Below are 105,232 nucleotides of genomic sequence, written 5' to 3'. Positions count from 1 at the left end.
GATGCTGGTTAGCTTCATATTTTATTGAGGATTTTTCATAATTAAATTGAATAGTAAAATATGCTTTTCATGCTTTGTGGTATTAAGGTAGCCAGGTAAAATATGTTAATCGGTTTTCCCTCTTTTTCCATTTTCTGGAACAATGTGTCCAAGATACAGACTACTTGTTGCTTCAAATTTTGGCAGATCTTGCCTGTAAACTTCCTGTGTTGGTTAAAAAAAGAATAAAAAAAAAACTAAGCACGTGTCCCTCTTGCCTCAGAGGTCCGACCCGCCGTGTCCTGGGGGGACTTCTTGTGGGAAATAAACCCGTGTAAATATCTCAAGCGCTTAGCACCTGGGGCAGCCGGGACAGACAGTAATAATTCCAAATTATGAGGCTGGAATGAAGACAGTGCAGAGGGCCCAAGACACTCCCCATGTTGCAGAAATAAATTCTAGCCTTTTACCCAGGCAAGGGAAGAAGAAGGGATACTTCAGGAATGGTGAGATCCGGAGGAGCTTTATTATTCATGAGGTCTCAGACCTGGGTGGCCCCCTAAGGTCTGAGCACCTGTCTAGAGATAAAGCGTTTTCTTTCATACACAACCGTCTTACATTGATAACATTGGTTAGCAAGCACAACTGTTTGCTGTAAAACTGCTAGACAAAGGGAGAAAGATGGACATTCCGGGAAGTCCTTGAGAGGGAACTCAGTTTGGCCGGCCCTCCGACCTTGTTAAAATGTAACCTCGTTTAGACAAGCTAAAACTTAGATGGAAAGCTCTCTAAGGAAAGGTTTATCAAATAAGCAAACTTGCTATTTACAAGCGCATTGGATTATTTACTGCACCAGGCCTAAGACCCTTTAGCAGGAAAGATTTGCTGAGCAGTTCCTTTTCACCCAAACTTGGTTACTAAACCTTGTATATGGGGGAGCATCAGCCTGTTAGGGCTGGTTTGCAGCTAGTTTCCAGAGGCAGAGAGAAACGTCGATTAAGTTGCAAATTTCCTCACTTCCATCGTTCATGTCCTCCCGAGTACATGCTGGGCACCTACTGTGTGCTGGCCACCTACTGTGTGCACGGCACTGAGGACTCAGCGGTGAGGACACAGCCCCCTCTGACCCACCAGGGGCTCTCGGTCCCTGCAGGAGGCCGGAAACCCTTCTTCCCCGCCCTCTTCCTGTTTTTTGTTGTTAAGAGAAAAATCCAGATGCAAAAATTACTGTTGTGCAAGATACGCGCACACACCAGACACAAAAACAAAACCAAAAAAAGACAAAGGGGAAATAAACGAACTTAGCAGCTTCGGGGGCGGCGTTCCAGACGGGCTTCCGCCGCCCAAGCCCGGCCCCCGCAGCTGGCACAGCGGGCCCGTCACCCCACGTCTCCAGCCCGAGGGGCGCCCGGCCCACGTCAGCTTTACGACACCGCCGCCCGGACGCCCCGCCCCGCCCCGCCCCCGCGGCGGGCCCGGCCCCGCCTTCCTCCCAGACCCAGGCTCCGCCCCTGGCCGGGCACCGCCCCCAGCCGCAGCGCAAAGAGCCAATCGTCGTCCGTTTCCACGTCCCGTCCCTTTTTGGCGTCTGCCCTCAACCAAAATGGCGCCATCTCGGAAGTTGCCGAAGCGCTAGAAGTTGTCGAAGCAGGTCCGGAAGCTGCCGAGCGAGTCCGGAAGTTACCGAAAGAGAGCAGCGGGGAAGGAGGATGGCGGATGTCATCGCAAGACTCCGGGAGGACGGGATCGAGAAGCGTGTGATACAGGAGGGCCGAGGAGAGCTCCCTGACTTTCAGGATGGCACCAAGGTTCGTGTCTACCTCTCTCCCCCCAGCCCCGTCTGCGGCGCGGTGCGCATGCGAGGCGGGAGGAGGCCGTAGGCGAGAGGTTGCGCATGCCCAGACAGTAGCGGCCGGTGACCCTACCCGCTCACATGCGGAGCTCGACGATGATTGGTTGGAGTTTAAGTGGGGCGTGAATTCGGATGCTTTTGCCCCGCCCCCTGGCCTGGCCCTGCGGCCGCATTGGCCCGGGAGGCCGTCCGTCATCACCAGCACCCTCAGCGCCTGAGGAAGGCCGGGGCGTGGCAGGGGCCCGTGGGCCCCTGGGTCGCCGGGTTTGCGGCCCCTTGTGGAAGGTCGGGCCTTCCGGGAACGCCTGGGCCGTGTCCCGTTGCTGGCTGAGGAGACCGGCCTCGGAACCGGCCCAGGGGTCGGGTCCGCCCACCAGAACCCTTGGCCGCTTTCCGACGGCTTCGCGTGGCATCACGCGGGCAGACGCGGGCCCGGAGCCGAGTCTCCCGGCCGCCCCCGGCCGCCCGGGCCCCCACCCCGCAGCCCTCCGCCCCGCCCTGCGAGCTGCCCGCCGGCTCCCGCCGCTGCCCGGGGTGCCTCTCCCGGGCGCCCTTCCCAGCCGCCTCCGGTCCTCGTGTGAGGGCCTTCGCTGGGCGGCCCCTGCCCCGGGGCGGCCCGCAGAGCACACGCGCCGCGCTGACCCGGCGGGCTGCGAGGGGGAGGCCGCGGTCCCGCCAAGGAGCCGCCGAGGTATGGGCGGGGCCGCCCCCCACAGAGAAGGCAGCCTGAGGGGTTCTCGAAGGAGGGAGATCTGGAACACCCCACGGCGGCGAAGGAACAGGCTCAGCTAATACCACAGAACAGCCTCGGCGCCAAATGCTCTCGCCGGCCCGCGAGGCACAGGGGCCGGGGCAGCCCCAGCTGAGAGGAGCGGCGCGGTGTGGGGGTGAAGAGTGTGAGCGCCTCCGCCCATATCCTGCCGCGGGTTCCCTCTGCAGGCCCCTCTCCCCGCTCCCCCTGGCTGGCCTGGCCGCGGCCCTCCTGTCTCCTCAGCAGGCGCTCGTGCCTGCCCCTCCCCGTCCCGCTCAGCCTCCCCCTCTCGCACCTGCCTTCCCGCGCCTGACCATCCCACCGCACGTCCGGGCGGCTAAGACTTAGCCCAGGCCGGCCCATCTCAGCGGAGGGCACCTCAGCCTCTGCTGCTCAGGCCGCGAAACCACAGGTTTCTTTTGCCAGGTCTGTTCGTGTCTGTCCCACAGCAATTTTGGAAATAAACGGGGATCTGACACCCCCCACCGCAGCTCCCGCCCCCGCTCTTCACCTCCCCTGGGGCTTTGCGGCCTCCTACCCCAGTCTGCACCCTCTCACCTGGGGCGCCTCAGACCCAGCCAGGTCATGCGCCTCCCTTGCTTGGAGCCTCCCGGGCTTCCATCTTCACGTGAAAAAATGGAGTCCTCCCCATGGCCTTTGCGGTCCATCTGCTGACCTTGGGATCCCCTGGTGCACCCCTCCGTTACCCTGCCCCTGCCACTCTGCCCTTGCTGCTGCTGCCAGCACAGGCCTTGCCCCGGCCCATGGCGAGACTTCTGCACCTGCTGTTTTTTTGGCCAAGGAAGTTCCTGATCCCTCCTACCCCGGCATCTGCCCAGCTTCTCTCCCCCTTCAGATCTCTGCTTAAGTGTGGCCTCCTCAGAGAGGCTCCTTGCCCCTGCATAAACTCGCCCCACCCTTCCCAGCACCTTGTTTGCCTCGCGGTCCCGTGAGCAGGGACTTTTGTCTGTGTTGCTTGCTGCCGTGTCCTGCTGACAGCACAAAGCCGGGCACAGGTAGGCACCAGTAGGGGAAAGACACTTGGAGCCTGGTCTGTTCTTGTCTGTCCCACGGCAATTTTGAAAATACACCAGGATCTGATACACCCCACCGCACCTCCCGCCCCCACTCCTCGCCTTGCCTGGGGCTTTGCGGCCTCCTGCCTCCCCTTTCTTTGCTGGGACTCTCCTCCCAGCCCGCCCCCCAGTCACCGTGTAACTCACTTTCCTCCCCTACTGGGTGAATGTCAAAGCCACATAAAGGTCGGGTGGTGACCTAGCTGGGGGCTGGCTCATCCTTGGGGGTTCGTGGGGGTTTGTACCCTTGCCTGATCTCACGTGTGGCTCGCAGGCCACATTCCACTACCGGACCTTGCACAGCGACAAGGAGGGCACCGTGCTGGACGACAGCCGGGCCCGTGGCAAGCCCATGGAGCTCATCATTGGCAAGAAGTTCAAGCTGCCCGTGTGGGAGACCATCGTGTGCACCATGCGTGAGGGCGAGATTGCCCAGTTCCGCTGTGACATCAAGGTACTGGACATCCGCACCTCCCCCCAGGGTCTAGCCAGCTGGGCCCTTGTCTCCACCCTGGCTAGGCCACCACCAGCCCCCCTGGGTGCCACACCAGCCCGGCATCCCGGCCTCTCTCCTGCCTTCCACTCTCCAGTAGCCTGAGTGCAGCCAGGAGACGCATTCTCAAGTGAGCACAACCCAGCAGCCCCTTGTTTCAAACCTCGCTGGCTCCTTGTCACCGTCAGGCTAAAGCATTAGCTCCAGCTGTTCCGTGGCCCTGCCCGCCTCCCCCAGCTCCCCCACAGCCTTCGCATCCTCCTCTTGGCCATGGTTCCCCTTCATACTTCAAATTCATACTTTATGAAATCCTAAGTCACCACCCCCAGGAAGCCCTCCCCAGCTGCTGGTGGTTGGTTTGAACCCTGCCTCTTGGGCCTCCCACCCCTCATGCTTCTTGGTGGTTAGGAGCTTGGCCCGGGCCTGAGCTACTGCAGGGCAGGGATCAGACCTGTTTATTTCTAGCTTCAAATGCCCAGCCTGGAGCCAAAGCCCAGGACACATCCACTGGCTGGGTGCACGTTAGCCTAGCTGTCTGCCCCCGCAAGGGAACGGGCAGTGAGAGGAGCTGGCAGCGACGGGGTGAGGCGTAGGCCCTACCATCCCCTCCAAGGGTCTCCCCTGGGGGTTTGAAGTGCTGTCCCGGGCCCAGCGTAGGGATAGGCCCAGGATGGGGTGGCGGTGGGCAGGGGGAGAAGGCAGCGTGCTGGGATCAGACTGTGAAGGAGCCGCAGGAGGAGGAGGTGGGAATCCACTGAGGATGGGGAGGCAAGCGGCGAGGGAGTGTGTGTGCGGGGCTGGGAGTGGGTGGCCGCTTGCGGCAGAGCCCGGGGCGTCCCTGGAAGGGCGGCCGCGAGGCTGGAAGAGGCCGGGGGAAGCCCTCATGCCTTCCCGCGGAGTGGGGCCTATGCCACTGCTGCCCCCCAGGCCTCCGGGGCCTCTCTCTGACAGTCGGGGGGCAGGGCCTGGTCTTCTTGCGTCCAGTGAGAAACCGGCCCATGCTGACGGGCCCCCGCGCCCTCCTGCAGCATGTGGTCCTGTACCCGCTGGTCGCCAAGAGTCTTCGCAACATCGCTGCTGGCAAGGACCCCCTGGAGGGTCAGCGGCACTGCTGCGGCATCGCGCAGATGCACGAGCACAATTCTCTGGGCCACGCCGACCTGGACGCCCTGCAGCAGAACCCCCAGCCCCTCATCTTTGACTTTGAGATGCTTAAGGTGAGGGCCCTCCAGCCCTGGTGCTCCCCCGGCTGCCCTGCCTGCCCATCTGGGGCACGGGGGCGCTGACCTATGGATGGACCGTTGGGTTGGGACAGGGCAAGTGCAGGGGGCCTGGCGGCCCCGTGGGTCTCCCCCAGAGCCCCTCCTCTTCCCGGTGTCAGCGAGGGCAGAGACCGTCCCCGTCTTCCTCGCTGTTCTAGTCTCAGGACCTGGCTGAGGCACTGGGCACGCGGGAGAACGGTCAGTGAATGGACCAGCGATCCTGCTTCAGGCCAGTGCCCGATACCCGCCCGCCCAAGGTCAGGCCTGAGGCTGGAGAGGCGGTGCTGCCCCGAGGCCCCCGCTCCAACTGGCCCCTGCCCGGCAGGTGGAGCACCCTGGCACGTACCAGCAGGACCCGTGGGCAATGACAGATGAGGAGAAGGCCCAGGCCGTGCCGGTCATCCACCAGGAGGGCAACCGGCTGTACCGCGAGGGCCATGTGAAGGAGGCCGCCGCCAAGTACTACGACGCCATCGCCTGCCTCAAGAACCTGCAGATGAAGGTGCCGCGGGCAGGCCAGCAGGCGGGGCAGGTGCAGCAGACGGGGGGCCCAGCTCACTGCCTCTCCCCCTCTGTCCCCATGTCCAGGAGCAGCCCGGGTCCCCGGACTGGATCCAGCTGGACCAGCAGATCACACCGCTGCTGCTCAACTACTGTCAGTGCAAGCTGGTGGCCCAGGAGTATTACGAGGTGCTGGACCATTGCTCCTCCATCCTCAACAAATATGAGGGTGAGCGCCCCCGGCCTCCTGCTCCCTGTCTCCTGGGCACTGGGCACAAGACCTTGCCTTTGACGTCACCCGCACTCTGAGCTCCCACAGAGCCGACCCTGTGCTCCCCGCCCAGGCAGGGCCAAGGGGCCCTTGTGCCCCTTGGGGGTGAATGGTGTCCCGGGCTGGGGGCTTTGGGGTGGAAGGTTGCCCCCCTCACCCTGGTGTGCCTGCTGCCCACTGGTGCCCCCTGCAGACAACGTCAAGGCCTACTTCAAGCGGGGCAAAGCCCACGCGGCCGTGTGGAATGCCCAGGAGGCCCAGGCTGACTTCGCCAAGGTGCTGGAGCTGGACCCCGCCCTGGCACCGGTCGTGAGCCGAGAGCTGCGGGCCCTGGAGGCGCGGATCCGGCAGAAGGACGAGGAGGACAAGGCCCGCTTCCGGGGTATCTTCTCCCACTGACAGGCCCTGCCCGGCCCAGCACTGCCGCTGCCAGCCCACCTGTCCCACTACTCCCGCCTCTGTGTATAAAGGCCTTATTTATCTCTCTCTGGGGCAGCTGAACTGATTCGTTGGGGGAGCCGGGTCACCACCTCACATTCCCTGCTACCTGGGTGGTCTTGGAAGGCACAGGGTCAGGCTCCACACCCCAGCTGCCCACCTCCCTGACAGAAGTGAGGGGCGGGCTCTGCCACCAAGGACGTGTTTCCTGTTGGCCAAGGCTGGGGTGCAGGAGCCTGGGATCCTCAGGGAGCAAAGTAGGCTCATGCCAGGGGGCTTGGTGCTGAGCACGGTGGCCTCCAACCTCTGACTCCGTGGCCCCACAGTGGCTTCTGGGGCAGAGCTTTCAGCAAGAGGCCAAGTCTGGGCAGAGGGTGGCCCCTGCCCGCCGCAGGGCTGGCCCAGGTGGGGAGGGTTGGCAGGAAGGACCTCGGGTAGCGAGCAGGATAAAGCCCTCCTGAGACAGGCCTCGCGGCCCTGGCCCATCCAGACCATGCCTCTGGGATGGCCTGGCCCCTCCTGGCCTCGTGTCCCCATCGACCTGGACGCTGGTGGCTGGCGGGATGCGGGTGGTGTTTATTTTCATGGATTTACACGCACTGGAAAAGCCTCTGGGCCCTGGCGGTGCCCTCTTCCCTCCCCCTGGCCGTGTCCCCCACGTGAAAGGGCAGGCAAAGATGCAGGATGTGGGGCTGGGGGCCAGCCTCCCACACATGGCCCCTCGCCCCTCGAGTCTCTGCATGAATAGCTCACGTCCAGCCGGTTGGGCCTCACTCTTCACTGTCCAGCTTGAGGCTGATGCTTCGGGCCTTGCCCCGGGCCAGGGTGGTGGGGGGCGTCCCCGGCCCCTCGCGCTCTGCCTGGCTGGGCCCCCGTGAGCGAAGCAGCTGGCTCTGCTTGCGCAGGAAGTCCACGGGGGCAGCCCCGCCGTAGCTGCTCTTGGCCAGGCTGGCCCTCGAGGGTCCCGCAGGGGCATGAGGGTGGGAGCCCGCTTCCAGCTGGCCCAAGTGGGCCACGTAGCCATCCGACAGGAACTGTGGACGAGGGTGGGCAGGGATGAGGGGCTGGCGGGATGCACACCCTCCTGCTGCCCTCTGCCCGCCTCCCTCGGCTCCCAGGCAGCGGGGGCTGCACCACAGGCCGGGTCTGACCCAGTCTCCCAGCACGTGGCGACCCAGGCCGGGTGCCAGGGTGCTGAGGCTTCACTCTGACTCCAAGCCTCGGCGTCCTCGCTGTACGGCGGAATCACTCAGCAGGCACTAGCTTTCTGCCCAGCCCTGCGTGGTGCTGTGCGTGAATCGTGGTCTTTGCGACAGCTGTCAAGGTGGGTGCAGCTTACCGTCCACTTCACAGGTGGGGTATTGAGACTGGCAGGGCCAAGGCACATGCCCAGGGCCAGGCCAGAGCCCAGCCAGCACTCCAGGTCTTGACACCCCCCTGAGTGTGGAACCCTGTCCTGGGAGGAACCTAGGTCCCCTGAGAGGCTTCAGAGATGAAAGGGTGGGGAGCGGGGAGGGTGTCTTGACTCGGTGGCCAGTGCCACCTCAGTGTGGCAGAGCTTCCTCACAGCCGCCCCCTCTGGAGCCTTTGAACCCGCCCTCCCACCAGGCTCCCGCTCCCTGGGGGCCCCACCTGGTGCCCACCTGGCACTGAGCCTGCAGCTTCCGCACTGCACGGCCCACAATGTAGGTCTGGCTGGGGGGCAGGCCCAGCGCTGCATACACAGCCACATCTTTGGGGGACCCGTATCCGGCTACAATGTTCAGTTCCACCTGTGGCAGAGATGCCATCAGCCCCCCGGACCCACCCTGGTGTTGGGGGTGGGGGTCTCCCATGCCTCCAGGGGTTGCTTCAGGGACGAGGCTTGTCAGGTGGTGGGGGACCCGGGGAGGGCAGCACAGCGAGTCCCTCCCGGCCTCAGGGCTGAGTGTCTCCTCCACCACCAGGGGGCAGGACCGTGGGAAGAGCTGTCAGGGCCGCAGCCGGGAAGAGGCAGGACCCGGCGGGGCTGGGCTTTGGGCGGAGGGAGTGGGTGAGAGGATGGGGAACCCGCGTTGCCCCCCACCTCCTGCACGAGGCTCTGCAGAAACACGGCCTTCTGGCGCAGCGGGTCGTGGGTGAGGCCGTCACAGAAGGAGACCACGCCGTGGGGGAAGTTGTGCTGCGACAGCCAGGCCACCACGCGGTGCTTCTGCATGTCGGGCCGGCCCGTGACGTACAGGATCAGGTAGCCCGCATCCTGCCAGTGCCTGCGGGGCGGTGGCCGTCAGCGCGGCCCGGGGGGGAGGTCCCCGCGGGAGCCAGGGGCAGCGCACCTACCTGACCACGTCCACTGCGCCGGCGCGCACCTTGGGGTCGCTGCCCATGATGGAGACGCTGGCGGTGAAGGAGCCGTCGATGCTGAAGACCACGGCCTCTGTGCCACGCGCCACCACCGTCAGGCAGCATTCCGCGTACGTGTGGTCGCCCCTGCGGCCCGCGGGGGTGGAGTGTGAGCGGCCTGGGGCCGGGAGTCCCTCCCCGCAGAGGCCCAGCCGGCCGTGCTCACCTGACCACCATGCGCACCGGGTAGACGCCAATGCCCAGGGCACGCTCGGAGGGCACCGGGAAGGTGAGGCGACCCGAGCTGTTGGTGACCTCTGTGCCAAAGTGGATCCACTTGCCTGACAGCGGCTGCGTCATGATGTAGACGTCCACCTGGCGCGATGGGGGGGGTCCCATGGGCTGGCGAGCACCCCACCCTGAATGGCCCATCCAGGGGCTGGACGGGGGCTCTAGCCGCAGGGGCTGGAGGCAGGCAGGGGCTTTGGGAGGGTAGCCCCCCCGTTGGGCAAAGTCACCCTGGCTGGGCTGGGTCTGCCCTGGGCTGGGGTGAGGCCAGAGGGTCCTGACCTTCTCTCCGGTGAGCGTGACCACGTCCAAGGGCCCGTACATGAAGCGCCCACTCAGCACCTGGGGGCGGCCCTCGCACACCACCGTGTCGCTCGCCCGGTGGTTGGAAGTGACGTTCTGCCAGGAGGAGACAGCGTGAGCCTGGGGTCAGGTAACGGGAGGCAAGGGGCCGCTGCAGGAGGGACGCGTCCAAGGGGTGGGTGCTTTTGTTGGCGGGGACTGCCGGGTGCCACGCAGAGGCTGAGTGCCCAGCCCGGACTGACCGGGGCTTGAGGGGCGGAGGAGACCCAGGGGGCCGTGACCATGGGGGGCAGACCCAGGAAGGCCAGAGTGGCAGCCAGGAGGGGCAGGGCAGGTACCCGGATCTTGACTTGGGTGCGTTTGCGCTGCCACTTCTCCCTGGGGAAGGCGGGGCTGTAGATGGATGGCTCCTCGCACTCGGTCAGCTGCGGCCGCTCCTTCTCGATCACCTGCGCGGCGCGGAGGGGAGGCCGCGTGAAGGCGGGAGCGCCCGGCCCCTCCCCCCGCCCCCGCTGCTCAGCCCTGGGCCCACCTGGCGCAGGATGAAGGCCACCACGTCCGCCGACTCCCAGTAGCTGGCGTGGAAGAGGTGGGGCAGCGTGACGGTGGGGAAGGCGGTGAGCGCTTCGGGGCAGTAGAGCGAGTAGTCGATCCGCTTGGTCCCCCACCAGCGCTCCAGGACTGCCAGGCAGCGAGTCAGGGGTGACCTCACCGGGGGCCGCCTGGCGAGCCCCTGGGCACACTTCCCTGCCTCCTTCCCAGCAAGCCTGCTCTTGCCGAGTCCCAGCTGAGTGCCGGCGGGGGTGTTTCCTCCGGGCTTTGGGGTCAGGCACACACCGCTCCCCGGGCTGGGCGGTGGGCGGCCAGCGCACTTACTCTTAACCACCTCGCCGGTGGTGCTGGGGGCAGCTGGCGGGGCCGGTGGCTCGGTGCCTAACTCGCTGCCCTTCCAGAAGGCACCGCTGGCAGAGGTGGGTGTAGAGGGCACCAACATCTCCAGCTCCTCCAGAAAGAGGCCCGAGTGGGTCTGCAGGGTGTCGGCTGGGGGCGGGGGGCAACCTCAGCGCCAGGCGGGCCCACTCCCTCCCGTCTTACCCCCAGGGGTTCTCAGCTAGCGGGGCTCCTCTACCCCCCATCTCCCTGCCAGCATCCCCGGGCAGGTCTTGGCTGAGGCTGAGCTGCCTCGTAGCTGAAAGGGCACACTCTTAGCTCACCCAGCAGCCACTCCGTTCCTGCCAGACGCCTGCACCCCCCACCCCAACAGAGCCCCACTTGTCTCCTAGCCAAATGGGTGCCCACTTGCACATATCCACTTGGTACATGGCCCGGACATGAGTGCAGGTGCCTGTGGAGATACCCTCCAGACGCTGGCATGCCGCCCTCACGGCCCCTCATTCCAGGCCGTCATCACCACTGCCCCAGCTCCTGGGCAGAGGGGCAGAGGGTCCTGGGATCCAGATCTCCCAAGGGCCAGGGCAGGGCTCCCTTGGTCCTGGGGGTACTGACAACTGATGCGGGAACTACCCCATGTCTTGGGGGACCCACCCCGCTGATGCCCCCCTCCCCCTTTTATCTAGGCTGGGGGCATACCCAGCAGCAGGGACGAGCCATCTCCCAGGGGGAACTTCTGGTAGCGGGGCACAGTCAGTGGGGCGATGGCCTGGAACTTGGGGGCCAGCAGGGGCTCAAGGCGGGAGGCGCAGGGGTCGGCTGCATGGAAGAGGTTGTAGATCTGCTCGCAGGCGGGGCGCATCTGGGTCACTGGGGTCAGGAGGAAAGGGCGGGGCTTGAGCTGGGCGTGCTGTGACTCCCCTGCACGCTGTGTGACCCTGAGCCAGCACTTCCCAAGCCGCACCCCCTGGGCCGGCACCAGGCGGTGCCCAAAGTCAGCTTTCTTGGTTGAGAAGGAACCAGCCTGCAAGGTGCTGCCGTGGCCCAGGAAGAAGCCTTCCCAGGCTCGCTCTGGACCCCTCGCGGGGCAGGTCTGACGTGTGCGCCTCCCAGGGCACTGGCCTGGACAAGTCCCTTCTTGCTGGCCGTCCAGGCCCCCCTCTCTGGCCGGGTCATTTAGTGTCGGTATCCCAGCGTGGCGGGCGAGGTGAAAAAGCAGCAGGGCGGGGAGGCAGCTGAAGGGCACGGGCGAAGCATGCAGGCCCCACCCTAAAGTCTCACCCTCCAAGGCGGGCATCACTGTTTTACGCAGAGCCAGCACCAGGCCCAGCGGGGAGCCAAAGAGGAAGAAGCCGGAGACTTTGAAGTCGAGGCGGGCGGTGCTGGCGGGGCCATCCGGAGCCTCGGAGCTGGCAGCGGGTGGGCAGGAGACTGTGCTGGACCTCCGGGGCTCCCCAGAGAAAGTGGTAGGGGGCGTCGCTTGCAGGCTGCAGGGGAGGAGGGCTGCTTAGCGCCGCTGCCCCCGAAGTCCCCCCGAAGGCCCGCGTGGGCGCCGGCGGAGGCGGAGGGGCAGGGGCGCTACCTGTTCTGAGAGCCCTCGGGCTCAGGGCCGGCTGTGTCGCTGGCGGTGCGCTGGGCGGGCAGGGCTGAAGGTTCTGGGCTGGCGCGGCCCAGCCCCTCTGCCCCCTCTGCCAGGGGGTCCCGCACTGGGCCGACCTCTGGGGAGAGCAGCTCATTGTTCTAGATGCAAGAGGAGACGGAACACGCTTAGGACGGAGGCCAGCCATTCCCACTTACGTGAAGCGAGGACAGGCCTGGCAGGTGGGCAGGGCTTCAAAGAAAGTGCGAGAGGGGCAGGAACGGGGCTGCCGGGGACCCGCTGCAGAGGCCATGTTCCGGGGGCAGAGCCCTGGGGGCCCCTCCTGAGCACGCAGGTGCAGCCGCACTGACCATGCTCCCCCGGCGGCTACTGCCCCGGCTCCCGGCGCCCACGCTGGCACTGTGGCAGAGCGCGTCAAAGCCCAGGATTCCGCCGACGCCGTCCCCGATCAGCACCACCTGGGGGAAAGGGCAAGGCCACCAGGGGGCTGCAGTGGAGCCTTGCTCCTGGCAAGCTCCCTGGGACACCCCCACCCCCTGACCTGCCCGCAGAAGCCAGCGCCCTCAGGCGAGCGCAGGAAGGCGGCGTAGGCCTGGTTGGTGCGGGCGATGACCGTGGCCACGGCGCCCTGGTAGCGGGAGGACGAGGTGGCCAGCAGCGGCAGGGCGGCCAGTGGAATGTGGTCCTGGGAGCGGGACAGGCTGTCGCCGTCGTGGCTGTAGGGGCTCAGGCTGCAGGAGGAGGGCGTGGTGGGTGGGTGTGGAGTGGGTGACCTCCGGCCCCACGCCCTCCGAGTGCCCTCAGCCGCTGGCAAGTCCTAGCAACGCGGGGGCCGTTCTGACAGAGCTGTGGACTAGACAGATGGGTGACCAGCTCTGTCTGGTTTCCCGGCCTCCCCCTGCCTGTGGGGCCTCCCACGGCCCAGGAGCCCCTGAGGGGCTCTCTGCACCTTGGGGACCCTGGGTGTCCCCCGCCCTTCCACCCCTGACCAGTACTTGGAGACAAGGGCATAGGCGGCAGCGCAGATGGGCGGGCAGGGCACCAAGCGTAGCGCCACATGGCCCAAGGCCTCGGGGAAGTGGACGCGGGTGACGGCCTCGAAGGCCAGGCTCAGCGTCTGCACATCTGCCTGTTTGGAGCTGGCGTCCCCGGGCCCGGAGTCCAGGATGTTGCCGCTGTGGAGGATGAGGAAGAGGGCGTGGACGGCGCAGGCCTCAGCCCCCAGCTCCACAGCTCCATCCGGACCCTGTGGGCACAGTGTGTGTGCGTCAGGACTGGGGCTTGGCCAGCAGGGGCAGAACTTGGACCCGGGGCAACTGACAGACTCACCTCCGAGTCCCTGGGTGCTCGCGCCCCATCCCCGACGTCTTTGGTGGCCTCAGTTCCAGGGTCTGTAGAACGGGGGAAAGCAGTGAAGAAGACTGAGGGTCTGTGGGAACCCCCTCATCAGGCACTTCGGGTTGCCCCCTCATTGTCTACCTCCCCCCACTATCCACCCCCGACTCTCCCAGGCCATCTCACTGCTGGGCCTTTACTCAGGCCAGTCCTGAGGCTCTCAGGACTCCCCACAATGGCTGTTTGCCTCGAAGATTCTAATCCCTCCCTTCCCAGGATGTAGCCACTAGCCATGGGTGCCTGTTTCAACATAAATGAATTAAAATACAACCCAACCTTCAGCTCCCGGCCATACCCACCACATTTCTAGTGCTTGAAGTTTCAAGCCGCTGTGGCCAGTGCTTACCATCCCGGGCAGCCCAGGCCTGGAACATTCCATCACCACAGAGTTCTGTGGGACAAGCTCATCCAATCCTTCAAAATCCACCCGGGACGCCACCTCCCACGTGCCTCTGCCGTCTCGCCTCGTCCTCCCTGCGTGCCCTCCACGCCCTCCTCAGCTGCTGCAGTTTCCCAAGCACCAATCTTGTTGGATGGGCTCCAGCCGAGGACCCCGGCCCTCTGGGCCCGCTGCGGGCGGGGTGCCGGCCGCCCGCCGGGGTCTGTACCTGGAGCCCCCTCTGCCTCCATCGGGGAGGCGAAGGCGTCGATGAAATCGTTGGAGTTCCACTTGGTCATCTCCTTGGGGAACACCTCGTCGCTGTCCGAGAAGCCTTCTGGAGGGACAAGGGGCGCTGTCACGGGGCCGGAGGAGTGGCTGAGGCACCCCGCCTTCCGCCAGGGAGGCCCCGCGGATGCTGACCGTGGGCATCAAAGAACTCATCCTCGGAGCTGTTCTCAGAGTCCCGGGCGATGTTCTGCATGCGCCACTCGGACAGGCTCTGGGGAGACACGCCCCCTGCGGGGCCGGGGGGCCGCGGCCTCAGCTCCCGGCCTCAGCCCGGCCAGAGGCCCGCTCCCTCCGTCCCTGGCCCGGTGCCTCGGCCTCACCTCCGTGCTGGGACGAGTAGGAGGACCGGGAGGATGAGGACCACTGCTTGCCAAAGCTGGCATCGGGTGAGGCATCAGGGCCTGCAGGGGCCTCAGGCCCGTCGGGGGTGCTGGCATGGCTGGCCCCTGCCCGAACCTCCATGCTGGGTTTCCCAGGGGGCGGGGCCTCGGGCCCCTCGCTGCTTGCGTTGCACTTGGCCATGCGCTGGGCCAGCATGCGGGCCGTCTCCTCCTCCAGCGCCCGGATGTCAGCCATGCTCAGCTCTGTCCACTCGTCCTGCCAGCACCAGGCCTGGCGGTGGGCCCGCAGCATCACCCGCCGCAGACCTGCAGGTGCCCATGCCTCAGAACCACGCCACCTCAGCCACACGCAGAGCCCGTAGGTAGGTCGGGTAATGGCTCCTCCGGGCTCGTGACCCACCCAGAACCAAAGTAGGGCAGGGCAACTGCCGTCCAGGAGGTGGGGGTGGAAACTGGGGCATCTGTCTTCATGCCCCATCACATTCCCTGCCCCTGTGGACACCCCAAGTCTGAGCCAGACCCCACCCCAACATCCCTGGCAGCTGGGACCAGTGTTTGTTCCGTTCTCTTTCAGCTGGCTTCCGGCTGGCTTCTTCAGAGGAGGTAACAATTAAGGCACTAACAGTTAATGAACGTGTTGATGGTTAATGAAGCGTTAATAGTTAATGGAAGTGTTGGCACTTAATGAGGGTTGTAGGGAAAGATGATACCCATCCTGGGATATTTTCATCTTAAGTGGAGGAATAAAGTTAGAAATTTCAATATCTAGGAAATAAAGTAACAATGGCTGAATTATAATTATAAGCCTCCAGGAGGAAAGAGATCAGAATCTTAATGGTGGTTCCACGTGGGTGGCTTTCATTCTCTTATTTGTGCTTTTTGGTATTTTTCCAAATGCAAGACAAGGAACCTGTGTTACTCTCCGAGTAGATGTTCTCATCCGGAGAATGGGGCTGACACCTGACGGGGCTTGCGGGAGTGAAAGGAAAGCTGGCATGAAAATTAGCGAAGGATCTGGCATGTCGGGTCATGTGCTGGTCGCTTGGTCACTGTTAGCTCAGTGTCTGGCCCAACCTCCTCCTCGTGTCCAGAGGGAGTGTCGAGGTGCGCAGATGGGAGGTGGCTTGCTGGGGGACCCCACGCAGTCATCATGGAGAGGACCCCAGGCCCCTGGACACCCCCACCCAGGGATGGACCTTCTCCCTGCAGGTGGCCCAGGGCCGAACTTTGGGAACTGAGGGTTAGGTTTGTGGGGGGTGCATGGAACTGGGGTTCCTGGATTCCAGCGCCAGCAGATGGAACTCTGGGAGCTGGGGGGTGGGAGGGCACCTCGAGAGAATGACATCCTTAGCCTGTTTGCCTATGAGGGCTGGAGACCCTCCCGCAAGTCTGGAAGGTCCTGCGGAAGGATGGAGAGTCTGAGGGTCCCAGTGGGTTAGAAGCGGCGGCTCTGAATGTCAGAGCCATGTGGACGTCAGGGGCCACGTCGCCAGCCTCTCGTCCTGACTCCCGGGGGCGTCGGGGCTAGGCGGCCCGCACGCTGGCCAGGCGGCGCCGTTCCCCTGTGCCTCAGCCTCACCGCGGCAGACGCGGGCGAGGGGGTTCTGTGGCTGCCGGGAGAGGGAAGCTCCCCGCCGGGCACTCACCGACGTCGTGGATGAACTGCTCGATCTTGGCCTGCATGCCCCAGTAGCGGAACTCCACCTTGCACAGCTTGTAGGCGCACATGAGGGGTCCCGTCTGCGCGGCCGTGCGGGCCCAGTCGTCAGCCAGCGGCCCCCTGCCCGTCTTGGCCGAGCGGTATAGCCGGGGATCCTCTTCTGCCTTGTACTCCCCCGGGGCCACCGCGTCCTTCACGATGTCGATGGTGTCTGAGGGGGTCGGGCAGCACTGAACCTCGCCAGCCCCTTCCAGCCCCCCTTCCTGCCTCGGGACGGGGAGGGTGGCCTTTCAGACAGGAAGCCAAGGCCTGCGAGAGCGCGGGGCTTGGCGGAGGCCGCCCGCCGGGGTCCCCTGCCGGCCTCAGGCCTCACCCAGGATGCGCTGTCTTCTCTCCGCCCCGCTCAGGTTGAAGACGTTTGGCTGCTGCCCCCCATCAGGCAGGTAATAGGTCTCTATTTCAATGGAGAATTTCTCCACGAAGGGGCAGGTGTACCTGGGTGGGGCCAGGGCTGGGGTTACAGCTGTGCCCACAGGGCCGCTCCCGGTGGCCCAGGCCCACGCCAGCCCCCCTGCTCACCGCGTCCGGGTGTAGGGATACGCATTCCAGGATTCCTCCTCCACCTGCAGGGCGGCCTTGGGCAGCAGTGCCCGGAACCAGCCTGGGATGTGGGAGCCCACGTGGTAGACCTTGTGTGTGTACTGCCCGCTGCCGCCGGGCCCGTCCGTGTAGGGCCGGTTGGCCAGGATCTCCACGCCACTGCCCTCGCCACTCGACTCCTCCCGGCTCTTTTTCTGGAGCCCAGGACCAAGCAGAACAGGCAGCTCAGCTCCTGCGGGCCACCTTGGCCTTGCCCCCTGCACAGCTTCGGGGCCCTAATCCTGGCCTTTCCAACTCCCTGAAATGGGACCCTGGTCCCCTTGGCTCTGGGGTCAGGATCACAACTGTCCAGTACCCCCTGGGGTTCTGCAACCTCAGCTCAGGTATGGTCTGTGCTGTGTGGAGGTACTGTTTGGGGTTCTGTTATTTGGGATCTGTTGATAAGCAGAATGAACCCCTGCCCTCCTGCAGCTTGTATTCTAGTGGAGAGAGACAGATAACAAAAAAGCAATCACGGACTGTTAGAGGGTGATACGCCCCGTGGGAAAGAAAGTAGAACAGGGTGAGCGGGGTAGAGATGGGGACTGTTTTGACAGGATGGTTGGAGGCCAAGATTCAAACATGACATGAAGGTGGGGAGGGAAGGCGCTGAGCGGCTGGGGGGTGGCATGGGGGGTATTCCAGGCAGAGGAGGGTCTGGGCAAGTTCCCAGGGGGGAGTGTGCTCCGGCAGCAAGGCGGCCCTGGCGGGACGGCTGGAAGCATCTAGAAGAGTGCAAGGGGCCCCCATCTCTCCAAGGACCTGACCCTGACCCTCTCTAGGTCCCCAATTCCAGCTCCTGCCACACCCCTCGGAGTGTGAGAGCCTCATAGCCTGTCCTGTTGTGATTCTGGAACTGGAGCTTGCCCACTCAGGCCTCCTCGGATTCTGCGCCCGCTTCTGGGAACACATCTGGAACAGGTGTCCCTCAGGCCCTGCACCAACCCTCTCCCCCCCCAGAGGGCCCGCCTGTCCCTCCTCTCTCCACTCCTGCCCTCCCCTTCCACTCAGCTCGAATTCCCTCCCTCACCCTCGGGGTCCCTGCCTGCCCTCTCCGTCAGTTTGGGGCTGATTATTATTCTAGCTCCCTGGCCTCCTGGGTTGCCAGAATCCTGCACCCTGCGGGGACCCCCTCCCAGCTGCCGTCAGTCCTGCCTCCTCATGCGCCCCCCCCCCCCCCCCCCCCCCGCCCCAGGACTACAGATTCTAAGGAGGATTTAAGGATCGCAAGCTGGGCCGGGCTGGCTGCTGGGGTGGGCCCTTGGGTGGCGCCGCGGGCTCCTCGGCTCCTTCCCCCCGCAGCCCTCGCCCCCTCTCCCCGGCCTCGGAAAGGGGCCTCGCGCTTTCTGGCCACCGAGCCTCGCAAGCCCAGGAGCGGGCTGGATGGGTGGCGCTGGGCCCGGCCCGGTGCTGGGTGCGGCCGGCGCGAAGCCTGGCCCGGGGCCGCCCGCCGCCCTCACCTGGATCATGTAGAGCTGGGCCACCTGGTACTCGTCCAGGCTCATGGGCAGCAGGATGTGGTACTCCTTGATGAGCATCCTGAGGGCGCCCGGCCGGCCGCGCGCGGCCTCCGCTCCGCCTGGCGCAGGGCACGGCGAGGCCGTCAGCGCGGGGCGGCGGCGCGCGCCCCCGAGTCCTGCGCGCGGGCCGAGGGGCTCGGGCCGAGGGGCCCCATGCCCGCGCCGGCCGCCGGGGAGGCAGAGGCGAGCCCCGCGCCGCCGCCAGCGCCGCCCGGGGCCGCCGCGAGGCCGAGCGCTGACCTCCTTTCCGCGCGGCCCCCGCCCCCCGCCCGGCCGTCGCCAAGGCAACCGCGCGCTGACGCGGCCCCCCCGAGCGGCGGGAGCCGGCCCGCGTCGCCCGCCACCGGCGCCCGCGACCCCCGCCCCCAGCGCGGCCGCTCGGGGGACCCGCCCCCGGGAGCCCCCGGGCCCCTCCCTCCGGGCCCGCCCCCACCGCCGGCCCCCCGGGACCCGCCCCCCCGCTTCCCTGGGTTGGTGGGGTGCGGTGTCCCCACCCCGGACGCCAGCGAGAACCTTGTCCCCGGGTGTCTCCGTGGAGCAGCCCGTCTCCTCAACATCCCCGGGCGCCCCGCCCCGCCCCCAACCTCCCTGCCAGGAGCGACACCCCTCGCCCCCCAGACCTGCTCTCCCCTTCCAGGCGGGCAGCGCCGTCTCGGACCTGCCCGCCCCAGCATCCCCCCGGGACCCCCGCTTCCCGCGCGCAGCCGCCGCGGTCTCCCTCCCGGGGCGGCCCCCGGGCCGCGGAAGCGGCCGCCCAGATGTTCCCAGGGCCCCGCCGGAGGCCCGCTCCGCCCACCTGCGCCCCGGCCCCGCGGCCGGCGCCCCTCCCGCGCCCCCGCGCGCCGGCTGGAGGCCCCGCCGGCCCCGCTCCGGCTGCCCCGCGCTCCCGGCTCACCTCGGGCTGCGGGCGCGCGCCCCTCACCCCGCACGGGCGCGGGCGGCGGCGCCTCGGCTCGCACCCCGGACCCACCCCAGGCCCGGCCTCGGGCTCCAGCAGCCGCCGGACCCTCCGGAGGCGCAGCGCGCGCCCATGGCCCCGACCTTCCTCCCGGCCCGCCCGCGGCGCCCCGGCCGTCCTTCCCCTCGCCCGCCGCGTCACGGCCGCCGCCCCGCCCCCTTCCTGGGCCCGGCCGGCCCCCCCACCCTGCGGGGTCCGGGCGGCCCCGCCCGCGGCGGAGGAGGGCGGCGGGGCCTTCCTTCCCCTCGCGGCGGCGGGGCAGGAGGCTGCTCCCCCAGCGCCGCGCTTTTCCTTCCCTTCGCGCGCCTGGGCTCCCCAGAGCACCCTGGTTCCTGTCTGCACCTGCCCCGGCCCCCCGGGTGCTGCGGGAACACGGCGGGGGCCCATCCCCTCCACTCCGGGCCCGGACCTGGGACCAGAGCAAGGTAGATGCCTCCCTACTGAGTCTGGCCCAGCTGGCCGGGTCTTTCTTTGACCTGCCTCTACCTAGGGGTGGGGCTCCAGCGCCCCGGGGCCTCCAGGCTCGGTGGGCTCCTTCAGCAACCGGCAGTCACCCTGCTAGCCCCTGCATGGCGCCCGTGGCCTTCACCACCTGTACCTTCCTGGTGCACAAGTCTGGCCAACCAGACCCTGGGCAAAGGCTGAGACACCAAGGGCTGGGCTCAGGGGACCACACCCAGGTGGCTGGATGCCCCAGGGCAGTGGATGACACGCCCAGGCCGGTCTCCCCTGGGCTCTTGCCTCCCAGGTGCTGGGGAGGGAGGCAGTGGACCCTGTGGCCTGCGGAGGTCAGAGATGAGGTGTCTTCAGAGCTCCCCAGCCGACTGGGAGTTGAGGGTATTAGGGCATTAAAGCATGAGAGGGTGTGACTTCGATGAACTGGCATTTTCTACTCTGCCAGCATGACCGCTGATCCAGAGACGCCTCTATGCCCAGCTGGGGCAGTGGCTGCAGCAGTGGAGGCAGCAAGGCCAGCGCTGCCCCCTGGTGGCACCATCTGAAGGTGGGCAAGACCAGGCGCAGCTGGAGTGAGTCCTGTCCTAGAGGTACTAAGAGCTGGGGAAGGCTGGGGGCCCAGAGGGGCAGGTGCCACCAGGGCCCATGGATGGCACCAGAGAGCCAGGCCCAGTCTGCCCCTCCCAAAACCGTCTCCCACCTCTAGTCCCCCTCCCTCTGGCCCACCCGGGCGTATTACAAGTACCAGACTCAGACTCACAGCTGAGAGAACAACTCCAAATTATCTTTTATTTATACAAAAAGGGCATATTTAGCAAAAGACACACTGAGAAAAAAGTGGCTGTGGCCCAGGAGACAAGGCAGGGAGGTGACAGGCCTTCCGAGGCCCTGCGGGGGAGAAGGGGACTGGGTGGGAGTGCGGGGCTAGTGCTGTGTGGTGGGGGCTGCAGAGTGCTCCAGTTGGGCCCACGCTGCTGGCGGGTCATGGGGCTCGGGGACCTGCCGCTGTCTACCGTGGGGTCCCAGTTAGCGCTGCCGACTGGCGTGAGAGCGTGGCCCCTGGTTCCTGGAGGGCACCCACCGAGGGACACAGGACAGGAAGCCCAGGATGGGAAGTGCAACTCGGGGTGGAGGCCAGGGAGAAGCAGGTGCTCTGCAGTGGCCAGGAAAGGTCCAGACGCCGAGGCGGAGGCGCGTCCTGTTACGTGCGGGCGTTCCGCTCTGTCTCCGCCAGGCACTCTCTGACTAGGGCCCGGGCATGGATGATGCCTGGGGTGGGGCGGGTGGGAGTGGGGAGGTAACAAACGGGGTCTCAGAGACCCTCCACTGTCCCACCCCCGCCCTCCCGAAGGCCCCCCGCCCCTGCCCCCTTCAGCACCCCGCGGGACGGGGCTGCGCCGCCGGGCCGGCCAATCCTTAGATTCGCCCCCTTGAAACACCAGTTCCTGGTCAGTCCCTGGAAACGGACTCGATGCAATGTCAGCTGGCGGCGCCTCGCTGGGGAGTGGGCCAGCCTGGTCCCGTCTGGCGGCCCTGCCCTCCCGAACCGCCGGCTGCGCGGGCCCGGGGCAGGGCGCGGGCCGCCGCACTCACCTCGCTTCAGGCGCTCCATGGCGCTCTTGCTGCCGGCGTAGGTGGGCCGGATCTCCTTGCCCATCTCCTCGATGACAGACAGCAGGTCGGTGTAGGTGCTCTGGGAGCCCTGGGCGCCGGGCGGCTTCATAGCCTGGGTCGAGAGCACGGGGGGCGCTCAGGCGCGGAGGGGCTGGGCCGCGAGCCGCGCGCGAGGCCGCCCCGCTCACCTGCACGTAGCCCATGGACGGCGGCCCGAAGTCGTTAAACAGCGGCCTGAAAGGGGCAGCGGCTCCCGGCACCGACCCCGACGGCGAAGGGACGCTCCCGGCTGCAACGGCGAGCGGTCAGGCGGGGCAGGGACGCGGCCGCCCAGCGCCCCGCGCCCCGCGCCCGCGGCCGGGCTCGCCCTCGGCCTCCCGACGGCGGGGCGCCCCTCCCCCGGCGCGCCCCGGCCCGGCCCCCGGGCCACGCCCACTTCGCAGCCCCGCAGACTGAGGCTCGGCCGGGGCGCGCGGCAGGCCCGGCGCCGCGGACTCGGGCCGTCTCCTCTCCGAGGGCTCGGCCGCCCGGGCGGCGGGCGGGCGGGGGCCGAGCGGGCGCTCACCTGTGGGGACGGGGGTGCCGGGCCCGGGGGTGCTGGAGCCGGGGGTGCTGCTGGGGGCGGGGGCGATGGGCTTGTAGGACATCCCCAACTCCTGGGTGCGGCGGACGCCGGCCGGCCGCTCCTCCGGGGTTGGCTGCCGGGCCGCTCAGCCGCGCTCTGATTGGCAAGCGGGTTGCACGCCCCTGGTAAATAGAGCCCAGGCCGGAAGGGCGGGCGGGCAGGAACACGCCCTCACTCCCGATTGGCGCAGGGAGACGTCACTCGGGCCTCCTCATTGGCCGAGGCCGGCCCCCACCGGTCGCAACCGCCGCTGATTGGCCTCCGCCTTCCGGACCTCGCACCTGTCTGCTCCGGATTGGGCGGTGGCCGACGCCCTCCGCAATTGGCGAGTTCGCGGCCCCGGCCGGCGCGCTCTCAATCCGATTAGTCCCGAGGCCCGAGGGGCGGAGCCTCGGGAGCCGGACGGGAGTCTGGTCCGCCGAGGGTCGCGCTCCGAGGTAGGTGTTCCCCGGCGCGGGCGCAGCCCTCGCGCCTCACTCGCGCCTCTTCTCACGTCAGCTTCGCGCCGCCGGGTCTGGGGCTGCTGTCGCCGCCGCCGCTGCCGAGCGCGCCTTTCCTCCGCGGTGGCTCCGGAGGACGCAGGGCTTTGACGTCCCGAGCCCTGCGCCCCACCCCGTGCGCCTTTACGTCACCTTTCACCGGCTCGACACCGCGTCCCCGTGTGCGCATGCTCTCTAAAGCCTTTGTTCCCATGGCAACGGGTCCCTCCCCAACGCCACCGCCGCGCCGCGCCTCTTAGGATTGGACGGTTCTCAGGTCCGGAATGCCCTCAGGTTCGAGGGCGAGAGCAGAGACCCTCAGTCCAAATTAATTGTCTAAGTTAAGGGTTGGACGAAACCAACCCCCTCTCGCAAGGACAGGCGTGTGTTAAAGGGACACACGTGCGCAGGAGAGCCCTCCCCGTGAGCTCGGCGGGGACTGCTTGAAAAGCAAAGTAATATCGGATTTATAGGATCTATCTTTGAGTCCATACTGATATGAAAAAGTGATTGAATGAATGAATAAGGAGACAAATCTCCCATACAGAAGAATTCTAATTTACATACTCTGCTCTTAATGAGGTGAATTACAACTCCCGCCCTGTGTGGGCTGAGTGTAATGATTTCCAAAGAACATAGTAAGTAAAGGGAGGGAAAAGTAATTTAATAGCACAGAAACCTGACAAACACTGCCTTCAGCTGGGCGATCAAATCCAACCTCAGTAGTGAGGAGCCCTTGATGTGAGGGGAGGAGGATGGTCTTGCATCTGTCTTCCTGTCATGAGAGAAAAATATCAGGCAAATCCCAGTTTTGGAACTGTATAAAACACCTGACCAGCCCTTCTCAGAACGGTCAAGATCTTTAAAAATGAATAAACACCATAAAACAAACAAACAAACAAACAAACAAAGATAGGGAGAAAAGTTGGAAAACCATCATAGCCAAGAGAAACCGGGGCAGTCGAATGTAACTGACACCCTGGGTTACATTGTGGAACAAAAGAAGGGAACCACTGATACATTTATAAAATGCTGGACTGAATTAATCACAATGTATCATTATTAGTTCATTGGCTGTGATCAACGTCCCATTCAGTTATAGGATGTAACTGAGAATGTGATGGTTTATTTTTGTGTCCACTTGACAGGGTCATGAGGTTCCCAGACACCTGGTCAAAGTCCATTCTGGGTGTACCTGGGACTATATTTCTGGATGAGATGATTTTTTTTTTTTTTTGCTTAGAATAACAGGAATGTAGGCCAGGGGTACGGGAGGTGAGAGGATTCACCAGAGACAGAGAGGGGAGCATAACAGGCTGATCTACTACTGAATAACATTGCTGAAGGGAGCAGCAGGGAGACAGGAGATGTCTGCTGAGCCATATGTGGGTCAGCTCCCTGGTTGGTGATCGAACTCAGGTGGTGGCAGTGACAACACCGAGACTCAAGTTGTAGGCCACCAGGGAGGCCTGAGATGAACATTTATTTATTTATTTTTAAAGATTTATTTATTTTTATTTATACAGGCACTGGGTACAGTCAGAAGCGGGGGAGGGTGAGAGAATTCACCAGAGCCAGAGCGGGGAGCAGAGCAGGCAGAAGGACCGAAGGACACTGCTGAGGGGAGCAGCGGGTGGCAGGAGAGGTCTGCGCGCTGTGTGGGACCCTCCTCTGGTGGCCGAGGAGCAGCCGGGGATCGAACCGGCGCCCTGGAGGCTTCAGGCAGCTTTGCAACCCAGCGCTCAACCGCTGCGCCACCGGGGAAGCCCAAGATGAACGTTTAAATCCATGGGCTGAGGGGCCTCCCTGGTGGCACAAGGGGTTGTCTCAGCACTATGAAGCTCTCCGCAGCCACCGCAGCACAAGTTCCATCCCCAGCCAGGGAGCTACCCACATGGCGCAGCAGACCTCTCTTGTCTCCCCTCTGCTCCTCTCAGCAGTGCATTTCAGTCAATCCATCTGTTCCATTCCCCACTCTGTCTCTGGTGAATCCTCTTACACCCCCCCGCCCGCCCCTCTGGCCTGTACCCCAGTTCTTGTATGAATTAATAAATAAATCTATGGAGTGAGTAAAGCAGATTGCCCTGCCCAATGTGGGTGGGCCACCCCCAATCAGTTGAAGACCTGAATAGAACAAAAAAGGCTGAGTAGGAGGAGCCTTGCTTGCCTGATTGTTTGATCTGGAACATCCTTCTTCTGCCCCGAGACTGAAACTCACAACACTGACTTTCATCATTCTTGGGCCTTTGAACTCAGACTGAAACTATACACTTTGTCTCCCAGTCCCTAACTTGATGACTACAGAGCTTGGGACTATAATTAACAATTTCTCACAATAAATATCTTTCGGAACACACATACTCACACACCTCCAATTGGTTCTGTTTCTCTGGAGAACTTGACTAACACACAGGAGAGGCTGGGTGGCATGTGTGTGGGCGTTATATGGGAACACTCTGTGCTATCTTCTAAATAATTCTGTAAAACCTAGAATGGTTTTAAAATAAGTGGATGATGGTTACCTGGTTGCACACATGTGGAAAAATTCGTTGAGCTGGACACTTGAGATTTCTACACCTCACTGAATGTGTTATACTCAAACCACCTGAAGTGGATTTAATGTCAAAATATGAATTTACAGCTTCTCTTGGAGTACCCGGTGATCTTGTAGCTCCAGACTGTCCCGACCGGCGGCGGTGGGGCCGGGTGGCCGGGTGGCCTTCTGATGAGGGAGGGGTTCTCAGCTCAGCACAGTCTCTGCCTGCCTGGTTTTCCTGTGCCTGCTCCTGCAGCTGTCTGCTGAACTTCTAGGCTAGCCATCTTTTTGAGGTAGGAGGATATGCATGAGATTTAGGGGAGTTGGGGGCACGCTGCAATCAAGCTCTTCCCGCCAGTCACCCCACTCCCTCCAGCACAGAACCAGCCAAACTGGGGACCCAGGGCTGGTGGGAGGCTGACCTGGAGTGGCGTCCTGGCCTTCCCCTGGCACCTGCAGCCTCTGCAGAGAGGACAGACATCTTCCTAGGCAGCAAGCCCATCTGCGCCAGCCAGAGATGGCAGTGGGGGGGAGGGTATCTCCTCCTCATCCCTAGACCTGCCAGACTGGCAGGAGGGATCGCCTAACTGAAGATTAGGGATTAATTGGGGTCTGTCAGGCGTGTGGCACTGAAATTGCTGCAGCCAGCCCTGGCATCTCCATGTCCAGGCTCCGAGCTGAGCAGGGCTCCGGTGACTGCCCGCCCGCCCCCTCTGTCCCAGGCTGTCTGTCAGGGGCCGGCCCTGAGAGTCCCCAGCCCCTCAGCAGGGCGGTCAGGGCTCACCCCTCCAGCAGACAGAAGCAGGGGAGGTCATGCCTGTGCCATCTAGCCCCGCCTCTGCTTCCTCCTTGTGTGCGCGGCTTCTGCCCACCCCCCTGGGACCTCTGTGCCTGGCAAGGGGCTGGATGAGCCTGGGGGTCATACGGCATCGTGGTCAGTTCCTGCACAGGAGTGGCAAGCCCGAGTGACACTGGGGAAGGATAGTCTGGCAGCATTCGCCGCGGCCTGGAAGGAGTGATGGCGGCGGGGAGGCGTGACCTCTGCACGCCGCTCAAACTCAGCCTCTTGCTTTTCTCAACCTGGCAAATGGGCTGTAAAGACCAGGTGGTGTTGGAGGCGCGCCCGTTGGTGCCCCTAGAGAGCAGACCCTGAGCTGAAGCTAGGGATGCAGAGAGGGGTGAGGGGTGAGGCAGGTTGTGGCGGTGAGCCCGGGATCTAAAGGAGGGGCGCTGAGGGCAGGGAGGGGATCGAGCATTAGGTGGCAGTGGGCACGCACTCACCTCCCTGTGTTCACTGGGTGTCTGACAGGGCAGCCTGGAGGCTGAGGGCAGCAGGACGGGGCCACGGCCGAGCCTGTCTGCTAACTTGCTCCTTCCAGCTGAACGCTAAGTTCATTCTGGAAGGGAGCTCTGAGTACAAGCCCCCCGCAAGAGTAAAAGCCAGAGAGTGGGAGGAGCCCTCGGCACCTGCTCCAGCCTCTGAGGTCACCCTGGACCGGCTGACCCTCTCTCAGAAGAGGGGCCCACACCGGCTCCAGGATAGGGGCTTTGGGTTCACTCCTCCAGGGGCGGTGCCGACACTTGCTCTGAACTGGGTGGAGGATCCAGGGAGGCCCTGGCCCACTCCCTGGGAGCTCACAGTCAAGGGGGCTTGAGGCCAGAGACTTAATTTGGGGGGGGGAGTCAGGGTTTTTAAAAATATTTATTTATTTATGCATATAAGAACTGGGGTGCAGGCCAGAGGTGCCGGGGGTGAGAGGATTCACCAGAGACTGAGTGGGGAGCAGAACAGACAAATCCACTGAAATCCACTGCTGAGGGGAGCAGTGGGCGAGACAGGAGAGGTCTGCTGCGCCTTATGGGTCACCTCCCTGGCCGGGGATCGAACTCCTGTTGCAGTGACTGGCGATAGCTTCATAGCGCTGTGTCTTTAACCCCTGCGCCACCTGGGAGGCCCTGGGGTTCAGTTTTTGAGTCATGCAGGGTGAGCAAGTACAAGGTGAAAGTCCTCTCCCCGGGTTTGGACACACTTTATTGTCAGAGAAAGGGAGATGGTCAAGGGAGCTTGGAGGGGTGTAGGAGTCGGGGTGAGGGGCAGTGCACTCAGGCAGAGGTGGAGGGCAGGGGATCCCCCTGCAGATGATGACTTCCAGGGACTTCTAGCAGCTGTGGTCCCCACATCCCAGCCACAGAGTGGCTGTGCAGGCTCAGCGAGACATCATCCGCACAAACTCTGCCAGGACAAGGCCAAGGATTTTAGGTCTCCTCTCGGGATCCCCCGAGAGATGAAGCCAAGCTATTGGTCTTGGGGTGAGAGAGTGTGGGGTCAAGGACAGGGCCCGCAAAATAGTCCCCTGGCTCTGGGAGGCCTCAGGGCCAGGAAGAAGGGACTTTGGTTTACGAACAAAAAGCTCTTATAATGGAACCTATTTTCTTCTTTGCTTTGGCTGCTAGGAAGCTCAGGGACAACTTTGGCGCTGACTTCCAGGAATTTGTACATACTGATTTCCCTGGGTTCTTGTGATGTTATCCAGTTTCCCCCCCCGGAGAATGCAATATAGAGGAGCGTTGAATTCTGGGCTCAAATCTTGGCTCCATCCATTTCCCTTTGTCAAGTACCCCCGGTTTCTAAGAACTGACTTTCTTATCCTGCTTCTGGGGAAAGCACTGGTTCTGTCCTCCTGAGTTGCGGTGATGGTTCCCTGGGCAGGGCCTGGCACGCGGTGATAACACTCCCCTTATCATTTATCTGTCAAAACCTTGCGGGGCTTGTGGTGCTACGTGGGGTGGTACCTTCGAAGTCAACCAGGCCGTCCCCATTGAGGTCAATGTCTTGGAGGATCTCGTCCACCTCGCGCTGGCTGAGCCGCTCCCCCAGCAGGGCCTTGAGGGCCGCCCGGAGCTCCCCCGAGCTGATGCGGCCGTCCCTGTTGGTGTCGAACTGCAGTGGCATCGGGTCACAGACCGACCCGTTCACTCGGAGCCCCCACCCAGCAGACACGCGGCCCGGCAGCCCCAGGCGCACCTCCCGGAAGGCGTCCCGCAGCTCCCTGACGCCGATCATGTCAGCCGTCTCTGCCAGCAGCTTGGGGCCCATCAGCTCCACGAAGTCTTCAAAGTCCACCTTCCCGCCACCTGGGGGCCACCCCATCAGCGGTCCCGGGCTTCCCCCGCCCGCCCTTGCCCTCCTCTGCTGGCCCTGCTCCCCCGCCCACGGGCGCCCCTTCCCTTCCTCCCGGTCCCGGCCTGGGGCATCTGCGTGTCCCTCCAAGCAAGGCGCAGAGTTGGCCAAAAGGGACGGGAAATCACTTTGAAAACTTCCTGGGGTTGGATTCAGACCTGGCTCCAGGGCCCTGCTCGCGGGGCCTCAGGCCATCCCTCGCTTTCAGAGACTCAGTCTTGTCTCTGCAAAGCGGGGGTGATGTCCTCGCCCACCCCACTCCTGGCGCCGGTGGGATTCCCCGCGGGGGAAGACCTGGCCTTGGGAAGGGCCGAGGTGCAGGCGGTGCTTCGCCTGTGTGCCCGGCCCTGGCCCTGACCTCCGGGGCCGGGGTGGGTGCGGGCCCAGGGCACATACTGATCTGCTGTGAAATCTCGATGAGCTCCATCTCGGTGGGCATGTAGCCCAGCGTGCGCATGCAGGCGCCCAGCTCCCGCTGGCCGATGTAGCCGTCACGGTCTCGGTCAAACTCCTGGAAGGCGGCCTGCAGCTCTGGCGGGCAGAGCGGACCGCTCGTGTCCCCACATTCCCTTGGACCCCAGCCCGGACCGGTTCACCCGTCTCCCTTTGGTCCCATCATTCCCGCCTGCCAGTCGTTAGGTTCTCTTTGCTGCCTCAGGGCCTTTGCTCATGGAGTTCCTGTGTTCAGCCTTTCAGCCACCAGTTAGGCGCGTTTACAATGTGCCAAGCCTGCTCTAGGCACTAGGAGCATGGCGGTGACTGAGAGGAGAAAGAGAGAAGGGAAGACAGGTCCCTGGTGTGTGGAGCTCGCGTTCTAGAACACTGTCCTCTCTGCTCTGTTCCTTATGCCGGGTCAAGGGCGTCTTCCCTCTGAATTTGATCCCCTCCGATCATTTGCTCCCTTCCTGGAAAGCACTTATAGTAATGGTTGTACTTGGAGTTGACTGATCGACGTCGGTCTCTGGGGACACGGGCCATCTCTGTCCAGTTTGCCACCTTTCCCGGTGCTCAGCGCAGGGCCCGGCACAGAGCCAGCCCTGGGAGGTGTTTGCTGAATGAATACAACAAGGGCCCGTGGCCCACCTGGCTGGCGTGTGAGACCAGAGGACTGACAGCAGGGACCCGCCAGCCCCTCCCGGCTCGGCCATGTCCTCATCTCCCCTCACACGTTCCCTGGGGCCTTCTGGAGACTGCTGAGCCCCCCACCTGGTGTTCTCTGCCCCCCACCCGCCCCGCCTGGTGCTCACCCTATGCCCGCCCCTCCCGAGACCTCCAGTTCCTTCCCCACTTTACCTTCAATCTCCTCTGGCCGCAGTTCCCGGTCCTGAGAGGGCACAAGGTGTTAGGAATTCCCTGGGCCTTCTTGGTCTTCGGGACTCCCCACCCCACCCCCTATAAGCGCAGACCCGACTCTTCCCGCCCATTCCTGCTGGCCAGCCTGGGCAGCGGGGCTCCCTCCCGGCCACCTGCACGGCCTCTCTGGGGCCAAACCTCCCTGCCTCAGACACAGAGCGCCCTCTGCCAGGCGTGGCCCTGGGGAGCCCAGTATCTCTTGCTCTGCCTCCTGGGGTCCTGCCGCCTCCCGTGGTGGCTGTCTGACATTTCTCTGCCCTCTTCTCTTTCCTGAGTCTCCCTCACATTTGAGCTTATGTCTGTTTCTCCTGCCTTCTCTGCCTCCATCCCCCAGATGTGCGGTATGCGTGCCTTTGCTCGGATGTCCCACGCAATCCGCTCCTCCCCACTCCAGGAGGGCAACACCGCGCGGGCGGCAGGCGGCGGCCATATATGCAAGCTGGGCCGCGGCGATGCTGGGCCGCGGGAAGATGCAGGCGGGCCCCACCAGGCTGTTGAGCGCCGAGTAGCCCTGGATGCCTGGCCTAGGACCCTACCCTGCTCCTTGGGGCCAGGGCTGTAGCAGGAGCGCCCCGGGGGGAGCCAGGCCTGTGGCAGCCAGCCTGCAGCAGAGCTGGCCATGAGCTGGGCAGCAGCCACCACTCACTGGCTTCTCCTATCTTTGGAAGGGACGCAGGACATGGGGGGGCTCACCCATCAATACTCTAGGCCCAGAAAAGGCGAGGGACTAGGCCAAGGTCACTCTGCAAGCTAGAGGCACAGGAGCCCCTGGCCTTCCAGCTCTGTCTCCCTGGTCTGGACGGGCCCATAGAGACCAGAGACCTGTGGCAGGACAGGCCGTCAGACGGGCGGCTGCGGGATCTGAGGCTCCAGGGTCTGGGGGAGCCATGACGGGGATGGGTCAGAGTCTGGGGCCTCCAGGGAAAAATATACATCTGGGGAAGTGGGAACCCCCCATCTATGCCTCCCCACCTCTAACCCCAGCCCCAGGCCCTCTAGGGCACTGCCCACGCCCTCCAGGGTCCAGCCTGACCTCCTGGCCTCGACATCTGCCCTTCAGCCCTTCTACTGTAAGTCCCTGGTGTCAGGGTCACCTGGCACGGTTGCCCATGTGCCCCAGAACCATAGCAGGCCTGGAGTCCTGGGGGCCGCCCACAACTGGGCCTCAGCAAGTTCTGTGGGTGCCCGCCAGCCCCTCGCAGCTCTCAGGAAGCCTGGGAACACTCAGGGTTTTCCTGGGGGGCTTTATGGGGAAGATTGGGGCGGGTGGGCAGGCAGGGGACCTGGGCATGGGGGCTTGGGTCCTCATCCAGGATTCTCTCTGAGCATCTCTGCTGATGAGGGGGCCACTTGGGCCCCAGGCCCCCGGAAGGCGCAGCCTTCCCATGCTCGCTCCTGGGGGGTTTCCAGACACCCTCTCCAGTGCCTCCCGACCCCATCTGCGTCCAATCGGGAGAGACTGGAAGTCCTCTGGAGCAGGGTCTGGGCCTGGGAAGAGGACTCCAGGGGCCCGAGGGGCCAGGTTGGGGGGCAGACGACGCCAAGTGGTAGGAACATGCAGGCCCTTCCCGCCACTGGAAGCCCGGAATGCAGGGAGCCCCTGCCCGCCCCACCATCCCCACCAGGACCCTGGCTCTCACCTCAGAGTCCCCCCTCAGCCTGGACTAGCCCCGCCTTGTGCTCAGGCAAGAAGCTGGAGCACCCATGCGGGGTGCCGCAGGCTGGCGAGGGGCTCTGTGAGGACAGAGGTGGGGGCGTGTCCAGCCTCCCTCCTGCACATACAGAGTCTCCTCCTTGGGTTGAGCTCTGTGTCTGCCCTGTATGGGCCTCAGTTAGGGTATGGGGTCCCCAAAGCTAAGACCAGCCCCATGCCCTGCCCCCTTTACCTGCCCGTAGGCTGCCTGCACCTCAGCTTCGAGCTCCCGGAGGAGTGCCCGTCTGGCGGCTGCCGGGCTGGTGGGGGCCCGGCTGGGCCCTGGGGTGCTCTCATGGGGGCTGGGGTCCCCCATGGGTTGGCTGTCATCTGCCGGGCCCTGGGGGTGGGCCATGGAGACAAGGGCTTGCCACCTCCTGCTCGCTGAGGGACGCCGCCCCTCAGGTCGCTCTGCTCCTGAGGGAGGGGTGGCTTAGCGGGTGGCTGGGGGTGTGCGCCCCACAGGGTCCCTGGGAGTACCCCAGCCACCCCTGTCAGTCTAGCCTCCCTCACCCGCCAGCCCTCGCGCTGGCCAGACTGTCCCTGTCCCTGCAGGCCCGGTCCCCCGGAGGTGCCTGCCTGGCTCGCGGAGTCGGCACCTCCCGCCTCCCTCGGCCTCGGGCTCTGCCCCGCCGTGCCCGCTCTGCGCCCGCTCTGCGCCCGCCCGCCTCCATCCAGCTGCACCCCGTGGGCCGTCTGACCTGCTCTCACTCATCTCCCCGCCGGTTCCTCCCGCTGCTCCCGCAGGCCGTCTCAAGCCGGTCTGTCTCTCTGTCTGTCTGTCCACCGCGCTCTCCCTTTTCACCCCACTATCCCTCCTCCAGGGGGGGCGCCCCCCCACCCAGAGCTGGAGGCCTCTGCTCTTCCGCGCCTCCCCCCCCCCCCCCCGCCAGCACCTCCCACTTAGCTTCTGGGGCCTCCTCCCTCCTGCTTCTCAGGGGAAAGGGTGGAGGTGGGTGGGGAGGGCCCCCCGCTGGCCTCGGGCCTCCTTCTTGTGCCCACAGCCCGCTTACCGCCTGGTCGCCGCTCCTCACCTCCCCGAATGAGGTCAGCGTCCTGCCCCCGCTCCGCTCCAGGCCCCTCATGATTTATTCACTTGCCCCGTCCCCCCCACAGCAGACTCTGTCCGAGGGAACAAGATCCCACCGGCGCCGGCCACCTGAGCCAGTGGCTCTGCCGCAGCGCGGCCGTCCATTCACGCGGGACCACGCCCAGGCCAGCCGCAGGGTCGCGGGACAGACTGACTGCCCTGGGGGCCTGGCTCCCAGGCCCTAGCTCAAGAGAGGTTCACAGTCTCTGAGGGTTTGGGGGCACAGACAGGGCACCGGGAGCCTTCATGGAAGAGGCACAGGAATGAAGCCACTGCCCAGGCACTGCGTCCGCTGTAACCCGCGCCTGCCCTGGGGTCCCTGGCCAAGCAGCAGGAGCTCGAGTGTCCATGTGCTGGGTCTGCTGGGCATGTTGGGCAGCGGCCTCTGGAGGAGCAAGGGTCAGCAGCCTCTGGAGAGAGTGGGGGAGGGCGGGGTGGGTGAGATTTCAGAGGGGCTGGGGTTCACAGGTGTTTGTCGGCACCTGCCGTGTGCCCTTCTGGGTGCCAGTCCCTGCCTCCTGGAATATCCCACCTGGCGGGAGATGCCCATCCGGCAGATCCAGGACAACCATGGAAGGGACCGGCAGGAAGAGCCCAAGAGGCCAATAAGGGGAGGAGAATAGGGACCTTGCTGTGACGGGGCTGAGGAAGTGACGTGTGGCTCGGACCCAGGATGATGTGAGTGGCACCGGGAAGGGAACAGCCGCCACATAGCCCTGAGCAGGCTGCGGGTCTGCCGGAAGACTAGGGGCAAGGCCAGAGGACACTGGTCAGGTGGTCAAGGACTCCTTGTGACTAGTGACGCTGACCATTGGGAGGTTCAGCTTTCAGCGTCCTTCAGCCCCATCTGGAGGCCAGCAGCACACGCCTCCCTCTCTGCAACAGCCCCTCAGAGACTGCACTTCTCAGGAAGGGCCCAGGGGCTGGGTTCGCTCTAGACTCGCTGTGTGACTCTGGGCAAGATATTTCACTTCTGGGCCTCCCTGGTGGCACAAGGGGTTAAGCGCCACACTATGAAGCATTCCGCAGCCTCTGCGACACAAGTTCGATTCCCAGCCGGCCAGGGAGGAAGGAACCCACATGGCGCAGCAGACCTCTCCTGTCTCCCCGCTGCTCCCCTCAGCAGTGGATTTCAGTCCGTCTGCCTGTTCTGCTCCCCACTCTGTCTCTGGTGGATCCTCTCACTCCCGCATCCTGGCCTGTACCCCAGCTCTTGTATGCATAAATAAATAAATCTTTTTTTAAAAAAAACCTTTAAAAAAAAGATATTTCATTTCTCTGTCTGAATCTAGATACTGTTGATCTAGTATCTGCCTGGTGGTGCCTTTGTGAAAATTAAATGATAAAGGATCTTGAAGTTTCCTGGATCACAGAGAAGCCTCAAAAAATGGTGGACGCCACATGTAATGAATGATTCCATGTCCAAATAACTATCTAAGACAGCAGGGCATGCTGAGAAATGTGTGCCCCAAAGTGTAAGCCGATGGAGTGGGGGCTGTGACTGGTCAGGGGAGAGAGCAGAAGCTTCTCCATCAAGGAGCAAAGGCTTTGTGTCTAGGTGGAGAAAGCCTGGCTGGGAAAGTCCTTCTGGCCCATGTTCGATTATCAGCATCCAGGGTATCTTGGTGCCCTAACTTGCCCAGCCTGAGTTAGCCAAATTGGGGTCCCAACTCCAGTATCCAGGATGTCCAGGCGGGTCAATGGCTGACGGAGGCATAGACAGATGGGTGGGTGGATCGATGGGTGTATGATTTGATAGGCTGGTGTTTGAATAATTGGTGGTTGAAGGATGGCTGGATGGATAGATGGACAGACAGATGCACGGACACGTGGATGGATAGTTGCATGGGTAGACGGGAAGATGGATGGATGGACAGGTAGGTGGCTGGCTGAATGGGAGTACAGGTAGATGATTTGATGGGCTAGTGGTTAAATGGCAGATGGATGGGTGACTTCCTCGATAGGTGGGTGAATGAATGGGTGGATGAAATGATGAGTGGATTGGCAGGTAGAGCAAGACTGGGTGGGTAAACGGGTGGTTGGGTGGATGGGCGGATGAATGGACAGGCAGATGTTTTGAGGGGCTGCTAGCTGAATGTTTGGTTGTTGGATGGGGGGGGTGACTGGGTAGAGGGGTGTTTAAGTCGACGGGCAAGGATAGTTTTTTGGGAGGGCAGATTGCTGGTGAAGGTCATATTCTTCATGAGAAGAGCCCATTAGGTTGGGCACCATATCGTACCTTTCTTGGTGTCCCTGCGGTGTCCAGCCCGTTCATTGCCTGAAGCCCCTGATTGATGCATGAGTGAAAACCATGCCTGTCCCCCGACTCTGAGCTCTGGTTCCTCTGACAGCTGCTTCTCCATTGTGTTCCTCGCAAGCTGAACCAGTGCCCGGCACCTGTGACCACCATCCACAGAACTAGGTAGGTTGAGATGCCACTCATGCCCACGAGGATAGCTAAAGTGAAAAAGAGAGATGGCGGCAATTGTTGGTGAAGCTGCAGAGAAGTTGGAATCCTCCGATGCTGCCACTGAGTTTATAAAATGACACAGCCTCTTTGGAAAAGAATTTGGTTGTTCCCCAAGATAAGTTTGCATGGAACCCAGCAATTCCACTTCAGGTATATACCCAAGGAAATTGAAAACACAAACACAAAAACAAACACAAACACAAACACAAAAACAAAGTACACACAAACGTTTGTGCACAAATGGTCACAGAGGCGTATGCATAACAGCCCCCAAATGAAACCACCCTCAGGTGTCCACCACTGTGTGGGTGAACAGGTAAGCACAAGGTGTGCACCTCTGCGATGGGAATTGCCAGGCCATAAAAAGGAACAACGTGCTGACATGGCCACAGCGTGGGTGAACCTTGGGACCTGAGGCTCCGTGAAAGCAGCCAGACATGAAGGACACAGATGTGAGTCCACGCGTGTGAGATGTCCACACTAGGCAAACCCAAAGTGGCAGAAAGTACAGTGGGTGGGGCGGGAAGGAGGAGTGGCTGCTAAAGAGGACCAGGCTTCTCTCTGGAATTCGATCGTGGCAGAGGTTTAGTGCACCAGTTATGCTAAAAACCACGGGATGGGCACTTTATAACGGTGAATGTTTGTAGCAATAAGGCTGTCTATACATACTGAAACCCTGCCAAAGACGGGTGCTGATATAAAGATGGGTTGGCGCTTGGGGGTGCTCCTGGGGGGTGCTCCTTGATCACAGGCTGGGCTTGTGGAGCCAGAGAGCCGAGGGTACAGCAGACACCTGAAACACCACCGCGCAGTGCCAAGCTGTCCTAGGAACCAGCGTGCCCCGGGAAGTGAGTGTGATGGCTGGCGAGGGTGAGCTGGCAAGAGCTGGCCTGATGGATGGGGGTGGGGGTGGGGGGGTGGGGGGTGGTGGTGGTGGTGTTGCTACTTGCACATAAAGGGAGCAGGCTCCTCTCCAAGCCTTGGTGTCCTGTCTGTACTATGGGAACAAACTCGCTCCTTCCCAGGGTGTGTGGAGATGAAGTGAGACTATTTAGAAGAAAGAATTCATCAGCTGCTAAGTGCCGGGCAGGCAGATGTTCCTCTAGCTGTGAGGCAGGGATGAGAACCCAGCTCCCTCCCCCCTTCCTCACCCTCCGCCCCAGGCAGCTGTGGACTCTAAGAGGCTTAGGGATGCTCCTGATTGGGGTGCTTGGTTTTCCCTGTGCTTTGGGTGGGTGGTTGTGCACCCAGGAAGGACAGCTTCCTCCTCGTAGTTTTGACTAGAAGCCCATGCTGAGACCTCCAGCTCAGTCAAGCCCCAGTTCCGGAGGAAGCCCACAGCACCACAGTGAGCCCCAGGGGTGGGTCAGTGAAGGGCAGGAGCACAGGGGCTGGGGAGCCAGATGTGCCTGTGGGGAGGTAAGCGTTGCACTGTGGGACAGACACGCAGATTCTGCACCTTCCGGCACCTTCCCGCCTGTCTTTCTTCGCATGCACCAAGCCCTCAGACTCAGTCCACAAACATTTGGAAACTAAAACCTTGAGCAGAAAGGATGTGGAGGAAATGTGAGGCCCAGGCCAGCCAGCCCTGGGTTTGAATCCTGTTTCCTGCTGTGTGACCTTGGGGAAGTCCCTTAACCTCTGAGCTTCCATTTCCTGCTCTATAAAACGAGGCTCAGGGCCTCCCTGGTGGCGCAAGTGTTGCAGAAATAAATTCTAGCCTTTTACCCAGGCAAGGGAAGAACAAGCCGTACTTCAGGAATGGTGAGGTCAGGAGAAGCTTCATTACTTGTGCATGAGGTCCCAGACCTGGGCAGTCCTGTAAGGTCTGAGCACCGGTCTAGAGACAAAGGGTCTCTTTTATACATAACAGTCTTCCGTTGATAACATCGGTCAGTGAGGACAAAAGTTCTTGACAAAAGAGGGAAAATGCAGCTATCTGAGGATGGCCCAGCATCCTGCCAGTGGTCCCACCATGTGAGAATGTCACCGCCTTTAGATATGCTTATTAAGGAAGCAAACTTGTTGTTTACACTTTGTATTATTTACTGCACCAGGCCTGTGACTCTAGCAGGAAACAGGAAAGTTTTCATTTGCTTAGCAGTTCCCGTTAACAAGGGTTAAGCACCTCACTATGAAGCAATCCGCAGTGATCCCCGGCCGGCCAGTGACTCACCCACTGCTCCCCTTAGCAGTGTATTTCGTCAGTCTGCCTGTTCTGTTCCCCGCTCTGTCTCCGGTGACTCCTCTCACCCTCCTGCACCTCTGGCCTGTACCCCGGTTCTTGTATGCATAAATAAATAAAATTTTTAAATTTTATTTATACAAGAGCCGGGGCACAGCCCAGATGCACGGGAGGGTGAGAGGAGTCACCGGAGACAGAGCGGGGAGCAGTGGGCGAAACAGGAGAGGTCTGCCCACCATGTGGGTTGCTCCGAGGTCAGCGGGGATCGAACCAGCACTGCAGAGGCTGCGGACAGCTTCACAGCACCGCGCTCAACCGCCCGTGCCACCAGGGAGGCCCAATAAATAAAACCTAAAAAAATAAAAATAAAACGGGGCACAGAAGGGCCAAGTCTGAGGGTGGCAATGTATGTGACCTTCTCAACAGGCCTGCACCCCTCGGGGCTTCCTCGCATTGTCCTCTTGGAAAGACCGTGTGTAAATGGATATGTCTATTGACACTGCATCCACTCATGCAACGAGCATTTATTGAGTGCCTACCGGGGACACATTTGGGTCCTCTGTGGAGCTGTGTGTGTTTGGCGTGGGGAGGAGCGGAGGCTGTGTGACGCCAACTGTGGCCAACTCCTCCAAAGTCACCGCCCTGCAGGCAGGTGTTAACCAAAGCTAAGAATTAAGTGAGTGCCCTTCTCCTGTAACAGGGTGGTCCCCAGGAAAGGGGGAGGTTCCAGGTTCCCTGCCCCACCCAAGGGAGGGGAGAGCTGAGGAGGAAGAAGGGAAGCTGCAGAAGAGACTAAGGAAGGAGCAGGATGGAGCCAGGAGACCTGGAGGAGGCGCGTGGAGCCTAGAGACACGTGAAGAAACTGCGCTTGTCTTGTGGTCGTGGACTGGGTGACACAGATGTGGGTGAGACCCGTGGGGAGGTGACCATGGCAGCTTTTATCTTGATGTTGATTTTGCTCTTTTCCTTCCGGGCTTGTCCGGCTGTTTGTGACCCTTTTCTGTGGGTCCCCACTGGAAGGTGCTTTAGACTTGTGGCAGGCTTTGGGGCCTTGTTCTGGGCCGATCCCATATGGATGGACTTTGACCCACGAGGGGACGGGTCACTTTGGGTGCTTCATTTAGAAACTAGACTCTTTGCCTTTCCTGTATTGTTTCCTAGTTTTATTAAAGTTCCTTCCCATTAAAGTCTCATGTGTTTTGTGTTGATGCGGCGGATGGCAGAACCCATGTAGAATAGGCAGGTTTGCGGGGTTTGGGCTGCCCCTCTCCCTGTCCTATAACACTCCCAGGTCCCAAGTAAGGGGTGCAAGCCAAGAGTCAGGACCAGCTGGTCTGGTGCTAAGAAACGAGTGTGCCCTGGAAAAATGCGGTGACTCCCCTCCCCCCAAAAAATCTCAAAGCAGCTTTTGGAAACGGGTGCTTCCAAAACAGTAGCCTCAAGTACGTCCACGCCAAGATACTGACACTGCTGCCACACCCCGCTCCCGGAGGGCGGGGGTCAGCGCCGGCCGGCAGCCCCGCCTCGCTTCCTCAGGGCACGAGCAGCCTCAGGTGGGCGCGCTCGCCAGGCTCCGGGGCCGGTTCCCTTTGCAGAGATCCTCAGCGCGCTCAGGCAACTCCTTGCAGACGCCGCAGGCTCCCCAGCTGGGCCGCAGGCAGCCGGGCCGGGCGGCTCGGAGGCAGTTGCCGAGCCCGAGTCCTCTCTCAAGCCCGGTCCTTGCTGCTTCCTTTTAGGGCCGGTCCCGCCGGCTCCAGCCCCGCCCCGAGCTCCCCGCGGGCGCACTCCGGGGCCGGGGCGGGGCGGGAGCAGCAGAACCATAAATACGGGCCCGCGGGCTCCGCCCCGCTTCCTGCTGCTCCGGACTTCACCGCCCTCCAGTGAGTTGGGTCGCGACAGGGTGGGGGGCGGGCCCCGGCTGTCACCCCTCTCCTCGGGGTCTGCCCGCCCTGGGGTCCTCACGCAGCCTGTCTGTCTGTCCGTCTCTCCTAGTGCCGCCCTACACCATCGTGTACTTCCCCGCCCGAGGTGCGGCGCTGCTCCTTCAGGAGGGCGAAGGGCGCGCGAGGCCCGAACCGGATGCGCAGGCTGCTGCCTCGGTGCCCGCCTGCGCGCGAGGCGGGGGAGGGGGGCGCAGGGCGGGGACCCCGACGGGCCTGGGGTCGCGGGTCGGGCCCGGACTCCGGGGGGCGGGCCGCGGCGGGGTCAGGACCCGCTTCTGTGGTGACAGCATCCTCGCCGCACCCCGGCCGCACCCCGAACCTGTTCATCCTGGGCACGGTGTGGCCCGCACCTGGGGTCTCCGTCTCTGCCCCCTCTTCAACATTTCGTTGGGGCCATGGCCTCCCCTCTTCCTCCCCGGTCCATCCTCCCCCTAGATGGCTCTAAAGTCGGGGTTTGGGTGCTGCGCCCTCCCCCCTCCCGGGGTGCAGTGAGGCTGGGGTCTGCGTCCCCACACGCTGTCTCCCCGCCAGGGCGCTGCGAGGCCATGCGCATGCTGCTGGCCGACCAGGGCCAGACCTGGAAGGAGGAGGTGGTGACCAAGGATGCCTGGCGGCAGGGCCCTCTCAAGGCCTCCTGTGTGAGTGGCTGCCCGTGGGTAGGGGCAGGTGCTGGGCCTTTGGGTGAAGCAGGGTGGGGGCAGCAGAACTCAGCACCCCTCACGGACCTGTGCTGCCCCCAGCTGTACGGGCAGCTCCCCAAGTTCCAGGATGGAGACCTCACCCTGTACCAGTCCAATGCCATCCTGCGGCACCTGGGTCGCTCCCTGGGTGAGTGCTGGGGCCCCGGGGCAGCAGGGCGAGTCCAGCATCCTGGGGCCTGAGCTGCTACACCTGTGGCCAGCAGATCCTGCCAGGCTGGAGGGTAGACCAGATGCCCGTACACAGGATGCTGGGCCTGAGCTCTAGGAAGGGTGTGGGGCTGGGGTGCCAATGCCCCTGGACCAGCCATCAGCGCCAGCTAGCCCCCGCAGGTGTGTCCCAGCAGGTGTGCCCCCGCAGGTGTGTCCCAGCAGGTGTGCCCCCACAGGTGTGCCCCCACAGGTGTATGCAGGTATGGGCTGGAGGCCTCTGTCTGTTGGGCCAGAGGTTTCCAGACAGACCCCCCTGCCCAGGCTCAGCTGAATATGGGAAATTCACGCTCCCAGGGGCCAGGCCTGCAGCCTTGATTCAAGGGTGGCAGGAACTTGGCTTAGGTAGGTGACTGCTCTTCTTTCACCAGCTTGGAGGGTTGAGAAAATCCCAGGTCCCAGTAGGATGAAGGAGCCAGGGGAGCAGGCACAGCCCAGCCCAGGCCTGGCCTTGCTTCTGCAGGGCCCGAGTGGGCTGTGGCCTGCCGCCCTTCTCCCAAGCCCCCACACCCTGCACGGTGTGTGGATACCCCAGCATGCACAGCATGTTGGGGTCCCACAGACAGCTACCTCTTGCACCTAGAGAGGCGCCCACCAGGGTTTGGTCCAACCTTTCAGGGCACAGGCCTGGGGCAAGGGGCTTGGGAGCATTAGAGCAGGGAATTTCTGAGTCCTGGGCACTGGGAGTGTCACCGAGGAAAGTGGGCTTGTGGAGTGGAGGCCTCCAACACGAGGAGGCTGACCCACTCGGCTGCTGGCCAGGGCTCTACGGCAGAGACCCGCGGGAGGCGGCGCAGGTGGACATGGTGAATGACGGCGTGGAGGACCTCCGCCGGCGCTGCAGCCACCTCATCCACCACAACTATGTGCGTGGGCCTCGGGCCAGGCCGGGGGGGCTCTGTGCCCAGACACGCGTGCCACCAACTGGGGCCTCTCCCGTTCACAGGAGGAGGGCAAGGCCCAGTATGTCCAGGACTTGCCAGGCTACCTGAAGCCATTTGAGACCCTGCTGGCCCAGAACCAGGGGGGCCAGGCCTTCATTGTGGGTGACCAGGTGCGTACTAGGTCTAGCCCATGGCAGCTCCATTTCTCAGAAGAACAAACTGAGGTCCCGGGCGGGGCCTGACTCTTGCTCTGCAGCAGCTGTATTCGGGCTCCCACAGCCCCTCGCTGCCTGTCTCTCCTGACCCCTCCCTGCCCTGCAGATCTCCTTCGCCGACTACAACCTGCTGGACTTGCTGCTGAATCACCAGGTCCTGGCCCCCGGCTGCCTGGATTCTCTCCCCCTGCTCTCAGCCTACGTGGCCCGTCTCAGCGCCCGGCCCAAGCTCAAGGCCTTCTTGGCCTCCCCTGAGCACGTGAACCGCCCTGTCTTTGGAAGCCGCAAGATCTGAGCCCACTGGCCTCCTCTGGGTGGGGCTGCCCTTGGGAACCAATAAACATGAGAGGAAAACTGTGCTGTGGCTACAGAGGGGCTGGGTGAGCACAGGGGACCCACTGCCCCCTCTCAGTCTGCCTTCGGGAGGGGGATGGCCAGGCTGTGGGTCCAGGCCCTGGACCTACTAGGAGACAATAGGCATCCAGAGTACGGGGAGGTAGATGGGACTCCAGGCCATAGGGTACTCCCTGGAGGACTTCCTGCTGGAGGGGGTGAACCTCACAGGGACACCTGTGATTATAGCCACTGGGGAAACCATCTCAACCTGAGGAAAGGGAAGTCTTAAATGTAGCACAGTCCCTGCCCTCCAGTGCTGGATTCTGTCACCAGGTCTACCCACACCTGGGAGTGACTCTGGGGGGTTTCTGTGCTTCCAAGTTACCTCTCCTATGTGACCCTCCTGGAGCTCTGCGTGGCCTCCCTCTGCCTGCCAGCCAGACCTCCCCCCACCCCAAGGACTGCCAGCTGCCTGCTGGCCCCAACCCGTCTCTCTTACAGGCCGCCCCCTCCAGCCACCTCCTGCAGGCTTATCAGGCAGTGGAGAGCCAGACACCCCAGAATGCCAGGCACTCCCTTTGCAAAGCTCCCAACGGCTCCTGGCTGCCCTCTGGGCGAAGTCCACAGCCTGCCAAGCCTGCCAGGCCCTCCCTAATTTGAACTCCCGCTCTCCAGAACATTCCCATGCCCCTGCCCCTTTGTCCTCAGAGCTACAGAGCTTCTCCCCTCCACACAGCCGTCCACTACTGCCCAGGCTTTTCCCTGTGAGCTCTCTCCACCCCGGCGCTCTCCACCCCTCCTCCAGCCGGCGGTGCCTGCTCCCTTCCACAGCCCCAGTGCCTGGGGCTCCACCCTGTATTCAGCTCTGCCCTCCTGGTGCTGGTGGGCCCAGCTGCCTCCTGTGAGGTTAGAGGCCAGATTCAGCTCATTTCCCTTCAGCACCCAGGTGAGGTGACTGACTCACCTGTCCCTGTCAGAACAAGAGCTGACCTGCCACACAGCTCTCTGGGGGGGCCGCCCCCTTCCCCCTCCCTCTCTCCCCCTCTCGCCCACCTCTCTCTGCCTCTGTCCTCCACCCCCACTCCTGTCGCTCTCCCTCCCATCAACCCCCTTTCAGGGGCCTCTGTGAGTTCACCAACCTGGGGCCCATCGCACTGGGCACTGGGGAATGATTCCCTGTGACCTGGGGAGGAGCCCCACGCACAGAGGTGAGGCAACTGGCCCTCGGCCACATAGCTCATTAAACAAGAGCCCCGGAGCCCAAACCCAGGTCTGAGGGACCCCCAGGCTTTCCCAGGGTGGGCCATGGGAAGGGAAGAAGGGGCAGGGGTGTGGGGGCCAGAGGAGAAGGCAGACCTGGGCTGGAGCCTCTTGGGGGGAGCGGGCAGGGCACTGTGGAGCACTCTGGAGGCCCTGTTTGCCAGACCAAGGAGGGATGTTGATTCTCGGGCACTGGGGAGCCACTGTAGGTTTTTGAGCAGGAGAAATGACGTGGAAGAGGACTTTTAGGAGTGTTTGTGAATGCTCAGTGATCCTGGGGATCACGTACCTTAACACCCTCGCTGATAGGGAAACTGAGGCTGGGAAAGCGGGTTGGACTTGCCAGAGTCACTGAGCAAGTACAGGGTGGGCCAAGATGGCCTCCTGGGGCCCAGCTGCCATTAAGGGACCTCTGCCCCCTGAGGCCACCAGCAGAGGCCCCAGGGGAAGGTCTTATGTGCAAGCTTTGGGGGCTGGTGGCAGTTTGGGGTTCTGGAGGAGGGAGCGGATCTCTTTGGGGGGAAACGCAGAGGTGTCCCTGAGGAAGGGGAGAGCCTGCACCTACCCATCCCCGGGCAGAGACACACCTGGGGTGGGGGTGCTGCTGTCCTGGGGGGCTCATAACTCTGCACCAGGGCCTGTGAGCCTCCTCGGCCCGGCGTCCCTTGTCCCATGGGGGTCCAACTCCCAGTCCTGTCCAGGTGAGGAGGGCGGGCAGCCGGAAGCCTCGGTGGTTTCCGCACAGGCAGACATGACGGTGGTCATGGTCGGCAAGGACAGGGCCTCCTGCAGGGCCCAGGGCAACAGAGAGGGAGTCCCTCTTTTGAAAGCTCCCTGCAACCCATCACTTCCATATCCTTCAGGGTGACTGGGCTGCATGTTTGTTTTTTTTTAAAGATTTATTTATTTTTTTATTTATGCAAACACTGGGTACAGTCAGAAGAGCAGGAGGGTGAGAGAATTTACCAGAGCCAGAGTGGAGAACAGAACAGGCAGACTGACGAAGTACACTGCTGAGGGGAGCAGCGGATGGCAGGAGAGGTCTGTGCGCCATGTGGGACCCTTGCCGGTGGCCAGGGATTGAACCGGCGCTGCAGAGGCTGCGGGCAGCTTCACAGTCCAGCGCCCAACCGTTGCGCCACCAGGGGAGGCCCAGGGCTGCATATTTTGAAGGTGCAGTTCTGTGACCCTAGAAAGCGGAGGGAAGCACCTCCCTGCAGCTGACAGCAGGGCCTCCAGGGAGTGGCAGGACTCCTGTTTGGGCAGTTAAGGGGTAAGCGGGTGACTAGCTGGGGGCGAGGCTTACAGCCCCTCCTGTTGTGGAGGTGACAGGGAACTGGGCCTGAGCCTCTGCCAAGCCAGGCAGAATCATTTTACACACGTGAACATGCTCAAACCTCACAAAAGGACCCACCTAGTAGATGCTCGTAATAGCACCGTTTTTAAGATGAGCAAATGGAGGCACAGGCCAGTGAGCAGTCCTCCGGAGACCACGCAGCTCGGGGGAGGCCCAAGCCAGACTCGAGCCCCAGGGCTCTCCAGCACAGCTCTGCCACAGGTGGGGGCTCGAGCTACTCTTCATTTTCTGGTACAGAAAGGCCAGTAGCCCCCAGATTTTATGGGGGGGGGTGAAACCCTTAGAGGAAGATGGGGCTTCCAGCCCATCAGGACAGGGTGGCAGTGGGATTACTTCCAGTTTGAAGACTAGTGAGGGTTTGTTGCCCAGCTGACATGGGTTCAAACTGCACCCCTAATCTTCCCCACCCCCCCCACCCCAGCTGCTGTGGAGTTAGAAGGGCTGTGGGATCCAGGGGCCAGCATCCGTTCACACAGCATCCTTTGGTGGACGGGGGGATGAGGGGTGCAGACCACAGACCTCAAAACCAAGCCTGCTTTCAGGCTCCAGGCTGAGCTGGCCTGTAGGTCAACTTTCTGAGCCTCGAGGCTTAGCTAGAACCGGCCTGTTGGTTGACCCCTCAGCTCCGGGCTGATCTGGGGCCTGGCTGCTGGTCGACCCCATCAGCTTCCAGCCAGAGCTGAGACCAGCTAAGATCCACCCCCTCAGCCTCCAGGCTGAGCTTGGGTGGGCCCACTAGTCGACCCCCAAGGCTCCAGTCTGAGCCAGGGCCTGACTGCCAGTAAAACTCATTCTTCAGTCTGAACAGGGGCTGGGCTGCTAGTCCACCCTCGCAGCCAACAGGCTGAGCTGGGGCCGCCTGTTGGACAACCTCCTCAGCCTCAAAGCTGAGATGGAGCCGACCTGCTAGTCAACCCTCTCAGCACCCCCAAGCAGAGCTACGACCTGCTTGTCAGTATGAGGGCTCAGCCTCCAGGCTAAGCTGGGGCAGGTGCCAGAGGCCCCCTAGGACTCCAGGGTGAGCTGGGGCTGGGCTGACAGTCCACCAATACAGCCACTAGGCTGACTTGGGGCCAGCCCACTGCTCAACTCCCTCAGCCTCCGGGCTGAGACAGGGAGTGGCTGCCCCTCAAACCCCTCAGTCTCCAGGCTGAGCCGGGACCGCCTGCTGCTCAACCATCTCAGCCTCCATGCCGAGCCAAGGCCTGCCTGCCGCTTGACCCCCTCAGCCTCTGGGCTGAACTGGAGTAGTTCTCTGGTCAACCCCATAGCCTCAAGGCTGAGTTCAGGGAGTCTCTGGTCAACCACCTCAGCCTCCAGACTGAGATGTTCGACCCCCTCAGCCTCCAACTGAGCCAGGGCCGGCCTGCAGCTACAACTCCTCAGACTCCAGGCTGAGACAGACTGACCTGCCGTTTGACCCATCGGCCTCCAGGCTGAGCCTTGGCCTGCCTCCAGTCGACGGCCACAGCCTCCAGGCTGTGCTCGAGCAGGCCTTCAAGTCAACCTCCTCAGCCTCCAGGCTGGGCTGGGGCTGGCCTGCAGGTGGACCTCCTCAGCCTCCAGTGTCAGCTGGGGCCATCCTTCACGTCGATCACCTCAGCCTCCAGGATGGGCTGGGGCTGGCCTGCAGGTTGACCTCTCAACTGCCAGGCTGGGCTGGGGCCAGCCTGAAGTTCAAATTCCTCAGCCTGCCAGCTGGCTGGAGCCGACCTACTGGAGCAATCCATGGTGATGTCTGGCTGACCTGCAGGTTGACCTACTCAGCTTGTAGGCTGGGCTGGGGCCATCTTAGAGGTCGAACTCCTCAGCCCCCAGGCTGGGCTGGGGCCGGCCTACAGGTCAGATTCCTCAGCAATCAGGCTGGGTGATCTGGCCTACAGGTTGACCTATTCAGCCTCCAGGCTGGCTGGGGCCAGCCTGCTGGCCGACCTCCACAGCATCCGGACTGCAGGTTGAACTCTTCACCCCCCAAGGTGGGCTGGGGCTGCCCTGCTGGGTCAACCTCCTCAGCCTCCAGGCTGTGCTGGGGCCGTCCTGCAGGTCAAACTCCTCAGCCTCCAGTCTGGGCTGTGCCATCCTGCAGGTCAACCTACTCAGCCTCTAGGCTGGGCTGGGGCTGGCTTAGAGGTCAAATTCCTCAGCCTTGAGCTGGGCAGTGGCCAGCCTGCAGGTCGACCGCACAGGCTAGGATGAGACAGGCCTGCAGGTCGACCTCCTCAGCTTCTGAGTTGGACTGGGGCTGTCTTGCAGGTCGACCTACGCAACCTCCAGGCTGTGCTTGGGCCGGCCTGCAGGTCGTCCACCTCAGGCTCCAGGCTGGGATGTGGCCAGACTGCAGGTGGACATCCTCAGTCTCCAGCTGGGCTGGGGCCGGTCAGAAGTTTGAATTCTTCAGCCTGCTAGCTTGCGTGCAGGGTCCGGCCTGCATGTCAACCTACTCAGCTTCTAGGCTGGGCTTGGGCCGGTTTAGAGGTTGAACTTCACAGCCTCCAGGCAGGGCTAGGGCCAGCCTGTATTTCAAAGTCCTCAGACTCCAGGCTGCCCTGGTGTTGTCCTGCAGGTTGAATTCCTCAGCCTGCAGGCTGGGCTGCGAACAACCTGCAGGTAACCTCCTCTACCTCCAGGTAGGCCAGGAGCCAGCCTGTATTTGACCACCTCAACTTCCAGATTGGGATGGGGCCATCCTCAGGTCATCCTCCTCAGCCTCCAGGCAGGCCTAGGTCCGGTCTGCAGCTGGACCCCCTCAGCCTCCAGGCTGGGTTCTGGCTGTCCTGCAGGTGGACCTCTTCAGCCTCCAGGCAGGGCTGGAGCTGGCCTACTGGTCACCTCCTCAGCTTCCAGGCTGTGCTGATGTGGGCCTGCAGTTTGACCTCCTCAGCCTCCAGGGTGTGCTGGGGCCGTCCTGCAGTTTGACCTCCTCAGCCGCCACACCAGGCTAGGACCCGCCTGCAGATCAACCTCCTCAGCCTTCAGGCTTGTCAGGGGCCGGCCTGCAAGCTGACCTCCTTAGCCACCAGTCCTGGCTGGGGCCAGCCTTCAGATCTACCCCCTCAGCCTCCAGACTGGATCGGGGTCTCCCCAGTCTAGACTGGGCCTCCAGACTGGACCTCCCCAACCTCTAGGCAGGGCTGAGGCCGGCCTGCTGCTTGACCTCCTCAGCCTCCAGGCTGTGCCTGGACCTGCCTGGGGCTCCACCCTCTCAGCCTCTAGGCTAAGCCATGGCCAGCTGCCGCTTAACCTCCTCAGCCTCCAGACCTAGTCTGGGCCTGCCTGCCACTCGTCCCCCTCACTCTCAAGCACAGCTGCGGCTGGCCTTCTGCTTGACACCCTCATCCTCCAGGTTCACCCGGGACTGGCCTTCTGCTTGACCCCCTCAGGCTCAGGCTGAACAGGGGTAGTTCTCTGGTCAACCCCTTAGCCTCAAGGTTTAGCTCAGCGAGTTCTCTGGTCAAGCACCTCAGCCTCCAGCTGAGCTGGATCCAGGGCTATTGACCCTCTCAGTCTGCAGGCTGGGCCTGGTCCTCCCTGCTGTTTTACCCCCTCAGCCTATATGCTGAGCCTGGGCCCCCCGGCGCTCGACCCCATCAGCCTTCAGATTGACCTGGGCCGGCCTGCTGCTTGACCTCCTCAGCCTCCAGGCTCAGCCTGGACCTGCCTGCCTCTCTATCCCCTCAGTCTCCAGGCTAAGCTGTGGCCCTCCTGCTGCTCAACCCCCTAGCCTCCAGGCTGAGCCTGGAACTTCCTGCTGCTCTACCCCCTCAGCCTCCAGGCTGAACTGGGGCCTGCCTGCTGCTCGTCCCTCTCAGCGTCCAGGTTGAGCAGACCAGCCTACCCCTCTGACCCCCTAGGCCGGGCTGCTGGTCTTGCACATCAATCTCCAGGTTGAGCCTCTTCTGCCCTACTTGTTTACCCCCTCAGCCTCTAGGCTAAGCTGGGGTAGTCCTCCAGTCGACCCCTTCAGTCCCCCGGCTGAGCTGGCCCTGGTCTGCTGGTCGACCCCAAACCTCCATGCTTATCTGTGTCTTGCCTACTGGTGGAGCACCTCAGCCTCCAGTGTGAGCTGGTGCAGGCCTGCCGGTTGACCAGCAAGCCTCCAGGCTGGGCTGGTGCCAACTTCTGGTCCACCCTGGCAAACTGCTGGCTATTGCTAGGGCTGGCCTTCTTGCCGACACTGCAGCCTCTAGGCTGGCATGGGTATTTTGCCTGGTTTCAGTTTCACCCTGGTAGCCTCCAGGCTTTGACTGGGCTTTGGGTTGGCATTCTGGTGGTCCCTCTATTCCCCAGGCTCTGGCTGGGGTCGCCTTCTTGTCGACCCGGGCAGCCTCAAGGCTAGGGCTGGCACTGGTCTTCTATTAGACCCCAATAGTCTCCAGGCTGGGGCTGGGATTTGGTCCAGCATTCTCGTTGACCCTGGAAGTCTCCAGTGTGTGGCTAAAGCCTGCCTTCAGGTCAACCTGGCAGCCTGCAGGCTGGGCTGAGCCCAGCCTTTGTTCAATCCTGGCACCTCCAACCTGGGGCTGGGACTGGCACTCTGCTCGACCCCAGCAGCCTGTAGTTTGTCCTTGATCCGGCATTCTGATCAACCCCAGCAACCTCCAGCCTGGGGCTGGGGCTGGCCTCTGGGAAACTCCTGCAATCTCCAGGGTGGGGCTGGGCCTGGAGCCTGCTTCCTGTTCAATCCTGGCAGCCTTCAGTCTGTGGCTGGGCCTTGGGTGGCTATTCTGGTTGACCCTTGTAGCCTCCTGGCTGTGGCTGGGCAGGCTTTCTCTTCGACCCCTTCAGCCTCCAAGCTGACGATGGGCTTTGCGCTGGCCTTCTGGTTGACCCCTATGCCTGGAGACTGGGGCTAGGCCTGTGTTCTGGTTGACCCTGGCAGCCTCCAGGTTGGGACTGGGGCGGGCCTTCTGGTCAACCCTCTGGTTAACACCCACAGCCTCCTTACTGGGTGTGGGTCCCACCTTCTTGTCAACTCCAACATTCTCCAGGCTGGGGCTGGGGTCGGCCTTCTGGTTGACCAAGTTAGTTCCAGGCTGGGGCTGGGGCCGGCGTACTTGTTGACCCCAGGAGACTCCAAGCTGGGCCTGGGGCAGCCTGCTTTTTGACTCCGGCAGCCCCTAGGCTGGGGCTGGTCCCTGACTTCTCGTATATCCTGGCAGCTTCCAGGCTGGGGCTGGGCCTGGGGCTTACCTTCTTGTCAACCCCAGCAGCCTCTGGCTAGGTTCAGGGCTGGGTCCAAACTTCTAGTCAATCCTGGCAACCTCCAGGCTGGGATTGGTCTGGCCTTCTGTTCGACCCCAGTAGCCTCCAGTTGTGGCTGGGTCCAGCCTTCTGGTCAACCCCATCAGCTTCCAGATTGGGGCTATGGCCGGCCTTCTGGTCATCCCTGGCAGCCTCTAAGCTGGGTCTGGGGCCTGCCTTCTTGTCGAACCCCTGGTTGACACCAGGTTTGTGCCAACCTTCTGGTCAACCCTGCTGTCTAGAGGCTGGGGCTACTTCCAGCATTTTGGTAAACTCCAGTACCCTCCAAGCTGGGGCTGGGGCAGGGACTGGCCTTCTGGTCAACCCTAGCAGCCTAGCAGCTGTGACTGCAGCCAGGCTTCTGATCAACCCCTATAGCATCCAGGCTGGGGCTGGGGACAGCCTTCTGATCGACTCTGGCAGCCTCTAGGCTACGTTATGGGCTGGTCGATGAGGCAGCCTCCAGGCTTAGTCTTCCATGCCTGCAGAGCCTGGACTCTGGCCCCGCTTACAGGATCTGAATCAGGGTGAGCCAGAGGCCTCCTCTCACCATGAGACATTTTATTCCCCAGAAGTGCCAAAACCATATCTGGGCTCCAAAGTTTCCATTAGGAGACTTTGGACCAGGGAGGGCGGGACCTTTGCATCCAGCTGGGGTTTTCTGTCCCAGATTAGGAAAAGTTCTGCCTTCTACAAGCCTGGGCTTTGCTTGCTGTCCCTGAATCTTATTCTCATGAGCCTTGTTCTAAAGGGCAGCGCCCAGGGGAGAGACAGACAAGGAGAGCTTTTGGCCCACCTGTCTTCTGCACCCACCTCTCAGTTCTGGCCCAAAAGTGTCAAGGAGGAAGTTGGTGCCCTTGCCAAGACAAGCTCTGCATGTCTAAAGTCTTCAAATAGCCCTGATGATTGGGCCACGCCCTTGGAAATTTACCATTTCCAGAGTTTGAAGCAGCTGCTTTTTCCTGTTGTTCTGAAAATAGGGCAACTATGGTTTTGGCTCATAAATCCAGGCTGGGCGAGATTGCACACACACCGGCTCCAACCCACAGTGTTTGTGCCCCCAGGGCCCTCTCTCCCTGCTGGTCCCAGGCTCCAAGCCCAGCCAGTCATGGAGCCTGGCTGCAGCCCCTGCGGGGTCTGAGGAAGGAGCAGGCAATGTGCTGTGTTTATCATGTCCTCCCTACCTGGCCCAGACATCTGGCTGGGTGCTAGGAGCTGCCCCTGACCCAGCTTTCTCTTCTGGTTATGAGGCAGTGAGGATGTCAGTTCATGGAGGATGGGGCTGGTTATAGCTGAGAAAGTGGGGCCCACGCACAGAGAAGTGTGTGCATGTGCATGAGTTTGTAGATCCCTGGTCGCAGTCCCCGAGAGGCAGTCCATCCCAGTTTGATCACGTGGGCCTGTTTTTCAAGTTGCATTTTTGTGACCTCAGCTGGAAAATATTATGATGGTTTAAAAATATATCCAGAAATCCTTGGACAGTCTTCCCCTCCAAACCCAGAGCCTAATTCTTTGCCCCCAAGTGTCTAGGCCCCACTTCTCTCTCTCTCTTTTTTTTTTTTTGAAGATTTATTTATTTATTTATACAAGAACCGGGGTACAGGCCAGATTCACGGGAGGGTGAGAGGATTCACCAGAGACAGAGCAGGGAACAAATCAGGCAGACTGACGAAACACACTGCTGAGGGGAGCAGCGGGCGTGGCAGGAGTGGTCCGCGGTGCCATGTGGGACCCTCGCCGGATGGCCAGGATCAAACCAGCACTGCAAAGGCTGCGGACAGCTTCACAGTGCTGCACTCAACTGCCTGCTAGGCCCCACTTCTCACTCAGGTGTGGTGGCAGTGGTGGTAAACTCTGAGCTGGACCAGTTCAAGGGAGGCATTGTGGCCTGCTTCCGCGTGCTATCCTGGTCCATGAGTGCATGGCATGATAACACATCTCAAGAGGTATGACCCTACCCCTCTAAATCATATACAGAATTGTAAACTGTTACCGCCATAAAAATTTATTTAAATGCAAATGGACCAATTCTGATCATACACCCAACTATTTCCTTTAGGAGTCACTCGTCACCTGCCCTAATCATCCCAGGCCTGTAGATCAGTTGGTGCGGGACAGCCCTGTACCCCAGAACCCGCAAGCCTTCAATGAGTTCCTGACTCCTGACTGTGACCCCAGTAAGCCCAGCACCCCAATGCGTGTTCTATTCACCATGTTTTCCAATGCAGCTGGCCACCTCAAAGAGGTAAGAGACACAGTTAACAGAGCAGGTGGTGAACTTCCTTCTTGCTGTATGGTCTTGAGCTTGGCGCCTGTCTCCCAGAAGGGCTACCTGCTGGTCCCCTGGACTCAATTCAGCCTCCCCAACATGTAGTGACTTGAAACCACTCACTTATCTGATTTCCCCCAGTTTGTGACTCAGCCCTGGGGCTCCTCCAGCGTGGATGAGCTCGAAGGGGGCTTTTCATAGCAGTTCAATTCCCAAAGTGGGAAGAACCCAGATCCTGCAGTGGTGGGAGGCTCAACCACTGTGGAAAATGCACACTGTGGAGCGTGATTCTTACAGACTGTTGATTCACCTGGATGGATCTAGAGAATTGTGCTGGGTGAGAAAAAGGCGATTCCCAGAAGGCTGGATGCTGTTCATAGTCTTCATTAACATACTATCCCTGAGTGGCCGGCTATAGACATGACACGGAGGACAGATATCAGAGATTGCGGACAGGAGAGGGGACAGCTATAAAGGTGCACAGAGGAGATCCCCATGTGTGCAACTGGCAGTTGGAGTCTGAGGGCTGTTTGTTGGCTGACTCTTCCTTGGAGGAGGTCAGTCTTTTTTGTAAAGGTCTTCAACTTATTGGAGGAGGCCCACCTATGTCATGGAGGGTAATCTGTTTTACTCATTGTCTCATCTTAAAAACGCTTCTTAAAAAAAAAACCCAGAAAATGACTAAACTAGTATTTCACCAAATATCTGGGCACAAGTCCCTATACAAGTCAGCAAAGAATTAACCATTATAAATATACATCTAAGAGTGGAGCCTTAGTAGACAATGTGAACAAGTTTTCAAAGAGGTTGGGCCATTTCCACACTTCTGCCAGTAACGCAAGAAAAGTTCAAGTGGCCCTAGATCCTTGTCAACACTTGGGATTGTCAGTGCTTCCCCTTTTGCTATTGGGAATCTCGTTGTGGTTTTCATCTGTTTCCCTGATGACTACTGGGGAGAACCTCTTTTCATGTGCTTAAGGGCATAAGGTATCCACACAAACTACTTTCAAACAGCAAACATCATTATTATTATTTTGTTCATTGTGGATTGGATTGTGAAATATGCACAAGGTTGGCTAGTAATTTGCTACCCCTTCAAACAAAACCTGTTAAATATTTGCTCACCATATATTAGGTTTGGCTGAAAAGAAGATGATTTTTAAAAAATAGAGTTTCTAGAAACAGATTCACTCACGGGTGGGGGGATGGATCTTAACCATCTGCTACTTCTTTGTGTTCTTGCTCTTGCTGCATTCGGGTCACAGGGCAATTACACAGAGTCTTCCAGGAACTGCTATTGAAACAAGCTGGGAGATTTTGCTCACGTGGCTCAAAGCCATGTGGATGGAGCTGGTGTCAGGCTCGTGCTGTGGGGGACCTGGCTCTGCGTCTGTGGCTGCCATGCTGAGGGTGCTGCCCATCCCACCTCTTCAGCCAGGGAAGCCACATGTATCGAGAAGCATCTTCTATCTAGGGTTTATGACATAAGTAATAGAATAAGCCACCACTGCCAACACCACATGACCCCATGCAGTATTTGGTTTGGAATTTCTGACTTGCAATTGATGACTTCTAGTGACTGGGACTTGTAAAATGCAACAAAGAGAGGCCAATTGTTCAAGAAGTTCTTTTTTTCTTCCTCTTGTGTATTTTGGGGGGAGAAGCCAATTCATACATATGCAGTTATTTAAGGAGTCATGGGGCAGGGCAAGGCAAACTGGCAACCCTGGACCTACTTTATTCAGTTCTGGGTTTTTTTTTTTTTAAGATTTATTTATTTATGTATACAAGAACTGGGGTACAGGTCAGAGATGCAGGGGGTGCGAGAATTCATCAGAGACAGAGCGGGGAGCAGAACAGGCAGATCGACTGAAATCCACTGCTGAGGGGAGCAGTGGGGAGACAGGAGAGGTCTGCTGTGCCATGTGGGTAGCTCCCTGGCCGGGGATCGAACTCATGCTGCAGAGGCTGCGGATAGCTTCATAGGTTGCGTCTTAACCCCTTGTGCCACCAGGGAGACCCCTATTCCAATTCTGTTTTATAAACTGGCCCCCAAGGAAGTGGCTGGGGGTGTCTGCCCCAGCCCCTCCCCCCTGTGCTACAAGATGAATAGCGAGTCCAATTTTAAAGAGCAATTCTGGGAACCAGCGGATGTGCCACACCCACAGTGCTTCCACAGGAATTGGGGTGATCCTGATGGCAAAGCACAGACATCCCAGAGGCAGAGGTGAAACCACGGCCTCAGTCAGCGGGGATGATGGATGCCTCCAGCCTCAGGCTCCCTGGATCCACAGCTCAACCCAACCCAGCATCATTTCTCCCTCTTTCTCTCTGTCCCACTGTCTCTGTCCATTTGCTTCTGGTGGCTCCATTCTCAGTACTGCCCATGGGCACAGAGGTGTCACAACAGGGGCATCACAGGTCCTCGGCCACCGGCAGCGCTGACAGAGCGCCTCTAGGTGGCATCTCGCGGGCTTGGCTTGGTCACGCTCAGCCCTGAAAAGTCACTTTGGCCAGCCTGGTCATGTGGCCATCCCCGTGGGTGGAAGTGGTCAGTTTCACTTTGATCATGTGGACTCGGCTCCCTCCACGAGAGGGGTTCTGTTACCCAGAAAGGGCAGGGAAGGCCCGCAGGTGACATGTGGTGCCAGCTCTGTCCTCCCGAGATGATCCTCGTGCCCAGCTGTACCTCCTGTGTGTTGTGTTGTAAAGCCACGTGGGATGAAGCGCAAAAAAGCCATTCATCAGAAATTCCAAAGGGGAGACTGGGAAAAGCAGAAGGGTTGGTGGATGGTTTGGCTCACTCAAGGGCCTTGGGCCTGGCAGGAGCCGGGCAGTGCCTGGTATGGCCTCTCTGTGTTCTGCCCTGTGCTTCGGTAGCGCAGAGGTGAAACCAGGGTGAAGGTTTCAAAGGTGAAACCCTCGCAATAGCCAGGAGCCGCCCAGGTCTTTCTGGTGGCGGTGAGCCAATGACTCATCATTTTCCTTCCTCTTTATATACAACGAGATAGTTTCATTGGATCCATATATTATAAACTTTCCTCAGCCCCCAGCCCTGCCTGAGAGCCATCTTAACCTGGATTCCTTCCTAAAAGTTGCCAGACTGGTTGGCAGCTCACCCCACCTTCACCCATTGTCCGCCTCAGGGCTGGGCACAGTAGCCCAGGGATCGTCTCCCACGGGGGGATCCCATTCAGGCCCATTTCCTTCTTCATGGGGCCCCAATCTGTACTCTGATGGGCTTCCTCGGCCAGGGTCTGGGCATCGTGTAGGGTGGCTGGTGAGAGAGGGGCAGGGTTGTTGAGGTCCTGAGCCAAGTGGGCAACCTTCCCTGGGGCGGGGTCTCCAGGGACCCTCCAAGTAGCTGGCATTTACTCGGGTTCTGCAGGGTACAGGGGACAACGTGGTCCTCGTTCCCACCCTAGAGAGTGTCACTGTCTACAGCGCATATGTAGAAAGGCAGGAGGGACATTCAGAGGTTGGGTGAGGGCATAGGAGACCCCTTGCTGTGCATGCTCTCTGCCCACCTTCCCCAGCCATTGCCGCCACAATCACTCCTCCAGGGGGTGCAAAGGAGTCCCCTGGATGGAACATCTTTTTTTTTTTTTTTTTTTTAAGATTTATTTGTTTGTTTGTTTCTTTGTTTATTTACACAAGCACTGGGTACTTCGTGGGAGGGTGAGAGAATTCACCAGAGCCAGAGCGGGGAGCAGAGCAGGCAGAAGGACCGAAGGACACTGCTGAGGGGAGCAGCGGGCGGCAGGAGAGGTCTGCGCGCCATGCGACCCTCCTCCGGTGGCCGGGGAGCAGCCGGGGAGCAGCCGGGGATCGAACCAGCACTGCAGAGGCTGCGGCCAGCTTCGCAACCCAGTGCTCAACCGCGCCACCGGGGAGGCCCTGGATGGAACATCTTAAAAGAGTGGGAAGAAGAAAGCTGTGCCTGCCCGGCGCCCACCCCCTACCCCCCCACCCATCTGTAAGGGGGTCCATCTGCCCTGCGATGGAGAAGGAGCTGCGTGCTGCCCAACTGGCCCTTGGGCCACGTTCCAGGACCTCTTAGCAGCTCCCTCGCTGGGCTGGATGACAATTAGTGTCAGGATGTCAGTGGGGCGCTGGGCAGCGCTGGGGGTGACAGCGGGTTGCCCTGGAGGGCTCCTTGGCAACCATCTCAGCAAGGGAAAACAGATGACACCGAAGTGTCCTCTGCAGGGGAGCTTGTCCTAGGGCCCTCCGTCTCGGTGAGAGTGGGCAACTCTTTCTGTCAGGGGCAGAGAGCCAGCGTTTCCAGCTCCGAGGACCACGAGGTACTGCGACCTCTGCTCCTTTCTGGTCTTGTGCTCACAAACAGACTCAGACACGATGTAAACGAACGGACGTGGCTGGGCGCCAGTGAAACCAAAAGCAGGTGACACCGGAGCTCCCTGGCGTACCAGCCTCCGGTCTAGATGGTGACTGGCCACTTGCTGCCATCTCCGCCTCTGACCTGCACCCTGGAGAAAATGCAGAGAGAAGTGAGGATTTCAGGAAAATTAAAACGAGTGAGGCCTACCCCCTGTGTGCATGTCATACGCGTGCAGGGGTGTGTGTGCGCCACACGTGTACAGGTGTGCAGTCCAGGTGCTTGTGTGTGGGGAGTGTGCACCACGTAGTTGTGTGTGACTCTGTGCACATATGTGTGCAGCACATGTATTGTGTTGCATTGTGTGCATGTGTGTGTGTAAAGGGTGTGTCTCTGGGTGGCTTGGGGCTGGAGGTGGCGGTGATGAGATGCCAGAGGGAACCTGCTGCTGGTTCTCATTCCCAGGTGTTGTCAAGGTGCTGTCACTGCTTGGCTTTGACTTTGGTGCGGCCTTCACCAGAGTTACGTCGAACTGCAAAGGCGCTGCTGGGTAAGGCATGGGGACAAGAGTTGCGACGGTGGCCCTGGGCTTTTCCCTTCCAATCTCCCCCAGGCTGCCTAGGATGGGCACTTAGAACCTGGGAGCCCCCATAGTGGCTTCCCTAGGGACCGGAAGGGAGGCTCTGGCCCCATGCCTCACATGCTGTGCTGTGCTGGCTCCCGGGGCCCAGCCCCTTCCCCTCTCCTGAAACCTCAGGCAGCACGACAAATGCCACCAGGCAGTGCGAGCTCACAGGCCCTGGACGAGACATTTCAGAAGACAAATGCAGCATCTGAAGCAGAATTCGTGCATCACACAGAGAATGCACATAGTAAAAATACAGAAGGACATGAAAAAATCACTGGCAATGTGAAACAAAATTTACTGAACCCACCAAAAATACACATAAAAGCAATTATTGACAAAAGTCATTTATTAATTGAAGCAGATGGGGCGAATCGTGTGATTCAGGATGAAGCAGTGAGTGGAGAAGTCAGCTGGAGAACTCTGGCAAGCTAACCAGGAGAAAAATAGGAATGATATGGAGGAGCAAGGAAGATAGAATAGAACAATAATATAGATAGTACAAGTCCCAGCGGGAGAGAAAAACAAAGATGGAGCGGTGGGAGTCTTGGCGGAGCACTGGCATACATGTCTCAGAACTAAAGAAGACAGTCACTAAGGCTCGGAGAACGCCACACCAGGGGGTTTGGCCAACTAAGACAGTGAGAGTGAAACTGAAAATTATCTAGGGCCTCCCAGGTGGCGCAAAGGGTTAAGCACAGCACTGTGAAGCTATCTGCAGCCTCTGCAATACCCACATGGCCCAGCAGACCTCCTGTCTCCCCACTGCTCCCCTCAGCAGTGGATTTCAGTAGATCCTCCTGTTCTGTTCCCCACTCTGTCTCTGGTGAATCCTCTCACTCCTCTGCACCTCTGGCCTGTACCCCAGTTCTTGTATGCATAAATAAATAAATCTTTTTTAAAAAAATACCCCCTAAGACCTCTTGATGAATCTGATTATTCTAAAATTCAGGATTTCTGTTCAAGGAAAGATCCCTTGGACAAAGTTATAAGAGTTATAAGAATAAGGACAAAGTTACAAGGACAAATAAGGACAAAGTTTTAAGAATAAGGGCCTCCCCGTTGGCGCAAGGGGTTAAGTCTCAGCATTATGAAGCTGTCCGCAGCCACTGCAGCAGGAGTTCCATCCCTGGCCAGAGAGCTGACCCACAGGGTGCAACAGACCTCTCCTGTCTCCCCGCTGCTCCCCTCAGCAGTGGATTTCAGTGGATCCACCTGTTCTGCTCCCCACTCGGTCCTCTCACCCCCCACACCTCTGGCCTGCACCCCGGCTCTTGAATGCATAAATAAATCAATCTTTTTTTTTTTTTTAAGTTGACAGAATATGAGGAGGTATCTGTAACATCTAAGGCCGCCGAGACACTAATATCTGGAGGGACTGAAGAACTGCAACTCAACAGAAAGTAGGCGGAATCCAATAGGAAGTGGTGAAAGGATTTGAAGTGGCTATTTCCAGAAGAGGAAGATGAAACCCAGCAAGCCCAGGAAGTGATCACAGTCCTTGGTCACGAGGGGCAGGCGGCCGGAAACAGCAGGTGGCTTTGCATTACGGGGCGGCCCCTAGGTGGCTGAGGCCAGGCGTCGGAGGACGTGGGCACCAGACACAGAGGCCCCTCTGTGCACGGGGAGGGCACTGCAGCCCCCGACACGCACCAATTCCCCACGCCCCACTTACATGGGCTGCCCTGGATGAGAGAACCAGACGTCCTGAATGGGGCCGCTGGGCAGGAGACAGGTGGGAAGGGAGGAGGACCAGGGCGGGGCACATGTGCAGGGGGTCCCGGGAGACTCGCGGAGGAGAGAGATGGAGGAAGACACGTGGTGAGAGACATGTGGGGGGGCGGCCCCTCATCTTGGGCAGACAATGCAGCCGCTGTCCAGATGTGGTCAGCTTGGGTGCTGAGCCGCTCCTGTCCCCCACTCTGGGGCCTGCCTCGCCCTTCGCGTGGCTCCCGCCAGAAGGCACCCTAGCCTTGTGGCACACTTCAGGCCTCAGCTGCCCTGCTAGGGGCCCAGCCCATTTGGCTGGGCGTTTGCTCATAAGAAGATGAATAATTTGGGGGTTTTTACTGGGAAATTCATTCATTTGACATGTGGCAGTGGGATGAAAAGGATTCCTCAGGGTCCATGTGCAGAGCAGGAAGCCTGGAGGGAGCCACCGGAAGGTGCAGCCAGCTCAAGGGCAGTCTCGCTTCTATTCAGAATCAGACAGAAAACAAAAAGATCAAAGAAGCAGTAGGCAAATGGGATGCACAAGTGTGTGGGGGATGCGGACCAGCTGGCCCCAGCCAAGGGTGGGAAACAGGGAGGAAGTCAAGGAAAGTCTGCGTGTTTATGCCTCTCGCACCATGACATCTCCTGCTGATGCTGCACCTGCTGTGCCCAGCGCCTAGAGATCCTCACACCAGGACTCTTGCCCTGAGAGGTTCCTTATCCACTTTCCCTGGTTCTGTTCCAGGGCAGGGAGCGGGGCAGCCCAGACCCCGCAAACCTTCCTGCTCTAAGTAGGTTCTGCCATCCGCCGCATCAGCACAAAACATGAGACTTTAATGGGAAGGAACTTTAATACAATTAGTGAACAATACAGGAAAGGCAAAGAATCTAGTTTCTAAATCAAGCACCCAAAGTGACCCGTCCCCTCGTGGGTGAAACTCCATCCAAGGGGGATTGGCCCAGAGCAAGGCCCCAAAGCCTGCCACAAGTCTAAGGCATCTTCCCGTGGGGACCCACAGAAAAGGATCAGAAACAACCAGACAAATCTGGAGGGAAAAGAGCAAAATCAAAATCAAGATAAAAGCTGCCACTGTCACCTCCCCACGGGTCTCACCCACATATCTGTCACCCAGTCCACGACCACAAGACAAGTGCAGTTTCTTCACGTGTCTCTCCGCTCCATGCGCCTCCTCCAGGTCTCCTTCTGGCTCCATCCTGCATCCTTCCTTCCTCAGTCTCCCCAGCAGCTTCTCTCCCTGCTCAGCTCCACCCTCCCTTGGCTGGGGCGGGAAACCTGGAACCTCCCCCTTTCCTGGGGAACCCCCTGTTACAGTTCTGCTCACTAAGAGGCACAGAACAGTCAAAGCAAGGAACAATTCAGGCAAAGATAGAATAGTTGAGACACACAAAAGCCCAGGCTCCCACATTTGAAACCGTCTCTCCATCTCTGTCTCTGCCTCCACGCATACCAATTCTATTTAAAACCTTCACACTCAGAGTCGCTTCCTCTGCCTTGGTGCTGACGGGCAGCAGGAACCCTTTTCGAGTGCACACCACTTACCAGTTTGGGGTGTGGGTACCCCCTCGGTCTCAACCTAAGGGCTGGTGTGAGTCTAAAGGAAACCCAACAGCTCCCCAAGGCCCCAGGGAGGGCCACCTGGCTGACTCATGCAAATGGCGGGTTCTCAGACCCGGCCTGCAGCTCCGCCTTTGGGCATGCAGCCCAGGACTCTCACCTGCTGGAAATGAGGATGGAATGTGGGAGAAGGGTGGCACACGTAAACAAATGCAAACAGTGGGGGCCCTGCGCAGACCAGTTATCAGACTAGGCATCGAGGGGCACCACACACACACAAACCCCTGCCGCCCAACATGCTCGTACAGCCCAGGACAACCCTTCACCCTGAGACCTAGTGGAGGGGGTGGAGCAAGGCGCTGAGGAGTTCAGAGGGCTGGGGAAGGCAAAGGCAGCTGCACACCCCAGGGCAAGCAGAGAGGTTGGGTGAGGCTAAAGTCCTCTCCCAGCGGCGAAGGGAACAGAGACCCGGGGCCTCAGTGGCAGGAGGGTGGTGGGAGAGCCATACCCACTCCACACACACACACACACATGTGCACACACACGCACACACACGCCCTCCCCCAGACCCAGGCTCCAGCCCACAGGCAGATGGTGAGGATGGAGGGCCGGAGTGTGAACCTGGCCCCCTGAGGGGGCTGAGGGGCTGAGGGGCCTGGCCCCCGCGGCAGAGGCAGGAGGTCTAACTGGCCCTCTGGGGAGAGCCCCGCAGAGGGAGCGGAGGGCTGCCCGGGAGCCGGCAGCGGGAGGGGAAGGTTCTGCTGGTGTGACATCTACTTGCAACTGTCTCCTTGCTTCATTTTTTTGCTTTCCGGGGCTCGCCGGGCGCTGGGGCTGGGGAGGCCCGCGTCGGGCAGCTTTGGCCCAGGTTGAGTGAGCTCTGAAGCCCCCGGGGAGCAGCTGCTTGTGACGGTGTAAGGCGGGTGCTGGCGGGACGGCCGGGAAGTGCCGCGTGTGGCCTGGACCTTGGCCAGCGGGGACCAGGGGCTGCACCGCGGCTGCACCCGGGGGGGGGGGGGGGGGGCCTAAAGCCTCTGGAAGATCTGAAAGCCGTGCCCCAGCCCGGCAGTGCGCCCCCCAGCCCCGGGCGCCGGCTCGCGAGCTCCAGGGCGCGGGGTGCGGGGCGCGGGGTGTGGGGCGCGGGGTGCGGGGCGCGGGGCGAGGGGCGCGGGGCGCGGGGCGGGTGGGCCGCGGGCGGGGCGGGTGGGCCGCGGGCGGGGCCGCACGATGACTCAGCACCGGGGCGGCGCGGGGAGCGCGGGGCGGGGCGCCCCTTATAAGGCGCCGGGGCCGGGCCGCGCCACAGCTCGGCCGCCGCTCCCGCGCGGAACCAGTGAGTTCGCCCCGCGGGGCTCCCGGGGCTCCGAGGGCGGGCAGGGCTCCCGGGGGCTCGGGGGGGGGGCATGCTCGCCTGGGACTCCCAGCTTCGCGCCGGGGGCTTCCAGAAAATTCGTCTCCCTGCCCCCACCTCACCCCCAACTCCAGCTCCGGACGGAGATCCCGGGACCCTGGACACCACCAGTATGAGCTTGGGGCGCTCAGGCCGACCCGGGCCCCCAGATCAGAGATTAGGGCCTGGGGATCCCCAGCAGGTCATGGGATGCTCTCCCCTCTTCTCTTCCCCCCAACTCTGACAAACTTCTCTTTGTCCCCTGCAGTGCCACCCTACACTGTCGTCTACTTCCCTGTTCGAGGTAGGGGCTGTGAGGCTGGGGCGGCAGGGGTTAGAGGCTGCAGCCCACCACCCTCCCCCACCGGGGGCCCCCCTCCTTTCTCCTCTCCCGGCTGCACCCCCTCCTGTGCTGTGTTGCTGAGCTCCCTGGGCTACGGTCGCACCTCCCCCACCCTAGCTTGCTGCTTCATCATGGCGCTGCGCTCCGGGGTGCAGTGAGGCTGGGGTCTGCGTCCCCACACGCTGTCTCCCCGCCAGGGCGCTGCGAGGCCATGCGCATGCTGCTGGCCGACCAGGGCCAGGCCTGGAAGGAGGAGGTGGTGACGATGGACACCTGGCTGCAGGGCCCTCTCAAGGCCTCCTGTGTGAGTGCTTGTGTGGGAGGGGCTTTGAGGCTGCACCTGGGCAGGCAGAGTAGGATGGGGGGCAAGCTCAGCACCCCTCATGGACCTGTGCTGCCCCCAGCTGTACGGGCAGCTCCCCAAGTTCCAGGACGGAGACCTCACCTTGTACCAGTCCAATGCCATCCTGCGGCACCTGGGCCGCTCCCTGGGTGAGTGCTGGGGCCCCAGGCAGCGGTGGGGCAGCGGTGGGTGCACATCAGCCGCACAGAGTGGAGCTTATACAACTTGCCAAAGGTCAGGCTCAGGTGGGCCTGTTACCCTGGCCCCATGCCAGGCCCTTCCCAATGGGCTCTGGGCACCTACTCTGAGCACCATCCTTCCGTCCACCCTCCTCCCCGTCGGCGGCCAGGTGGCAGTTGTGTGTCCGCACACAGTCACTGGTCCACCCTCCTGGCCCCCAGGGCTGTATGGGAAGGACCAGCGCGAGGCAGCCCTGGTGGACGTGGTGAATGACGGCGTGGAGGACCTCCGCTGCAAGTACGCCACCCTCATCTACACCAACTACGTGAGTGCGGGCACAGGGGGTTGGGGGAGGGATGTAGAGGAACAGAGGGGGGCTCTGTACATCTGACCCCCTGCCTCCCTCAGCCAGCTGCTGGGCCTGGGCCAGGCACTGTGCTGGGTACCAGAAGCCCATGTGGGTGAGGCCCAGTGAGCCCCCACCCTACCCAGGGGCTGATGCACCACAGATATGGCAATGGCAGAGCAGTGCAGGGCAGAGGTGGTCACCATTACCTGAGCTGGGGGTGCTGGCACTTTTGCCAGCACAGAGTACGTGGAGATGGAGCACATTTGAGCAGGCAGGGTCAGGTGTGTCAGGAGATGGAGCTAGAGGGGCTGCGGGCCTGGAGGGCCTTGAGCCGGCTGGCCTGGACACTGGCAGGGGCGCCGCTGAGATGTCTCAGTGGGCTGTGCCAGGATGTGAGGCTCAGCAGGGCCTTCCGGGGTTCTCAGGGTGGCCTCATCACAGTGGGGATGGAGTAGAGAGGAACCAGCTGGCGAACCGGACAAGCGTCGGCTCTAGCCTGGGGCCCGGGCCCTGGGTGGGTGGAGACTCACTGAGATGAGACGAGAGGAGGGGGCCTCTTGGGTGGGAGGCCTGGTGGCATGCGACAGTCAGGAAGGTGATGAGCTCTGATGTCTTCCTGGCAGGAGGCTGGCAAAGCGGACTATGTGAAGGCACTGCCTGGGCACCTCAAGCCTTTTGAGACCCTGCTGTCCCAGAACCAGGGGGGCCAGGCTTTCATCGTGGGCCACCAGGTGAGGTGCAGCCCTGTCGGCCCCTGTCGCGACCCTCTGCACACAGACAGCAGCGGCGCAGAGACACACGGGCCGTTGGTCAGCAAAACTAGGCAGATGGCTCAGGCTCTCTGTGCCACCCCCTCTGCTCCCACCTGCTGAGTCTCGCCCCCTGCCCTGCAGATCTCCTACGCCGACTACAACCTGCTGGACTTGCTGCTGATTCACCAGGTCCTGGCCCCCGGCTGCCTGGACGCGTTCCCCCTGCTCTCAGCCTACGTGGCCCGTCTCAGCGCCCGGCCCAAGCTCAAGGCCTTCCTGGCCTCCCCCGAGCACGTGAACCGCCCCATCAATGGCAATGGGAAACAGTGAGGCTGGTGCCCCCAGCAGGCCACGGGGTGGGGGCGGGCGCCGCCTCCCTTTTCCCAGGACCAATAAAAGTTCCAAGACCGTGAGCAGTGAGCTTCTTGGGAAGGGGCTCTGAGACCCTCGGGCTCGGGGGAGAGCCTGGGCAGCCGACCAGGGTACTGGCATCCTAAAGTACTGTCGGGGTGTCTTGCTGGAGCCCTCACCCCAGTCTGTGTTAAATGTGGTCCCTGCCCTGGAGGTCCCCCGTGGGGAGCGCGGAAGGGCTGCCTCATGTAGCGCGCTGGTTCCTGCAGCCCGCCTGCCCAGGGCCTTGGGCCAGGACAGCAGGGTCGGAGGGCCCTGCTGAGGAGGGGCATGGGGGTTGGTCACTTCTGTGCAGGCAGGTGTCTGGTGGAGGGGCAGCACCACCTTGCGGGGTGCTCCCTCCTCTTCTCACCAGACGGCTGAGGGCTGGCGGCTGGACAGAGAACCCCCCAGCCTTGGCCACCTGGCAGAGGGGTTTCCATGGTGGTGAGGGGCCCTGGCAAAGCAGGAACATTGGTGTGTGAGCAGGGCTGGCCTCCCAGGGACACCCTGAGGGGAAGAGCCTTGGGGGGGGGTCCCTGTAGTATAGCTGGGGAGCGGACGCTTCTCTGGGGAGCCTTGTCAGCACCAGAACTCCTACCAGCACCCCAAAAGGGGAACCCCTCAGGAAGTGATGTCTTGCTGAGACAACTGGTGGATGGCTTGCTCTTCCGGGGCACATCCCAGGAGGCCCAGAAGGAGGCAACCTGTGTGCCGCAGGACAGTGGCAGCGAGGGATGCCTGTGCCTGGGCTCCTCTTCAAGGCCATCCTTGGTGGTAAAACACTCAGTTTGGTGAAAAAGTTGGCTTGAGCATGTCAGCTGGGCATGCCCACCCCGGCCCTGCCACGGGAGGCTCCAGGAGGCTGGCATTATCACATCCTTCCCCACAGACTGATGCCTGGCAGCCCAAAATGCATGTTATACACCCAACCCACCAACTGTCACAGCCGACACCCACGTACTTAGAATACTCACGTAAGCCAAATCATCTAACACAAAGTCTGGGTTTTTTTTAAGATTTATTTCTGCATACAAGAGCTGGGGTACTGGCCGGAGACGCAGGGGGTGAGAGGGTCCACCAGAGACAGTGGGGAACAGAACAGGCAGGCAGACTGAAATACACTGCTGAGGGGAGCAGCGGGCAAGACAGGAGCGGTCTGCTGTGCCATGTGGGTTTCTCCCTGGCTGGCCGGGGATCGAACTTGTGCTGCAGAGGCTGCCAATTGCTTCATAGTGCATGCTTAACCCCTTGCACCACCAGGGAGGCCCACAAAGTCTGTTTTATAATGAAATCACACAGCTCTTATAACATTTATTGAGGACCCATCCTCACCACTAGCTCACCAGGGAGCACCTGTGTGATTCACTGAAAGCCAAACTTAAAGTGAAGAGGGGAACAGTTGCTCTCATAACCTCAGCTGTCTGGGGCTGTGCATCACCAGAGAGGAGCATAGGACCTATTACTAGCAGGAAAAGATCAGAATTCAAAAATCCAAAGTAAGGTTTCTCCTGAATGAATTGTTTCCACACTGCAGGTGTCAGTACAGCTGATTCGCCATGTTGAAAAAAAGTTCTGGATCCTTACCTCACACCGTAGACAACCATGTAGATCAGTGGTTCTTATATGGGGCGGTTTTGTCTCCCAGATTAGATTAGGCGATGTGTGGAGACATTTTTGTTGTCAGCACTGGTGGCACAGGACTGAAGGATTCTGCCATGTGTCCACATTGGCACAGGCCAGCGCCCAATCAGATAGCCCAGAACATCCATGGTGTCCAGATGGAGAAATCTGCGATTGGGTCCACCTACCTGGGAAGAGAAAGAAAATCCTAACGAAGAAAATGTAACGGGCCTCCCTGGTGGCCCAAGGGATTAAGATGCTGCACCATGAAGATACCCACAGCCACTGCGGCACAAGTTCAATCCCTTCCGACCAGGGAGTGACCCACACAGTGCAGCAGACCTCTCCTGTCTCCCCGCTGCTCCCCTCAGCAATGGATGTCAGTAGATCTGCTTGTTCTGCTCCCCACTCTGTCTCTGGTGAATCCCCTCACCCCACACACACACACCTCTCGCCTGTACCCCAGTTCTTGTATGCATAAATAAATTTATTATTTTTTTTTAAAGACGTCTTTATGACTTCGGCCAGGGCGATGTATCCCAGATGAATGAACGTAACAACATCCATCAGAGAGGGTTTCCCTGGTGGGACGGTGGCTACTGCTTATCAAATTGTCAGAGATGATAACTCAAAGGAAATAATTACAATGACTGAAGGGGAGACATGATTTATGATGGTGGAGCTGGCGTTCCCACTAATCTTTCAGAACCCACCCACCCCCACCCCATACACGCACCATCTCTCATGAAAGCAGGGGACATGTGAAGTGACTAGAGTTTCAAGCTTCTGGGCACTAAGTGCACCCCCTGGCATTGAGAAATGCCTGGGAAGAACAGGACTTTGGCAGTTGGAAACCACGAATTTCAAACTCTGCAAAAGGAAAACAGAGAGGGTGCTGTTCTTGGGACAGTTATTGTAACAACCATATATCATGCCTCGGGGAAAGTTTTAGAACATGAGTCAAATGACAGTCTCATTGTAAGGCATTGACCAAAAAAGGAAACAAAAAGACTCTAATGTTTACAGTTAAAATATTTAACCGATAATTTGTATATAAGTTGCTTTTATTTTTATTATTATTTTTTTTTAGATTTATTTATTCATACATACAAGAACCGGGATACAGATCAGATGGGCAGGAGGGTGAGAGGATTCACCAGAGACAGAGCAGGGAACAGAACAGGCAGACTGACGAAATTCACTGCTGAAGGGAGCAGCGGGCGAGACTGGAGAGGTCTGCCCACCATGTGGGTTGCTCCGAGGCCAGAGGGGATCGAACCGGCAGTGCAGAAGCTGCGGATAGCCTCACAACGCTGCGCTCAACCGCCTGCGCCACCAGGGGAGGCCCTATGAGTTACTTTTAAAATGATTTATGTCAAAGAGAAATCAAAAGCAAAGTTGCAGAATTTCTGGCAGATTATGGTAAATCAGCACCATGTATGGGAGGGAGAGTTTGCTTGTCTCGCTCACTATAGCTTTACAACTGTCTCTGCCTAGCCCAGCAGGACCCCCACCTTCTTTGAAATTGCCTTGGTTGTTGTTGGTCCTTGTTCTGTACACATTTTAGTATCCATTTTTCCAGTTCCACAGACAGCCTTGATGGGATTTTGATCAGCATTTTTGATGGGTCTGTAGATCAATTTGGAGAGACATGACATCTTTGATAGGTCACCCCAGCAGGGAAAGCCCTCTGAGCAGCTGTGTGTTGGCAGGAGGCAAAGAGTATGTGGGTTCACAGAGGAGGTAGGAAAACATCGCCTCGGGCCACGAGTCACCACCCATTGTAGCACGCAACCCCTGGGTGGGTCTGGGCCCTGTACAGTGGGAGGAAATTGTCTTTGCAAGATGCAAAGTGACCACATGAGGAAGAGCAAGTAACAGAAGATGCACAGCTCAACCATGTCCGGTCATAAACACTCAACAGGTTTTTCTTTGTGCTGATTTACAAGACAGAACCTGGAGTCTCTAAAATCTGAACCCCTGGGGAAAGGGAAAGGTGAGTCTCATATTTCTACCAGTTTGGGATTAGTCTAGGGGTGTGTAAGCTCTTCCTGGTGTCTGTCATCCTGAATAGTCATCAAGGACTACATGGGAGGGCCTCCCCAGTGGCGCAGAGGTTGAGCGCTGGGTTGCGAAGCTGCCCGCAGCCTCTGCAGCGCCGGTTCGATCCCCGGCTGCTCCCCGGCCACCAGAGGAGGGTCCCACATGGCACACAGACCTCTCCTGCCGCCCGCTGCTCCCCTCAGCAGTGTCCTTCGGTCCTTCTGCCTGCTCTGCTCCCCGCTCTGGCTCTGGTGGATTCTCTCACCCTCCCGCGCTTCTGACTGTACCCAGTGCTTGTATGTTATAAATAAATAAATAAATCTTAAAAAAAATCATTTAAAAAAACAAAAAGGACTACATGGGAGAAAAAAGAAGAGACTAGAGCTTTCATGTTAAGGGACAAAGGGCAGGCAGGCAGGACCCCAAGGAATGACTTGGGGACAGAGGACCAACATGGGGACACTCCGGATACTGATACTTGCTATGTCTGAATGAGGGGCTGCTGAGGGGCTGCCCTAGAGCCGGAGACCTCACACTTCCTCCCTGGAGGAGACACAGATGGTGCCCAGTGCTTTAGGACTGTGTGAGCCACAGGGGGCCCCTGCGACTTGACTTGGCTGCAGAGTGGGCTGGGGGGTGGGCCAGATGCTTTGCTGATTGTGCTGCTTTCCCAGTGTGCTTGCCTTGTCCTGCTCCGTCCCCACCTGTCACGACTGATTAAGTTTAAATTTGGGGAGAAAATTCATAATTCCAGTTCAAGGTAGAATGCAACCTGAAATTTGCCCTGTCCTCAAATACATCAAAACCAGAGAAGGAAGAAATTAAAATCTTAGCCACACAGAAGTAAAAAAGGGGATTCTGGGCCTCCCCAGTGGCGCAGCAGTTGAGCGCTGGGTTGCGAAGCTGCCCGCAGCCTCTGCAGCGCCGGTTCGATCCCCGGCTGCTCCCCGGCCACCAGAGGAGGGTCCCGCATGGCGCGCAGACCTCTCCTGCCGCCCGCTGCTCCCCTCAGCAGTGTCCTTCGGTCCTTCTGCCTGCTCTGCTCCCCGCTCTGGCTCTGGTGAATTCTCTCACCCTCCCGCGCTTCTGACTGTACCCAGTGCTTGTATAAATAAATATAAAATAAATATTAAAAAAAATAAAATAAAACCTTACCATTCCCACAATTCGGGACTCAGACTTTCGGGAGCTATCCCACTAAGCCTGGCGGTGTGACAAATAAATTTCTCTCTCTCCACCTCTCTGAGTGCTGCCTGATTTCTCTGGGAAATGGCGTAACAGCGGGATTCATGAAACACACAAAAGAAGGGTCGGTGGGAAAGAAGACCTTGCTAGGTGGTAGCACCAAGGGGTGGAGAGAGAGACTAGGGTCAAAGCTCTGGGGGCTGTTTCTCCAGCTCCCTCTGAAAAGATGTGGAGGACTCCGTCTCCTCTGGCACTGCGTCAGCAGGCCTTTTCTGCAGTTACTCTGTCTTTATTTTCATGAGCAACTACTATAAATAGGAGAGAACTAGTAAGAAGTGCACTGGCAGAAACTGTTCCTGAGTAGCCAGTGGAAAACAGCTCAGCTAAGGAAACCTAAAGGTATATGAAATGAAAAAGAGGAACAAACATTCTAGCAAGTAGGTCTGGAAATTTTACTATTAATTCCCATTAAACCAGCTTCCTCATATAAGGAAGCTGGCTACTCTCTCCACTATTCTACCTTAATCTGAGGCTCTTGGCCGGTGCAATAAGGAATTAGACACCTGATATTGGAAAGGAGATACTGGACTCACTTTCTTAGCAACGTGATCATGAGCATTGAAAATTAAAAAGCGTCAATGGACAAGTTCATCAAGGGGTTGAGACACAAAACCAATAAAGGCAAATGGAGGGAGCTCCGTTACAAACAATAGCCAAAGAGCGCTGTCATTGCAGCAGAGATTACAAAGCCACACACGTGCCTCAAACTCTGTTAAAAATGTGCAAAACTTCTTTAAAAATTCTCAGTGTTTAACAAAGGACTGAAACGAGCTGAAAAAGTGAGAAGTGATATTACATGTGGGAGGGATTCAAAATTATGTAAGTGTGGTAGATCTCCAAATTCATCAATAACCTAGTGCAACTGGTTTTTGGTCAAACATTCTTTGGGCGTTCCCAGCCCTCCCGGAAGGTCAGGTGCAGCTCTGAGCACTTACAAGCACCTCATTTCCTTTTATCAATCCTAACAGGTGCTCTTCTAGGGTACCCTAATTTCCCCTAGAGGAAATTGAGACACAGACCATAAAATCACACAGGCAGTAAGTGGTGGAAGCTTGGTCTGTAATCTTGAAGCTTGGGTGTCACCTGTACAGTCATGTTTCTAAATCTATTTGCATCCACAAGGACTAATTGCAAAACCATGATGCTGAATGAAAAAAAGCAAGGTGAAGAAGTGCTCTGCAACACGATGCCCTGGTACTCCACATGGAAAGCACCACGCAGTTTTCCGTGCAGGTCTATGTGCAAGTAAAGGTACATTTTTAAGGAATGAAAGACAGTATCGCATTTGACTCTGGGAGGAGAGATTTTGGTCTGTAAAGATTTAAATTTTAAAGGCTCTGTATATTCATATGCTACTGTGAAATGTTTTAAAATCAACTAGAAAAAAGAATGGAAACAAGCAGGAAACAACAGAATAGAGCAAGAAAAAACTACAGAAAAACAATGAAGGAAAAAACATTAAAAAAAAAATGAGGGCCTCCCCTGGTGGCACAGCGGTTGATCGCTGGGTTGCGTGGCTGCCCGCAGCCTTTGCAGCGCCAATTCGATCCCCAGCCACCGGGGAGGGTCCCACAAAAAAAACAAAAAAAAAAAAGAATAAAGAAAAAAAAATTGATAGTGAGGATTGTGATGATGGTGAAAACATGTTACTATTTTCTTTTTGTTTTTCTGTGTTTCTTAAATTTCCAACAAAGGAAAGCCATTGATTTATATTTCATTTTCTAAATATAAAATTAGGTGACGATACTGAGCAATATTGAGAAGCTCTGCGGAGCTGGGGGCAGAGAAGAAAGAAAATCCAATTATGCTGTATCAACCTGGACCTGTAGCCACAGTTGCTCAAAACATTGTTGTGTGAGGTGGTGAAGCCAGCTTCTCCCGGAAGGGGCATCAAAGGGCCCATGAGGAGGAGGAGGAAAGGGAAGAAGAACCATCCTCTGGTGCAAACCCAGCTTGCGTGAGCAGAGTGCTCCTAGCAGGAGCTGGGAAGGTTGGCACCGGACCTTGAATGCCAGGCCCAGGGCCTTGGGTTTTGTCCTGAGGGTGCTCAGTGTTGCTGACACCCTCTGTCCTCTTCTGAAAACAGGGTCTCACCATTACGCCCAGGGTCGTGGGTGGGTGGAGGAGATGACATGCGGCAAGTGTTTGTACAGAGCCTGGCACAGATGAACAGATCCCTGCCCCACCTCTCCCCTGTCTCCCAGTCCCAGGCTGTGTCTCCCCTCAACCTTGCATTCCTGTGACCCAGTTAGAGCAGGGTGGGGAAGGACTCCATTCTGGCTCCATCTGGCCCCCTTTTCCCACACCAGCGGGAGGCATGGGTGAACTCAGGGATCTGAGCCCAGGATTAGCTGTGTAATCCCCAGCTCTGTCTGGGCAATCTTTCCCAGCTCGTGTTGGGGGGTGGAGATGGGGGGTGGAGATGGGGGGTGGTTCTGGGGCTGGGAGCCAGGACTGCTGGGCACTGGGGCTGGCACTGCCCTCCTTTTTTTTTTTTAATGTCTGATTATTCTTTTTATTTATTTATTTTTTTAATAATAATTTTTATTTTTATATTCCCCATACAATTGCAACCCCCCCATTTTGACCCCAATCCCTCCCCTCCCGCCCCCCCACCCCCACCCCCCTGGCACTGCCCTCCTTATTCACCCATGTGCAAGACCTCAGACAAGGTGCTGGGGCTCTTGGCACCCCTTTAGGGCACCCCGCTGGCATTCCACAGTGACCGTCAGCCGTGTGTCAGTTGACTTGTAGGTTTGGTGGGGGCTGGGAGGACATTCTGGGGAGGGAGGGAGGCCTGGGCGCCAGTTCAGGTCTACCACTCGGCAGCTTAGGGGCTGAATGGCTGTGGGGTTCTGGCATGACCGCGAGAAAGCTGAGTGAGCGAGGAAGGGAGTAAGAACCAACCCCAAGGAGAAAAGAAGGCGGGCCCAAAGCCAACGGGACTACAACTCCCAGCAGGCTAAGCGCCAGCAGGCCACGTCCGGCCACGCCTCCCTACCCAGGAGGCGGGGCCGGTAAGGCGGGAGAGGTGCAGGGAGGCCTGGGCGCCGAGGCGCGTGACGTTCTTCCTGTGCGCCGCCGCCGACTCTGTCGCTCCGGTTTCTCTGCCTCGGGGCCGTGAAGGTGACAAGGGGAGGTGACCGGGCTGGCCCCCGCGATGCTGGCAGCACGGCGGCTGCTCGGCGGGCCGCTCCCCGCGCGGGTGTCTGTGCGCTTCAGCAGCGGCACGGTGAGGGCCGGCCTGGCTCGGGCCAGGGGTGTTCGCGGGCCGGGTCTGGCGCGGGGCCCCGGCGCGCGCCGTCCCTTGGGTCTTTAGTGCCTCTGGAGAGCCCTCCGCACCTCCCAGCCTGCCGGGAAGGTTGCCGCTCCCCCGAGGGCGTCGGGGAAGTGGGTCTCCACCAGAGGCTGACTCCTCCCAGCCCTCGGGGCTCCTTGGCTTCCCTTGCTTGGCTGCCCGGAAAATTTTGCAGGAGGCAAGGCGCCTTGTTTCATGCCTTCCTTGCCAGGTCTTGTAGGGCGTGAAGGGGTCATTGCCTCACATTACAGAGGCAGAACCGCCGAGGGATGTGCGCCTCCCAATTCTGGGGCCAGCGCTCTGCTCCAGTGGTGACTTTTAAGTGGCTGGGAGTCCTGGAGCCAGATCCGCGATTCTCCTCATAGTGTTATCGCGCGTGGGCCTCCCTCCACCATCTTTGTGTCCGATCCCTAGTGAGGCGTCTCTTTCCCGTCAGTAAATGGTTTTTGCCACCAACAGAGCCAGTCATATAAAGCCCTCAGTTGACCAGGTTCTGGTTCAGCAAGGACACTCGAAAAGCAAGTGGACACACCTCATCACACCAGGCGCAGTGCTTGGTGCAGATGCGAGCTTTGGCGAGGAACACACCTGAGCTCAAGTTTCATCAGCTGCTGTAGGTTGTGTGCTATTCCACGCATTTTCTCTGAGCCTCAGTTTACTCCTCTGTGAGGTAGGGGCAACCCTTTCTGTGTCCGTGTTATAAGTATGGAGTAGGGTGTAAAATACTTCACCTAGTGCCTGCTAGACAGGAAGTCCTTACTGAGAGGTGATGAAAGGAACAGTGCTGTGAGTTCTGAGGTTTAGGCCCCTATTGTCTCCCCACCCTAGCCCTTCTAATCGGGTACCCAAGAGCCTGTGGCTTTTGACCTGGCCTCTCATGGCTTCGCAGCTCTGCTCAACCTCCTGACCCGCTGTGTCCCCAGGCAGCACCCAAGAAAACCTCATTTGGCTCTCTGAAGGATGAAGACCGGATCTTCACCAACCTGTATGGCCGCCATGACTGGAGGTAAGACGGTGCTGTTAGCCTGGTGAGTTCTGGGGAAGGGCCTCCTCTTCACTGCCTTCTCCGCTCTGTCCAGGCTGAAAGGCGCTCGGAGTCGAGGTGACTGGTACAAGACAAAGGAGATCCTGCTGAAGGGGCCTGACTGGATCCTGGGGGAAGTCAAGGCATCAGGCTTGCGGGGTCGCGGAGGTGCTGGCTTTCCCACTGGGCTCAAGTGGAGCTTCATGAATAAGCCCTCTGATGGCAGGTGTGTGCAAGGAGGCAGAGGCGGCGTTGTGGACCTGGGGCTTACCTGGCATTTGGGCCGTTGCCTTGGAAACTAAGAGTGAATGAAGGAGGGAAACTTTAGCAGAGCCTAAGTAGATGGGACTCAGTTCTCTTATTTTTCTCAGAGGACACTTGAGGTGCAGCAGATTCAACACAAGGTTCTGAGTTAATGGATCAGTCCCTGGCTCTGCCTTCTGATCATATAGCCCTGAGTGACCTCCTGGCCTCTGAATCTCAGTTTTCTTTTTTATAAGTGGATGTTGTGCAGGAGTTAAAGAAATATCATTTGTACGGCTTTCAGCCTGAATGTTTTGGTTGGCACAAGCAAATGATAAATGTCGACAACTTTACCTCTTTTTGGCCTCAGAGCTGCAGTCAGGGTTCAGGAAGTCTCTTTGTGACCAGGAGCAGAATTTGGACTCTCAGGAAGTACAGGAGACCCATTTGGACTGAGCATGACAAAGAGCTTTTCTGTGGCCACTGCCACCCGAGGATGTAATAGGCAGTGAGCTCCCCGCCACTGGCGAAGCGCCAGCAGAGCCCTGGGAGCGTGCTGGGGGCGGGTGTAGCGGGGCCGGCAGCGAGAGGAGCCATCCTTGAGGCTCCCCTGGGTGGCGCGGAGGTGGCATGTGCTTGAAGCCCCAGTCCTGGTGGCCCCATTGCCTGCCTGCCTGTATCCCCACAGGCCCAAGTATCTGGTGGTGAATGCGGACGAGGGGGAGCCAGGTACCTGCAAAGACCGGGAGATCATGCGCCACGATCCCCACAAGCTGGTAGAAGGCTGCCTGGTGGGGGGCCGGGCCATGGGCGCCCGTGCCGCCTATATCTACATCCGCGGGGAGTTCTACAACGAGGCCTCCAACCTGCAGGTGCGTCGGCGGGGTGCCCTCACTGCTGGCGCGCCGGCGCAGGCGTTCCTAGACTTAGCGCCTGTTCCGCCTGGGGTCTCACGGGTCGTGAATGGGACTTGACCCCAGAGCCGCCTCTGGCCCGTATGTCCCAGAGCCTCAACTTGGGAGCCCTTCCAGCGCTCCAGCAGAGAGGTCAGCTGGGGAGTTCACACTCGGGCATTTTCTCTGCAGAAGGCCTTGGGGTGCCTTCAGTGATTTCCAGGTGGTGAGAGGCCCAGGGCCATTTGGCTCCTGCACAGCAGCCACGAGGGGTTCAGGGCAGCACCCGGAGTGGTGCTTGGCACAGCGTGGCGCCACGCGCAGGTGTTCTTACACCTTAAACCTCTAGTCTCTTCCTTTCCTGCAGAAGCAGCACTTGCCCGGCCTAAAGCCAGAAAAGCACACACCACAGATCCGCCTAGGAAGCTACTTGCTAAAATTCACTTTATTTTGGTAGTTTTCCTTTTAAAAAAATACATATACTTGAGAACTATTAAATGTCAGTAACGCCCACGCGCGCTGTGAAAGGCATCGCTCTTTCCCGAGTGTTCTGTTCTCCCTGGATGTGATGATGGGCTCACTGGACTTGCCCTCCCGTCCCTCACCGCCCCCCTCGTGCCGGCTTCCCGGGGCCCCTGGGTGCTCGGGGACGGTGTCCTCACATCCGGTCCCGCAGGTGGCCATCCGAGAGGCCTACGAGGCTGGTCTGATCGGCAAGAACGCCTGCGGCTCTGGCTATGACTTTGACGTGTTTGTGGTGCGCGGGGCCGGGGCGTACATCTGTGGGGAGGAGACGGCGCTCATCGAGTCCATCGAGGGCAAGCAGGGCAAGCCCCGCCTGAAGCCGCCTTTTCCTGCTGATGTAGGTGAGCCTGGCCTGGCCTGGGCCTTCTGTGGCCTGTGGGATCTGGGTCTGTCTGTGTGAGGTTCCCAGGGAGCATCCTCAGGGGATCCCTGAGTTCCTTCTGGACCGGGGGGGGGGGGGGGGGAGGCAAGCCCGAGAGCAGGCTGGTAGCAACGTGGAGGCTCCCCGGGGCCACCTGCAGTCCTTCCTTCCGCTCAGCCCCCACGTCAGCCAGCCGGGTCCCTCCGAGTCTCCAGGCTCGAGAGGCAAGTGGTGAACAGTGATGCAGCTCCTGCTGCAGTTCGGGGTTTCAGCGGGAAAGGGGGAACTCTGCCCCAGGAGCAGGGCCCTAGGACAGACCCCCCTGTCCGGAAGCCCACCCCAAACTGCCCCTGCCCCCCTGGCAGCTGCCGGTCTCTGTGCATTGCCCCCCAGGAGTGTTCGGCTGCCCCACAACAGTGGCCAATGTGGAGACCGTGTCTGTGTCCCCCACCATCTGCCGCCGTGGGGGTGCCTGGTTTGCCAGCTTTGGCCGTGAGCGCAACTCGGGCACCAAGCTCTTCAACATCTCCGGCCACGTCAACCACCCCTGCACCGTGGAGGAGGAGATGTCGGTGCCGCTGAAGGAGCTCATCGAGAAGCACGCGGGTGAGGCTGGGCCAGCCGGGTGGGCCGCGGTGTCTGCAGAGCTGGTGTGGGCATCTCGGGAGCCGCAGCTGGGCGGGGGCTGGCAGCCTGGGCTTGGACTTGGCAGGTGTGCTGGTCCCGGGCCTGACCATCCCTATTCTTTGGGGGATGGATTGGGGCCCCAGGGGGCGTCATAGGCGGCTGGGATAACCTCCTTGCTGTGATCCCCGGCGGCTCTTCCACCCCATTGATCCCCAAGTCGGTGTGTGAAACGGTGCTGATGGACTTCGACTCGCTGGTGCAGGCGCAGACGGGCCTGGGCACAGCCGCGGTGATCGTCATGGACCGTTCGGTGAGGCTGACCCAGGCCCCCCACCTGCTGGTAGCACTTTCCCCGGCTTCTGTGAGAACTTGGCCAGCTCTTGGGGGGCAGGCTGCTCTGCAGAACGCTTTGGGGGGAGGTGCTGAGACTCAGGCGCTGGCCTGCTCACTAGCCCTGTCGCCCTAGACGGATATCGTGAAAGCCATCGCCCGCCTCATCGAGTTCTACAAACACGAGAGCTGTGGCCAGTGCACCCCATGCCGAGAGGGTGAGCCCTGGGGTGGGGGGCCCTCTGTGGTTGGCCCATGCCAGGGTCGGGCGCAGCTCTCCAGAGGGGTGGGCTCTGGACCTCGGATCAACAGCTACTACCTCTGGCCTCCACTGGCTTTTCTTAGCCCCCCCACCCTGCCTGCAACCTGCACCCCTCCAGATTGCCCCCCAGCTCCTGGCAGGGGGAGACCAGCAGGCCCCTCTCTCGCTGCCTTGCTGCAGGTGTGGACTGGATGAACAAGGTGATGGCTCGCTTCGTGAGGGGGGATGCCCGGCCGGCAGAGATCGACTCCCTGTGGGAGATCAGCAAGCAGATAGAGGGCCACACCATCTGTGCCCTGGGTGACGGGGCCGCCTGGCCCGTGCAGGTACCCGTTGCCCTGCTGCCTGGCACTCAGTGCGGGGTGGGAGGGTGCTGCAGCCCAGGACAATGAGACGGTGGGGGACTTCCCACCCACTTTCCACCGAATCTGTCACTCCAGGGCCTGATCCGCCACTTCCGGCCGGAGTTGGAGGAACGGATGCAGCAGTTTGCCCAGCAGCACCAGGCCAGGCAGGCTGCCTCCTGAGCCAGGCTCGGCCGCCTCCCGCCAGACGGCTGGATAATAAAGCTGGTGCAGCCCACTCTCCCCTTTGCAGCTTCTCTGTGGCCTTGCCCTTCGCCCTGCCGCCGGCAGCCCATCACTCACGGACGCCTGTCTCTAGACAGATTGGAGGCCAGGTCAGCTCAAGGTCATGTCCTGACTCCACACCTGCTCTCCTGTGGGCCAGCGACCTTCCTCGACCACCCTGAACGCCCGTCCCCCAGCACAGGAAGCAGAGTCGGGAGGGCCGCTTCTCCCGTGCTACGCAGGAGGGGACAGCAGTGACCTGGGGTCCCGACCTGTACCTGGCCCAGTGCCAGCCTCTGGAGGTGGGAGAAAGAACAGGGCCCAGTCTGCCCTGGAAGGTGGCGGGCAGAGGAGGGTGTGCGCTTGCGCCAGAGAAAGAACAGGCTGGCTGGGCTGGTTGGAGGAGATGTTTATTTGTGAGTTGGCGGTGGGGTGAGCTTGAAAGGTGGGAAGGGAGGACTAGGACTAGGCACGGTGCTGGGGCAGCCCCCAGTGCTCCCAACTCTGCGGATGGGGTGGGTCAGTTATGGGGGGGTGGGAGGTCAAGGTCAGGCGGTGCTCCTGCTAGTCGCTGAGCTGGAGGGGCACTCCGTCCAGCAGGTGCCACAGCTCCAGCCGCCGGTCGCTGCGGCCCAGGCACTCACGCCAGTGCCTCTGCCGCTCCCCACTGGCCTGGCTACTCAGCTGCACCCCACCTGGGTTGGGGGACATGGGTCACGAATCATGGGAGCCCATCGGGGCCTCCCTCCCCCAAGTTCCCACCTAACCAATGAAGTCGTCGGCAGTTCCTAGGTCATAGTCCCACACGGACACCAGCAGCGTCTTCTGGGCCAGCTCCTCCCTCGCGCCTGCGTAGAAGAACTCCTGCAGGGCAGGGGTGAGAAAGGCAGAAAGGAGGTGGCCCCGGGTCCCCACAGCTTCACAAAGAGGCTCAGCCAGCGAGTAGCTCGGGTGAGCTGCGCCCACACTTTCAGACAGGCAGGACCTGTGCCCACCTTAGCGCAGCTGGAACTGCTGCTGCCCAGCCCGGGCCTACCTCATTGAACTCGGGGTTCAGGGTCTTCTTCCGGACGCTGGTCTTGTATTTAGATTTCTTTCCCATGTTTGGATGCAGGAAGCTGGGGAGGATGGGGCAAGTGAGAGGTGACCCTGGAGAGGGGGGCCCACCTGCCCGCCGCTGCTCACACTCACAGGCGGACGAAGGGGTCAGAGTAGCCGTTGGCGTCCATGGGGGCGAGGTGGGCACAGCGCAGCACGCCCACCAGCAGGCCGCCCCGCTGGGAGCTGTAGCACAGGGAGAGCAGGATGCGCCCCCGCTCCTCCCCGGCCACCTCAGCCTCCACTTCCTCCTGCAGGGGGCGCGGGGGTCAGCCCTGTGCCGCCCAAAGCCTGCCCGCCCAGCCGTGTCGGGATTCGGACTGGCTGCCAAGTCAGCCAACAATTTCATTCTATAGTTCAGTTTCCAGAAAGCCGCTGCCTGGGGTCCTGGACGGGAACGTCCTATCAGCTGTTCCCCTCTGGGGCCTGAGAAGAGGGGGGGCTTGCGGGGGCCGGAGCTGGTGTTCCGTGCACCTTCATGCACCCTGCTTGGGGGGAGGGCGGGACTGAGGCCGACCGGGCAGGTGTGCTGGGCACTCCCCGGCGGCCCCACCAGGTGCCCATCCTGGCCCTGCTGGGGGCAAGCCCCAGGTCACTCCAGAGCTGGTCCCCACCTGGGGCCCACAGCTCCCTTCAGCTACGAACCCGCCCCCTTCACCCCCCGCTGCCCCGGGGACCTGACTGTCCTTTGTCCTTTCCGGGTGCTCCAGAAGAGCTTGGGCATGCGCTCGGGAAGAGGGTGCTTCTCCCGCCTCCACATAGGGTTTGACTTGCCCGAAGCGCACCCCAGTACGGAAGCCCTCCGGGCACCGGCTGCACCGTGGCATGGCTGCGCCTCTGCTGTGCGTGGGCTCTGCCGAAGTGGGCGCCCAAACGTGGCCCCGCTTCCCGTCGCTGCCCGCCTGGCTCGGCTAATGGGCAGCTGCAGTGACTTGTGGCTCCACCGGGGGGTAGGGGAGCAGCAGCCGGCCCTGGGATCCCAGAGGTGGGGGGCCTTGTCCCTGCTGGGTGGCAGCGCTGCTTTGGTCCCATGGGTGACCCACCGCAGTTGCCTTCACTGCTTCCTGGAAGGGCCCCGAGCCGGGGGGGTCGCATCCACAGTCTCCCCACCAGCGGCCAGGGAGCCCCACCCCGCTGTTCTCCACCTTGACCCGCCCTCTGAGCTCGGACCACGGTCAAGTTCCGGCCTCAGCCTCGGGCTGGCCCGTGTCCGGTCTGAGGGCTCTGCTTGCCGGTCCCAGAGCCAAGTGGCTCCTCTGGGCGGTCCTAGCGGGGACGGCACCCACCCTGCGCGGGCACGGCAGTCCCCGGGCTACGGGGCCCAAGGGCCCACGAGAGGGGCCTCAGTCCCGCCATCCCCTGCTCCCCTGCCTGGCCCACGTGGCCCAGGGCGCCCGGCCTGCTCCGTCCCCGTCTGACCCACCTCCTCGTACAGGGACATGCCGCGAGCTGCGTCCAGGCTCTTGGGCCTCTTCGTCTGGAAGAGCAGAGCGTGGTCACAGCCCAGATCCCGCGCTGCCCCCGCAAGGGCAGTGCCCCGCAGCCACCCACACTCACCAGCCGCCGCTTCTCCAGGCACACGTCGAAGCTGCGGGCTCGGTTGGGCACCAGCTTCCTCAGGGGCACCCGCAGCTCCCCCAGGGGAGGCGCCCTCCGCCGTCGGCGCAGCCTCGGGTCCTCGCACACGCACAGCCTGGTGGCTGCCCGCGTCAGACCCGGCCCCGCCCGCGCCCTCTGCCCGCGCCCGCCCCGGCCCGGCCCACCCTCACCGCAGGGTCTTGCGCCCGGCGTCCTGGCGGGTGAAGCCGTGGTAGGTGAGCGTCTCCTCCCACACCGGGCCCCTGGTGCCGCGGACCGTGCGCGTCCGGAGTTGGCTGGCCTGGGGGCGGGCGGGGGCGGGGCATGCGGGGCCGGCTCCGGAGTGGCCCCCGGCCCGGCAGTGGGACTCCCTGCTGGTCCCCAGGCGGGGCCGGGGTGGACCCCGCGGCCGCAGCAGGCCCCGTCGCCCCTACCTTGCTGGCCCCCGGCAGCAGATTGGCTTTGACGTAGGTGTCCACGGAGCCCGAGGCTGGCGGCTTGAGGCCCTGGGAACAGACGTGGGGTGTGGGGCGGCCCGCACCCCGGCCCCGGCCCAGAGCCAGCCCCCCGCCCGCGGCCCCCCTCACCTTGGCGCGGTGCGCAGTGCAGTGCAGGGCGCTGTTGTCCGCGTCGAAGAGCAGCGTGAACTCCAGGGTGCCCAGGGCGGCTAGGGCGGGGCGGGGCAGGAGGCAGGTGGCCGCGGGGCGCTCCCAGCTCTGCACCCCCTTCACGGCCCTGCCCTCCCCCGCGGGAGGCCCGGGTGGCCCCAGACCCGCCCCGGCCGGCCCTTCCTTGCCCACTCACTGCTGTCGTCCGAGTCTCCCTCCGGCTCCTCCGGGTCGGGCTGCGGCGGGGCTGCGGGGCGGCCGGCGGGGGCCGCGGCGGGGCGGCCGTCCAGGGCTCGCAGGGCGGGCTCGGCGAAGGGGTAGAAGCGCGGGAAGTAGTCGGAGATGAGGCGGATGGGCCGGATGGGGCCCGGGCTCACGTCGATGGCCATGTGCTCCTGCATGCTCACGCGCGGGGGCTGCCGCCAGCCCCCCGCCGCCCTGCCCGCCATGGGGGCTCGGACATGAGGCCGGGGCTCAGGGGAGCCCCCGAGGGCCGGAGATGAGGGGGCTGCAGGCGAGCCCCGCGTCCAGGTGAAGAGGCATCCCTGGGGACACAGCACAGGGTCAAGGCAGGTGGGGACCCCCCAGCCCGGAGGGGCCCGGCGGGCAGCAGGCAGGCCCGGGGCTCCTCACCCCGCCCGGCTCGCTGCTGGTGCTGCCGCGCCGGGGCCAGGAGCCTGACTGAGGCGACCCTGTGAGGACCAGAGCTAGACCGGTGGGGCCTCTGGGGACTGCTGGGGAGGGCACGGCAGGCAGGAGGGGCCGCTCATCTGAGGGGGCATGGGGGGGGCTCCCAAGCCACACCTCCTGCCCTCACCCAAGGGTCCCTTCCCGAGCAGGGCCCAGCCTCCCTCCCCACCCTCTTCACACGCCATCGGGGAGCTATTTTTACCGTGTCATGTGGCCCTGCTCCCAGGTGAGGACGCTGGACGGCCAGAGGTGGCACCAGGGGTGTGAGGGGCCGAGGGCGGGGTGTGTGGGTGACTGGGAGGTGTGGAGGGGGTGCAGGGGAAGGTGAGAGGCGTGTGGGTGGGGGGCGCCTGCACCCGGTCCCCTTCCGGGAGCCAGCTCAGCGTCCTCAAGCGGGGTCGATGACTTCACCCCTCCCCTCTCCCGGCCGGGAAAGAAATGCCAGCCATCACGAGGCGCAACCCCTGGCACCTCTCTGCCCCTGCGGGGGCGGCTCCCCCCTCCGTCTCCACATCACTCTTGGCTTTCTCCAAAGCCCCAGCTGCGGGCCTTGTGGCCCCTTCCGCCCCCTGCCCTTGGAGCCGGCCTGCTCCTGCTCCCTTAGATTTCCAGGTCACTCGAGGAACTGGGCCATTGTCACCTGCTCAGCCTTCCCTTCCGTGTCCCCCAGGGGTCCTCTGGGGCCGCCCTTTCCCTACTCTCAGCCGAGGAAGTTCACCCTTCTCCCCAGGCCTGTGCCCCATGCCCTGCCAACCAATGCTTCCAGCTCCAGCAGGCAGGCTTCAGGGGTGGCAGGCAGGGAAGGCGATGTGACCCCAGGCAGGTGGGTGAAGTGCAATTCTGGTTAGACTGGCCCGGGAAGAGCGACTGTTTTCTGTGGATTGGCACTAGTGCTGTGCCAGCCTCAACCTGGAGCACCCTCTGCCCTGCGGCATGCCCCGCAGACGTGGTCCTGAGCGCAAGGCCAGTCCACAGCCAGAGTTCAGAGCCCCCAAGTTGCTGGATGCAGCTACGCCCGAAGCTCGCTGCTTCAGGAGTCTGTACTCACCATTCCTCTTGGCACAGTCGGGCAGTGGGTGGTTTTCTGTCACCCTGAGTAACAGCTGCCATGAAGCCTTCCCAGATCACCCAACCCCTCAACTCTCCCACAGAACCTTGGTCTCCACAAGTGGTATCTTAACGCCACTGTTACCTGTGGTGAGCTCACGCGCCGTGCCATGATTATCCGCGTGACCCGGTCCCAGGCTGCCGGGAGCCTGCTGTCCTGCAGGGAGGTGGAGTGTTGGAGAACACCTGTCCACTCTGCATGCAGAGTTCCAGAACGCTGGGAGTGCTGCAAGCAGAACCTCTTCCCAGGACGGCCTCCCCTTCCCTGAGGATGCACTGGCTGGTGCGCGTGTTCCCTGCTACCAGGGCAGCTTGTTTCCAGCGCTAACTTATTCGTCTGTAAAAGCGAAAACACAACTGCGCACTACTTTTTGGGCCCTTGTTCATCGTGAGGGCTTGGGCTGGGCGAGTGGAAGGCAGAGGCTCTCGACGGCGCTCCCCGGCCTCGCCCCAGTGCAAATTCATTTGGACTCGCGTCTTCACTGGTGGCGGAGAATGTCATCAGCTGTCCCCACGCAGCACAAGGTCTCCTCTGAATTGAACCCCGCTTCCCTGCAGAAGGGAGGGCAGCATCTAGCTGCTGCCTGGGGGCTGCTCAGCCTCTTGGGACTTGCAGTAACGTGCAGGATGCCTGCAGATGGCAGCCGCCCGCTCGGGCAGCCAGGCACGCCGGTGGGAGGACCTGTGCGGCGCAGGGGCTAAGAGCTGGGGCTCTGGAGTCAAAGGATGTGGTTAAATCCCAGCTTCCAGTGACCCCTGCAAGGTGTTTATGCTCCCTGAGCCCTGGCCTCCCGCAGCCAGGGTCATGACCAGCCCCCACACGGCACTGAGAATCTGGCACACAGGGAGTGCCTGCTGCTGTGGGTAACTGTGATTGGACAGAGGCGCCCCAGCCAGAAGCCAGCTGTCCAGTGGGGCCTGCCCGTGGTCAGGGTCCCGGTACAGAAGACAGTTGCTCCAGAGTCAGTACAACCTCTTTATTCCGTCCTGGAGTGCAGCCGGCCTGCAGGACAGAGGCAAGAGCAGGCGAGGGCCAGGCCCTCAGCCCTTGAGCAGCTTGGGGCTGGCCAGGCGGGGCTGGTAGGTGTCAGGTGCCAGCAGCTGCAGGGTGAACTCTGTGATGATAGCCGTGAGCCCCCAGACACGGTGTGGCCCGTGCAGGAAGACAGGCATTGTATACTCGAAGTGGCCACCCTTGCAGAAGTGTGTGTAGCCCTGGTTCTGGGCCTGCAGCAGATGGGCCAGGGGCAGCACAAACACCTCGTCCACCTGTGGGCAGGAAGCAGCAAGAGGGTAGACAGGGACTGGCCGCTGTGCCTCCTCCACGGGGACACCCTGCCCCCCCAGCGTCCCTGCTCCCCTGCTCACCTCACTGGGGTTGGGCCTTAGGCTCTGGGGATCCAGTTGGCCCACACCAGCCAGCACTGGCACCACGGTGGCCTTTCGCTGGGGTGAGAGGAGGGCAGGTGTTCAGGGGAGGCTGCGAGGAAGACCCTAGCTTGCCACCCAGAGGCCTTTGGCAAGAAGAGCCAAGGCAGCCCCATGGCTCCCGCCTTGGGCTCACACCAGCCACACCGACTAACCCCGCTGCCAAGCGCACTGGGCCATTCCGGCTGTTCCTGCACCGAGGACGATGTTCCCCTACTTCCACGGCCCTAAAAGCTTGTCGTTCCATCCCGCTCCACTCTGAGCGGCCTTCTTCAGCCCTCAGCACACCGACCTGAGCCTCAGTGTCCCCTGTGACAGGGGAGGACAGCAGCCCGGCCTCCTCGCCCAGCTGTGGGGGGCGGGAGGAGGCCCAGGCAGGTGGCCGGCGCCTGGGGCTCACCTTGTCGTGCAGAGGCCGCAGGAGGCCCCACACCTGCTCCTCGGGTACCGTCAGGCCCAGCTCCTCGCGGGTCTCCCGCAGGGCGGTGTGCACCACGTCCTGGTCTGTGGGGTCGCATTTGCCGCCTGGGAAACTGAACGGCGGGAGTCTAGGCCTCGGGCCGCGGGGGGCACCGGGCGGGCAGGCGGGGCTGCTGCAGAGGCCCCCAGCCCGGCCGCCTCTGCCCCTCGGGCCTCTCGTGGCTGCTCCAGGCTCAGTCTACCGTCCTGGGCGGCGCAGTCCGGGGGAGAGGCACCCAAATTCTGCGTATGGAGGCCCCGCCCCCCTAGGACGCTGACCCCAGGGGTCCCCACGCCCGCCGGGGCGCTCCGGGAGCCCCCGCGTTCTGCGGCGGGGCCGCGTCTCCCGCTGTGGCCGCCAGAGGGCGCGCGCCGCCCGGGGAGACGCGGCCGGCCCGGGGGCCCGCGGGGCCGCGCTCCCCGCGTACCTGACCTCGCCGCGGTGCCGGCCCCGCAGGCGGCGCGAGCGCAGCGTGTAGAGCAGCGCCGGGACCCCGCGCACCGAGCACAGCGGCACGAGCACCGCGGCCGCCGCGGGCCGCGCGCGGAGCCGGGCCGTGGCCCCCGCCAGCAGCCGGCGGCAGCGCCGCTCGCTCTCCGCCGACAGGAAGTCCGCCGGCATGTCCGGCCGGGCGCGCCGGGACACCCAGGGCGCCGCGGGACGCCGAGGGCAGGGGCGGGGCCGCGGCGGGAGTCGGCCCGGACGCCCCGCCCCGCCCGGGGGCTCCCGAGGGCGCCGGCGCGGCCGGGGCGGGGCCTCGGCGAATGGGGCGTGGCCACGCGGGCGGGGCGGGGCCATGCGGGCAGGGCGGGCGGGGCGTGGCCATGGGTGGGGCGTGGGCAGGAGGGTGGGCGGGGCTATAGGGGTGGGGCGGGGCCAGGGCGTGGCGGCGCGGAGCAGCGGCCTCTCCGCGAGCGGCAGGGGCGGGCCGGAAGCGTGGGGACGGGCCGGGGTTCCGGCGGGAGGGGCGGTCCTGGGCGGGGCCGGGGGCGGGGCCGGGGGCGCGGCCGAGCCCCGCCCCTCTGGCCGCTGGCTCCGGGACTCGGGGCGTCGGGCTGTTGGAGCCCCGCGGGGCGCTACGTGCCTGCGCCCGCGTCTGTCGGTCCCTCTCCTGAGGGCCCCGCAGGACGCGCCCCGGGACGTGCAGAGCCGGCCGTGGGGGTCCCCGGGGCGCCCTCCCTGCTCTCTCCTGGGGGTGCGCGGGCCGCCCGCAGCGGGGTCCCACGGCCCGACGCCGGCCCCGCCGCTCCCGGCCCCCCCCGCCGCGCCCCGCTCCGTCCTGCCCCCGCGCCCCCGGCCGCGTCTCCCGGGGGCGCTGGCTTAGATACACTTCCCGGGGCCCTCAAACTCCTCCCCACCCGCGCTGGGCCCGCGGCGCGGCCCGTCAGGTTCCGCGGACCCGCCGCCGGCGCCGTCCCGGCTCCTCGCCCGGGCGGAGGGGCGGCCCCGGCTTTGCCGCGGGCGGGTTCTGGCCGGTCGGCGCGGCGCAGCCTCCCCGCAGCTAGACGCTGGGGTCCCGGCGCCCTCAGACCCTCGCCACCACCTCCGAGGACAGAAGCGCGTGGACCACCCGTGACAATGGTTTAATGAGGGGCCAGGGGCAGATCAAGCAGGTTTGGAGGGGTGTCCCCCAAGGCAGAGGGGGCAGGCCTGGAGGTGGGGGGCTGGTCCCTCAGAGCACAGTTCCAGCCTGGCGATGGCTCTGGGGAGGCACCTTCCACCTGCGACGACTCTGAGGAGCACAGGGACCCCGCAGAGGGGGGCTAGGGGTGGGGCCCAGGGGAGAGGGCTCTGTCCGCTGGGCTGCAGTCACTGAGGCTCCTGGCTGCGCCCCAGGCACACGGTGGTAGGGGACAGGAGCCCCAGCCCAGCCGGGAGGGCGAGGCCCCCCTGATCCCTGTCAGCCTGAATATTGGGGAGGGGGTAAGGTGTTGGTCGGGCCCTTGGGACCCTGAGGGGGCCTGAGGTTCCGGGGTACAGGTCCTGGTAGGTGAGGGGCCGGCAGGTGACGGGAGCCAGCAGAGCCTCAGGGGGGGCCAGCAGCTGATGGTGGAGCCGGAGAGGGGTCCTGGAGGTGGAGCCTGGACCTTTGTTGGGGTGTGAGGAAGGAAATGGTCTGAGTGGACCCCAGACCTCCCTCACGTCCTCAGCCCTCACCCTGGCCTGCCCTCTCCTCTTCCCTGCTCCCCTGTTCCAGTCGCCCCCCCACTCTGCCTTTGCTCTGTTCTTCTCTCTACCTGGAATTTTATACCCACCTTCTCCCTCTGTGCAAACCCTTCCCAGTCCCCCAAGGCCTGGCTTAGGAACCACCTCCTCCAGGAAGCCCACCTGACACGCCCGGTCCTGTTCTCTGCCTTGGTTCCCCCCCACACATTGTCTTAGAAACTTCTGGCTTCTCTCTGTTCACATGGGTGCCCAGGGGGCTCCCTGAGCATGTCAAAGCTCCTTCCTGAAGTGTCTGTGGCCTGTCCCCTCGCTTTCTGCCCACTGTGCAGGGCTGGACCCCTGTGCCTGGAAGCTGACCTTTGTCCTGCTCGGTGGAGCCCTTCAGCAGGCCCGGACTGAGGCTGCCACGACTCCGGGCAGAGATGCTGAGCAGCGGGCGCGGAGACACAGCCCTGAAAATGGGCCTGGGGTCAAGGGGAAGGACCCAGGCCTGAGGGTCATGGTGAGAATCAGGCAGTGGGAGCCTGGGGCAAGTCAGGAGCTGGGGCCTCGGGGAACGGGGGTGCGGTGTGGTTAGGGCAGCTGGGCAGAGCTGTCGGGGCAGTACCAGGAATCCGGGTCACTTTCCCTAAAGCCCTTAGCAAAGGGGTTGCTGGCGATTTTCAGCTGGGTGATCTGCAGGGGAGAAGGTGTAGTTATGGGCCAGCTCTGAGCCAGCACAAGGCTGTGGGTCCCCTGACTCGGCCACTCTGGCCTCCCTGGACCCCCGACCTGCAGGCCCTGGCTCCCTGGGCCCCAGCCCCGGAACCACGGAGCTCGTAGGCGAGGGCAGAGACGCCCGCGTCCCAGGAAGGGGAGGAGAGCGGAGGCCCGTGTGCACGCGGGGGCAGGAGCCTCGGGCCTCACGCTCGCCCCAGGAGAGGGCTCCAGGCCTCGCGCCCCCGCCCACGCACCCGGTGGTTCTGGTAGGCGGTCACGGCCGTGAACTGGGTCTCTGAGAAGATGAAGGACTTGAAGTTCTCCTGGGCGTAGCGCTCGCTGTCCTTGCGCGGGTCCACGAAGACCACGTGGAAGCGGGGCTGGTAGCGGTGCATGGAGTTGAGAATGATCTGTGGGGCACAGGGGGTGGGGAGGGGCAGCGAACCCTTCGCCCCCGGCGGGGAGGCCGCCCCTCCGCCCCTCCGGTGCAGGCCTTGAAACCGAGGGGGTGCAGTTCTGCCGCAGGCCCCGGTGCATCCAGGCGCCTCGCTGCTCCGCCTTTCACACCCACACCCGCCTCGGACTCCCCTTCAGAACTCTCCAGAACCTGACCGCCTCTCCCCCCTCACCGTCGTCCTTGGGCTGTGATTCCTCCGCTGCCCCCACCTGCCCCCTGCCCCTTTCTCCATTCTTCACACAGCAGCCGCCTCGTGTCAGCTCCAGCTCACCCGCCTCGCCCCTCACCCCTCGCCGGCCGCCCAGCAGCCTCCCTGCACCCTGCACCGCCCCACGCGCTCGGCCTTCTCCAGCCCCAGGCCTGTGCCCTTGCCGCTCCCTCCACCCGGCTGCAGCCACAACCCGGGCCCCCACCCATCGGGCGGGGGGCCGGCAGGGGCGAGGGCCCCGAGGCCATCGCCACCGCCACCGCCACCGCCACCGTAGTTCTGGTCGCCTGGCTCCAGGCTTCCTCGCCACCGGCCCCGCCCCTGCTGCCGGCCCCTCCCGCTGTGCCCCGGGCCTCACGTGGCCGTTGTCGTCCAGCAGGTTGTTGGTCAGCTTGAGCTTGTCGAAGGACACGATCTGGCGCATCCACTGCGCGCCCTTGGCGGGCGAGTCGGGGTGGAAGTGCACGCGGCCGGGCGGGGCCGGGTCTGCCTTGCCCGCCACCAGCCAGGCCGAGCTGTGGAAGGCGTACCTGGGGAGCAGAGCAGGGAGCCAGGGCGCCCCGTCTGCACTCACTGCCCCCCTCTGCGGCCTGCACCTAAGCCCGGCCTGGCCCGAGGGAGGCCGGATGCCGCCTGGCCCTGTGCGCCGGGAACCAGCGCTCGGGGGACGCGGCCCAGCCCTGGGCTGTGCTGCCCTCCTGCTCGGCCACACCACTGCCCAGGCTGGCCCGCCGCCCTCTCCAACCACTGCCCCGAGCTGGGCACCTTCTTCCCTCGGGATTCTCCTGGCTGCCCCAGGAGACACCACCCTGTCCCGGCTCAGACCGACCCTTCCCTCCCGGGAGCTCGGGTCCCGGCCACTTCCTGCCTGGGCCCTGCCCCAGCCCATCGCCGCCCGGACCTGTATCTCTTGTTGTCCAGCGGCACGAAGTCCATGAGCAGGGCGTAGTCGGCCAGCGTGTCCATGCCCAGGATCTTCACCTGGAAGTTGGGGAACATCCTCCTGCGGGAGGGGGTGTTAGACTCTCGAGGCAGCTGCAGCCTGGCCCCAGCCCACCCCGGCCGCTGCTACCTGCCGGCCTTGGTGACGATCATCTCTGTGCCCAGCTGGTTGAATTCCTCCCACAGGCCCTTCATCTCCAGCTGGACTGTCACGCCGGACACGCATGGGTTCTTGGGACCCTGCCCAGTGGGCTCGGCCATGGCGTGTGGCCCTGGGGATCCGGCAGCAGGGCCTGATGAGAAGGACGAGCCCAGGCGGGGCTCCCAGCTGGAGCAGGTCACCGGCAGGGCATAGGCCTCTGAGGGGGCAAGCACCCCTCGGCCAGCGGAGAGGAAGCCTGGAGGAGAGGGGAGGAGCTCCTGCTCGCCTCAGTCACACCTGCTCCTCACCCTGCCGGCCCTCATCCTTCAGGCTGCTCCTAGGTGCCTCTTCCTCCACGAAGCCCTCCCTGACTGCCAGGCTTGCGTTCCCACAGCGCCCCCACATCAGCATCACCTGAAGTGAATGCTCCTGAGTCTTTTCCCCAGCAAGCTGCCGGTGGCCAGGGCCAGAGCTCTGCTTTCTCCCAGGGAATCTTTGAGCAATTTTTATTCACTTCTGGAGCCTTGGTTTCCACATCTGTCACAGGGTTTCTTATTCCTGCCTCGGGGCTGGTGTGAGGCGCCACCAGGACACACATGGGGCCTGGCACACGGTAGGCCTGTCCTAACCAACTCCGGTATGGACGACGGTGTGTGTGAGGGTGGGGTTGGGGGCTCCCGGGAGGCCCCAGGGCCTGGTGCCGCAGAGCTGAGCCGAGAGGCGCCCCCATCACCACCAGTTACTCTTTTCCATCTCTGACGTCGAGAACCTGCCCTGGTCCTTCCTCCAGAAGGCGCCCCCACATCTCTCTGTTCTGGCCGCCCCTCTTGGCCTGCAGCCCGGCCTTGGCCAGAAGCGTTGCCACCCGCCCCTTCTAATAAAAAACCGCCACGCTACCCAGCACAGCTTCACCCCCACGAGGGAGGCTGCTGCCAAGGACGATCCCCAGAAATGGCACGTGTCAGTGAGGGCAGGGAAGTCGGAGCCCAGGGCACAGACTCCCGGTGACCCAGCAAGCCCACTTCCGCACAAAGCCCCGGGGAGGCTGGCGGGAAGGTGCGGGAAGGTGCAGGAAGGTGCGGGAAGGTGCGGGATGCCGCGGCCGGGACCCAGAAAAGCGGCAACATGGCCGGATGTATGTTTCCCCACAGTGAGGGGCTTTTAAGTTGAAAGAAAAAACCCCGAAGAACAGACTGTGAGTTTGTAGCAACCACGGGAGCGGCGAGGGCCGCGGGAAGCCTCCGGGGCAGGGACGGACTTCGGTGTGGGGCGGATGGACGGACAGACAGCCGGGTGCTGGGGGCGGCTTGGGGGAGGGAGACCGAAGGTGCTACCGAGGCAGGGCCGCCCACTGTAGCCCCGGGGGCGTGGGGCCCAGGCCCGAGGCCCCGTCTTAGCAGCCCCCAGTGCCACCGGTGAGAGGCGGCAGCTCACCAGATCCCTGGGGGCTCTGCGGTGAGGGGGGTGCACAGGCCCCCAGAGGGCGCGAAGGGAGATGGCCCCAGCACCTGGGACCAGGCCGTCGGAGGGCCCCGGGGCAGGTCTGTCACCTGGAGAAGCAGCCCCCCGGCCCACAGTGACCAGTCCCGAGGGGCCAGCTCAGGCGTCCTGGGGTCCAGGGTAGCCGTAGGCAGCTCTCCGGCGCCCACGCCTCCCGCGGCCCACCCCGGCCATCCCGGCCAGCGCGCCGAGCCTCTCAGGGAGGGGCCTGTCTGCCCCAGGCCAGCCGCTCGCACAGGCACCAGGTGGGAGTTTCCCGCGGGCGAGGACTCAGGGCTGGGGGGAGCTGAGGCTTCGTGTCCAGCTCCCCACCTTGCTACTTGGGTAAGAGGGGAGGGACGGGCCCGGGGCACTCGCAGCTGATAAGCCTTTCCCTCGGGGAAGTGGCTGTGTCCCCCTGCCTGTCAGCACCCCAATTCTTGTACTTGAAGTGTGGAACCTGAGGCTCCAGCATGGGGGCCCCCGCCCCCCTTTCCTTGGGTCCCCAGCCCCTGTCCCCGCCCTGTCCTACCCGCTGACCCTGGGCCGGAGCCCCCACCCCCAAAGGGTGCCTGCGATGCCCGAACCCTACCTGCCATGGGGACACCCCGATGTCCGGTTGCTGGAAGTTCCGCTCAGCTGGGGGTGCCACCCGGGCCCTGCCACAGGAGGGGTGCTCAGCCACTCCTGGCCTCGGGCTCCATTCACGCGGGCACTCCCGGAGCCTGGGCGTGGGCAGGCCGCCCTCCGCTCCCGCCGCCCAGGTCCTGGTCCCCCCGGGGCCAGCACCTGCTCTCTGCAGGCAGGACCCTCGGCGTGCGGGCGCCTTTCTCCGACTCAGGCGGGCTGGCGAGGCCACTGCTGGGTGGTCCCGCTCCAGGCGAGGCTGTGCGATGAGGCAGGGGGGTGGTGCTGACGTTGCCGAGCCTCCTCCCCCTCCCGGCCCTCGCCTGGCTCCCTCCCTCCCCAGTTCAGAGCCCCCCAGCCGTTCCTGATCAATGGCCGGCCCGGGCAGGGCAGGGTGGTCCACAGGGGCCCCGGCCTGGCTGGCCGAGGGGCCTGGGGGGATGGTGACTGAAGGGCAGAGGGGGTGTCCTCTCACCGGGCCGGGGCCTGGCCAGGCTGAGGGCGGCTGGTGTGGACTCGCTTGGAAGTCTGAGTGGAAATGTGGGGCGGCAGTTGGTCCCGCAGGAGCGAATCCCCCGGCTGGGCGCAGGAAGCGGGGGCCCTCCTGTCCGCTTGGCCCAAAGAGCCACGCGAGGCAGGCCGGTGCCCGGAGACCCTCCGTCCTCCCAGCTGAACTCCCTGCGCCGCCTCCTCTGCCTGCGGGGGCCGGCCCAGCCTGGGGAGCAGCAGCCCGCACCCACCCTGGGGTACCCACACAATCCCCCTAGCAAGGGAGGGGGTCCAGGCAAGAGGCCTCTGGGGACCGTCCTCCCCAGCCTGGCCAGGCACCTTCTCCAGGCTGCCCCTGCCGTCCAGGGCGGGGCCCTCAGCGGCCACCAGGTCACTGGTGAGACAGGCAGAGGGCCGGACCCCCGGGCGGCCACGCTCCTCTGACAGCGCTTGGCCATTTGGTCCAGGCGGGTTAACTGACGAGACCCTCTGGGGGCCAACTTCACAGCTAGCCCAGGGCCACGCCCGAGATGAGGCCACCTCAGGGGGGCCAGGCATGCTCAGGTGGGGTTCCCAAGGACAGCTGGCCTCCAGAGTCAGGCTCCAGGGGTGTCGGGGGCGGGGTCGTGCTGGAGACACGGAGGCGTGGGGCATTGGAAGGGCCGCTTCTCTGGTGTGTGACCCGCAGGGCCCCCCCAGACTCCCCCAGAGCCCAGAGCCGGGCCAGAACCCTCCTCCCTTGAGCTCTGGACGCCCACCAGTGCGGCACCCCGTGCCCGTATCCCTGCCTGCCCAGGTGGGAAGGAGCCCGCGGGGAGCCTGGCCCAGACCCGCGTGCAGTCCAGGAGGAGGACGGCGCCCGCCCGGGCGGTGCAGACCAAGGGCGGGGTCTCTGTGCCGTGGGGGAGATTCTCGGGGGTCCTGCGAGCCACCCCATCTCGGGACCCACGGGGTGGGGGCGATGGAGGGACTCGCCAGTGCTTGTCCAGCTCAGTGCACCTGTGCCTGTGTGCGTGCACTTGCACACGCCTTGGTCTGTGCAATGGGCAACGCCAGCACACCCTTGCTCACGCCGCTGGCTCTGCACTCGTGTGCACCGACAGGCAGGCTCCCAGGCCCCTCACGCACACACCACACACACAGGTGCGCCTCCCTGCGCAGCCCCGCGTGGCCGGTCTGCCTCTCCTGCCCGAGGCGCCGACTGGCCCCCTGCCCCCTCATCTGTCTTGCCTGCCAGCCTGTCCCTGGCGCCCCCAGATCCTTCACACCTTCTCATCTCGGTGCTCAATAGCAGGAGGCGTGTGGCAGCCATGGCCGCGGGGAGATGGATGGGCTGGGCTGGGCAAGAGGCGGGGCCAGCACGCTGGGCTCTCAGCCCTGGTCCCCCGGTGGGCCAGCACCTCCACTCTGCCGGCTGGGGGGCTGGGGCGCATGAGGCTCTGCCCTGCCTGCCTAGTTGCCTCGGTGCCCTGGCAGGGAGCACAGGCTCAGGACTGGGGGCCCAGCAGCAGGGCCCCCACCACTGCCTCCCCCACCCTGATGGTGATGTGGGCGGCCTGGGGGGCAGGCAGAGGGGAGGCCCCCCAGGTAGGACTGCCCAGTGCCCTTCCTTAGCACCTAGACGGGCTGCTCTGGGTGGGGAGAGCCTTGTGAAGCTGGCTCACCCCCCAGGCACACCTGGATGCCGGGTAGGCTTGGTGCCGGCCACACTCCCTTCCCTGCAGAACAGCCAAGGTGCTGAGGTGCAGGGGCCCACGTGTGGACACCACACCTCCTTGCACAGGTGTGGACACCCACTTCTCTCCCAGACCGAGTCTCTGGCCCCAGGGACAAGGGGGGTCGGGATGCCTCCCAGGGGGTGTTTCCTCGGAACGTCCCTCTTCTGGCCCCAGGACAGTTTCCCCAGACCCTGGTGTCTGCCCTTGGGTGCTGATGGACGAGGTGGGCACAGGGACGCCACCCTGGCGCTATCACACGCCGTGTCGGAGGCCACGCCTGAGGTCACAGGGAGGGGCCGCGCAGATGGAGAGCAGGAGCCGGCCCTGGCAGCTTCCACTTCATAGAAGTGAGCAGGCACCGAGTGGGGGCATGGGAAGGAACATGGCAGACAGCAGGGGTACAGGGGCATCGCTGGGCTCAGGTTGGGCCTCAGGACCTGTTCAGATGGGAGGCTGAGGCCGGGCAGCTATGGTGGTGGGGCTAGGGATGGGGTGAGGGACCCGGGGCGGGGTCCAGCGTGGGCAGGGTGGGCATGGAGGGCACGGAGAACAAGAGCTTCTTGGTCTGGATGAAGGCGATGCCCTTCTCGTAGTAGGCGGCCTCCTTGATGAACACAGGGTGCACCATGGGCACCCCCTCCTTTAACACGTCCTCGCGGCTGAACATCTGGAAGATGGGCGCGCCGGGCCCTAGAGGCCAGAAGTCTCGGTCCTGCGAAGAGTCGGGACAGAGGTTGTGGAGCAGACCCTGGCCCAGGCCTGGCCTGGGGGTGGGGGGCGACCCCAGAGGAGTTGCACGAGTGATTTCAGTCAGTTCTGGGCCTGGAAATGGAGACGCTGGCAGCCTTTAAAAGACGCCCGTCGTTGCAGGGGCAACCAGCAGCAGTGGGCACAGACTGTGAGGCCTGGGTTCAAATCCTTGCTAGCTGTGTGACCTTGAGCAAGCCGCTTGACCTCGCTGTTCCTCAGCTTCCTCGTGTGTAAAACAGGATCATAGACCATCTCCAGGGATCACCCTGAGGTTTAAATTAAACAGTTAACAGCACTTGAGAAGCAGCGCCTGGCACACAGCCAACAGTCTAAGCATTGGTTCAATAAACTTGAAAACTGCTGCAGAAATCCCTCCCGGGGCTGCGCTCGCTTAGCCTCTGGAAGGGAGATAGGTGGGCAGCTTCAGACCCTCTGGTCCTCCATCATATAAAAGAGGTGCTCCCCACCCCCTAAAGTTGTTTTGAGTAAAATACATCTCAAAATAAAACACAATGTTGCAATAAGAGTGAGAAAGTCCCACCGCTCCCCCCTGAATGCCAGGCACCCAGCCCTGGCGTTGGGCCTCCCAGGCATCTGGGCCCAGCCTGCTCTACTGCCAGACTAGTCTCTGGACCGGCCCGGCTCCAAACCAGGCCCAGCCGTAGGGGTCCAGTGACTGGGAGCGGGTGAAGCGTGAGGCTGGGTCCCCTGACACGTCTCCCCAGGGCCCGCTCCCTCCTCCTCTCGGTCAAGGAGGCAGAGACCTCCTGGGGTCACGAGATCCTTGGGCGCAAGGCCCCGGGGCAGCTGTTTGTCACTCAGACCCGCAGGTGCAGCCCTGGGCTCCAGGAGGTTGAAGGACATGGACTTGGCCAAGACTCCCTCCCCCCATGCTGTACATGAGGGGTGAGGTGGTGGGAGGGGGTGGGGTGAGCCCAAGTGTGCCACCCTCCCTGCCCCCTCCCTCCCCGCGGTGGGGGGGTTCTCACGCTGGACTCTGGGAGGCCCACTGCAAACGTGGGGTTCTGCTGACTGGGCCCAAGGTGCCCGGGGAGGAAGGAAAGGCCTGCTCAGCAGATCTGGCTGTTTTGGGGGTTGCTGGGGACCAGCACACTTCCTGCCAGGAGGCGCTGGCCCCCACTCTGGGGAGGACAGCAGTAGAGATGTCCTGGAAAGTTTCACTTCCCTTGGCTGGGGTCCATTTTCCCCATTTCAGAGGGTGTTTATAGAAGGACGTCAGGGAGCCAGGCCAGCACCCCCAGAAACAGCAGCCGCAGCCCCTACCCAGCGCGTGTGCGGGTCTGAGGCTCTGTGTGCTCATGTCTGTGCCGACGTGTCTGTGCCGACGTGTCTGTGCCGACGTGTGTCTGTCCTCGCGGTGAAGACAGCGTGGCAGTGGCGGGGCCAGGGCAGGCCGGGGCCACCAGGCCGCCGCAGGGACGGTGCGCCCGGGACTTCGGGACTTCAGGAGGCGTCGGAGGGAGGACAGCACCTTCCAAGAGGTGCTAACAAAAGCGTGCCCCAGAGCGAGGTCAGAAGGCCCAGGAGCCTGAACGGAAACAGTAACACCTGAGCGAGCAAGACCCTGGGCTGGGAGGGAAACGCTAAGACGAGAGAGAAAAGGCCTCAACAGCCCCCGACGCTCGCCCGAGCGGCTTCCTTGCCCCTCCCCGCACGGCCTGCAGTCCTGCTTCCCGCCTCTAAATAAGCCTTTACTTTTTTAAGCAAAGTTTGTTCCTCTCGGCTTGCTGATCCAAGATGTCCGCGAATCCCTGCCAATGGCTTCGCGGGGCTGGACCTGCGGTGGCTCAAGGGCTCCCTGGCCCCTCTCCAGCCCCCAGACGGGAGGCGCCCTTGGCTGACCCTCGGCCTGGCTACTGTGGGGCGGCGAGAGAACGCGTGCCCAGCGGGCGCGGCGCCTGCCCACGAAGGGAGGTGGGCTCACGACCAGCCCCGGTGGCCGCCCCGGTGAAAAACGGGCCCAGCCGCGGCAGACCCCAGCGTGACGGCGGGCGAGGGCGATGTTGTTGTGGGTGTCGGTGGGTCCCGCTCCCTCACTGCAGCTGGGGAAACTGAGACCCAAAGAAGGATCAGGACCTGAGTGAACCCACAGAATTGTAGTGTTTGGCCCAGTGACTGTGGAGCCTCCCACCTGACCATCCAGCATCTCAGCCGGGGTCTGGCTGTGTCTCTGGCGCCTGGTCACCCCTCTCCTTCCACCTGCCATCCGTCCACCACCCGCCCGTTCATCTACTCACTCTTCCATCCACCCACCCGGCCACCCGGCCACCCATCCATCCACCCACCCATCCATCCACGCAAACATCCTTCTATCCTCTCACTTCCATCTTCATCCTTCCTTCTGTCATCAATACGTCCCTGTTAAGCACCTTTTCTGAGTCCACGCTGAGCCTCCCTGGGCTCTGTCTCCCTAACAACTCTCAGGGTGGCAGGAGAATCGTACTTCCGTCTTCCCTCCGCCTCATCCCACCCTGATACTAGTAATCCAGTTTTCACGTCTCTCTGAGCAGAGAGGAAGCCACTGAAGCCGGATTGGTCCCAGGGAGAGTCTAGAGAAAGGAGCAGGGGCTGGGCATGACGGACCAGATGTGCTCTGCTCACTGGCCCGGCGCCCTGCTTTTCCCAGGAAGCCCACCATCATTCAACTCTGCTCTCTTTTCCTGTGTAAGTTTAATTCACCCCCATCCTGTCTCTAGGCTTGAGTTTCTTCATATGTTAGATGAAATAGCCAGATGTATATTCTACCCTCCCTGACCATCTTCTAGGACAGCTGTGACCAGCATGTGCATGGCCCCTCCCATGCCCCTAGCAGACATCACAAATCAACTGCTGCACACATTCCCGTTAACTCCACACTCGGCGCGAGTTCTTGTTAATGAGGCACTTCAGGCAGATGCCACCAGTTGGCCAGCTCTGGATCCAAGATCAGATCACTTCAGGTTAGACAAACCCAGATCTCCAAACCAGATGTGAGTGGAACTGTTAGAAATTGCTCTGTATTGGGGGAGCCATTTGTAAATCTAAAACAAGGGAGTCCTTTCTAACCACAAGCACTCCCCAACCTTATGAGGGTGACTTCTCCATCACCAGACATACTCAAAGAGAGGGTCAGGGAGGCTGCAGAGGGGACTTGGCCCTGAAAGGAGCTGCACCCAGGGGCCAGGGGTCCTGCCGGTGGGGGTCTGTTCAGACGGGCCCTGGGGCAGGACCTTTGCACTCCTCCTTGGGACGTCTGCCTCGCGGGGACCGCTGAGCACCTGGTGGGGTGGGGTGGCTGGAGTCAGCCAGGTGTTCACAGAATGGTGCAGCTCCAAGTCCCCACAGCCCAGCGGATCAGCTGCTGATTTCTGTCACTGTAGGGGGGGTAGCGGATTTCGTTGAGCTTCTCCAGGCCTGGGGGGGCGAGCAGGCAGGAGCGGTGGTGGGAGAAGGTGTCGAAAGAGAACTTCCCGTGGTATCTTCCCATCCCGCTGTTGCCTGCATGGGCACAGAAGTCAGCGCCTGAGTCAGGCAGCCCATTGCCCTGGCTGGAGGCCCCAGCTGGCAGGAGCTGGGGGTAGCCCGGCCCCACTTTGCAGACAGGGAAACTGAAGGTTGAGACTTCCAGGGCTTGGACCAAGGCAGACAGGGAGCGAAGGCAAAAGTGCAGCTTCCTGGGCCTGGGGTACTGGCCACGGGCTTGGGGGAAGGCTGGAGGAGACTGGAGGGTGAGGGAAGGCAGGGAGGTTGGGGACTCACCGACGCCCCCCAGCGGCAGGGACAGCAGCGTCAGGAAGGTGAAGCCATCGTTGCCAGTGAAGCTGCCACTGCTGGTCTGGTCCAGGACCTGGCTCACTACCTGGGGGCAGGAGAGGAGCGGGCATCCTCTGGAGGAGCAGGGGAGCCTCCCCCCCTCCATCCCTGACTGCACAACCTCGGCCCCTCCTGGACTCCCTGCGCCGGGGGGAGGCCATGACCTTAATACAGGACAATCAGGATAGCAAACAGGCGCAGACAGTGGGACACCATGCTCTGTCCCACCCGGAGGAAACCGTGGCACGGTCTCAGACAGGGGCTCTGCAGGGGCAGGGCAGGCCAGGGCAGAGAGCTGGCCAGCCGGCCACTGCAGGGTTTGGGCTCCCATCATCCAGAGGGCCTGGATCTGAGTCATGCTGGAGGCAGCTGCTGCCCTAACACTCCCAGGTGGGCTGTGAAAGGAGAGCTCGTGGCAAGTGTGTGAGCTTAGAGCCCCGCTGTGCCTGCACCAGGCCAGGCCCGAGCCGCACCTGGCTGCTGCTGGAGAAGGCGTACAGGGCCAGCGGCTTCTCCCGCCTGTTGATGAACTCGATGGCCTCGTCCAGGCTCCCCACGGTCACGATGGGCAGGATGGGCCCGAAGATCTCCTCCTGCATCACCGGCTCCGTCTCCTTCACGTCCACCAGCACCGTGGGGGCTGCGGGCGTAGGGACGGCTCAGCCCCCGGGACGCAGCAGGGACGTGGGGGGGCGCCCTGGGAGCCCCGGGCCGGGTTCCCGGGGGGCCTGCACGCAGCCTCCAGCGTGCGGCCCGAGCCCAGGGCCGGGGCGGGGAGGCCGGGCTCACCGATGTAGCGGTCCCCCTCGTCGCTCTGGCCCCCGATGGCCACGCGGCCGCAGCCCAGCAGGCCCTGCAGCCGCCCGAACTGCTTCTCACTGATGATGCGGCCCAGGTTGGGGGAGCGCTGGGGGTCCTCGCCGAAGAAGCGGGTGATGGCCCTCTGCAGCGCGGGCAGCAGCCGCTCCCGCGTGGCGGGGCTGCACAGGACGTAGTCGGGGGCCACGCAGGTCTGGCCGGCGTTGAAGTAGCGGAAAAAGGCCACGCGGTTGGCCACGGTCTGGGGGTCGCAGCTGTCGTCCACGTAGCAGGGGTTCTTGCCCCCCAGCTCCAGCGTGACGGGCGTCAGGTGCTTGGCGGCGGCCGTCATGACGATCCTGCCCACTCGCGGGCTCCCTGGGGACACAGGAGTTGAGCCTAATGCCTGAGCAGCTTTGCCTGATGCTCAGCGTCAGCTTCCCGGCCCCTCCTGCCTCTCCCGTTGGGCTGACTGTCCGGGCCTGCCACCCCGGAACCCGCCCCAGGAGCCTGGCCTGCCTACCCAGGCTGTGGCCATCAGGGCTTCTCCCCACCGCTAGTCACCCCCTCGTCTTCCTACATAGCCTTCCTGTCCTTGTTCTCCAGTGTCCCTCCAGGACCCAGCCGGGCCCCCTCACCCGTGAAGAAGATGTAGTCGAACCTGTGCTCCAGCAGCCGCCCCGTCTCCTCGGGCCCGCCCAGCACCACGGCGAAGCAGCTCTGCAAGGCGGGCCGGGCGGTGGGCTCCCTCTGGGACCCCAGCCCGGGAGCCTGGAGGGACTGCCCCCTCGCCCTGCCGGGGGCTCTAGGTGGGGAGGGGAGACCTCCAGGGGCCCAGGTGGCTGTGAAGGGGGTGGACTTGCGGGGGAACCCGGGCCAGGCCCAGGTGAGCGGGCGAGCAGAGATGGGGCCCCTGGGGCGGAGTGCTCGGGGGCAGCTGTGGTCGCCAGCCCGTTTCCCTCGGAGGGGGCAGGCCGGACGGGGCCACGCAACCCAGAGGAGACAGGACCGAGGGTGGAACTCGGGTCCTGCCCCCAAGGACCCACCTGTCCCCGCTGGTCTGCCCAGACCCTGCTCACCTGGTCCAGGTACCGGGGCAGCACCTCGGCCAGGACCTTCTCGGTGCCCTTGCTGATCTCCGACGGCTTCAGCACCACGCAGTTCCCTGCGGGAGCTCACAGGGGTGAGGGGAGAGGGGGAGGAGCAGAGGGTGCCCTGGCATTCCCCTGAAAAGGGGGGCTGGACTCAGAGCAAAGATGTCGGGAGGCGCCCAGGCTGGGCCCCATATCAGTGGAATTTCTGGAACCCCTTTGGGAAGGTCTGTTTGGCTGGGAAGCCATGGGGTTCAGGACCTTCTCACCTGCGGCCAGGGCCCCCACCAGGGGCACCAGGGTCAGGTTCACGGGGTAGTTCCAAGGGGCGATGACGAGCACCAGGCCAAAGGGCTCCTTGCGGATGAAGGTGGAGCTGGTCTTCGTTAGCTGGGAAACAGCAGGGCATGAGGTCCCCTGGGGCCACCCAGAGCCCACCCTGGCCTGGAGCGCTCTGCCCTGCCTCCCCCCCCCCCCGCCGCCCCCCCCCCCCCCCGCCACCTCACCAGGCTGTTGGCTGTGGGCTCATCCTTCATCCAGTTGCGCAGGTTCCTGAGGGCTAGCTCCACCTCATTCTGGCATAACAGGAGCTCAGAAACGTCCGACTCGAAAGCCGACTGTGACGGGGGTGGGGCACCATCAGCCCCGGGGTACCCACTGCTTGGGCTTCAAGGGCCCACCAGGGATGAGGGGAGTCTGCAGGACCAGCCCAGCTGATTCCCTGGGAACTGCTCGCTGAGCTGAGGAGCTGGGCCAAGGCCAGGCCCTATGCTCCCGCCCTGGGTGCTCAGACAAGTGGCCTGACCCCAGGCCCTGCAGTGTCCCCAGTGGCAACACGTGACCACAGCTGAGCCTGCCCGCCCGGCGCTTTGTGGACGAGTCCAAGCCGTGGCAGCTCATAGCAGCCCCTCACCAGGGAATAAACAGGGAGGGGTTGAGGCTCTGATCCCCACCGCCCACCCTGTGCAGGCCCCACAGGCACCCACCACCCACCTTGTGTAGGTCCTCCGCCAGCGCCTCCTGCAGAAGCTGCTTGTTGTCCTGCAGGAAACGGTTCAGGCCTTCGAGCTGCGCTGTCCGGAACTCAGCCGGCCGTGTCCGCCCCGCCCGGAAGGTGTCCCGCAGCCGCTGCAGCGTGTCCTCCAGGGAGTCCATCCTGCGGGGGTGGGGGGGAGACATGGTGGGCCATGGATGGCCTGCCCCCATCTGGGCTTACTGAACCCCACAGGGACTCATGGTCACCCCACCAAGGCCGGGGCTGCTCTGCCCCTCCACACTGTAACTCGCTCTCGCTCCCACTCCCACCAGGCCCCTCCTCCCAGGCCACCAGGCCACACCTGAATCAAGGAGCAGGGATTCGACGGCTGCCCTGCAGGGTGTTCTTGAGAGCCCCCCTCTTTGGCTGAAGCCAGAGCCCCTGAGCATACTTTGCCTCAGATGTCACAGAGCTTGTGCAGAGCAGTTGGGTAAACTGTGGCCTGGGCTGTGCCATGGGAGAATGAGGAGGGTTCGGTGCTATGGGGAGGTGGTGCTGAGAGCAAGCTCTCCGAGCATGGTGCAGAGGAGAATGTTCTGGAGAACAAGCACTGGGGAGAGGAGCTGTCAGGTAGGCGGGCAGGGCTGAGGCTGCCCGGAACTCCAGTCCCTCTGCTCTCAGCATGGAGGTCCAAGGCAGCCCCTGCAGGAGGGCCAGGGCCCAGCGAGGCTCACTCGGGAAGGCCTGGCCAGATCGGAGCGGGGGTCTGAGCACCCCAACCCGGCGGCTGCACGTTGCGCCTGTGTCTCTATGCGTCCGTGCGTCTGTCTCTGTGTGTCTGTGTGTGGATGGGCCTGTCCCCAGCCGTCGGCAGCACTGCAGGTCCGGGCCTGCGCCCCAGAGCCTCATAGACATCGAGTGAGCCATGCTCAGCTTCCCTGGCCCTGCGGGGGATGAGTCAGCACATCCCAAGAGGGCAGGGCTCTGGCCTGGCCCTGAGGACACAGCCTCGACACAACCCGCTCTGTGGGCAAGCAGGTGGCAGGGCTCCTGCCTCCCTTCACGGTCGCAGGGCCCTGCTCGTGCTCCCCGGGAAGGATGAGAAGCGAAGCCACCTGGCTCCCTCTTCAAGGTGCTAAGTGGAGACGTCACCCCCGGCCCCCGAGGCCCCCGCACCCCTCTCTCCCCGACGTCACCTGCTCCAGGCCCAGCGGCTCCCACTGTCTTCTCAGCCTCTCTCTGCAGCCGCGAATTTTCTGCGTGGCCGCCCGCGGCAGAGATGAGCAGCGAGAGCCACTTTGCCATCCGGAACCAAATCCCAGCTCCCCCTGGCCCTCCCCGGACCCCAGCGCACAGCCTGTGACTGCTCCCTGGCAGCGGCGCCTCCCTGCCTCCCCGGGCCTCGCCCAGAGCTGGGGGCGCCTTGCTCAGCCAAGGCAGGGTGTGGGGCACAGCCAGGGTGGCACAGTGCCCCCTCCCCGCCCTGTGCCCCCACCCCACTCCCTCCACCTGTGCCCACCCGCCCCGCCCTCGGGCCACGGGCCATTACCCTAGTGTGGGCTCCGCGCCAGGGTCCCCCGCAGCGCCTTTGCCTTCTTTGCCCGACATTCTCTCTCCAGAAGGCCGACTCTGCTCCTCACCTCTGCCTCTGTCGCTTTCCAGTCCTCCGGGCCTGAGAGCCTCTGTGCCCACGCCTGTGTGGGTGTTGCCAAGAGAGACATAAGAGTGGCAGGATCTGGTCGGGCCACCTCTTTATTCATACCTGTGCTGCCCCAGCGCCGGGCTTGGCTGTGCCTGCTCCAATCAGCTGGTGCAGGAACAAGTCACACTGTTCTCCTCACCTGGACTGGCAAGGAGTTCCCTGATGACGAAAAAGAGGAAGATGCCCAGGTGGGACACAGGGCTGCACTGCCCCTTCTGGGAAGCCCTCGGTCCGCACATGTGTCACAGGCACTTCCTGTGGCGGAAGCAGCTGCAGGGAGAGTCTGAGGACAGCGCAGTCCTTGTCCTGTGTCCTCCGGTGTGACGAGGGCAAGTCCCCCGACCGTCTGAACCGCGCTGGGATAACAATGTGCTTCGCTTTCTCGGTTCCTAGGCTCATGTGGAAAAATGCAAGACGCTCGAGTATCTTGAACGCATACTTGGCTCTGCTGTGGACTCTCAGGATGACCCGCCCCTGTCCACCTACCAGCCCTGGACACGCGGTCAAGAACACTCACTGCATGGGCCTCCCCCAGTGGCGCAGCTGTTGAGCACTGGGTTGTGAGGCTGCCCGCAGCCTCTGCAGCGCCGGTTCGATCCCCGGCCACCAGAGGAGGGTCCCACATGGCGCGCAGACCTCTCCTGCCGCCCGCTGCTCCCCTCAGCAGTGTGCTTTGGTCCTTCTGCCTGCTCTGCTCCCCGCTCTGGCTCTGGTGAATTCTCTCACCCTCCCGTGCTTCTGACTGTACCCAGTGCTTGTATAAATAAATAAATAAATCTTTAAAAAATAAATAAATAATAAGCTTCTGCACAACAAAAGAGACAGTAACCAAAACAAAGAGACACCCCTTCGACTGGGAGAACATTTTTGCACACAACACTAATGATAAAGGACTGGTCACAAAAATCTACAAAGAGCTGATGAGACTCAACAACAACAAAGAAAATAATCCAGTCAAAAAATGGGCAGAAGAGCTAAAAAGAAACTTCCCCTAAGAGGAAATGCAAATGGCCAACAGGCATATGAAAAAATGTTCAGCATCACTTGTAATCAAGGAAATGCAAATAAAAATGACAATACAATACCATCTGACACCAGTGAGAATGGCACATATTAAAAAAAACTAGCTACAGCAAATGTTGGCGAGGATGTGGAGAAAAAGGAACTCTCCGAACTGCTGGTGGGAGTGCACACTGGTCCCACCACTATGGAGAACTGTGTGGAGACTTCTTTTTTTTTTTTTTTTTTAAGATTTATTTATTTATTTATTCATACAAGCACTGGACACAGTCAGAAGCACGGGAGGGTGAGAGAATTCACCAGAGCCAGAGCGAGGAGCAGAACAGGCAGAAGGACCGAAGTACACTGCTGAGGGGAGCAGCGGGCGGCAGGAGAGGTCTGCGCGCCTCACCCGGCAGTCAGGGATCGAACTGGCATTGCAGAGGCTGCCGGCAGCCTCCCAACCCAGCGCTCAACTGCTGCGCCACCGGGGAGGTCCTGTGTGGAGATTTCTTGACCTACTAAACATAGAGCTTCCATATGATCCAGCAATTCCACTCCTAGGTATTTACCCCAAGGACACAGAAACATTAATTTCGAAGAACACCTGCACCCCTATGTTTATAGCAGCACTGTTTACAATAGCTAAGCTTAGGAAACAACCCAAATGCCCAAAAATAGATGACTGGACCAAGAAGATGTGGTCCATATACACCATGGAATATTACTCAGCAATCAAAAAAGATAAACTCATGTAATTTGCAGCAACATAGATGGAGCTGGAAGGGATCATGCTCAGCGAAATAAGCCAGAAAAAAAAAAAGAAAAATGCCAAATGGTCTCACTCATAGTAGGAATTTAGAAAACCTAAATAAGGGGGACCTCCTTGGTGGCGCAAGGGGTTAAGCACCACACTATAATCCGTAGCCTCTGCAGCACGAGTTCGATTCCTGACCAGCCAGGGAGCAACCCACATGGCGCAGCAGACCTCCCTGACTCACCCGCTGCTCCCCTCAGCAGTGTACTTCCGTCGATCTGCCTGTTCTGTTCCCCGCTCTGTCTCTGGTGAGTCCTCTTACCCCCGGCATCTCTGGGGCCTGTACCCTAGCCATTGTATGCATAAATAAATAAATCTTTAAAAAAAAAAAAAACTAAATAAGGGACCAGGAAAAAGACAAATTATAATAAAGCAAAAATCAAAATCGACAAGTAACTATAAACCAGAGACACACTACAGGGGGTGGAGGAGGCGGAGGATCAAAACAAGGGGGCTGGGAATTGTGTGGGGACTATAACCAAGATGAAAATGCATACATTGTGCAAAAGTGGAAAATGATGTAAAAAATAAAATTTAAGAAAACGGAAGAAAAAAAAAGAACACTCACTGCCGAGGGCCATGGAGAGCGGGTGGCATCCAGCCGTGCACAGGGCCGGCTCCGCGGGAGCCTCCGTCCACCACAAATCCCTTCAGGCGCCAGTTCCCAGGGAGGCGCTCAGAGCTGTCCCCGCACAGACCTTGAGGGCTGGCAAGAGCTTCCTAAGAGCAGCGAGGGGCTCTGGACTGAAGAGGCCCATGCCCCAAACCACTGGGTGTACACTTCAGTGGGAGGCTGTTAAAATAAAATGGAACCAGGGGGGCCTCTCTGGTAGCTGAGGGGTTAAGGCTCAGTGTCCACTTGAAGGCCTGAGTTTGAGCCCTCGCCAGGGAGCTGACCGCAGGGCGCAGCAGACCTCTCCTGTCTCCCCACTGCTCCCCTCGGCAGTGTGTTTCAGTGGATCCGCCTGCTCTGCTCCCCACTCTGTCTCTGGTGAATCCTCTCACCCTTCCTGCACTTCTGTCCTGCACCCCAGCTCTTGCATGCATAAATAAATAAATCTTAAAAAGAAAAGAAAAACACGACTAGTCCACAAGCAAATGAAAATACACTCAACCTCAAGGGCTACTGGTAAAACCTAAACTAAAGCATTTTTTAAAATGTATTATTTTTTTATTTTTTAATATTTATTTATTTATTTATTTATCCAAGCACTGGGTACAGTCAGAAGCGCGGGAGGGTGAGAGAATTCACCAGAGCCAGAGCGGGGAGCAGAGCAGGCAGAAGGACCGAAGGACACTGCTGAGGGGAGCAGCGGGCGGCAGGAGAGGTCTGCGCGCCATGTGGGACCCTCCTCCGGTGGCCGGGGAGCAGCCGGGGATCGAACTGGCACTGCAGAGGCCGCGGGCAGCTTCACAACCCAGCGCTCAACCGCTGCGCCACCGGGGAGGTCCTATTTTTTTTTTATTTTCAAACAATAGTTGCTTCCCCCCACCCCCTCAGGTGTAGTCCCCACAGAATTTCCTTCCCCAAGGCACCCGTGCACCATCACCTCAGTCCCCCGTGCGCCTCCCTCCCTCCCTCTGACCCCCTCCCTCTTTCCCTGCAGGATGTCTCTGGTTTATAATTGTCTGTTTTTGCTTTGTTGTGTTTTGTACTGTTGTTTTTTTTTTTTACACTGATGTCTTATTGGGTTCCCCTGTATTCCTCCTATAAGTGAAACCATCCGATATTTTTCTTTTTCCTTCTGGCTTATTTCACTGAGCATCATTCCTTCTAGCTCCATCCACATTGCTGTGAATGGCATGAGTTTATCTTTTTGAATGCTGAGTAATATTCCATGGTGTATATGGACCACATCTTCTTGATCCAGTCATCTATTTTTGGGCATTTGGGCTGTTTCCAAAGCTTAGCTATTGTAAACAGTGCTGCTATAAACATACGGGTGCAGGTGCTCTTTGGAATTGATGTTTCTGTGTCCTTTGGGTAAATCCCTAGGAGTGGAATTGCTGGATCAACTGGAAGCTCTATCTTTAGTAGGTTG

At 61.8% G+C, this 105,232-nt stretch overlaps 11 protein-coding genes across 13 annotated transcripts; 4 read left to right on the top strand and 7 right to left on the bottom strand.

Annotated features, from left to right (window-relative positions):
• Positions 1 to 1,673: 1,673 nt before the first annotated feature.
• Positions 1,674 to 6,712, top strand: AIP (AHR interacting HSP90 co-chaperone; the record flags this gene model as incomplete). 2 transcript variants are annotated; one of them, XM_084241420.1, is made up of 6 exons in its annotated part: positions 1,674 to 1,787; positions 3,933 to 4,112; positions 5,180 to 5,368; positions 5,739 to 5,915; positions 6,002 to 6,143; positions 6,379 to 6,712. In XM_084241420.1, 6 exons carry the CDS (start codon positions 1,689 to 1,691, stop codon positions 6,582 to 6,584), a joined length of 993 nt encoding a protein of 330 aa, XP_084097546.1. In that variant the 3' UTR covers positions 6,585 to 6,712. The 2 variants fall into 2 exon arrangements, with proteins under 2 accessions (XP_084097546.1, XP_084097545.1); XM_084241419.1 differs by having other exon boundaries at positions 1,689 to 1,787; positions 6,002 to 6,135; positions 6,379 to 6,584.
• A 474-nt stretch (positions 6,713 to 7,186) lies between these two features.
• PITPNM1 (phosphatidylinositol transfer protein membrane associated 1) lies at positions 7,187 to 18,306 on the bottom strand. Its single transcript, XM_084254965.1, has 23 exons — positions 18,193 to 18,306; positions 16,673 to 16,887; positions 16,467 to 16,588; positions 16,080 to 16,304; positions 14,413 to 14,739; positions 14,225 to 14,320; positions 14,031 to 14,138; positions 13,357 to 13,418; positions 13,023 to 13,273; positions 12,569 to 12,758; positions 12,378 to 12,485; positions 12,010 to 12,167; positions 11,709 to 11,914; positions 11,127 to 11,297; positions 10,413 to 10,577; positions 10,069 to 10,217; positions 9,875 to 9,985; positions 9,516 to 9,632; positions 9,172 to 9,320; positions 8,943 to 9,092; positions 8,689 to 8,872; positions 8,267 to 8,395; positions 7,187 to 7,657 (listed from the first exon to the last, which is right to left on the bottom strand). The coding sequence occupies exons 1-23, from the start codon at positions 18,268 to 18,270 to the stop codon at positions 7,394 to 7,396; spliced, it is 3,735 nt and encodes a 1,244-aa protein (XP_084111091.1). The 5' UTR covers positions 18,271 to 18,306; the 3' UTR covers positions 7,187 to 7,393.
• Positions 18,307 to 20,716: 2,410 nt separating this feature from the next.
• CDK2AP2 (cyclin dependent kinase 2 associated protein 2) lies at positions 20,717 to 22,081 on the bottom strand. Its single transcript, XM_084253704.1, has 4 exons — positions 21,846 to 22,081; positions 21,469 to 21,569; positions 21,260 to 21,392; positions 20,717 to 20,935 (listed from the first exon to the last, which is right to left on the bottom strand). Exons 1-4 carry the CDS (start codon positions 21,925 to 21,927, stop codon positions 20,868 to 20,870), a joined length of 384 nt encoding a protein of 127 aa, XP_084109830.1. The 5' UTR covers positions 21,928 to 22,081; the 3' UTR covers positions 20,717 to 20,867.
• A 5,046-nt stretch (positions 22,082 to 27,127) lies between these two features.
• Positions 27,128 to 31,506, bottom strand: CABP2 (calcium binding protein 2; the record flags this gene model as incomplete). The annotated part of the gene is made up of 6 exons (XM_084249383.1): positions 31,341 to 31,506; positions 29,395 to 29,425; positions 28,498 to 28,632; positions 27,946 to 28,055; positions 27,714 to 27,861; positions 27,128 to 27,153 (listed from the first exon to the last, which is right to left on the bottom strand). The coding sequence occupies exons 1-6, from the start codon at positions 31,500 to 31,502 to the stop codon at positions 27,128 to 27,130; spliced, it is 612 nt and encodes a 203-aa protein (XP_084105509.1). The 5' UTR covers positions 31,503 to 31,506.
• A 7,255-nt stretch (positions 31,507 to 38,761) lies between these two features.
• LOC311168784 (glutathione S-transferase P 1-like) lies at positions 38,762 to 41,174 on the top strand. Its single transcript, XM_084230518.1, has 7 exons — positions 38,762 to 38,772; positions 38,885 to 38,920; positions 39,367 to 39,473; positions 39,576 to 39,663; positions 40,506 to 40,609; positions 40,690 to 40,797; positions 40,949 to 41,174. Coding segments are annotated over exons 1-7 (633 nt in total). The 5' UTR covers positions 38,762 to 38,771; the 3' UTR covers positions 41,138 to 41,174.
• Positions 41,175 to 60,874: 19,700 nt separating this feature from the next.
• LOC311169648 (glutathione S-transferase P) lies at positions 60,875 to 63,328 on the top strand. Its single transcript, XM_084231763.1, has 7 exons — positions 60,875 to 60,891; positions 61,217 to 61,252; positions 61,489 to 61,595; positions 61,696 to 61,783; positions 62,036 to 62,139; positions 62,787 to 62,894; positions 63,057 to 63,328. Coding segments are annotated over exons 1-7 (633 nt in total). The 5' UTR covers positions 60,875 to 60,890; the 3' UTR covers positions 63,246 to 63,328.
• An 8,048-nt stretch (positions 63,329 to 71,376) lies between these two features.
• NDUFV1 (NADH:ubiquinone oxidoreductase core subunit V1) lies at positions 71,377 to 76,431 on the top strand (the record flags this gene model as incomplete). Its single annotated transcript, XM_084252076.1, has 11 exons — positions 71,377 to 71,448; positions 71,726 to 71,730; positions 72,404 to 72,520; positions 72,594 to 72,764; positions 73,470 to 73,653; positions 74,351 to 74,540; positions 74,954 to 75,166; positions 75,331 to 75,497; positions 75,654 to 75,735; positions 75,960 to 76,105; positions 76,220 to 76,431. 11 exons carry the CDS (start codon positions 71,377 to 71,379, stop codon positions 76,304 to 76,306), a joined length of 1,434 nt encoding a protein of 477 aa, XP_084108202.1. The 3' UTR covers positions 76,307 to 76,431.
• A 362-nt stretch (positions 76,432 to 76,793) lies between these two features.
• Positions 76,794 to 80,081, bottom strand: LOC311175010 (double C2-like domain-containing protein gamma; the record flags this gene model as incomplete). The annotated part of the gene is made up of 10 exons (XM_084239860.1): positions 76,794 to 77,043; positions 77,116 to 77,212; positions 77,385 to 77,466; positions 77,540 to 77,697; positions 78,870 to 78,923; positions 79,004 to 79,139; positions 79,216 to 79,325; positions 79,459 to 79,530; positions 79,612 to 79,691; positions 79,829 to 80,081. 10 exons carry the CDS (start codon positions 80,079 to 80,081, stop codon positions 76,913 to 76,915), a joined length of 1,173 nt encoding a protein of 390 aa, XP_084095986.1. The 3' UTR covers positions 76,794 to 76,912.
• Positions 80,082 to 82,439: 2,358 nt separating this feature from the next.
• On the bottom strand, positions 82,440 to 83,938 carry NUDT8 (nudix hydrolase 8; the record flags this gene model as incomplete). Its single annotated transcript, XM_084245605.1, has 4 exons — positions 82,440 to 82,698; positions 82,798 to 82,875; positions 83,258 to 83,390; positions 83,745 to 83,938. 4 exons carry the CDS (start codon positions 83,936 to 83,938, stop codon positions 82,471 to 82,473), a joined length of 633 nt encoding a protein of 210 aa, XP_084101731.1. The 3' UTR covers positions 82,440 to 82,470.
• A 1,076-nt stretch (positions 83,939 to 85,014) lies between these two features.
• On the bottom strand, positions 85,015 to 91,838 carry TBX10 (T-box transcription factor 10; the record flags this gene model as incomplete). Its single annotated transcript, XM_084252065.1, has 10 exons — positions 85,015 to 85,416; positions 85,841 to 85,935; positions 86,091 to 86,158; positions 86,437 to 86,592; positions 87,206 to 87,377; positions 87,749 to 87,850; positions 87,920 to 88,187; positions 88,240 to 88,381; positions 90,003 to 90,069; positions 91,795 to 91,838. 10 exons carry the CDS (start codon positions 91,836 to 91,838, stop codon positions 85,127 to 85,129), a joined length of 1,404 nt encoding a protein of 467 aa, XP_084108191.1. The 3' UTR covers positions 85,015 to 85,126.
• A 4,469-nt stretch (positions 91,839 to 96,307) lies between these two features.
• ALDH3B2 (aldehyde dehydrogenase 3 family member B2) lies at positions 96,308 to 99,851 on the bottom strand (the record flags this gene model as incomplete). Of its 2 annotated transcripts, XM_084245119.1 has the most annotated exons (9): positions 96,308 to 96,492; positions 96,754 to 96,853; positions 97,281 to 97,447; positions 97,597 to 97,983; positions 98,244 to 98,325; positions 98,685 to 98,770; positions 98,966 to 99,086; positions 99,203 to 99,313; positions 99,690 to 99,851. In XM_084245119.1, the coding sequence occupies 9 exons, from the start codon at positions 99,849 to 99,851 to the stop codon at positions 96,308 to 96,310; spliced, it is 1,401 nt and encodes a 466-aa protein (XP_084101245.1). The 2 variants fall into 2 exon arrangements, with proteins under 2 accessions (XP_084101245.1, XP_084101246.1); XM_084245120.1 differs by lacking the exon at positions 99,203 to 99,313.
• Between the last annotated feature and the right edge of the window lie 5,381 nt (positions 99,852 to 105,232).

The sequence above is a fragment of the Talpa europaea genome, assembly GCF_964194135.1.
Source record: "Talpa europaea genome assembly, chromosome: 1".
In the NCBI taxonomy this organism is placed as follows: Eukaryota; Metazoa; Chordata; class Mammalia; order Eulipotyphla; family Talpidae; genus Talpa; species Talpa europaea.
This window is presented reverse-complemented; position numbering and strand designations above follow the sequence as displayed.

What these genes read in the sequence shown, in the direction of transcription:
- LOC311168784 (XM_084230518.1), top strand. An exon ending in GCCCTCTCAAGGCCTCCTGT is followed by an intron (nt 39,474 to 39,575) that starts GTGAGTGGCTGC and finishes TGCTGCCCCCAG; the next exon opens with CTGTACGGGCAGCTCCCCAA. An exon ending in ACCTCATCCACCACAACTAT is followed by an intron (nt 40,610 to 40,689) that starts GTGCGTGGGCCT and finishes TCCCGTTCACAG; the next exon opens with GAGGAGGGCAAGGCCCAGTA.
- LOC311169648 (XM_084231763.1), top strand. An exon ending in CGTCTACTTCCCTGTTCGAG is followed by an intron (nt 61,253 to 61,488) that starts GTAGGGGCTGTG and finishes TCTCCCCGCCAG; the next exon opens with GGCGCTGCGAGGCCATGCGC. An exon ending in CCCTCATCTACACCAACTAC is followed by an intron (nt 62,140 to 62,786) that starts GTGAGTGCGGGC and finishes TCTTCCTGGCAG; the next exon opens with GAGGCTGGCAAAGCGGACTA.
- PITPNM1 (XM_084254965.1), bottom strand. Translation starts at nt 18,270, where the DNA reads ATGCTCATCAAGGAGTACCACATCCTGCTGCCCATGAGCCTGGACGAG. An exon ending in CTACTCGTCCCAGCACGGAG is followed by an intron (nt 14,321 to 14,412) that starts GTGAGGCCGAGG and finishes CCGGCCCCGCAG; the next exon opens with GGGGCGTGTCTCCCCAGAGC. An exon ending in GGCGCAGTGGACGTGGTCAG is followed by an intron (nt 8,873 to 8,942) that starts GTAGGTGCGCTG and finishes ACCGCCCCGCAG; the next exon opens with GCACTGGCAGGATGCGGGCT.
- CDK2AP2 (XM_084253704.1), bottom strand. Translation starts at nt 21,927, where the DNA reads ATGTCCTACAAGCCCATCGCCCCCGCCCCCAGCAGCACCCCCGGCTCC. An exon ending in CGGCACCCCCGTCCCCACAG is followed by an intron (nt 21,570 to 21,845) that starts GTGAGCGCCCGC and finishes TCGCCGTTGCAG; the next exon opens with CCGGGAGCGTCCCTTCGCCG. An exon ending in CGTCCATGGGCTACGTGCAG is followed by an intron (nt 21,393 to 21,468) that starts GTGAGCGGGGCG and finishes CTCTCGACCCAG; the next exon opens with GCTATGAAGCCGCCCGGCGC.